The following is a 144,179-nucleotide window of genomic DNA, read 5'->3' as shown; positions in this document are numbered from 1 at the left end:
AATACTCAGTAAATCCAGAAATCTGTGAGGAGATACCAGTCTTGGTGACAATGGATATCGACTTCTAAAGTTTCCATTAAGGCCCGCATAACCTGCAACTTCCTCCAGTGTAGGTGTGAGCTCAAAGTCAGAGAAACGGAACACATTGCGAGTTGGGTCCCAAAAAGGTATTAATTCTTCAATTACATCCAACCTTGACTTGACGTTCAGTAATCCGATGAGGCCTCCCAGAACTTTTGCCACTGTTTCTCTACTGCCTTTTCCTAGATCATTCCACCACATGTGGAGCTGTAAGGGGATCTCTTTAAGGACTGTGAAGGGTTCAATTTCATTTGTGCTCATCCTGCACATTTATTAAGGTGATTTAATAACTCATTTGACCCAAAAGTTATACTATTTTTTCAAAATTTTACTTAAAAAAAAAACCCGATTTTGCGGACACGGCCTTTCAGCACTTCAGGGAAGAAGATTTTAAGGTTGTGCCTGCTAACCATACAAAAATTATCAAAGGGGGCTATTATTGAAAAAATAGCCTTTTGGCGCCTTTTTGAGGACATTCGGCTTACTTTAGACAAGAATGGCATCACCCTGCTTATTTGTGACAAAAAACAAAAATAAAATTTTGTTGTTTTTAGCCTATTTTTTAAAAAGGGAAGTTGGACCCAATGGGGGTTGCCTACGTATCCCACATCCGGTGAGAATCAAACTAGCGTAGTTCGGGCAGATTGGACGAAAATAAACCAGAAAATTTTTGTCAAAATTTTGGCAGAGTTTCAACATATTTTGGACACTGATTTTTCAAAACAAGTAATTATCTCTCCGAGCCCTCACATTGATTTTCTTTTCCCAACTTTTCTCCTATTATTCATAAGTCGATCAACATGCAAATCCGAACAAATAAATGCACAAGTAGCAAGTAGGATGCATTCAGATGGTCTTTTCATTTCGGGTACACCTGTCATAAACAGACCCAACCCCTGTGTTGAGTCTCCTAAGTCAAATGCACGTAATACAAACAAACGTTCCTACTAGGGATTCGGCATGAGGCTTTGTTATACTAGGTTTAAAACCTGGGTTTATTGTTCTAAACCTGGCTTTCGTCCACTCTTTTTTGTTTTTTTATCACCTTTTTTTCTTTGGTTATAAAAGCTTCACCGGCTTTGCAACTTGTCCGAACCTCGTTCTAAAATGGGATAAGACTCTAGACAAAAGAGAAGTCACACGAAGTGCACCCTTCTCCATGATTTAGAAGACTCATAGAGAGGAAGGGTTTCGTAGCAGTTTATATACAATTCACAAAATATCAAAGCAGTAAAAGCATTTAGAACATTAGGCTCAAACATGTAGGAAAATCAGATCAAAGGTAAAGCCAATCATAACAGCTATTCTAAGCTCGAATTATTGAAACTTGAACCAGAGATTCTAGGTTCGGTCCCCAGCGGAATCGCCAGAGCTATCACACCTCCTTTTTACACATCCGAAGGTAGCACAAGGGAGTTTTTCTAATTTAAGTGACATTATTCGAAATGAGATTATTTATTCATGCAGAGTCGCCACTTGAGATGGTTTATTTTCTGGTATCCCAAGTCACCGGTTTATTTTAAAAATCCCAAATCAAGGAAAATTCGACTTTCCTTTTGAAGTCTGCGAATCAGAAATTCTGTTAACCCGAGGGAAGGTGATAGGCACCCCCGGATTCCGTGGTTCTAGCACGGTCACTTAAACTATCATAATTGGCCTATTATCTGATTATAAAACACATTTTAACCTATGATGCCATTTTAAACTATTAACCGCTTTAAATTAATTTTAAAGAAGATTGAGCGTCATTTAAAATATGTCTTTGGATCGCGCCACATGAAATGCACCCGCAATCCGAAGCACATTTTATTCAACATTTTAAGATTTGGATTTGGGTCACATGAAATGCACACCCGCATTTAGGAAGGTAATATTATTAAAATAACGCGCCTAAAGCAACTACAAGTTGTTAATTTTGCGAGAGCCATGGAAATTTGCTAAATGGCGTGCCTCTAATTCTAAGGATCAACACAAGATTAATTAAATGAGGGTCATGCAATTGTCATTTTTGTTTGGCATGGAGCACTTTAATTCTAAATTAAAAAGGCATTCAAACTAGGCGTCGGAGGGCCATATGTTATATTCTAATGGATATGGCTCACCTCGTAATGTAACTAGTGAAAATTCAATTAATTAGAGGACAGAATTATTAACACTTTAAAGACTAAAATTTTGGATCAATTTAAAACTAAAAGACCAACAGTCATGGGAATGAGCGGGTGGAATTAAAGAACATTGGCCTCGGACGGCTGGCCCTACTACCAGAAAAAAAACCGACCTGCCCTAATACAGGCCCAACGCAAGCCCCAAGCCATAGATAATGGACAACGGCAGATGCGAGATTCCAGATCGAGTCTCTACACATGCAGAACATCAGAATTATTTGAATTAATTGCCCTGACCTCGTTAACTGGGCCATCGCTAGGCCAAGTTCTCATGATTCAAATGATTCATTCCCAAATCAAATAATACAAATCAACAACAACAATAACAACAACAACCCAGTATAATCCCACAGGTGGGGTCTGGGAAGAGTAATATGTACACATACCTTACCCCTACCCCGAGGGGTAGGGAGGCTGTTTCCAGGAGACCCTCGGCTCAATATAGCAACCAGAGAGGATACATTAGTACAATTAATAGACTCGTACTAAAATAACATAAAATACATAACATAACATAAATAACAAAATAACAACAATATAAGAAATATAGGAAATACAGAAAAGATGGAAGGTATACTAATATCCAATAGATAAATCCCTGCATCAGTAGATGATCAGTAGCATCCTAAGATTAACTCCTAACTGGCTAGTCTGACTCTAGTGCGATGAAGGAATATCCGCAACTTCCCCCTATCCTACAACTTTAATGGTCGAGCTCCACAATTCCCTGTCAAGGGCCATATCCTCAGTAATCCTACAACGCGCCATGTCCTGCATGATCACCTCTCCCCAATACTTCTTAGGTCTCCCTCTACCTCTTCTCGTGCCCACCAGAGCCAGTCGCTCACACCTTCTCACCAGTGCATCAGTGCTCCTCCTCTAAATGTGCCCGAACCATCTAAGTCTTGCTTCCCGCAGCTTGTCCTCTAGGAGGTCCACGCCTACCTTTTCTCGAATATCTGCATTCCTAATCTTATCCATCCTTGTATGCCCGCACATCCACCTCAACATCCTCATCTCTGCTATTTTCATCTTCTGGATATGTGAGTTCTTAACCGGCCAACACTCGGTCCCGTATAACATGGCAAGCCTAACCACTGCTCTATAAAACCTACCTTTTAGTAATGGTGGAACTTTCTTGTCATACAGTACTCCCATCTCTAACCTCCACTTCATCCACCCCACCCCACCCCGATACGGTGTGTGACATCCTCGTCAATCTCGCCGATCTTCTGGATAACTGACCCAAGGTACTTGAAACGACCCCTTTTAGGGATGACTTAAGAGTCAAGCCTTACTTCCACTCCCGCTTCCGTCGGCTCGGCCCCAAATTTGCACTCGAGGTATTCCGTCTTCGTCCTGCTCAACCTAAAACCTTTAGACTCAAAGGCATGTCTCCAAAACTCTAGCCTCTTGTTGACGCCGCGTCGTGTCTCGTCAATTAGGACTATGTCATCAGCAAATAGCATGAACCATGGCACCTCCCCTTGAATATGATGCGTTATGGAATCCATCACCAGGGAAAATAGGAAAGGGCCGAACGCAAGCCCTTGGTGCAACCCCGTAACAACCGAAAAATGCTCGGAGTCGCCTCTTACTGTCCTAACCTGAGTCTTAGCTCCATCATACATGTCTTTAATCACCTTAATGTAGGCTATCGGGACTGCTTTAACCTCGAAGCAGCTCCATAAGACCTTCTTATGAACCCTGTCGTACTATTTCTCTAGATCGATAAACACTATGTGGAGATCCTTTTTCTTATCCCTGTATTGTTCCACCATTCTCCTAATAAGGTGGATAGCTTCTGTGGTAGATCACCCTGGCATGAACCCGAACTGGTTGTCTAAAATAGACATCGTCCTTCTCACTCTCATCTCTACCACTCTCTCCTAGACTTTCATGGTATCACTCAGTAATTTGATACCCCTATAGTTGTTACAACTCTGGATATCGCCTTTGTTCTTATACAACGGAAACATTGTACTCCACCTCCACTCTTCAGGTATCCTATTAGTCTTGAATATAACATTAAACAACCCAGTAAGCCATTCCAACCCTACTCTACCCACACACCTCCAAAGTTCAACCGGAATTTCATCTGGCACGGTAGTTATGCCCCTCCTCATCTTACGCATTGCCTCCATGACCTCATTGACCTCAATGTCCCTACAATAACTTAATTCCTGGGGGTTGTCTGCATTAGTCAATTCACCTAGTATGCTATCTTGATCCCCTTCTTTATTTAGAAGTTTATGAAAATAGGTCTGCCATCTCTTCTTAATCTGGTCATCCCCCATCAAAACTTTTTCGTCCTCATCCTTTATGTACCTCACCTAGTCCAGATCTCGAGCCTTCCTCTCTCTCACCTTAACGAGTCGGAATAACTTTTTCTCCCCGCTTTTGTTCCCTAGTTCCTCATATAGACAAGAAAAAGCTGTCGTCTTAGCCTCTGTTACTGCCATCTTCGCCTCCTTCCTAGCTACATTATATCTCTCTCTGTTCACTCTCTTCTCCTCCTCGTCAATGCTCTCTACTAACCGTAGGTAAGCCGCCTTCTTCGCTTCCACTTTACCTTGGACCATTTAATTCCACCACCAATTTTATTTTGTGGCCCCCAGCACGGCCCGAAGATATCCCTAACACCTCTCTCGCCGCCTTCCATATACAGTCTGCCGTCGTCGACCACATAGTGTTTTCATCCCCACTCCTTCTCCAAGATCCCACTGCCGATAACCTTCCTTCCAACTCTTGAGATTTTTCCTTAGTCAAGGTGCCCCACCTAATCCTCGGGCGGCCTCGTGTTGACGTCTTCTTCCTCCTTATCATAATCCCAATATCTATCACCAAAAGCCTATGTTGCGTTGTAAGGGTCTCACCTGGGGTAACTTTGCAATCCTCGCACAACCTTCTGTCGCATCTCCTAAGGAGGATATAGTCAATCTGAGTCTTCGCCACTGAGCTTTGGTAAGTAACCAAATGCTCCTCCCGCTTCGGAACACTTGAGTTCGCAATCACTAGATCGAATGCCTTGGCAAAGTCCAACAGTGAAGTGCCCTTCCGTTCCGCTCCCCGAAACCAAAACCACCTGCAAACGACCCGATATGACCATTGAAATCTCCTCCTATGAATAACCTCTCGGTAGGCGGATTATTACGAATGATGTCATCCAACTCTTCCCAAAAGCGCCTTTTAATCTTCTCATCCAAGCCTAGTTGCGGCGCGTGCACGCTAATGACATTTAAAGTACACTCACCCACCACCAATTTAATAGTCATTAGTCTATCATTCACCCACCTGACCTCTACCACAGACTCTCTAAGGTGGCTATCTACCAGGATACCCACTCCATTCTTACCCCTCAGGACTCCAGAGTACCACAACTTATACCCATCCACATTTCTTACCCTCAATCTGACCCACCTAGTCTCCTGGACACACGCTATATTAATCTTCCTCTTCTGAAGGATCTTCGCCAACTCTATAGACTTACTCGTTAGCGAACCTATGTTCCATGACCCGATTCTCAACCTACAGCCTCCCTTGCCCCCTCTACCTCCCTTGCCTCCCGTCCCACACCCTGACCCCGGCCCCACACTCTGCCCCACCCGAGGACATGCCCTTAATCTATCATTCCAGGTTGCACCCACTACACCTAATACAAATCTAAAGAAGACTCGCTAGTGCAGAACGCACAACGAATCAAACTAGAAGTAAACAAGTGACTACAAGTACACTAGTTGAATGATTGAACTATTGTGAACTAAAGTAACATCAATTTAGCTAACACCAAAAGTGAAACAGTAGAACGGGAGGTACCAACTCCCGAGACAAAACCTGTGTTGATTTGTTGTACTCGATGTAGTTGTACGGTCACGTACCGCTTCCCACCGCCCTTTGCTGATTCTCGTCCAGGTTTCCCTCCTTTGCTAGTTCTCGTGCGCCCAACTTGTCTTTAACAACTTCGAGAAGTTCCCTGAAAACACAGAAAATACCACGACCCAAAACCAAAAGGGCTATCACCGCTACCACTGGTGTCGCCCTGACAGTAGTAGGGGAGATGTAGTGATAAAGCAAAGAACTACACCCAAAAGCCTAGAGTACCTTAAATGGTAATTAAAAATCAAAAATCTTAATCTAGAAATTTTGACCAAATCAATAAATCAAAAATTAGTATATAAGGGTAATTCTCTTTTATCATAAAGAGAAGGAGAAAGTCATGAAACTTTTCACACCCGTAACTTCTAGAAGTTGGCCTTGGATGCCAGATATCCTCGACATGGAAGAATGCAGATTTTAATTATCACTATTTTGAATTTTGCCAATCAGAAAAAATGATGAATTTCTTTATTATAGGTATAAACAGGAAAGTAATAGAGAAGGTAAGAAGGAAAATGTCCAAAACCAATTAAAATTAAAAATTGAGAAGAACCGCGTTGAAAATGACAGGGAAGGGAACCATAAGTAACGGGAACATGAAGTCAGATTAACAAACTTAAACTCTAATTTTAAACAATTAACACAATTTAACTAAGCTAAATTTCTAATTTTATCTTCCATGCATCCTTGAGTCAAATCTGCTACCACAACAATCCAGTAGCCAAAAGAATGTACTGTTGGGCTCAAGAAACGAGCCCAAATAACAATAGCACGCCATCTTCCCTTGCAAATGACTTCATAATTCAAGGCTCGATGAGCCCCAACACTGTAACGAACAAAATTGAGGATTCCAGACTCGACATCAGGTCTATACTAAAGCAAAACAAACCCTTGCACTCAAACACAAACTGTTAAATCTCATCACTACCCAATAAATAATACACCAGGAAAACTTTGAATACTACTGAGGATACATGTTTGACTTCAGACTGACAAATATTCACACTTGAACTAAACTTACAAACACAGCACGAGACTTTAAACTAACTAACTCTTTTTCAATACCAAAAAAGTAACAAAATCTAGAGAATTAATTAACACCCAAAACTCTTAAAGAGTACACATTCACTTGTATAGCATATTAAGGGCATGAGATAACTAAGATAATATGTGTAATTCAGGACTTATTACAGAACATTTAAGAAATAGAGGAAACGAACGTAATGGAATTCAAAACAGCTTGCATTCAGTCAGGCCTCAACTCGAAATACATGTTTTTAGTCACTTGTTGACAATGGTTTGGGGAAATACCTGGAAAATACACAAAAGGAAAAATGTGAGGGCAACAAGAAGCTACAGCAGCAGTGTAACAGGTCCAGCAACAGCAGAAACCAAAACAAAAAAACTCAATAGCAAGAAAAGTCCCAGATTCCACCAAATATCTTGTGAAATCAACTCAACCAACAATGAAACAGTGACCTTGACCTAGAACTCAACCCCAGACTTTAAGAGAAGAACAAGTTCAAGCCATTTCACACACCCACTGAACCAAAGATTGCCTTAGCAAGTTGGAATTCCAAGAATCAGAAATAAAACTCAATGGAACAGTGATTTTTCTTCAAATTTCAGTCGTTCTCTTTTTCTGAGTTTCTTAGATTTTTCTAATCTCCAAAAATCTGAATTGAACCCCAAGTAACTATGCCTTTATAGGCAAGTTACTAGGGCAGCCTTAAGAGTTTAGTTATTTCATTTTTAGTCCTTTTCAAATTTTCGCTACTTAGTCCTTCATTTTCTGACCTGCTGATCAAGTTAGTTTGTTTTTGCAGCTTCTAGGCACCTTCCTAAGTGGTTACTGAGAGATTCCCTATGCCCTTTACCAAAATACCCCCTTAGTGCCCTATTTTTACCTTGAAGGCCAGCCAGACTTCGAGTATGGGCTATGAATCCCCAAACAGGCTCAATGTTTCAATAGACATGGGCTCAGACTCAAACCAAATAGAATTCCTTTAGAATGAGGTCTTACACTGACCTTAGAGCCCAAATAACAAAGGTGAAACCCAAACAAATTCAGAAAACTTAAAAACCAAACAAAATGACTAATTATTGATCACAAACAGGCAGGGAACTAATTAAGCTATTAAATTAAGCTAAGTGACCAAATCAAAAGTTCTAACAGGACAATTAATAGAACTAGGCAAATCAGAAAACAAATTAAAAGAGAGGAAAAGAACAGAGGTGACACATAGACGATTTTGAAAACAAAAATGAACGGGACTTGCCAGCTAAACTTGAAATCAAAACTGAGGCACTGATTCGAAAAAAACAGTGGCAAACGTTTGTTCTTGGTGAAGAACAAACGAGTGACACTATTTTGTGCCAAAACCAACTTGAAACAACCGAAAAATTCCTAAAATGACTTGCATGCATGATTCCGACTTTAGGCTCTTAGGGATCAACTCTTCGATTTGATATTTGAGGATCTCCAGAGATGTTCGAAGGAATCTGAGTGAGGATTTGAAATGAGGGATAGAAGACGGTCCTAGGGTGTTAATTTGGGGCCAATTAGAGGTGGCGCTGCCACCGCAGAAAATAAGGGCGGCGCTAGGGTTTCTCCTTTGAACCTAGATTTGAGAAGTTCCAGGGTAATTCGAAAGAAAAGAGTGATAGATTTTGGATGAGGAAGGCTTGAGGGTTCTTTGGTGTTAATCTGGGGTTGATTGGTGGTGACACCTCCACCCTCAGACGGTGGGATTTCAGGGCGGCTGCTAGGGTTTTCGAGTGCTCTCTAAAGAGAGGGGGTAAGACGAGAGAGATGAGTTTGGGGGGTAACGTTTGGACAATTATATATTATATGATACCCAAGTTCCGGACCGTTGGTTAGGGAGATCCAACGGTCGCGAATAAATACAAAACGGGGTCGTTTTGGTGATGGGGGTGCTGGACCGGGTTGGACACGGGTCTGGGCTGGGTATTTGAGTGGTTTGGACGGGTTTAGGGGTTTGGGCCTGGTAATTTTAATTGAAATGGCCCAGAATCTGATTCTTTTCACTTCTTTTCCTTTCATTTTTTTTATTTTCAAATTCTTTTAATTAATTCCAAATAAAAATAAAAACCTAAATGAAAATCTTAAAACTAGATTATCCTACCAAATTAAATTAATTAACTCTAAATAATAATTACCACAACTAATTAAATACCAAATTAAAGAAAACTACCAAAATTCGAATCTAAAAATTAAAAATGCAAAAAATGAGTTATTATTTTGTGATTTTTCTATTTTTGTAAAACATCATTTTACTAATTAATCTCAAAAAATGTAAAATTAATTCCTAAATGCAATGCGTGATTTGTTTGCTATTTTTATGGTTTAAATAAAATTAAATATGCACACAAAAATGCAAACAAACACGAAAATTGAGCAATTAATTCCTAAAAACTGAATAATAAAAGAAAAAATCCTAATTTTGAGGATTCTGTAGGAGTAATTCATGCGAGGCAAAAATTATATGCTCACAAAGATGATATGTGAAACACCTCCGGGACCGACCATACTCGTACCGTGCCTGTTAGCCTCGGAATTGATCATCAAGAAATAGCCCAGAACAGGCACGGGATTGACTCAACAGGCACGAGATTGACTCATTAATTATGGAATTAACTCATCAGTTACGAAATTCCAGCATTTACACAGCTGTTACAAGTCTTCCAAAAGTAATGGATGGATTGAGTAAATGCTCATAATGGACCCAGAATTCAAGGAGACTAGTTGCTTAGATTTAGCCCTATAAATAGACATACTTTTACCACCATCTGGGGGATCTATTTTCTTCTTTACAATTCCATAGATTGTAATTTATAGCATACTGCTCTCAAGTTAGCCATAGTTCGGCCCTTCAAGCTCTATTCGGCTCATTATCCTATCAAGGATCATTCAATAAGAATTCTTTCTTCTCTGCTTTATTTTTATTATATTATCTGTCATTGAATTTATTTTCCACCTCTCTATCACGTTGGATTAACGAAATTTTATATCTTTCGGATTGAATCGGTTGCTTGTGTCCCGTCATATAAAATTATTGCTTTGACCTTGAAAACTATTTTTTGGGTTAAACAGTTTGGTTTCGTTACCGGGAACTCAAGCAAATTTGCTATTCATCCAAAGATAGTAACAATTTTTGTTAATATTCGCTTGTTTTTAGTCTAAACCTTCATCATGACCGAAATTTGCCAATCAACACAGTTAAGGACAACCAAGTTGGAGATGGATTTACCATGAAAAATAAAAGGGAAGAATAGTCATGATAATGATATGTAAGCAACAAGCAGAGAAAAATGGAGAATGTACATCGATATATTGGTACCGCAACTATCAGTACAAAAACTGATTATAATGGATCTGTACGAAACAGTTCCAGAATAGGAGGTTCAGATACACCGGGTAATTTTAATTTGAAAAATTTAGTTCTAACCTTACAGAAACAGATCAAGGAATAGAACGAGCGGATAGAACACCTCCGGGAATTCCTATCTATCATGCGAGAATGATATGCATAACCGTTGCAACACCGGAATTTAAACAGAAGAAGACACGGTAAGTCGAATCGACACTAATAAGTGTCCAAAAACAAGTTCGAAAACCAAACCGAGGTGATTCCGGATATGATTGAAGGAGTCAGAAGAATAACGCCGATATGAGCACGTGATTTTTGCCCTATATGAATTACTCCCATAAATTCAAAACAAAATAATTTCTTTCAGTGTTTGCAATTTTGTGGATTTTCGTAGCATTTTCTGTTAATTGTTTGCATTTTGTTTGTGCATTTTAATTAGTGAAAAATACAAAAATATGTTGTATTTGCATTTAGGGTTAATTTTATATTTTAGGATTAATTAGAAAAATAATTGTTGCATAAAATGGAAAAATCACAAAAAATTAGTTTAATTTGCACTTTTAATTTTAGCTTTGATTTTGAGTAGTTTTCTTTTTGTTAATTTGTTTTTAATTAATTGTGTTAATTATCATTTTAGGTTTAATTAGTCTTTTTTAGTTCTAGGAATTAATTTTGATTTTAATTAAATTTCAAAAAAAAAGACAAAAAGAAGAAAAAGAGTTTTGAATTAAGAAAAGGGAAAATATATTTTTGGGCCAAAATCAGGCCATTTCCCCAGGCCCAAGTCGTCCCCCCCAAATGCCCATCCAAACCATGCCCATACCCGGCCCACAACCCTTCTATCCCTAGTTAGTCTATAATCAGATTAGTTCAGACTGTTAGTTAGTAAATCATTTAGGCTAAAGTTTTAATTGTCTCATGTTATTTTGTGTTTACAACTTGTTAATTGGATAATTGCTAGTCTAGGCCGAGTAGATTTCTGATCCTGTGAGTTGAGCTTTGGGTCCCTTCCGACTCATTTGGATCTGAACAATTGGGTCAAAATTGACCCATGACCCGTTTTGGTTCAAGGTAATTTCAGGGGTTGCAGGGGTTACTTTGGGAACTTTAGCTTAGGGAATCTTTGGTAACTACCTAGGGAAGCTTCTAGGAAGCTGGGGGAAGCGGCTATTCTGTAATTCTGATATGTGAACTGAGGTTATTTGAGCAAAATCAAAAATTGAATAAGGGCTCCTAAGCTAAAATCAGAATCAAAACAAGGTTTCATTTGTAAATCTGATTCTAGAATAGGCTGCCCTAATGCCTTGCCTATAAAGGCATCAAGACGCCATTCAAGGCAGAAAAAAGGGGCTGAAAATAAAAAAAAATCAGAGACGGCTAAAAAATACAAAAAATACTGTTCCATTGAAAAATCCTTGGGAAATTCTTCTGGTACTTATTCTGTGACAGCTCTGGCGACTCTGCTGGGGATCGAACCCAGAATCTCTTGTTCAGGGTTCAAGAATTCGAACTTAGAATAACTGTTATAGTTGGCTTTATCTATTATCTGATTTTGTTACCTGATTTGGACCTAATGTGCTAATTGATTGCTTTTACTGCTTTGATATTCCGTGAAATGTATATAAATTATTGCGAAATGCCTCCTCTCTCTGAGTCTTCTAAATCATGAAGAAGTGTATACTTCGTGTGACTTCTTTTCTGTTAGAGTCATATTCCAAATTTAGAACGAGGTTCGGACAAGTTGCAAAGCCGGTGAAGCTTCTGTATTCCCGGTACGCAGCCCCCCCCCAGCTCGAGTTGTCCGCTCGGGTAAGCCAGGTCTAGAACAAATCAACCCAGGTTTTAAACCTAGTATAACAATACCTCATGCCGAATCCCTAGTAGGAACGTTTGTTTGCATCATGTACATTTTGACTTTGGAGACTCAACACAGGGGTTGGGTCTATCTAGAACAGGTGCACCCGAAATAAAAAGACCAACCTGATTCATTTTACTTGCTACTTGTGCATTTATTTGCTTCGGACCTGCATGCTGACCGGCTTATGAATATTGGGAAAAGTCGAAAAAAAGGAAATAGCAGTATAGAGGGTTAAGAGGATTGATCACCTGTTTTGAGAGAAACCAAATGTCCAAATAATGCTGAAATTCTGCCGAATTTTTGAGAAAAATGAAATAAAAAAAAAGAGTTTTGTTTTCAAAAATGGTTTGTTTTACTCGCCCGAACTACGCCAGTTTGATTCTCATATGGTGTGAGATACGTAAGCAACCCCCATCGGGTCCAACTTCCTTTTTGAAAAAAATAGCCCGAAAGAACAAATTTTACTTTAAATTGAAAATAATTAAGGTGATGTCATTCTTGTCAGAAATAGCCGAATGTCCCTAAAAGGGCACCGGAAGGCTATTTTTGCAAGAACAACCACTTTTAGTCACTTTTAAAGGTTTTGGCCGGTTAGCCGACACAGCCTTAAAATCTTCGTTTTCGAAGTGCTGAAAGGCAGTGTTGGCAAGGCCGGATGTTTTGTGAAAATTTTGAAAAATGGTCACTTCTCTTAAGTCAAAATGAGTCATAGTTTTCTTTTAATTAAATCACCTTAATAAATGTGCAGGATGAGCACAAATCAAAAGGAACCTTTCTCAGTCCATGAAGAGATCCCTTTGGAGCTACATATGTGGTGGCATGATTTGGGGAGCGACAACAGGAAAGTTGTGACAAAAGCATTGGGCGGTCTTATTGGACTCTAGAAGGTTAAGCCCAGAAAAGACGTGATTGAGGCCTTGATACCATTTTGGGACCCAACACATAATATGTTCCACTTTGTGGATTTCGAGTTAACCCCTACGTTGGAAGAGATAGCAGGCTATGCCGGTTTCGAAGGAAATCTCAAAAGTCAATACCCAGTAGCACCATGAACAGTGACCCCTCACAAATGTTTGGACTTGTTAAGCATCAGTCGGAACATCCGAGACGGAAATTTGGCTAAAGGATTTTGTACCTTCTACTTTCTATATCGACGTTACGGGAATCCCCGTGGCTTCGAAATGCCAGATATCGGTCTTACTCACGCTGGAAATCAAGACAAGTGGGAAGCTCAGAGAGGATTAGCTTTCATAGTGGCGTTGCGTTCCTGGGTATTTTGGTTGGCCCGAGAAAAGACGGGAACATAGAGCTGGGGCTAGCAGGGATAGCTGACTTTATGATGAAAAGGTAAATGGGACTATAGTACCGCTGATCTTGGCAGAAATTTACCGAGCTCTTACTCTTTGTCGAGAAGGAGAAAAGTTCTTTGAAGGGTGCAATATGCTATTACAAATATGGATGGAGGAACACCTTTGCCACCGGGCCGGATACTTGAATTGCGGTATGACTGGCCTCGAGTGCATTGAAAAACATGAAAGGCGAGTAGAGGGTTATGAGTTCCCAGATGGTACGGAAGCATGGCATGCTCATTTGAGATCTTTGACCACAAATAAGATCGAATGGACATTCGGGTGGCTCTCGGTCAATGAAGTAATCTATATGTCGGCTAAGGTGTGTGTTTGCTTTTGATGGAACTTCGGAGTATCCAGCCTTATGCTCCGCACAGAGTCCTACATCAGTTAGGCCGATACCAGACCATCCCACACAATGAAGATTTGAGTCGGCATGTCATTGAGTTAGAGCCAAAAGCTGCCTTCCTAGAAGAGAAAGTGCGCCGGATTTGGCATCAGTGCAGATTCTTAGGGCCTAGTAATCAAGTACAAGACCTATCCAGAGGCGAGGTGGAGCCTAGTTATATTGGTTGGTATGGTAAAAGATCTCGAGTTCAACATGAGCCTGACAGGCCCGCAAAGAAACCCCATGTACAACCATTCACCGACAGAGCTTAAGTGCAATGGGACTGGCTGACCAAAGAAAACGAGTACAGGGTTACCATAAGCAAATTGGAAAGCAAGTAAGAGAACTTCAATTCGAGAATAGCTTGCAAGTCGCGGCGGATGAAGGAGAAAAGATAAAACTAGCCAAAGAAAATGAGGCCCTTCGAGCCCAAATTCAGAAAATGAAAATAGCTATAGAAAATCCAGCCTGAAGTGACAGAGATGAAAAACTCATAGCTAACTTGAGGTAGAAAGTGAGTGACTATAGTTTCGATTTGAGCAAAGCAGAAAGTGAACTAGCCAAGGCTCGAAAACAATTGGCTAAAAACGCAAATGAACGAGCACTCCTGGTTAAGTTGAAAGAAAAGTACGATGATGAGGTCGCAGGATTAAAGAAAAAGGTCATCGCCATGGAAAACAAAATGATCAAACAGGAAAAAGACTTTAAGGTTGAAAGGGAACATTGTTATACAGCATTGGCGCAATTAGAAATAGATTTGCAACAACTTCAGGACTAGAATCATTTGGCTGAGCAAACTTTGGAAGCCAGGGCCCAGCAGATTTGGTGTTTGTCACAAGAAAAGGGCGTCATAAGAGAGAGAATTAGAAACATCACCAACTACATCGTTATGAAGTGTCAGATCTGTGAGGATATGACTCATACTACCTTCTTCGCAGCAGTGATGACATTTGTTAAACAAATAATGAATGACTTGGACCGACTTCAAAGGGAGCTTGCATATAGGCCCGCGGCGAGACCGAATGATGTCCCGCGGGCACCAGAAGCATTGATGTATTCATGATTTTTTCGTTTGAATCTGTATTTCCTTTTTCGTTAGAGTCTGTCAGCCGTGTTGAGTTTGTATTTTCTTTCTGCTAGAGTCTGTCAATTGTTTTCGAGTCTATATTTTCTTTTGTTGGAGTATGATAGTTTATTTTCGGAGTCTGTATTTCGTCTTTGCATCAAAATCTGTTAGTTTCTTTCGAAATTTGTTAAGTTTTGAGTTTTTATAATGGAAAGTATTCATTTTTTATGAAAACTGAAAATTCCAAAAATATTTTATTATTTACTTTCACACTTATCCCCCAAAACTGCGCTCAATCTTATTCATACGGGGTCATGATACGTAGGCAATCTCCAAAGGATTCGGGCATAACCAAAAAAAAGATGAAAAACAAGAGAAAAGAAAGGAAATAAGAGAAAGAAACAATGGCAAAACAAGAGGAAAATGAGAGGATAAAAACAAAGAAAAGCAAAGGACAGAATGAAAAAAAAGTTGCAAGTGGAAAAGCCGGGATGACGCAAGTAGCCGATCAAATGCATGATAGAAACAGTTAACTGCTTAGGTGCATTCATCCCCCAAATGTGTGGTTACCAATTTGTTAAACGCCTAACCGATAACAAGGTTGTTGTTGATGTATTGAGTTCAGGCAGGTGGGTAGTTGATTGGCATTCTGGCAACTCACTCATACAACACCCGATCAAAAGACAAGCTGAATATGGCCAACCAAGAACCGGAGACAAGTATTGTCGACCCATCAAAAGAAGTGGAAGAATTGGATGTTAATGCAATGAGGGAAGAGATGTATAAGTTAAAGCAACAAATGGCTGAAATGTACCAGGCCTGGGCAAAGGGTCATCCACCCCCGGTTTATCCTACCAACCCTGCTTATATCCCACTATTGGCTCAACCTCAAGAACCTCCCACTCTGAACTCATCTCCAACCTTTCCCCTCTACCAACAGTGCCACAGCGCGAATTCCCATACATCTCAAGCTCTACCACCCAGAGAAGTCCTGCACCCTCCTCCGCCAATCACACCTGTTTTTGTGGCACCTCCACCTGCTACATTACACCGATCCTCCAGTGAACCCCTGTTCCAAACTCACGATAACTAGTATTATCCCCCTGAACCCACCTTCAAAGTTCCAAAACCATATTCATACACCCCTCATCTCGATCTCTAGGCAGAGACCGAGAAGCCACCAAAAAATCCCGAGCATGAGGAGATGATCAGAAAGGTTAAAAGCTTAGAACAATCATTCAGAGATATGAGAGGATTGGGGGGTCAAGTAAGTGTGGCCTATAAAGATTTACGTCTGTTCCTAGATGTTCAGTTACCAGCCGGGTTCAAGATGCCTAAGTTTGACCTGTATGACGGGCATGGTGACCCAGTAGCACACTTATGAGGATTTTGTAGAAAGATGAGAGGAGCAGTCGGAATAGATGAATTGCTGATGGCATATTTCAGCCAAAGTTTGAGTGGATCGGTATTAGAATGGTAACCAGACAAGATCACTGCAGGTGGTACACATGGGACGATTTGGCCCAAGCCTTCGCCTGCCATTTTTAGTAAAATCTTGAAATTATTCTAGACCGACTGTCATTGATGAAGATCGAGAAGAAGCCCGGTGAGAGTTTTAGAGAATATGGGTTCCATTGGAGAGAGCAAGCAGTGAGGGTTGACCCTCCGATGAAGGAAAGTGAGATGGTTGATTATTTCTTGCAGGCTTTGGAGACCACTTATTTTGGTCACATGGTGTCAGCAGTGGGCAAGTCCTTTGATGAAGTTGTAAAAATGGGAGGCATGGTTGAGAAGGGGCTCAAGTCCAACAAGATCATGAGTTATTCAGCAATCAAAGTGACCACCCAAGCCATTCAAAACGGTACTAGGGGTGTACTCGGTAAAAAGAAGAAAGAGGATGTTGCGACGATTGAGTCAGGAGCTTGGGTCGGATCCAGGAACCTTCCACATTACTACAACCAGCCTCGACTCTATCCCCAAACTTGCCCCCACACTCCATATAGCCCACAACAACATCATTACCCACCGCCAGATCCCCATTTTTCCGTCCATCACGCACAGACCTATACCCAACCTCCCGCTCACGCACAATGGTGTGTGCCACCTCCACAAAATCCATTCCAAGCTCCACAAAATAACTATCCACCCCCAAAAGCCTACAAAAATCCTCCTGGAACAGGTTTTTGACCCAATCAAGCCTTTAAGAATGAGAGGTTGCAGAAGCAGAAGACTTTCACTCCATTGGGAGAATCATATGCTAGTCTATTCCACAGACTGAGACAGTTGGGTATGTTAAATCCAATGGAGGCTAAACTGCCAAATCCTCCTCCCAGAAATCTTGACCGCTCGGTGAGTTGTGAGTATTGTTCAGGGGCCCCGGGTCATGACACAGAGAAATGGTGGAAATTTAAAATAGCTATTCAAGAGCTCATTGACACCAATCGGATTAAGGTCCAAGCTCTGGAGGCTACCCAATATCAATCAGAATCCCTTGCCAGCCCATCATGAGACAAATATGATTGAGATAGTGCATAAGGGAGGGGATCCTAAGAAGCCTTCGCAAACTGTTATGATGATTTGGGCTAGTGAAGCCAAGCCATTTGAAAAGTCAACAAGTGAGAAGTCTGTGATCAAGTTGAACGAGGCAAATAGTGAACCATCTGCGGTGGTCAAGAAGGGGTCCTCAAGTGACGTAGCAGGGAAACATGAAAGAGCAAAAGTGGTAGTGCCTGGAGTGATAAACAAGACTGTGGTAATTGTGAAGGGTTCCCGCAAAGATCTTGTTATTATCAAACCGGTAACTCAGTTACCGATAGTCAGTAGCAAGGCAGTCCCATGGAATTATGAACGAGTGACAGTAACTTACAAGGGGAAAGAGGTTAAAGAAGAAGTGTGTGAGACCCATGGTTTGACTCGATCGGGGAGATGCTTTGCCCCCGAAGAGCTAGAAAAGCTAAGATTTCCAAAGATAACCCAGTATTGTGAAGAAAGTTGTGACCGACGAAGAAGCAGAGGAATTTTTGAGAAAGATGAAAGTGCAAGACTATTCTATTGTGGAGCAGTTGAGGAAGATACCGGCTCATATTTCATTATAGTCATTATTGATCCATTCCGACGAGCACCGTCGAGCTTTGATGAATATCTTGAACGAGGCCCATGTTCCTGACAAAATCTCGGTAAACCACTTGGAAAAGATAGCTAACAAGATATTTGAGGTAAATAGAATCACTTTTTTGATGATAAGTTGCCCGTAGAGGGTACTGATCACAATAGAGCCCTCTATCTGACGGTGAAGTGTGAAGATTCTGTGGTTACTCGGGTACTGGTTGACAATGGGTCTAGTGCGAACATTTGTCCTTTCTCCATGTTGAACAAGCTGGAAGTGGAGGAAGAAAGAATTCACAAGAACAGTATTTGCATTCGGGGATTCGACGGTGGAGGGAAATATTCAGTTGGGGACATAGTGCTTGAGCTCACCATACGGCCAGTTGAATTTACTATTGAATTCCAGGTGCTCGATGTGGCTGTTTCTTACAATCTGCTATTGGGACAACCTTGGATTCATGCTGCCAAAGCGGTCCCGTCTACTCTTCATCAAATGGTCAAATTTGAATGGGATCGATAGGAAATTGTTGTACACGGCGAAGATAATTTGTGTATTCCCAATGATGCCATTGTTCCGCTCATAGAGGTTGAAGACGACAAGGGGCCATAGGTTTATCAGGTTTTTGACACAGTACCGATAGAGAAAATTCCAGAAGGGAAGTGCGTTCCAACTCCCAGGGTAGCGGCGGCATCAGTCATGGTAGCCGGTGAAATGTTGAAAAATGGTTTTGTACTGGGCAAGGGTTTGGGTGCATCTATGCAAGGTATCGTACAACCGATTTCTCTTCCCAAAAACTTGGATACATTTGGTCTGGGGTTCAATCCTACAGTTGCGGATCTGAGAAGGGCCAAGAAAATGAAATAGAGAGCATGGGCTCTCCCAAAGCCAGTGCCGCGTCTTTCCAGATCATTTGTCAGGCATTGTACCAGAAAGCGCCCTATGACGACGGTTCCCAGTTCGGTGGTTGATGTGGATGGAGATTTGATGGAAAAGTTCGAGAGGATATTCGACGAAGTGAACATGGTGGAAGCTGGAGAGGGTTCTAGCAAGGCGGATGTGCAATTTGTCAGGCCCAGTGCAAAGATTAACAATTGGGAAGCTACTCCTCTCCCCACCAGGAAGGAGTTTTGGTAGTTTGCTTTGATTTTCTTTCAGTTTATCTGGATTATTCCAGGGTTGTAATTCAGATTCTATGTTTCGTCCGTTTGGATGTATAAACCTTGTTATCTTTAATTTCAATGAAATGCAATTTCCCTTTTTTCTTCCTTCCTGATAGTTTTATTTTTATTTTTCTTTTCTTCCTTGTACAGTTCTTTTTATGCTGGCTTCAATGATATGACATGCATGCGGAATCTCCGGCTCAGTCTTAAGAGCCAATCTAATTCTAAAATAGTAATTCAAGAAATAGAATGTGATGTTGAATCGGAATATGACGAGGATGAAGCCTTTGAAGAAATAAGTAAAGAATTAAGTCATTTTGAAGAAAAGCCCAAGCCTAATCTGAGTGATACAGAAGCAATCAATTTAGGGGACCAAGATAATGTCCGGGAAACTAAAATAAGTGTCCATCTTGAACGACAATCAGAGAGGAGATAATTAAAGCATTGTTTGAATTCAAAGATATTTTTGCATGGTCCTATGACGACATGTTGGGTCTGAGCACCAAATTAGTGGCTCACAAATTGCCCACTGACTCGGCATGCCCTCCTATCAAGCAGAAGCTGAGGAAATTTAAAACTGATATGAGTGTGAAAATTAATGAAGAGGTCACCAAACAGTTTGAGGCCAAGGTCATTCGAGTCACTCGGTATCCCACTTGGTTAGCCAATGTAGTGCCTGTGCCGAAGAAGGATGGCAAGACCAGGGTGTGTGTTGATTATCGAGACCTCAACAAGGCAAGTCCCAAGGATAACTTCCCATTGCCGAACATCCATATATTGATTGATGATTGTGCCAAACATGAGATTGGTTCTTTTGTGGATTGTTATGCGGGTTACCACCAGATCTTAATGGACGAGGAGGACGCAGAAAAGACAACATTCATCATGCCATGGGGAACGTACTGCTATCGGGTCATGCCATTTGGTTTGAAAAATGCTGGGGCAACATACATGAGGGCAATGACGACCATATTCCATGACATGATACATAGGGAGATCGAGGTTTACGTGGACGATGTGATTGTAAAGTCTAGAAAGCAGTTTGACCATGTCATAGATCTGAGAAAGTTCTTCCAAAGGCTTCGCAGGTACAATCTCAAGCTCAATCCTACAAAATGCGCATTCCGTGTTCCGTCCGAAAAGTTGTTGGGATTCATACTCATCTGACGAGGTATTGAATTAGACCTGTCAAAGATCAAAGCTATCTAGGAGTTGCCACCTCCAAATAACAAGACTGAGGTGATGAGTCTGTTGGGGAGATTGAATTACATCAGCCGGTTTATTGCTCAGCTCACGACAACTTGTGAGCCTATCTTCAAATTGCTAAAGAAAGATGTTGCGGTCAAGTGGACAGATTAATGTCAGGAAGCATTTGATAAGATAAAGGGGTACTTCTCAAACCTATCTATGTTGGTCCCACCAGAACCAGAGAGACCTTTGATTCTGTATTTGACGGTCTTGGACAATTCGTTTGGATGTGTGTTAGGTCAGCATGACATCACTGGCAGGAAGGAGCAGGCCATATATTATCTCAGTAAGAAGTTCACATCTTTCGAGGTTAAGTACACTCATCTCGAGAGGACGTGTTACGCCCTAACTTGGGTAGCCCAGAAGCTGAAACATTATTTGTCATTTTATACTACTTACCTCATCTCTCGTTTGGATCCATTAATGTATATCTTTCAGAAGCTTATGCCCACATGGAGGCTCGCAAAGTGGAAAATCTTGGTCACAGAATTTGACATCATCTATATGACCATGACTGCAATGAAATCCCAGGAATTGGCTGATCATTTGGCTGAGAACCCAGTAGATGAAGAATATGAGCCTTTGAAGACTTACTTCCCTAATGAAGAGGTAATGCACATTGATGAATTGGAACAGATTGAAAAGCCAGGATGGAAACTTTTCTTTGATGGGGCTGCTAACATGAAAGGCATTGGGATAGGAGCGATACTTATTTCTGAAACAGGGAATCACTACCCTGTTACGGCTCAGCTTCGGTTCTACTTTACTAACAACATGGCTGAGTATGAGGCATGCATTTTGGGTTTGAGGATGGCTATGGATATGGGTGTCCAGGAAGTCTTGGTCTTGGGTGACCCGGACCTTCTGGTGCATCAGATTCAGGGAGAATGGAAAACACGGGATTTAAAACTCATACCGTACCGGCAATGTTTGCATGATCTGTGTCAACGTTTCCAATCAATATAGTTCAAGCATATTCCAAGGATTCATAATGAGGTCGTTGATGCTTTGGCCACTCTAGCGTCAATGTTACATCATCCAGATAAGTCTTATGTAGACCCATTGCATATTCAGGACCGCGATCAGCATGCTTATTGTAACATGGTGGAAGAAGAACTCGATGGTGAACCATGGTTCCACGATATCAAGGAATATATCAAGATGGGTGTATACCCAGTACAAGCCACATGTGATCAGAAAAGAACAATTAGGCGGCTGACAAGCGGGTTTTTCTTCAGCGGAGGGTTTTTATACAAAAGGACTCCCGACCTTAGACTGCTGAGATGCATAGATGCTAGGCAGGCCACAGCTATTATGACTAAAGTGCATTCTGGAGTCTGTGGACCGCACATGAGTGGGTACGTGTTGGCAAAGAAGATTCTCCGAGCAGGTTTATTGGCTCGCTATGGAGCGAGATTGTATCAGTTTCGTGCGTAAATGTCCTCAATGCCAAGTGCATGGAGATTTGATTCATTCCCCACCATATGTATTACACCCAATGTCTGCACCATGTCCTTTTGTTGCGTGGGGCATGGATGTCATTGGGCCAATTGAGCCATCAACATCAAATGGGAACAGGTTTATTCTGGTGTCCATTGATTATTTCACCAAGTGGGTATAGGCTAAAACATCCAAGTCTGTAACCAAGAAGGCGGTGGTTGATTTTGTGCACTCAAATATCATTTGCCGGTTTGGGATACCGAAGGTAGTCATTACAGACAATGGGGCTAATCTCAATAGTCATCTGATGAAAGAGGTATGTCAGCAGTTCAGGATTACGCATCGCAATTCTACCCCATATCGCCCCAAGGCGAATGGGGCAGTTGAGGCAGCCAACAAGAACATAAAGAAGATACTTCAAAAAATGGTGGAGGGTTCTAGGCAGTGGCATGAAAAACTGTCGTTTGCATTGTTGGGTTATCGCACTACTGTCCGAACTTCAGTAGGTGTACGACACGGAGGCAGTAATACCCGCAGAAATTGAAATCCCATCCCTTCGGATTGTCGCTGAGGCAGAAATTAATGACGTTGAATGGGTCAAAACCTGCTTGGAGAAATTAAGTCTGATTGATGAAAAGAGATTAGCAGCAGTGTGTCACGACCAATTGTACCATCAGAGAATGGCGAGAGCATATAACAAGAAGGTATGTCCACGGAAGTTCGAAGTGGGTTAGTTAGTATTGAGACGTATCTTGCCTCATCAGGCTGAGGCAAAAGGAAAATTCGCCCCAAACTGGCAGGGGCCATTTGTTGTAACTAGAGTGTTGTCCAATGGCGCGTTATATTTGACAGATGTAGAATGGAAATATGTAGAAATGGCTATCAATTCCGATGCAGTCAAGAGATACTATGTATGATTTCTTTGTTTGATTGTACTTGTTTGTATTTGGCCTATTTTGATGATTGAAATGACAGATTGAAATGACGAATGCATTTTTTGTTCTGCTATCTAAACACTATATCCCTCGTCACCCCTTTTGAGCCTTATTTATTTTCTTTCATACCCCTCTTTCGGAATCAGTAGCGAATATCAGAAACACAAGCATGAAAGATAAGAAAATGAAGAAAAGAAAAGGAGAAAGAAAAGGAAAGAGAAAGAAAAGAATGAAAAAAGAGAAAAAAAAGAAGAAAAGAGAAAAGAAAAGGAAAAACAATAAAAGAAAAAAAAAAGAGAAAAGCAAAAGAGAAAAAGAAAAATCACAACAAGTAATTTCTATGACATGAACTACATTCGACCTGATTCCTTTTAAGGATATGTAGGCAGCCTCACGGTTCAGTCGCATCAAAAAAAAAATTCAAAAGTCCCCAACCAAAGAAACTGGGGCAGAAGTTGTGGTTGTTGTAAGAAATCCGATTCCGAAAGTTGTAATTTTGAACCCATGTGAATTGTTTCGAGCCTTTGATACCCTTTCTTTCTAACCCCATCCAAAAGTCCACGTTACGGTCCAAAGAAAAACCTTCTGATCAGCCTTCGAGAAATGTCAAGTCAAGCAGGTAAAGGTAATTCATGTCAGGGGCAACACTCTGGTTCAAGCAGAAAAAAATCAAAAAAATGAGAGAGTCTTATTGGTGAAAACCTTCAAGGGCACCGTAAGACGATGGGAGCTGAGAAAAATAAAAATGAGAGAGTCTTATTGGTGAAAACCCTCACAAGCACCGTAAGGCGATGGGAGTTGAGAGAAATTAAAATGAGAGAGTCTTATTGGTATAAATCCTCACGGGACCTTGAGGCGAAAGTGAGTTGAAAAGTCAACAAGTGAGAAAGGTCTGTTGGTAGAAAACTGTTTCAAGGCACTGCAGGATGAACAAGGTCAAGGTTTGGGTAAAGTAATCAGGTCATGGAAATTCTGAGGCAACAAAGTACGGCAACTGAAAGTTGATTGGTTGGACAGATTAGGCCGATTAATCCGAAATGCATGTCATGATCATTGGTACCAGCTGTTCCACTCAGATAAGTTTCTTTTTCTTTTTTCCTTTGTAGCAGTCATCTGGTTTTGGATTCTTCTTATCCTTAACCCGCAAAGGCATTGCATTTCATTTTCTTTTGGGTTTATTTGTCTAAGATGTTTCAATGTCAGTCTTGTTCAAAGCAAGTGAAAAAGAATTTCAAAGCTCACTACCAACTTCCAAAATGGTAAAGCACAGTGTGGTCAGAGCATACCAAAGACAGTATGATGTAAGGTGGGATATAAGAAATCACCGGATGTTTCATCGATGGAGTGGTATTGGTAATGTCATGGGGGATGCAAAGGTTCAGATAAAGGGGTTAGAGGCACAACAACAACATGGGTATAGAACACTCGGTTCGTCAAAGGTCATGGGGGTTTGAAAGTCAGTCAGAAAGTCAAAGCGGTTCAGGGCCAGTTCGGGGAAGCTAGTCAGAACAAAACAATGCAGCGGAAAGATCTTCAGCAGGAATGCCATCAACTAACCACCATTTTAAACTGACAAAATTTTCTTTGATTGAAACAGTGGCAGAAAATTCATTTATTCCGGAGGAACTCTCTATAAGGGAAAAGCAAGCACTAATCAGGTTTGACCGTAAACTTTCAGGACCCTCCTGGAAAATGTGGCTTAGTTAAAATTCAAAACAATCATGAGTAGCATAATTCAGCATAAATGTATCCCAAAGGAATATAAGTTGGTTTCAATGTTTGCATGTTTAAGATAGGATTCAACTAAGAGTTTTCAGGACCTTCCTGGATAATAAGATGCAGTTTAAAACCATCTTAGATAACAGGACTTGGCGGAAATAATACCTTTAGAAGATACAACTTAGATCTATAATTGTCAGTTGTCAGGACCTCCCTAGATAATAGGACTTAGCTTTCAAAATCCTTAGTAACAGTTGGCAGAATAATTCAGTTTAACACACACCCATGTGCCCAGCTACCAAATTGGGGCAGGAAATTTTCTTTGTTTTATCTGTTTTGCTGAAGTTAGGAGCCCGCCTGGAGAGAAGGGAATACATTTCAAGTTGAAGTCACGAGCCCGCCTGGAGAACAGGGAATACATTTCAAGTTGAAGTCAGGAGCCCACCTGGAGAGCAGGGAATATATTTCAAGTTGAAGTCAGGAGCCCGCATGGAGAGCAAGGAATACATTCAAGCGCAGCAGTCAGAAGCCCGCCCGGAGAACAAGGGAGTACAATTCAAGTTTTAGCTTTCAAATTCTTTGTTTTATCTTTTTTGAAGTCAGGAGCCCGCCTGGAGAGCAGGGAATACATTTTAAGTTTAGCAGTCAGGAGCCCCCCTGGAGAACAAGGGAGTACAATTCAAGTTTTAGTTTTCAAAATGCTTATTGATATTCGGTAATGTGATTCGTTTTACACTTACACATGGGCCCACATACCCAAACTTGAGCAGAAAATTTTCTTTGTTTTGTCTATTTTGCTGAAGTTAGGAGCCCGCATGGATTGCATGGGAATACATTCACGTTTTGAAGTCAGGAGCCCACCTGGAAAGCATGGGAATACATTCAAGTGCAGCAGTCAGGCATCCACCTGGAGAAAAGGAAAAAAAACATCTCAGATTATAATTCAAGGCGGAAACAAAGGGATTTCACCAGGAGAATACAAGTCAACGAGGCGACACGAACCATAAGAGCAAGTTGAAGATATAGATAGGATTTTGTAATGCATAGAACATAGTACAGGCTAGCTTCTTTTATTTTGACATGGTGTAATAAGGGGGTTCAGTAAGCAGTAGCAGCAACAACAACAACAGTGAAATCACAGCTTCATGGTAGTCTCAGCTACAAAACATTCCCGAACTACACTGACCTGATTCATTTATAGCCAAGGATATGTAGGCAACCTCAGAAGCAGGGTGCGGTCAAATCTCTCAAAAATGCTTCCCACGGAGTATTCAAACGGGCAAAAATCGCTCGTATCCGCTCACTTTATCTTTGCACGAAAACTCTTCGTGTTTCCGGGCAACGAGAGGCAGCTGTGAGCACGTGATTTTTGCCCTATATGAATTACTCCCATAAATTCAAAACAAAATAATTTCTTTCAGTGTTTGCAATTTTGTGGATTTTCGTGGCATTTTCTGTTAATTACTTGCATTTTGTTTGTGCATTTTAATTAGTGAAAAATACAAAAATATGTTTCATTTGCATTTAGGATTAATTTTATATTTTAGGATTAATTAAAAAATTAATTGTTGCATAAAATGGAAAAATCACAAAAAATTAGTTTAATTTGCACTTTTAATTTTAGCTTTGATTTTGAGTAGTTTTCTTTTTGTTAATTTGTTTTTAATTAATTGTGTTAATTATTATTTTAGGTTTAATTAGTTTTTTTTAGTTTTAGGAATTAATTTTGATTTTAATTAAATTTTAAAAAAAAGAAGAGAAAAAGAGTTTTGAATTAAGAATAGGGAAAATTTATTTTTGGGCCAAAATCAGGCCATTTCCCAGGCCCAAGTCGCCCCCCCCCCCCAAATGCCCATACCATGGACATACCGGCTCACAACCCTTCTGTCCCTAAGACTCAGGAAACGACGTAGTACAGGCGTGAAACTACGTCGTTTCGAGTTTGATAAACCTCAACAAATCATGGTCGTTCGTCTCGTTGCATCCAACAGCCCAGAGCATTTCATCCTTTTTCATTTAAACTTGTCCTAAACCTCTAGAGATAGTTCAGTTCGAACAGCGTCCTCCCCCCCCCCCCCGCTTATCTCTCTCACAGAAACCCTACCCGCCGCCCCTAATTCCACCGCCTTAACTTGGCGGCGCCACCGCCAAACCAGCCCAAATTCACACCGTAGAACCCTCACATCCCCATTTTCCCCAATCTCTATTCTGTTTCCTTTGAATCACCCTAGATTCTGTCGAATCTTAGATCAGAGATGAATCCTAGAATATCCAAGTCAAGTTTTTGGTGAAATTTCGTGTCTAATCTGATGTTATTCGTGTGTTCTTTGTAAAAGCACACGATTAACATCATATTTGGCCAGAAAATCAGAGGATTTGAAGACCCAGGCTACCTCCTTCGTTTTTCGAATTTTTTTTAGGTATGTTCTTTTCTTACTTCTGTTTAATCTTTTCTTAGTTTGTTTTTCTGTTTTCTGCTTCTTCTCCTCTTCCTGAATCATTTTCATTTGTTCTGGAGTTTATGTGTTCATGCATGAGTAATTGTGAGTCTTTTTCTTAATTAGTGTAGTTAGTCTATAATCATATTAGTTCAAATTGTTAGTTAGTAAATCATTTAGGCTAAAGCTTTAATTGTCTCATGTTATTTAGTGTTTACAACTTGTTAATTGGATAATTGTTAGTCTGGGCCGAGTAGATTTCTGATCCTGTGAGTTGGGCTTTGGGTCCATTCCGACTCATTTGGGTCTGAACAATTGGGTCAAAATTGACCCATGACCCATTTTGGTTCAGGGTAATTTCAGGGGTTGCAGGGGTTACTTTGGGAATTAGCTTAGGGAATCTTTGGTAACTACCTAGGGAAGCTTCTAGGAAGTTGGGGGAAGGGGATATTCTGTAATTCTGATATGTGAACTGAGGTTATTTGAGCAAAATCAAAAATTAAATAAGGGCTCCTAAGCTAAAATCATAATCAAAAAAGGTTTCATTTGTAAATCTGATTCTAGAATAGGCTGCCCTAATGCCTTGGCTATAAAGGCATCAAGACTTGCCATTCAAGGCAGAGAAAAAGGGGCTGAAAATCAAAAAACAAATCAGAGACGGCTAAAAAATACAAAAAATACTGTTCCATTGAAAAATCCTTGGAAAATTCTTGTAGTACTCATTCTGTGACAGTCGGACCTTCCCGGAACTGAGGAGTAAAATTTACATTCGATATAATACAAAGCTTCGAATAGAGGAAGACACGTTCATTCAATTGAAAGTTAAAAACAGGTCCGGAGATTAAGCGGATGTGATTCTTGGGTGATTCGAATCTAAATGCAAAAATCTAAAAAACAGGTCCGAGCAAAGAGATACGAGATTTTCTTCACGGGCTGGAAAAGATCCGGCTCTACCCGAACATGCAAGGAATTGCCTTGCTATATTGTAAAATTTTACAAGGTAAACCACCTATGAGATTGCTTACAAAGATACCACACCTAACAACTGAAAAAGAAGATATAGTTGCGGGATGGAATAGACACGAGGAAGGAAGGTTCATTAATAACCTTGGACAATTATACAAATATTTTCGGAAACAATCATTGAACCGAAGGCATCAGAAGCCACGAGGTCAAATGCTAAAGAACTAAAAATTATCATTTACTTCCCAAATAGGAAGGATTACGTTGGTCGAGACTCTACACCGAATTTATAGGTAAGTTTATTAAACTTTTACATGTTAACAAAAATTGCTTTGCTTGCCTCCATGCTAACATAACAGGTGTACCACCGGAGGTAAAGGTTTATATGCTCAATATTAACCAGTGGTATAATCTGGTCAAGCAAAAGAATAAACTAGATACAAATAATAAAAGATAAAGTTACAGAACTTTGAAAGATCGATTTAGTCCGAAAAGTCGAATCATTCGAACTTGCTATCTAACAACAATGCATCATTACTTTCAAAATTCTGAGGAGAAAGATGGTTGCCGGTACACCAAATTGTCTTGGATGTCTCGGTAAATGCAATTTTAATTCAAGAAGATAAAGGTACACATTCTCCTATCTATTATAAAATGCTCTTAGATACGGAAACTACATATCTACATTTTGCTAAGTTGGCATTAATTGTAGTTGCCCTAAATCTAAGGCTTTATTTTCAATGTAATTCAATTCCCGTAGTCACTATATTTTCATTATGCAATATTTTGCATAAACATGAACTGTCAGGAAGGCTAGCTAAACTAGTAGTCGAACTAAGTGAATGTGATATTATTTATTAGCCACGTACGACTATAAATCACAAATTTAGCAGATTTTATGATTAATCTTAGCTCGAACATATTACCCGAACATGTTATTTCTGGGATAATTCTTGGGATCTAGACCTTCTACATAATTAGGTCCACAAGTACTAAACTTTCCGAGTTAGGGGCAATGCTTAATGTATATCAGGGAAAGTAGTTAGATAATTCATAAAAGTTATTTTATTACTAACAACAAAGCCGAGTATGAAGCATATGCTACAGGGCTTAAATTAGCTTGGGGACTCAAAGCAAAAATATTAATTTAACAATTGATCAAATAAACTATGCAGCCCAAGAACTTAAGGGTCAATTAAAGCTCGAATCGCAACGCGACTCGGAGACTGGACCCGAAATAGTTGAAACAACAAGCGCCCGAGGGCGAGAAATAGAGGCCACTGTCGTCCGCCCATGTAGGAAGGAAAGAACTTAAGGTCAATTAAAACTCGAATCGCAATGCGACTCGGAGACTGAACCCAAAATAGTTGAAACAGCGAATGCCCAAGGGGAAGAAATGAGAACAATCAATATCTGCCAGCACGGTCACACAAGATCGAAGGCTAGGCAAGCTCGAGTCAAGGCCTGACTCAGATACTAAGCCTAAATAGTTGGGCAAAGCACGGGGCCCCCAATGCCTGCTCACGTCAAGGATCGTACTTAAAAGCCTCTAGGCCTGCCTGATCAGTTTCAGACCTACGAGGATCCTGCTAAATACCGAAACTAGCCCGCCTGGTCAAAAGCAATACAAAAAGAAATGCAAAAAAAATAAATCTTCAAGTTTCCTCTTATCTTACATACGCAAAAAAGGCGCACTCTCCATATACAAACATGCTCTACAAGTATCAAATATAAAGCGAAAAAATAGCGAAATCTACACTTCGCTCCAAAGGGCTATAACCTACCAGATTCGCTCTCCATGATGTCAGCAAGAAGTGATCGAGCGTCACGCTCGTCCGCCCTTGCTCGAGCCAATTCCTCCGAGTGAACGAATCCCCTTGCACCGATATTCTTGAGTACCTCTCTTTGGGATATGCAACGAACATATTCCTCGTTTCTCTTCTCCCGATCGAGGACCCACTTTAGCTCGGCTTGGGCATCAACATTGTCCTTCATACGAATCACCATCTCCTGATCAGCCTTGGTTCAACATAATGCCGCTTCAGCCCGGGCATCGATTATCTTAGCCCTGATCTTCGAGAGATCAGACTCGAGTTTCCCGATCATATCTGCTTGAACTGTGGCGTTGTCATGGGCTAAGCGGAGCTGGGCTTCGAAGGTAGGGACCTTGGCCAAAGTGCCTGCCTCCTCTAAAGCTTGATCTTGCATCTAAGCCCTTAGCTCACCACAAGCATTTCTGACGCGGTTGGTGTCTCCCTTGAGGTACACCAAGGCCTCCATCTTTTTCTACAACTAATATAACAAAAAGGGTTTAATCTTAAAGTCCAAAAAGAGCGAAGCGCGTGCTACAAAAGGTTACTTGCTCCATCAAATAGCTCTCATAATTCGAGCTCCGATACGCCTAATATCGCCAATGCAGTAACTCAACCTCCTTCTCCTGGCTAAGGAGCCTAAGGGACTCGCCCTCGTCCAGAATTTTCTGAAGCCTAGCTCCTTGACGGAGCAACTCAGACCTTAGCCTATCACAGGCTTGCAAGAGGAAAACTCAATAAAGATAGGAGAACACGGAATACAGGAAAACTACGCCTAAGCTCACCATGAAGTGAAGCCAGTGGACTTCCTCGAAGTCAGAGCACACTCCTGTCGATCCTACCTCTTCGGCCCTAGGAGGACCAACCTCAGGCAAAGCATATTCACTTGGACGAACCGCCATCCGAGAACCAAACACTCTGGGAACAGCAGGCTCGGACGACACCCTCTCCTCGAAGACACGGGCCCATTCAGCGCCACTAAAAGCTCCATCATACTACGGGTGCCACTCCCATTTATCGCTATCGTCCCTCAGCTCGGAGGCTGACGCCTCCTTCCCCTCTTCAGAAGAGCACTACCTCATTTCAAAGAACTGCCTGATACCTACAAACGACAAAGCCAGTACAAAAGAAAAGGGAAAATGTTACCTCAAATATATGAAGGCCGAGTCAAAGGCAGCATGCGCGCACACCTTCGTATTTCGCTCCCCATCTAATGCGGAATACAACTCGCCACCTACGCTCATCGCAGGTCGAATGGGTCACCAGCCTCCGAACCCAGCCGGGCAGATCAAGAACTTTGCCCGGCATCCATAAAGTTGCTGTAGATGGGGAAAAACACGATTACTCAACTGATTTTTGCTATAAGCAAAATCTGAAAAAGCACCAGACGCTTCACTTACGTGCATAATTCCATCCCTCGGGAAATGGCAAAAGCTCCACAGGGATAATGTCAGTCGTCCGGACCCGGATGAACCAACTGGCCCACTCTCTATCCCCATCTTCTTCGTTATCGACAACAAAGGGCATGGACGAATGACACCTCCGGGTTAGCAGGCCTTGGTGATGAAAGGGCCGATATAGCCTAACGAGGTGGCTAAGCATGAATTCAAGCCCAGCCCCCTCCGCAAAGGACCTCAACATCAGCACCACTCGCCAAAACGATGGATGTATCTGCGCCAAAGTAATACTCTATCAAGGGGGCCAAATGCGAAAGGATATTGGTATACGCTCAAGAATCCATCAGCAGAGTCCGTAATACTCTCATCCGGGGAAAATAAATACAGCGGTATCCCCTCGCTCCATCCACAATATCTCTTTACCATCTCCAGATGTTCCTCTCTGATCAAAGAAATGGCCTTCAGGGCGAATTCCCATGGATCCTGAGCGCCAAGAGCAGCACTCCCCACTCTTTGTCGGGCCGGCCCCAAAGTAATTGCCATGACTATGGTAAAATTTATAGACCAGAGTAAGGACGTGCACCAACGCTTTTTGTGCCTGAAGAAATGAAGAACCATATGCCAAAGCTGAAGGGCAACTATCTGAAATAGTAAGGTCTTTTAAAGAAGCCAAAACCGCCCCACATATACGTGAGAAGCATCAATGACTCGCCTACCCGGAGTGAACCCCGAGAAGCCAAAAGCTTCAATACAGATCGATGGGGTGATACCCGACCCCAGAAGCATCCACCGATAAGAGGACAAGCCTCAAGAAGTCAACTATATTGTCTCCAATCCCGGGACAGTGTTCGACCTCGAGGACCTCTACCAAAAAAGAAGTCGGGCTTCAGGAAGCTTTCAACGCCATCACTCGACTTAAGGTGGTACCTGGCCTCATGGTTTCCTTTTCTAAAAAAGAGAAATAGGCACGCGAAGCTCCGATCACAAAGGATCCACGAAGGCTCGAGGCAGTACCTGAATACAGGAAACTCCTCAACAGAAGTCTATCACATACACTTTAAAAATCTATCTACATCAAGTTCAAAAGGGACCCCCAGGTACCCAAAGCTGACCTACATTCAGGATATCATTCTCAAAAGCTCCGAGACTCAGCGTAATATCTCCATGCAACTCAGAGGGCCCGATAGCCCGAGTCTATCATTTAGGCTCGATCCGAGGTATGACGACGGGCTCGGAAAGGAGCCTTGTCAATCAACAGAGGATCAGGAAGAACGCTCGCATCCGACTTAGGTATCAGCGGTCGACAACAAAGGAAAACATCCAAAAGGCCTCGAAGGGCAAGAGAGCATACAAAAATAAGGCAAGAATCGAAAGCAGAAGTCAATAAAGTATATTCCTATTCATAAAAATCCATGTACAACAGCCCTCGAAGGGTCCTTAAATACAATTACAAAAGACTATAGAGGATCTCTACGCATAAAGGAAGTAGGAAACACGGAGACTATATGTACGCGGTGAAATCAGAGGACTTAATTTCTCGCTATCAGGTCATTTCGGAAGAATACCTCAAGACCCTGAGGACGGGAATCCATGACCGAATCCCCTCCTCGGGGCTCGTCGAGGCCAGACTCAAAGAAGATGGAAATCTAAGCCAGAACAGAAGAAGAAGCTCCCGATGCACGCGGCTAAGTCTGACAAAGCCGTCCTATCCAGGGCCTACGCCGAGGCATCACGTCTAGCCGTCACATCTCCATACTTAACAATTAATGCATGTTGTACTGTAGCTGAGTTCCCTCCTATATAAAGGGAACTCGCACTACCTTGTAAAGGGCGTATATTGCTCCATTTCTCCACAAGTGCAATAATATCTCTCTCTTCTTTCTAACTTGCTCATTCTCGCTGGCCCGAGGCCACTTTAATATTTATTACTTTCTTACTTGTTCTTCATTTTATCGCTTGGTATTGTCCATATAGAGCTTTGCTCGATCATAATCTAATTGTTCTCCCATTCCCGATTATCCCCGATAGCTCGAGCGCGACCCAGACATCGACCCCAAGGTCCCCCATCGGCCAGTCCTATACCCGGGTAGCAGGCCCCTCGGTTTGGTTACTACCTCGTTTTAGCTTGCATTTCCTCATTAAACTCCACATTCTTAGCATCATCTGCTCTAACAACTAGATAAAAATAGATCACGTATTTTTAGAATTTCATTTTAAAAATTTAATTATTGTTACCATTTTCACGGTAAACACTTAATCTCAATTCAAAATCTCTCCCAAAATAGGGGAGTCACCGAGTACATGAGCATCTTGATCTCATCCAAATTCACATCTCAAATCAAGGTTATGAAACGGTCAATTGCAATATTAATACCCAACAAGGAGTCAGGGTCGAATTCCACAGGGAGCTATGCGTGGGAGTTAGGAGTATATATTGTAGTGTATGAGTATGAACGATCTCAATTTATACTTCCACAAATTGGGGTTGTTTCTGTCTATTTTAAACTAAGATTGCAAGTTAAGAAATGAAACATGGAAATTATTTTTGTTGTTTTTAAAGTTTTCTAAAAAGCCTAGGGCTATGACCATCATCTAGGTGTTTGACTAATGGGATATAAAGTTTAATGCTTGTTTTGTTGGTCGGGCTGTATTATAGTTATCAACACTCAATTACCCACCTAATACCTCTCGGTCAGAGAGTGATTTTGCCCAATTTGGCTTTCTCAAATTCAAATGGGTATTGAACAAAACAATTGGTAAAAGCTCAAGTCGTGGTATTACAATCTCTAGGTTAAAACCTTTAATTGGGACTATCAATCTCTCAATTGACCCAATGTCTTGTTAGCCAAGTTTTCTAGACTAAGTCTCTCTTTCTCAAATAAAGACTAAGTCAAACAGGCATGAACCAATATTTGCAACCTTTAATTCCACAAATTAAAACATGAACACGGCTAAATAATAAACATCCAACCATAAACAAGCACCAAATCAAACACCCATAAGGTTTACACACTAGGGTTGGGTCACAACCCTGATAAAAATCTAACTACTCATGCTTGAAATTAAATAAATAGAAGAATAGATGCTAATTAAACTCATATTGCAAAATTAAAATGATAAAATTTATGTTAAAATAAGCCAAAAGATGAAAAACTACTAAAAGAAGTAAAGAGAAATGGTTACCATATCTGATGATGTCAAAAGTTAACCTAAAAATTTGAAACTCGTCTATTTATACAGGGCTGGAAATTTCTAATAAAAATGCCCTTCAAGAGGTTTTGCGACCGCATAATTCCATGTGCGGTCCACAGAATTCTTCAACTTTGTCAGGACTGAAAGTCTACGGCCGCATAATTCTGATCTACGGCCGCATGGCACTCTTTCTGCAGTCCGCAGATTTGTAACTGCGACCGCATCTTGCTCTTCTGTGGTCCGCACTTTTACATCTGCGGCCGCACAATTCTTGTGCGGTCCACACTCTTGATGGTCTGGGAATGTACGTTCTATGAACTTTTCTCCCCGCCTAGCTTTTGCGGTCGCATAATTTATGTGTGGGCCGCACTTTGCACACTTCTCTACTGACCTTTCCTTCATAACCTATGGCCGCAGATGATATTCTATGGTTCGCACTTCTGAGCTTTTGTGCCTTTTGTGTCCTTGAGTTCAGATTACTCCTTCTTGAGTTGGATTCTATCTCGGGAGTTCATCTTCTAATAGTCTTACAATTAAGCACATTTCATCAGTTGTCAGGAACACAATTGAATGTTTTTAGACTAAAACAAAAGCAAAAAAGGCACTAATAAGTAGTCAAAATCCCCGCTTATCACATCTACATAGGGTTGTAGTCTAATACAACGTCCAAAGAATAAATCTGAAACATAAAATGAAAGATAAAGAGGGATTCAAGGTTTGCGAATGCCAAGCAGCTTCCTAGATAATCTCCAAAGATCCGAACTCCACAACTGAGCAACCACCGTGACTGGAAGCACCTGGATCAGCACACGAGGTGCAGGATGTAGCGTGAGTACAACCAACTCAACAAGTAACAAATCTAACTTTTCGACTGAAGTAGCGACGGACCCAACAGGTACAGTTCAATATAGAAGTAACAGTATGGAAATGTAGACATTCTCTCTAGTTCAACAGTTAAACTCAATATAAGTACGCTAGATCGATTCTGAATGATATGAGGAATATATAACTTCTCTACATCTACATGCCAATGCACGTGTTGTATGTGATGCACCATGCTAAAAGCCATATGTACTCACACTCTAGAATACTCAATCACTCAGTATTGTATATGGCCAATCCAGCCCAGGGAAGATCCATCCCAAAAATACATACATCAACTAATAGTCAGTCACTCAGTACTGGGTAGGGCCAATCCAGCCCATGGGGAAGATCCATGCCCAAGTATAAATGATTTGGACAAGATCCATGTCTAGGGAAGATCCATCCCTCTATATAAATCAACTGCGCTTACTAGGAGTGTGTGCAGACTCCGGAGGGGCTCCTTCAGTCCAAGCGCTATCATAAGACAAATTCAGGCATAAATCAATAAAACTTGCTGATGTGCGCAGCCCGATCCCATAAATGTTACTCATAATCAGGCCCTCGGCCTCACTCGATCATCTCTTTAGTCTCTTTCTCTGGGGCTCACAATGTCGTAAAACTAGCCCAAAATGATGATGTGATGTATCAATAAATAGCAATAGAGACTGAGATATGATATGCAATGAATAAATATGACTGGGTACGAAATTTCAATGTAAACTATATGTCAATAGCAAGAAAAGACCATTATGGGTCTCAATAGTACCAACATGTAACCTAAACATGATTTCTAACATGATTGGCACCTCAGTTACTTAATCACATAATGAAAATCAACATGATAAATCAGCTATACAGTTCTATGGAATCGACTAGGTCATTGTTCTCATGGTGCACGCCCGCACGCTTGTCACTTGGCATGTGCGTCACCTAAACACAAATCATATAACACAAATTTTGGGGTTTCAAACCCTTAATTCCAAGTTTAGAAATGTTACTTACCTCAATCCGAGCAAATCTCTACTCCAACACAACTTTGCCTCGCAAAGCGTCCTTTGAATGCCTCGAATCTAGCCACAAATAGTGTGATACAATCAACACGAGCTAAAGGAATCAATTCCATAAGAAAATACTAAGCTTTAAATAAAAAGTCAAAAACTCAACTCAAAAGTCGGCCCTCGGGCCCACATCTCGGAATCGGGTAAAAGTCACAAAATCCGAACACTCATTCAACCACGAGTTCACTCATACCAAAATTACTCAAATCCGATGTCAAAACCCCGATCAAAACCTCAAAATTTGGCCTAAGAACTTTTTCTCCATTTTCCCCAATTTTCACCCCAAATCACTAATTTAATGATGAAATCGAAGGCATAATCATGAAAATTAATCAAAACTAGGTAAGAATCACTTACCCCAAACACTCACGTGAAAAGCTCTTCGAAAATTGCCTTCCACCGAGCTCCCAAATCAATGTTTGTGTTATGAACTCAAACTCTCGTTTTTTAAACTTATAAATCTACCAAGGTGTGCCTTCTTCGCGAATGCAGAAAGAGCCTCGCATTCACGAAGCACAAACTCGATTGCCCAGAAAAAACCTCTTTCGCAAATGAGAATGTTCCCTCACGAACGTGGTTCCTTATAGAGCTTAGCCTACATGAATGGGGTCCCCTGAATGCGAATGCAAAGCCTTAGGGCCTGGTGCCCAAGCCCGCTTCACCCTTCTACACGAACGCGAGCTCCCTCTCGCGATTGAGATGCACACCTACCCCTAACCTTCGCAAACGCGTTGCTCCCTTCACGAATGCGAAGAACAACTCCTCGCCTACCTACAGATACAATTCGCGAATGCGAGACCTCTCTCGCGAACGCATAAGAGGAAACCAGTAACAGAAAATCAGCACTCTTCAGCTATAATACCAAGTCCAAAATTTATCTGTTAACCATCTGAAACTCAGCCGAGGCCCTCGGTACCTCAACAAAACATACCATCAAGTCCCAAAACATACTATGAACTTATTCGAGCCCTCAAATCACATTAAGAAACATCAAAAACATGAATCACGCCATAAGTCAAGCCTAATGGAACTAAGGAATTTCAACTTCTACAAACGATGCCGAAACCTATTAAATCAAGTTCAATTGAACCCATGTTTTGCACACAAGTCACAATTGACAACACAGACCTACTCCAACTCCCGGAACCCCAATTCGAGCCTGGTAACCACAAAGTCCACTCTCGGTCAAACTTCAAAATTTCCAACTTTCACCATTTCAAGCATAATTCCACTAAGGACCTCCAAATCACAATCCGAACAAGCTCTTAAGTCCACGATCATCCAACGGAGCTAATAGAATCATCAAAACTCCAATCCGGAGTCATTTACACATAAGTCAATATCCGATCAACCTTTTCAACTTAAGCTTTCAACCTTGAGACTAAGTGCCTCAATACATTCCGAAATTTCTCCATACCCGAACCAACTACCCCGACAAGTCATATAACAACTGCAAAGCATAAATCAAGCAGTAATGGGGGAATGAGGCTACATCTCTCGAAACAATCGGCCGGGTCGTTACATCTTCCCCCTCTTAAATAAACATTCGTCCTCAAACGGGTCTAGAAACATACCTGGAGTCTCAAATAGGTGCGGATATTTGCTCTATATCTTCCGTTCGGTCTCCCAAGTAGCTTCCACAACTGGCTGACCTCTCCACTGCACCTTCACTGGAGCTATATCCTTTGACCTCAATTTTCAAACCTGCTGATCCAATATGGCCACTGGCTCTATATCATAAGTTAAATCACCATCCAATTGAACCGTGCTGAAATCCAAAACATGAGACTGACCACCTACATACTTCCAGATCATAGAAACATGAAATACTGGATGTACACTTGACAAACTAGGTGGCGAGGCAAGCTTGTAAGCCATCTCTCCAATCCTCTGAAGTACCTCAAACGGCCCAATATATCGAGAGCTTAACTTTCCCTTCTTCTTGAACCTCATAACACCCTTCATGGGTGAAACCTTAAGCAAAACCTTCTCCTCAACCATGTAATCAACATCACGAACCTTCTGATGGGTGTAACTCTTTTGCCTAGATTGCGCCGTGCAAAGCCGATCTTGAATCAATTTAACCTTGTCCAATGCATCCTGAATCGGGTTAGTACCCAATAATCTAACCTTACCAGCTCAAACCAACCCACCGAAGATCGACACCATCTACCATACAAAGCCACATACGGAGCCATCTGAATGTTTGACTGATAGCTATTATTGTAGACAAACTCTGTGAGTGGCAGAAACTGATCCCAAGAACCCCTGAAATCAATGACACAAGAGCATAGCATATCCTCTAATATTTAAATAGTGCGCTCGGACTGTCCCTCCATCTGAGGGTGAAATGTTGTACTCAACTCAACCCGTGTGCCCAACTCTCGATGCACGACTCTCCAAAACTGTGATGTCAATTGCGTTCCCCGATCTAAAATGATGGACACTAGCACCCCGTTAAGGCGAACAATCTCGCGGATGTAAATCTCAACCAACCACTCTGACCAATAAGAAGTCCTAACTGGAATGAAGTGCGCTGACTTGGTCAGCTGATCCACAATCACCCAAATAGCATCAAACTTCCTCGAAGTCCGTAAGATCCCAACTACAAAATCCATGGTGTTCCACTCCTATTTCCACTATGGAATCTCGAGCCTTTAAAGCAATCCGCCCGGTCTCTGATGCTTATACTTTACCTGCTGACAACTAAGGCATCGAGCTACAAATCCCACTAAATCCTTCTTCATCCTCCTCAACCAATAATGTTGCCTCAAGTCTTGGTACATCTTCGCAACACCCGGATGAACGGAATACCGCGATCTGTGGGCCTCCTCAAGAATCAGCTTACGTAACCTATCTACATTGGGCACACATATACGGCCCTACATCCTCAATACCCCACCCCAATAGTAATATCTCTGGCATCACCGTGCTGAACATTGTCCTTGAGGACAAGCAAATGAGGACCATTATACTAACTTTCTATGATGCCATCAAATAAGAAAGATCGAGAAACCACAAAGGCTAGAATCCAACTAGGCTCTGAAACATCTAATCTCACGAACTGATTGGCCAAGGCCTGAACATCAACTGCAAGTAGCCTCTCACCAACAAGAATGAATTAAAGCATACACATACTCACTGCCTTCCTACTCAAGGCATCGGCCACAACATTGGCCTCCCCGTGATGATACCAAATAGTAATATCATAGTCCTTTAACAGCTCCAACCATCTCCGCTTCCTCAAATTTAGATGTTTCTATTTGAACAAGTGTTGGAGACTCCGATGATTTGTAAATACCTCACAGGACCACCATAGAGATAGTACATCCAAATCTTCAATGCATAAACGATGGCAGCCAACTCCAAATCATGGACAGATAGTTCTTCTCATGAGGCTTCAAATATCGCGAAGCATAAGCAATCTGTCACGGCCCGAACTCAAGGAACACGACTGCTGCTCAAATGAGTGAACTCGGCCGAGCAAGCCTATTAGATTTACTTCTACCCAAACTCATCAATGAACAAATAGAAAATATATCTCATTAATTAAACATCGAGGGGATTTCATTAACAACCCCAATTTCCATTTCCATTAGCAGCTTCATTCATAATTTCCAAAAAAGTATGAGTTTATAGATTTATTAAAAAATATGTATTCCAAATACCAACATTTCTAATTCAGTTCCCAACATCAAATACTACATACAACCTATCTACGAAGCCTTTAGGTACAACTAAAAAGTAATATGAAAATGCCAGTAATAAGGCCCGGGATATACCTCAAAACGCAATACATGAGAAACAAAAAATACATGACCCCAAAATGAAGTGAGGTTCACCAAGTCAGCTGAATAGAGTGTAGCACTATCACTGATTAATATCGCCTGGTGTAGAACCACCTGCAACCATTAAAAATGTAGCGCCCCCGGCAAAAAGGACGCTAGTACCGTCTAATAGCACTAGTATGTAAAGCTAAAAGTCCTCTTTCAAAATAGAATGACCACATACGAAAAGGAAAATCATAGAAACAGCAACTCATAATCAATAATATCCAAATGCCCAATTGAAACATAAAAATTTTCAAAATACGAAAATAATATATATATTTTTGGTTGGGGGATCTTAAGTACCAATAATACCACTGTTCACAATACCACTGCTCACAATGCCACTATTCACAATGCCAACGTACTCTTGGCACGGAGTTTGATCAATCACAATTTCAATTTCTATGCAAATATACCACCGTAAATCTAGCACGAAGTTCGATCACGACCAAATCGACTAGGATGTCTTATTTAAAGATATCAACCACAATAATAATTTCAATTACAATTTCCAGCACAATCACCACCATGCGTGCAGCATGGCATCCGATCACGACCTGATCGGCTAGGCCATCTCACCACATTGTCGTGTGGATCGACATCAACCGTTTTTACCAGTAATCTCATCCCAATAGAGGGGAATAATTTCATCAACATCAATATCATCCCAAAAATATTCATGATTCACTCCTACACCGGCATGTGTAGTTTCGGAGTTAGGCTATTTTAACCGACCCTTCCTCGGCGACCATCGATAATCCCAAAAATATTTTTTTATATTTGATATGCACACAAAGGTATCATAAATACAATGTACCCACCTTAACATCTTTCACGTTGTATAAATCTTCTTAAGCATTTTCAATCACTCATAACCACAATAATTTCTTAGCTCTTTTGGCTATTCACAAGATTCTTTATTCATGGTACAGTGGTCGTATTTTATGTTCCACACTCTCACCTCTTTTATTTTCAAGGATCGCCATCAAATACCAACATAGAGAATATTTCATAAATCATATACCTCAAATTCATTAGTAATGGAAACTTTAAACACAAAAGGTTTCTTCCCAAGGAATGGGGCATACCGACCAGCAATAGAAACATACATCAAAATCATAAACAAGCAATACACAATTTATGCTTGCAATACTCTTTTCCAAAAATGACAATGTACAATTTTAACACCTGAGTATGTAAGAACTCGAATCACATTGGATATATTTATAAAAGCAAAGCATTAGTTAAAATAGCCACTTATGGGCATAATTTGAGTACAAAAGCTTTTAGGAAATTCTATTTTCGAAATCATTTTCAAACAGTTGAGTCAAGGCTCATTTCATAATCTTTATCCCATCCTCTCATTTCATTGGCACCACTAGCCACAATCATAACTTAAATTGTTGGCGCATTGGACACAATCTATATCCCCAATTCACTTATTTACTTTTCAAGCATCTTTATAGATTACCAACAACAACACATTTTCAATCAAGACTTTAGGTACACATATGAGCAATTTAGAGTCTTAAGCATATCGAGTTTTTTTCTCACCCAATTTGGCATACTAGCTTTCATTTGAAACACGACTCAAATACATAACATTTTAATACGTAATCCATACTTTGAATATATATTTTACGACATAAAACTCATTTGGAATAGCCAAGTTATAGGGATTAACTCAGAATATAGAATTTAGAAATCTTGAGCCAACCATACTTGAACTTACGGGAACATTATGGAATTCGATTCTAAGAGAGAAAGTTTAGTCAACATACCTTGTCCGAGCTTTTCTTAAGTTACTACAACGCCCAAACATGTCTAGCAATAACAATCTATAGGAAGATAGTGAAAATTGATTAATAATTAGAAGGATTCCCATGATGTAACTCTCTTTGAAATTTTGTCAAACACCTAACATGAGAAATAGACTACAAGGCTCTACAATGGAGATTCTTTCATCCCTCAACCAATTTCAACAAGAAGCTACTCAAAATAATCATTACTCCACATACTACAACTGTGTGTCACATGCATGGCCTATTTCCAACTCCACAATATATTTGAACTCATAACCTCTTGTATGAAAGCTTATAAGTAGGACTAACCCGGAAAGATAATGATCTAGTGATTGGTTTCCTTGATTCTTGAGGACTGGTGTATGATTGGATGATTGTGGTATTAGGTTTTCTCCTTCTCTCTCTAAAATGCTCTTACCTCTCTCTAAACTCACCAGAAAATCGTCTCAAATAAATCCCTAAAGGTTACTTATTAAAATGGGGTTGGGTTGTAAAAAATCCAAAATTTGCACAGTCGCACCGCATGGGGTGCTGCGGGGCATGGTTTGGTGTGAAAAATGTGTCTAGAAATGACATTTGGAAGTGTTTAGGAAATCTCCACAGGCACGCCGCACGGGGTGGCTCGTCAGTGTAAAATTCTGTTAGCTTTTGGTAATTTGGTCATTTCTTGTAGAAGTGTCCAAATGATGAACAGTTTGAAGTGTTAGAAGCTAGACTCGAAGATCTTTAATTTGATAGATTTTTCATCACATAAATCCTTAGATATATGTAGATATGATCGTCCAAAGTTTAGTCTTGTTCGTACTTATTTTGAAGTGTAGTCTATCATGTAATTTTCCAACTTGACTTAGACTTAGGTCTAACCAAGAAAAGAGAAACGGCAACACATTACATAGAGAAATAGTTTGGGTGGGGTTGGGCTTGGGGTCCACATGGGAAGTACAAAGTAAGGCAGCAAAAGTTGTTGTATGGGAATGTGTGTAGTGATGGATAATAATATAAGCAAAGGGCAATTTAGTCAAGGCATGCAAAACTTTATGCACGAGCTACAGTAAGATTCTATTTTGACCAATCATTATGTTCCCATTTAACTTAAATTACCATATTACCCTTTAAATCCCAAGCAGACATGTTGTCCAGCTGCCTGCTACACAAGATGAGAAGAAGAAGAAAATTCACAAGAAACAATGATCCAAAGAGGAAAATTCGCGAAACTGCAAAGATAAGATCAGGGAATTTGCAGACGGCGGAACTTTTGAACTATTGCTAGATTGGTACAAAGCACTGAATTTGTAAAAATCTTTGTATTAACCTTTTAATGAAGAGAACGCTGCGTCTGTAATTGTTCAATCATTGTTCAGTGTGGTCATCGTACATATTGTATGATGCAAGTCACAATCTCACTGTAGACAAAGTGTGATAAATCAAATTTTGTTGTTTACAAGCACTCCGAACATGCACACAGGATAGTGGCTGTTATAGCATTTACATTAACAAAACATTGTGAATTCTCCAGACAAAATAATTACATTCCAAATGATATTGAAATCAATAATTCTTTTCTTTTGTTTAACACTTAGACTCTAGACCCAACAGCCAACATTGCTCAAACCTTCAAAACCAAAACAGACCTAACCACTTGATTCGAATCCGCAACGTCTCACCAATATTTATTTCAGGCAATTGATCGTCTGAGCTGAAACTTCGTGTGTGAAGAGCAGCGTCATTTTAATTTATTTATTAGTTATATAGTTTTTGCTACTAATCAAATACTCTATATTTAGAAAACTTTTTCGACGAAGCGCTGCCATCTAACATCGCTTAAGCTAAGGTGGCTCTGCCCCTGCCCATAACACCATGACACAATAATTTATGTGATTTAAAAAATTAAGGAAAAAAGGACAAGTGAAAATAGAAATCTTTCTTTCTTTTTAATGCTGGTTCATGCCTTTGCTAAGAATTGCCTTTGAGTCTAATTCAATCCAAAAACTAGCTTAAAGGATAAGAATTGCCCAAGTCATATAACGAATTCAAGGAACTCATCTATTTTCAATGCGGGACTCCCCCCTCCCCCAAAAAAAAATTACCGACATGCATAGACCTGCCAACTGGAGCATAACTAATTTATCTTGGGGCTCAATATCGGGAATTTGGCTATATTACCATGATAAGAATAAACTTTGAGCCCAACTCAACCCCAAAAACTAACTCAAATAGTATGAATTGCCCAAGTCATACAAAGAGTCCAAGGAATCCACTCATTCGAACAAAAATATTAAAAATTACATTCATTAGTTTCTTTAGTCTTTTTATATCTATAAAACATCCTCTAAGATATATACATGCAAAAAATTAATTTGTCCTCTTCATTTTAAATGATATTATTTTTTAGTAGAACGTCTCAAAAAGGTGATATATTTTTATATTTAGAAGCTCTTTGAACTCTAGGCACTTCATTATATTCATAAAAATACAACAACAAAAACAACAACAAATCAAGTGCAATCCCACATAGTGGGGTTTAGGGAGGGTAATGTGTACGCAGACCGTACCCCTACCTTATGAAGGAAGAGATGCTATTTCCGATAGACCATCGGCTCAAGAACAATGAAAAAGACACAATAAACAAACAACAACAATGGCAAGAAAATAAGTTAACAGAAACAAATAACATAGCCTACAATAGCAAAGGAATAGAAATACGAAGCTACAAGAGAAGTGTGAGAACTACTGGCAATAATGTCGCATTGTCTAACAAGAAGGAACTTGAAATAAGAGAATACAAGGCTGCTACTACTAGTAGTAGTGTGATTAGAAGAGACTCTCGACTACCTGTTAACCCACAGTCCTAATTCTCGACTTCCACACCTCCATATCGAGGGGCATGTCCTCGATAAGCTAAAGTAGTGTCATGTCCTGCCTAATCACCTTACCCCAGTATTTCCTAGGCCCTACCTCTACCTCTCCTCTCCCCCGCTATGGTCAACCTCTCGCATCTCCTGATCGGGGCATCGGCGTCCCATTTCTTCACATGTCCGAACAATCTCAACCTCGATTCCCGCGACTTGTCTTTCATAGGGGACACACCCACCTTGTCCCTTATAATTTCAGTCATAATCCAGTCTTTCCTGGTATTCCTACACATCCATCTCAACATCTTCATCTCCTACTTTCATCTTCTGGACATGAGATTTCTTGACTGGCCAGCACTCGGCTCTATACAACATAGTCGACCTTACTACCACTTTGTAAAACTTGACCTTAAGTCTTGGTAGAACACTCTTATCACACAAAACACCAAACGCAAGCCTCCATTTCATCCACCCCACTCCAACACGATGCGTAATATCCTCGTCAATCTCTCTGTTACCCTGAATAATAGACCCAAGAAATTGGCAAAAAGCACCCCAACTTACATCAAATCAGTATGATCAGATCATGAAGTTACTCAACAAAGACACTCCAAAGGATGTGATGGCAAACATGGCAGGTACAGCTTATTCCTTTATGGCTAAGATGTCAAAAGGCAGTTGGATAGTTGATACAGGAGCAACAAACCATATGGTAGCAGATTTAGGGATGTTAACAAATGTTAAGAACATTAGTCATACTAGAGACAAAAGAGTTCATTTACCTAATGGAGAATGTACAATTGTGCCACATGTTGGGAATTGTAAAATCACAGAAACAGGGGAAATGCAAGATGTATTGTATGTCCCAGAGTTTGCATACAAATTTCTTTCAGTATCAAAGATAACAAGAGACTTACATTATTTTGTCTCTTTCTATCCTGATTATTGCTTGTTCCAGGACCTCTCAAATGGGAAAGTGAGGGAGATTGGTAAAGAGAAAGATGGACTCTATTTGTTAGTACCAAGAGCTTCCTTAAATACTGATAACAATGTACCAACATTCAAAGGGTTGAATGTTCAGACAACTAAGGAGGATATATCTCTGTGGCATAAAAGATTAGGACATGCATCTGGAGGATCATTGAATGGGCTTCTGGGATATAAATTGGAGGATTGCAAGTGTGTAATAGATAATTATAATATTTATCCAATGGCTAGACATGTGAGGTAGTCTTTTCCATTGAGCAGTGTCAATGGAAGAGATTGAGGGAGATTGGTAAAATCTTTTAACTGTTGCATTTAGATGTATGGGAACCTTGTACTTTTCCAACTTTTGATGGTAATAAGTTCTTTCTCACAGTTGTAGATGATTACTCTCGTATAATCTGGATCTTTCTCCTGCAATTGGAGAATGATGTTATGATTGTTTTTAAATCATTCCTTAAGCTGATACAGACACAGTTTAATGGAATAGTATAAACAATTAAAAGTAATAATGGTGGAGAGTTTGTAAACTCAGCTATGCTGGACTAATGCACATCTATAGGGATAGTTCACTAGAGAACATGTGTCTACACACCACAGCAAAATGGTGTGGCTGAGAGAAAGCATAGACACTTGCTTGAAGTTGCAAGAGCTTTCAAATTTCAAGGTCATATCCCTGTGAAGTTTTTGGGCCATTGTGTTCTGGTTGCAACCTATGTTATTAACAGGCTACCATCACAAACACTCAGTGGTAAGTCACCATATGAATTGTTCTTTGGTAGGAAACCTTTCATTTCTCATTTGAAAACACTAGGATGTCTTTGCTTTGCAAGTACACTACCCAGAACAGACAAGTTTGCTAGTAGATCTGTCAGAGCTGTGTTTATGGGATATTCTGGTATCACTAAAGGGTACATATTGTATGATTTGGATAAGGACAAGTTCTTTATCAACAGGGATGTGGTGTTCAAGGAGTCTATATTTCCTTTTCAAGATACAGCTGATGGTTCTAGGGACCAAATCAGGCCTTGTATTCCCAGTACTGCTAATGATGCTTATGGTTTTGAAGGTGGAAATATAGATGGCCCTGTTGCTACAGCCACAGAACAGCTAGATGTCTCTAATGGTATTGTAGAATACATTATACAATATGCAGCGGATTTATAGGATTCAGACAGTTTTACACAAGATTTGCAAAGCTTAGACAACATCTTGCAGGCAACAGATCAATACAATGCCACTGAAGTCTAAGACTCAGAGGCCATCACCTCAGAGGTTCTTGATCCTCATGCGGCACAGACGCATCCTAACACTCTAAGAAGATTACAGAGGGAACCTAAAGAACCGGTTTGGTTGACAGATTATGCAACCACAAGGAAAACAGGAAACACTGCCTTTTACCCTACCAACAATTATATTACATATGCTAATCTTTTTACTTCTTATCAAGCATAAATGGGTATATCTCCTCAGTTGTTGAGGCTTGGACTTTTCAGGAAGCTTCTAAGGATCCAAGATGGGTAGAAGCTATGTAAAATGAAATTCAAGCTCTACAGGCCAACAACACTTGGGAACTGGTTCCACTGCCTCAAGGGAAAACAGCTATAAGTTGTTAATGGGTCTACAAAGTCAAGCTTAAGGATAATGGTGATGTGGAGATATTCAAGACAAGGTTGGTAGCCAAAGGCTACAATCAAAGAGATGGTCTTGACTACAATGAGACCTTCTCACCTGTAGTGAAAATCACCACTGTGAGAACAGTCCTTTCATTGATGGCTATGCATAATTGGCCAGTCCAACAATTAGATGTCTACAATGCCTTCTTGCAAGGAGACTTACTTGATAAGGTCTATATGCATCTACCATAAGGTTTTACAAGTCAGGGGGAGTCTGGATTGGTTCGTCGACTTGTAAAATCTCTATATGGTCTAATACAAGCAAGCAGATAATGGAACTTAAAGCTGACAGAGGCATTGGTGGAGGCTGAGTTCAAGCAAAGCAATTTAGACCATTCATTATTCATCAAGAAGAAATGAGCAGATATAATGGTGATACTAATATATGTTGATGACATGTTGGTTACAGGAAACATTTGGAGTTGATTGAAGCCACCAAAGTCTTCTTGCAACAGGCTTTTAAGATCAAAGACTTGGGTGAACTGAAGTTTTTTCTTGGCATGGAGTTCAGTAGATCCAACAAGGGTATCCTGATAAATCAGAGAAAGTATGCATTGGAAATAATTTCAGACATGGGACTAAGTGGAGCAAAACCAGCCTGGACACCATTAGAGACAAATATCAAGCTGATAGTTCCAGAACTGGACAAGCTGATGTGCACAATAGAAGATCAAATATTGGCAGATGTAGGCCAATATCAGAAGCTTATTGGGAAATTATTGTACCTAACTATGTCCAGGCCAGATATTGCATTCTCAATACAAACCCTCAGCCAATTTATGCAGCAGCCATAAGAGTAGTATTAAAAGGGAACTAGGACTGGGAATCTTGCTGAGCAGTCAAAATTCAAGTGAAATCAATGTTTTTTGTGATGCTGATTGGACCTCATGTCCTAACATTAGAAAGTTAGTGTCAGGATACCAAATCAAGCTTGGAGAATCACTAGTTTCATCGAAGTCAAAGAAGCAAAACACAGTTTCAAAAAGCTCAGCTGAAGCTGAATACAGAAGCATGGCAAGTGCAGTTTCAAAGGTTGTTTGGCTAGCAGCATTACTAAAGGAGCTGGGAACATAGCTGAAACTCCCAGTAAATGTACATAGTGATAGTAGAGCTGCAATGCAAATAGTAACAAATCCAGTGTTTCACGAATGAACAAAGCATATAGAGATCGACTGTCATTTCATTAGACAGAAGATACAAGAGGAACTAGTGAAAACTCAATACGTTCCTTCAAGGGAGCAGTTGGCAGATGTTCTAACGAAGGGATTAGGAAGACCACAACATGAGTGTCTAATTGGCAAGCTGGGAGTGCTCAATGTCTTTGCACCTACCATCTTGAGGGGGAGTGATGAAAAAGGGATTGCATGAGCTGTCAATATCTGTTAATAGAAATAGAATAGGAGTAGAATATTTGTTATTACATTTTGTTAAATGGGATATGTATTTGTACGCGTGAGAGTTAGTTTGTTAGTTAGAAGGGAGATGTGTACATAGGCGATTAGTTAGGCAATGTAACAGTACTTCTTCTTAGTTAATTTCAGAAATACAGAGCTAAGCTCATTTTTCCTCTCTTTTCTCAATTCTGTCCAACTAAAGTTCTTCAGTTGATTCACATAAATCTTCAATATAGAGGCCTACAGTAAATTTGTTAATTTTTTATTGGGTTATGTTCTTTTTATGTTCTTTTTCTTTCCTTAAACTTTTGTGACACCTTTTGCTCCATGTTATAGTATGGTTTTAGGAGAGGCTGCCCCTAATTCCTATAGCGTGCAACGAAAATTTTCAGCAAGTATGTGTGGCTTCTGCTTTTCTGTGATTATGCATTAAAACAATTTGTCAATTCCTTTTAACTCACAGCTCTAACTACATATTCTTCTTTTAATTTAAGGGAATTTAGTAACCACATTGCCCATGATGTCACAAATTTAATATTTCTCTTCTTCAATTATGTCTCATTGATGTCAGAGTAAAATTATGTTACCTTTATAAAAGGGCAAAAATACATAAACAAATATTTGAAGTTGGCTCCAACTGTCAGTTGAACACTCCAACTTACCTAATGATCATTTAGATCTCAACTTGACGCAAGTGCATCTCGTGAACCTCTCCGCTGACATGGCAAAATATTTATTTTCCACGCAACGTGAAGGCCCTTATAATTATACTTATTTTTTTTTTTCACATGAACCCCACTATCTCTTAACCCAATTTTATTCTCTCCCTCTCTCTTCCAAAAAATATAATACAATCCACACTATCCAGTTAGTTGTATTTTATATATCAGGATAGAAAGCTCGAAAACCCGTACCTAACTTAAATAGGAGAAATTTATAGAACATTAGGCTTTAGATAACAGTTGAAGAGGGAGAGGTTTGGATGAATTAGAAAGGAAGAGGAGGGAATGGAAAGAATTGAAGCAAGGGCTTTTTAATAAGTATATATTTTTTTTACACATCATTTTTCTATTTGTTTGGAATTCGGCGTAAGAAGAAGTAGAAAGTGGGGCATAAAGTGGGGCATAGGGGAGAGGTCTCTTTTAACATATTTCTTTTTTATTGGTAATTATTCAAATTTTATTTACCAAGGGAAAAATGTGTTAAAAAAATCAAAATCTTTAAAGCTGAACAACCCCAATTTTAGCACAACTATCTCCTTAACCTCCCCCATCCCTTTTTACAACATGTTTCCAAGCAGACCTAGGGGTAATAGTTCATTTTTCTCAAAACTTCAGCTATCCTACTGTTCCATTGTCCTCTTCCATGTATGTCTTGTACTATCAATTTGCAGAGGCATGCAACACTTTTTTGTTTGCCCAAGAAAGTCCTTTGGTTCCTCTCTTACCACAGATAGTATATACAACCAGCCATCACCATCCTAAATATGCCAGCTTTGGCATTTTTTCCTTTAGCATAATTGATTGCCCAGTTAACTTCTTGACTCCATCCCATAGGTAATCTGTTGATGCCTTGGCAGTTGAGTAGTTTGCTCCATAATTCTATAGAGAACTTGAAGTTGAAGAACAGATGTTATATGGATTCATCTTTAGTGTTGCATAGAGGACACTCTAAGTTTGTTACTACACCCCACTTAAGCAGCCTGTCCTTCGTATATATTCTCCCAAGAGCTACCAGTTGCAAGATAAAAGTCCATTTGTTGCATCCAGGATTATTACATACTAGTCTTCTCCAGCTAATCTTGTGGAAGTCACCTCATAACATGTGATAGAACTTCTTAACTGAGAACTAAGTAATATCCATTAGATCTTCATATGTATAGCCAGCAGTTTCGACAGTCTCCTATGCCTTAAACATCTTGATCACCATCCAAGAAGCATTTCAATGTTTAACCTCTCACAAGTGATTGATCTTCACATAGTAGTTATGGATTCACTTGATCCATAATCTGTCTTTTTTCTTGTATAAATCCCAAAAGTGTTTGCATATAGAAGCCTTATTCCATATATAGATATCAATCACATTAAAACCTCCAGTTAATTTGGGATAACATATTTTGTCCCATGAAACTAATGCCTTCATGGTTATCTCGTTTCCTCCGGTGCAGAGAAATCTTTTACACACAGCTTCAACTTGTTGTATGATCTTTTTTGGCATGATAAATATCTGGCACCAAAACGTTTGCATAGAGAAAAAGAATACTTTTTATCAGTTATAGCCTTCCCGAGTAGGACAAAAATTTTGAAGTCCACGAAGTGATCAGTTAAATTTTATTTTTTCCTCAAAATTACACGTATCATTTTTCTGTTTGTTACTTTACCATGTCATTCGCAAGTGCAACTCACGCTTGAGATCTATCATATCCAAGTGTGCACACGGTACACTTACGGAAACGAAAGGTGTCTAAATGATCACTAGATAAGTTGGAGTGTTCAACTAGGGTTGTGCATAATTTGGTAAATACCGAATTACCGTACCAAAACACAAAATTTGTGTATTCGGTATTTTGGTATTAGGTATAAAATTTTAAAAATTTTGGCATTAAATATGGTATTTTGTATTTTAAAATAAAATATTGAAATATCGATATCGTACCGAAATATATATTATAATAATACAATACACATACTATTATAATAATATAAAATTCTAAAATTTTACTTTCCTTTTGTTCTCCAAGTTCATCAATTAACCCTAAGCAGGTAACGAGATATTTCCAATGATCAAATTTATTCTTCTATGTGTAGTTTTCTCTCTATAGGTTAATACTTGTTGGTTTTGAACAAAACTTTTGTCAACAAATGTTCTTATTATTTACTTTTGAGTACTTTTTAAGAATATAAATTTATGTCTTCATGCATTACTTAGTCTTCAAACCGAATAAATTGAAGTTAAAGGAGAAAAAACGAATCATACCGAATTTAATTAGGTACGGTATTGGTATAGCATTTTAAAAAATCGAATACCGAACCGAAATGTCTAAACATCGTATTGTACCGAATGACGAACACCACTATGTTCAACTGACAGATGATGCTAATATTTCATTGTTCTCCTCCCACTTCATTTATCGGCAACATCATTGGGCTCTAGACTCCTCAAAAGTGGAATTGTTCAAAATCGAACCATAACCGCTAATCGAGTCGAAAAATTGACTTATTGAATTATTGATTACGGGTTATCTGGTTGATGAATGCATTAAAATTTTATAATTAATGATTTAACAGTTTGGGACGGATTACTCAATTTTCTCGGATAAACTATTAACCCATTAAAAAATTTTGTATTTATACTTTTACCCCTACGTATATAAAGTACTATTTAAAATCCTAAATTCCTAATTTTCCAATTCAATACTAGCAGCCCGCAGTGGTAGCGTAGGCATTTTCTCTTTACCTCATCAAGCAAAAAATCAATAGCAGCTCAACATCGACAGCACCCTTAAAGAGTGACTATGGTCGAAAACCTGAAGTCAAACAAATTCTTGTAAACTCTTCAAGCAAAGATTTATGATAGTGTGTACTTCTTTTATTGTCTATTTGATTTAACCGATAAATCGATCGATAATTACTAATCCGACATCAATCCTTCTAATGTCATATTGGTTGGCTAGCGGATACTATATTTATAAACTGATAAACGATAAGCCAAACCATCTTGTTCTCTTCGCAAGAACTTCCGGATCTAGAAGCATTCGGAACGGGTCCTAAGCAAAAGGCATCTGCTTACCTTTGCAGATCTCCGCCGGAGAAATTAAATTCTCCGTGAAGATGCTGAGTACCAACGGACATAAGCAAGCTACAAGCTTTAGCACCGCTTTCCTACGGACCTTATGTTAAAAAAATAGCAGCGAAGAAAACAAGAATAAGTTGTTGCGCTAACACGCTAGCGCATTACGACCTTTCAGCCTCCTGCGGGTCCCTTCATTCCTTTAAAAATCCTTTACATGCAAAATTTCTCTCCTTTTTTGTGGTATATTACAACAGATAGTTTAGTTTTTGTCGCATCTTGAGATCATATCATTCTGCAATTTCAGTGACGACGAATATTTATTGTGAACTTTAACATCAGATAGTTTTATGTTTGTGTTATGATATCACGATAAAGATTAGAAAGATGTCGAAATCCAGGGGCTTCGGATTTAAATTAAAGATATAGTTGACAGAGTCATATTATAAACCAATTTACCCATTATTTTCTACAACAAAATTACGATGTTAAAGGATTTTTGGCTTATGAGAAAATTTGAAATGACTTTAATCTAGGTGAAACTTTATTTAGTTTTTAGCCAATATTGTAGGTCTATCTTTGAAGGTAGGTCTATTTTGATCCCTTAAATATAACCCCACATATTCAATTCTTTAAGTATGCTTAAGTGGAGCACCTTTAGTCTCAATGCCAGAATCTTCTCAAGATCAATTACGGGATTGGTTTCGACACACACCGTCTCATAAATTTAAGATTTTAACATTGAAACTTTTACTTTTAAAAGTTTCGGTTGATTTTTACAAAATGTAAAGTTAAACTTTGAAAAAATAGAGCTGCCAAGATCATTTCTAGGCATATTATTGAAGCAAATAAATAACCAAATTGTATTATCACTTTTAGCCTGCGCCAGAAACTATTTACATTTGGTAGCCGAAAAAGTAAATAAAATTTCTATAATTTTTGTGTATTAACAAACAAAATGCACATGTGTACAAAATAGTATACAAATTTTATATTATTTTTTGGCTATTATTTTTACCGAGACTATACGATATCATTTTCTCATGAAAAACTAGCACAAAAGGAAATATTTCCAAGGTCAAAATTTTAGAAGATATTATCTAAAAACGAGGAACTAAAGTGATAATTCACATTATCCAATAAAAAGAGAGGAAACGTTTTTCTTCAGAGCAGAAGATTTGCTTCATGAATCAGAGTTGGTTAACACCGTTAGTTTTTGAATACTTTAGCATACTAAATACTATAATTGTCTTGTATAGCATCTTCATCTTGAATCATTTCATTGTGATTGTTTTGCAGAGCATCTTCCAAAGAGGGAGGAGTGTTTGCACGTAGATAACTAGCAATGTTCATTTCTTCAGAATCTGCCATGGTAGTGTAGTCTTTGTAAGTTTCTAGAGTTTAACAGAGGAGTATGATGTAGATTTGTGTAACAGAGGAGAATGATGTAGAATGAGAGGGAAAATGATTAGTTGTAAGATATGAAAGTGAGGGAAGTTAATATTCTTGAAAATCTTGATTTTCTATAGAAAATCAATACATTGAACAAGGCTGTTTCAACGTGGCACAAGAGCTGTAATTTTAGCAGAAAACGGTGGCGATCTTGACGCAGCTACTGACAATGTCCAAATAATGCAGCAGCGAATATGACTCGTGATAAGGAATTAGGGGTTGGGTTAAAAGATGGTTGGATTTTATCGGGTTGGATATGGTTAATTATAAATAATCAGGGTTAAAAGAAATGTAGGGCCAAGTAAAGAAGAACCAGTAATATAAAGACACGTAGCAAAGGTGGAGTCAAAAAATTAATTTTTATTATTTAAAAATCAGAAAATGGAACAGTTAGTCGACAATGACATAAATAGGCCAAAAGTATAACGTTAATGGCATAAATAGGCCAAAAATATAACGTTAGTGTTATGACCCAGATTTTCCACCCTCGGGAATTGTGATGGCGTCTACTCGTGAAAGCTAGGCAAGTCGAGTATTATAAAACATTACCCTTTTTATTAAGCATGTTTAATAATTCAAAGTAATAAGTGATTAAACAGCGGAATAACTTAAATAACCAGAAATGGGGAAGACGAAAACTTAATCATTAGCCAAAATTTTCTGTATAATCTGAAATACAATACTACCCAGAATTTGGTGTCACAAGTCACAGACTATCTAAGAATACTACAAATAAGGTCTGAATGGAAATACACAAATCTGTTTCTGAATAAGTAAAAACATAAAGAGAAATGATAGGAGGAGACGCCAAAGCCCGCGGACGTCTGCAAGACTACCTCGGGTCGCCTGAGTGGACTGAAGACAGCATCCTCACTGCGGTCCAAACGCTCCGGTATCAGTATCTGCACACAGTGCAGAGTGTAGTATCAGCACAACCGACCCCATGTGCTGGTAAGTGCCTAGCCTAACCTCGGCGATTTAGTGACGAGGCTAGGACCAGACTACCAAATAAACCTGTGCAGTTAAATCATATACAGCGGAAAATAAAAGCAGATAATTACAGTCAAAGTTGGGCAGGGGAAACATGCTGCAGGGAGTAACAGATAACAACAGAATACCAATAGAGAAATGCAAGGAACGCCATAAATCAATTACCAGCAAAAGTTAAGGAAATAAGAAACAAGTACACATGTAACATCGTTGCAGGCGTGCAACCCGCTCCCATTTCATATAGTATCGTTGCAGGCGTGCAACTCGCTCCCATTTTATATAGTACCGTTGCAGGTGTGCAACCCGCTCCCATTTCATATAGTACCGTTGTAGGCGTGCAATTCGCTCTCATTTCATATATCAACATCAATCATAAAAGAATCCCGACAAGGAAACAATAATATAACAACAATATCCCGACAAAGGAACAATAATATATCAGCAACATCCCGGCAAGGGAACAACAATATAACAACAACATCCCGGCAAGGGAACAATAATATCACAATAACATCCCGGCAAGAGAACAATAATGATAATCCTCATATGAAGCACGAATAAATCACAACGGAGTCACAACAATTATAATACAAGACTCACGGGCATGCTTGACACCGATGTATAGATACTAGTCACCATGCTATACGCCGTACTCCACAATTAACATATAGCAAATAAGACACGACTCCTAATCCCTCAAGCTAATGTTAGACCAAACACTTACCTCAAACTTCCTCGGCGAAGTAGTGATGAGGCTAGGACATAACAATAACATAAACCTATTAAGTTAAATACCATACGAGAAAATAACAACAAATGAAAACTAAGTAGATTATAACGGGAAGGGGAAAAACATGCCGAGGGGAATATAAGATCCTTAAAATAATAACAGTAAAGAACGCAGTAAATAACATGCTTTGCACCAACGTAAGCAATAACATCGCAAAACAAGTGCACAACATCACTCTTCGTGCTTTTACTCTCACTCTCACCCTAAGAAACAATAGCAATGGCGCGACATCACCTTCGTGCATTAACTCTCTCATAGTATGGCATAGCATCACCCTTCGTGCATTATCACTCGCAGAATATGGCACGACATCACCCTTCGTGCATTATCACACACTCACAAAAATAGTGCATGGCATCACCCTTCGTGCTTTTACACTCTCCCTCTCCAAAACAATGAACGTTACAATAGGGAGATAGAAATATCAAGAACCAGTCTTGCTTCAATCACTTAATTCCACAATACCAGCCTCAACTCTGAGTCAATACTCAATCAGTACCGAATTTCGTAAAACATGATAAGGGTTACTCAACACATGGAATAACAATTCTAATCATGAAATATATGATCAAAGAGTACAATAGTTACAAGAATAAGACTAACTCACATGTTATGACTCGACAACAATGCATATATACTCGTCACCTTACCTATTGTAATAACCCAAAGGGTCATCACCTATTTCTAATTGAAATCTGTGTCTCCGAGACCCTGAAAACCTCATTTAGAGTTGCCTCAATTTGCGTGCGCAGTCCGGGCTCGTAGCTAGAAAGCTTAAATGTGAAATCTTGTGAAAATTTTTAAGTTTTGATGTTCAAATGAATAAGTTTGATTCCGGTCAATATTTCAGATAAACGGACCCGTACCCGTGATTTGACGGTCCCGAAGGGTCCGTAGGAAATTATGGGACGTGGGTGTATGCCCGGAATCGAATTCTGAGGTCTCATGCTCGAGTTATGAATTTTTAAGTGAAATTATTTTCTAAAAATGTTTAAAGAAAATTGAAATAAAATCAGATGTGGAAGTAATGGTATCGGGATCGTATTTTGGTTCCGGCGCCCGGTACAGGTCTTATATATGACTTGAGTCATTCCTGTGAAATTTGGTTAAAAACGTACGTCGTTTGACGCGATCCGGACCCTAATTGGGAAATTGATGCTTAAAGGGAAATCTGAGAAATTTCATTGATCTTGATGCTTAATTCGATGTTCATGATGTTATATTGATGATTTGATCACACGAATATGTTCGTAGGGTGTTTTTGAGGTAGTGTTCATACTTGGTTTAGAATTTCGAGGGCTCGGGTGAGTTTCGAGTAGGTTTCGGGATGCCATAGGCTTGAAAAGATCGGATGTCGTAGGTTCAGGAAATATTGCTGGCCTCTGGACCCTTTGGCGCGACCCGCGAGGAAACGCGTGCGGCCGTGGTCGCCTTTGCGCGGTTCACGGTGGGTGCTGTGCGGCCGCGGTCGGCTTGGTGTGGTCCGCACGGGGCAATGATCCGTAGGTCTTCAGGAAGCCTGTGCGGATGCGGTTCTTCTTGTGCGGTCCGCGGTGGGGACTTCAGAGGGGTATAAATACACGCGAATTTCAGTTATTTTTACACTTTTCAAAACTCAAAACATAAGAGGCGATTTTCCAAACAATTTTTCTTCTCCAAAACGATTGGTAAGTGATTTCTAACTCATTTCCTTCACTTCTTAACATCTTTTAACATGATTTCAACTTCAAATCAAAGATTTTCATGGGGAAATTGGGTGTTTTGGGTAGAACCTAGGTTTTTCTAAAAATTGGGGATTTGGACCTCAATTTGAGGTCCGATTTCAAAACAAATCATATATTTGGATTTGTGGGGGAATGGGTAATCGGGTTTTGGTCCGAACCTTGGGTTTCGACCACGTGGGCCCAGGGGTGATTTATAACTTTTAGGTAAATCTTTGGAAAACTCAATTTCATGCATTGGGGTTGACTCATTTAGCATTAATTAATGTAATTAAGCAATTTGTGACTAGATTCGAGCAGATTGGTGGTGGAGTTAAGAGGTAAATCTATAATTGAGACTTGAGAGTGATGTTCAAGGCATCGAGGTAAGTGTTTGGTTTAACCCTAGCTTGAGGGATTAGGAGTTGAGTCGTATTTGCTACTTGCTTCTTGTGGAGTACAACGTATAGGCATGGTGATGAGTATCTATACGTTGGTGTCAAGCATGACCGTGAGTCTTAACTTGAAAGTTGTTGTGTTTTTGAATGACACCTTGTATACTTTAATTAATGATCCTCTGTGATTAAGTATTTCCATTAATTGAACTGAGTATTAGCAAAGTGAGATTGGTTATAGCTGATTCTCCCTTGCCAGGATGATTATTTCGATATCTTGTTCCCTTGCCGGGATTTTTTGTGATTGTGCGATGAACTGAAATGGGAGTGAGTGGTACGCCTACCATAAGACATTATGAAATGGGAGCGGGTGGTACGCCTACCACAAGACATTATGAAATGGGAGCGGGTGGTACGCCTACCACAAGATATTATGAAATGGGAGCGGGTGGTACGCCTACCACAAGATATTATGAAATGGAAGCGGATGGTACGCCTACCATAAGATTAATGAAATTGGAGCGGGTGGTACGCCTACTAGAAGATATAATGAAATGGGAGCGAGTGGTATGCCTACCACAAGATTGATGAAATGGGAGCGGGTGGTATGCCTACCATAAGATATAATAAAATGGGAGCGAGTGGTATGCCTACCACAAGATTGATAAAATGGGAGAGGGTGGTACGCCTACCACAAGATATAATGAAATGGGAGCGGGTGGTACGCCTACCACAAGGTTGATGAAATGGGAGCGGGTAGTACGCCTACCACAAGATATAATGAAATGGGAGCGGGTGGTATGCCTACCACGAGATAGAATGAAATGGGAGCGGGTGGTACGCCTACCAGGAGATATAAGAAATGGGATCGGGTTGCACGCCTGCAACAAGAGGAAACTGAAAGTGAAAGTTTCCTTTATTTCCTTCATTTGTGATAGAAGTTATAGTGCTAGCTTCCCTATTATTCCCTGTCATTCTCTTTTAACTGCTATCCCCGAAGCATGTTTCTCTTTCCCCAGCTCTAATTGCTTATTACTTGTTTACTTTTATGCCATTTTTTATATAACTGTACAGGTTTATCTAGAGTCTGGTCCTAGCCTCGATACTACCTCACCAGGATTAGGCCATACACTTACCAGCACATGGGGTCGGTTATGCTGATACTATGCTCTGTACTCTTTTGCACAGATCCAGGTTTGGGACAGCAGCAGTAGCGCGGGAGCCAGCCTTCAATCCAGTGAGATACTGAGGTAGCCTTGCAGGCATTCGCAGGCCCGACATCTCCTCTATCTTTTATTTCAGTCTGTTATCTCATATATTCGAGACAAATAGTTTATATCTTCTCTCAAACGGTTGTATTTAGCACTCTTAGAAGTTCGTGAGTAATATGACACCAGTTCTTGGGTAGAGGCATATGTTGATTCTCGCATTATTGTTAAGTTTCTTTAAACTTAAGTCTTCCGCTTATTTATTTAATTCCGTTGCTTTCATGCTATCGCTGATAATTGTTAAAAGAAGTAATCGTTAATGAAGTAAGCAGTTAAGGATTGGCTTGCCTAGCTCTTATTAGTAGGCGCCATCACGACTCCCGAGGGTGGGAAATCCAGGTGGTGACAAGTTGGTATCAGAGCACTAGATTACATAGGTCTCACAACTCACGGACGAGCTTAGTAGAGTCTGAGGGATCTGTATTTATCCCCAGAGGCTACCGAGTTAGGAAAACTTCACAATTCTTCTTTCTTGTCGTGCGGTTCTGTTTCTCCAATACTGATTGAATTTCTACTTCGTTCTTTCGTAGATGGCGAGAAAATGTGCTTCCTCATCTACCGCTCAGCAGCCCGAGCCCCTGGCAGCAGCTTCCACTAGGGGCAGAGGGCGAGGCCGAGGTCGTACTAGAGGCCGAGGTAGGGGTCGAGCTCAGCTCCGAGCAGCAACACCAGTGGCGGAGCGTCAGGTTGATTTTGAGGAGGAAGTTCCAGCCCCAACTGTTCCGGTGGGGCCAGCTCAGGTCCCTGAGGGGTTCATTGCCACTCCAATTCTTCTGGATGCTCTGGTCCGATTGGTAGGCCTCATGGAGAGTGTCACCCAAGCGGGTTTGCTTCTAGTAGCACCAGCCACTTCTGAGGCTGTAGGAGGGGTTCAGACCCCTGCTATACGCACTCCGGAGCAGGTAGCTCCCTAGGTTCAGGCTCTAGTGGTTCAACCAGCAGTGGTAGTTCAGTCGGGTGCCGTATCTCAGACCGGCGATGGAGCGGCCATATCTGCTGATGCTTTGTGGAGACTGGATAGATTCACCAAGCTCTTCACTACCACCTTCAGCGGAGCTTCTTCTGAGGATCCCCAAGATTTCCTATATAGCTGCCACGAAGTTCTCAGGAACATGGGCATTGTTGAGACCAATGGGGTTGATTTGCTACATTCCGCTTGTTTGGATCCGCCAAGACTTGGTGGAGGGATTATTGCTTAGTGAGACCAGCCGGATCGCCACCTTTGACATGGGAGCAGTTTTCAGTGTTGTTTCTGGAGAAGTTTCTCCCAGTTACTTAGAGAGAGGCCTATCGGAGGCAGTTTGAGCGCCTTCAGCAGGGTTCCATGACGGTCACCCAGTATAAGACCAGGTTCATCGATCTAGCTCGCCATGCTCTTGTCATACTTCCCACCGAGAGAGAGAGGGTGGGGAGGTTTATTGATGGTCTAATGCAGCTGATTCATCTTCAGATGGCCAAGGAGGCCGGGAGTGAGATTATATTTCAGGAGGCGGTCAATGTGGCCCGCAGAGTTGAGATGGTTCTGTTGTAGGGAGGTGGTCATGGGTCCGATAAGCGGCCCCGTCATTCGGGTAGATTCAGTGGTACCTCGTATGGAGGTAGAGATTCATATGGTAGAGGCCATCCTCCTAGGCCCTTTCAGTCAACTCTTCAGGTCTCCCATGGTACTTCAGGTGGTCATGGTTCTCAGACGCACTATTCTGATTAGCAGCCTTACAGTACACCATTAACACCTATCAGTGCACCGCCGCTTTAGAGTTTCCAGGGTCGTCAGCCTCAGTAGCCGAGGGCTTGTTTCACTTGTGGAGACCCGAGGCACATTGCTAGGTATTTCTCTCAAGCTTCGAGCAGTTTTCCTTATCAGGGTTCTCCTGCTATGGTACATGCACCAAATATCCCACAGCCTGCCCAACCAGCTAGAGGCGGTGGCAGAGGTGTTATAGGTGGAGGTAGAGGTCCTAGAGACAGAGCTCAAGCTGCTAGAGGTGGAGGCCAACCAGCAGCAGGCTGTCCTAGAGAGGCAGTTCAGGGTGGTGGGGCCCAACCCCGATGTTATGCACTTCCATCCTGGACCGAGGCAGAGTCTTCAGATGTAGTCATTACAGGTACTATACTGGTTTGTGATAGAGATGCTTCAGTGCTATTTGACCCAAGGTCCACGTATTCGTATGTGTCATCTTATTTTGCACCGTACCTGGTCATGCCTAGTGATTCATTGAATATTCATGTCTATGTGTCGACACTGGTGGGTGATTCTATTGTGGACGACCGAGTTCATCGTTCTTGTATTGTAGTGTTTGGGGGTCTTGAGACCCGTGTTGATTTGTTGCTTTTAGACATGGTCGACTTCGATGTTATATTGGGGATGGATTGGTTATCCCCGTACCATGCTATCTTGGATTGCCATGCCAAGACCGTGACCTTAGCTTTACCGGATTTGCCCCGTTTAGAGTGGAGAGGGACTTCTAGTCATTCTACCCGCAGTGTTATCTCGTATGTGAAGGCTCAGTGTATGGTCGAGAAGGGGTGTTTGGCCTATTTGGCGTATGTTCGTAATTCTAGCGCGGAGGTCCCTTCTATTGATTCTGTGCCCGTTGTTCAGGAGTTTCCTGAGGTTTTCCCTTCAGACCTGCCGGGTATGTCGCCCGACAGGGATATCGACTTCTGTATTGATTTGGCTCTAGGCACTAAGCCCATTTATATCCCGCCATATCACATGGCCCCGCCGGATTTGAAAGAGTTAAAGTAACGGTTGTAGGATTTGCTTGAGAAGGGTTTCATTAGACCCATCGTTTTGCCTTGGGGTGCACCGGTTTTGTTTGTAAAAAAAAAGGATGGTTCGATGAGAATGTGCATTGATTACCGGCAATTGAACAAGGTTACAATTAAGAATAAGTATCCACTACCGAGGATTGATGATTTGTTTGATCAGCTTCAGGGTGCCAAGGTATTTTCAAAGATTGACTTGAGATTTGGATACCATCAGTTGAAGATTAGGGCATCCGATGTCCCTAAGACAGCATTCCGCACTCGGTACGTGCATTATGAGTTCTTGGTTATGTTATTCGGGTTGACCAATGCCCCAGCAGCTTTTATGGACTTGATGAACCGAGTGTTCAGGCCTTATTTGGACTCGTTCATGATAGTATTCATTGATGATATTTTGATATAATCCCATAGCCGGGAGGAGCACAAGCAGCATCTTAGAGTGGTTCTTCAAACCTTGAGGGATAGTTAGTTATATGCTAAGTTCTCGAAGTGTGAGTTCTGGTTGAGCTCAGTTGCATTTCTGGGTCATGTCATATCAGCAGAGGGTATTCAGGTTGATCCGAAGAAGATTGAGGCAGTCAAGAACTGGCCTAGACCAGCATCAGCCACAGAGATTCGGAGTTTCTTAGGATTAGCAGGCTACTATCGTCAGTTCGTGGAGGGGTTCTCATCTTTTGCAGCCCCGATGACCAGGTTGACCCAGAAGGGTGCCCAATTCAGATGGTCGGACGAGTGTGAGGCGAGCTTTCAGAGGCTCAAGACAGCTCTGACTACGACACCGATGTTAGTTTTGCCCACAGGTTCAGGGCCTTACACAGTCTATTGTGATGCATCTCTCATCGGACTTGGTGCAGTGTTGATGCAGGATGGCAAGGTCATTGCCTACGCTTTACGGCAGTTGAAGGTTCATGAGAAGAACTATCCAGTGCATGATTTGGAGTTGGCAGCCATTGTTCACGTATTGAAGATTTGGAGGCACTATCTGTATGGCGTGGCATGTGAGGTGTTCACGGATCATAAGAGTCTTCAGTATTTGTTCAAGAAAAGGGAATTGAATTTGAGGTAGAGGAGGTGGTTGGAGTTGTTGAAAGATTATGACATCACTATCCTATATCACCCAAGGAAAGGCCAATGTGGTGGCCGATGCCTTGAGTAGGAAGTCAGCCAGTATGGGCAGTCTTGCTTATATTCCAGTCGGTGAGAGACCGCTTACTCTGGACGTTCAGGCTTTGGCCAATCAGTTTGTGAGGTTGGATATTTCTGAGCCTAGTTGAGTATTAGCTTGCACGGTCGCTCGTTCTTCGTTATTGGAGCGTATTCGTGATCGGCAGTTTGATGATCCCCATTTGTGTGTCCTTAGAGACACGGTGCAGCGTGGAGGTGCCAAGCAGGTTACCTTAAGTAATAATGGAGTTTGAGATTGCAGGGGCGAGTCTGTGTGCCTAATGTGGATGGGCTTCGAGAGTTTATCTTAGCGGAGGCCCATAGTTCCCAATATTCTATTCATCCAGGCGCCTCGAAGATGTATCAAGATTTGCGGCCGCATTATTTGTGGCGTAGAATGAAGAAAGATATCATTGCCTATGTGGCTCGGTGTTTGAATTGTCAGCAGGTTAAGTATGAGCATCAGAGGCCTGATGGTTTACTTCAGAGGATTGAGCTTCCCGAATGGAAGTAGAAGCGTATCACTATTGATTTCATTATTGGGTTCCCGCAGACTCAAAGAAAGTTCGACACAGTTTGGGTTATTGTTGATAGGCTGACCAAGTCAGTGCAATTCATTCCTGTGGCAGTCTCCTATTCATCCGAGAGGTTAGCTGAGATCTATATTCGGTTGATTGTTCGCCTTTATGGTGTGCCGGTATCTATCATTTCTGACCGAGGTACGTAGTTTACCTTGCGTTTCTGGAGAGCAGTTCAGCAAGAGTTAGGTACCCAGGTTGAGTTGAGTACGACATTTCATCCTCAGACGGACGGGCAGTCCGAGCGGACTATTCAGATATTGGAGGATATTCTTCGATCTTGTGTCATTGACTTTGGAGGTTCGTGGGATCAGTTTTTGCCTTTAGCAGAGTTCGCCTACAACAACAGCTACCAGTCAAGTATCCAGATAGCTCCTTATGAGGCTTTGTATGGTAGGCGCTGTCGATCTCCAGTTGGATGGTTCGAGTCGGGTGAGGCTCGGTTGTTGGGTACGGACCTGGTTCAAGAGGCCTTGGCTAAGGTCAAGATTATTCAAGATAGGCTTCGTACAGCTCAGTCCAGGCAAAAGAGCTATGCATATCGTAAGGTTCGAGATGTGGCTTTTATGGTTGGTGAGTGGGTGTTGCTCCGAGTGTCGCCTATGAAGGGCGTGATGAGATTTGGGAAGAAGGGCAAGCTTAGCCCTAGGTTCATTGGCACATTTGAGATTCTTGATCGAGTGGGAGAGGTGGCTTATATACTTGCATTGCCGCCGAGTTTATCAGTCGTGCGTCCAGTGTTTCATGTGTCCATGCTTCGGAAGTATCACGTCCACCCATCCCACGTGTTAGATTTTAGCACTGTCCAGTTGGACAAGGATTTATCTTATGAGGAGGAGTCGGTAGCTATTCTAGACCGGCAGGTTCGTCAGTTGAGGTCGAAGAGTTTTCCTTCTATTCGAGCTCAGTGGAGAGGTCAGCCCCCTGAGACATCGACCTGGGAGTCCGAGCCCGATATGCGGGACCGTTATCCTCATCTTTTCCCCGACTCAGGTACTTCCTTCTTCTGTTCATTCGAGGACGAACGGTTGTTTTAGAGGTGGAGAATGTGACGACTGTAAGCACGTGATTTTTGCTTCACGAACAATCACTCCAAAAGAGAAAAAAAGCAAGCAAAAATAGTGATAAATGGCCGCGCTGTACAAATTTTCGACTTTACATAACATGTGCTGTTGGTCATTTGCGGTTCTGTCCATGTTTTTTTTTATTATTATTATTTAATGTTATCGAACAAAATACAAAATATGTGTGTCATGGTAATTAAACCTCAATTCCGTCATTAAAAGAAAATTCACAAAAAATATGTATGCGTTTATAGGTTGTAATTTAACCATTTAAAATTTTTTATGTGTGTGTGAATAATTGTATTAAGTATTGATTAATGGGTATGTCAAATTCATTTTTAGTTTAGTTGCATTTTTAAAAATTAGAAAACAAAATAAAAGAATGCAAATTATTTAAGAAATCGGACTGGGCCTATTTATTTCAGAATTTTTGAGGCCCAGAATCAGCCCAGGTCAGCCAGCCCAAGACCCATCCGCCAGTCATCAAAACGATGTAGTTCAATACCAAGACTACGTCATTTCAAGGACAGCTCATCTCAGCCGTTCCAACCAATCCAATCCAACGGCCCAGGATCCCTGTCAGTAACCCGTTTCCAAACCCGACCCAGGAACCAGTCCGAACCGACCCCCCAACCGAGGCCAAACGGTGTCGTTCCGTTTTAAGTAAAAGATCCTGGCCATCAATCTCGATGCATCCAACGGCCAGGATCTAATTACTCTTTACATAAACTTAACCCTTTACCCAGCCCCCCTATACGAGCACCCCCCTCCCGTCATCCCCAAGCTCGAACCTAGACCTCCCATTAGAAACCCTAGCCGCCCCATCTCCCTCGCCATTAAAGCCGGCGGCATGGACGCCGGCGACCACCTCCTGAACACCCTAGGACCACCTCACTGTCCTGAACATGGATCTGCTATCCTTTTGCTTCGAATCAGTCCTTAGCTTCTCGAATCTTCATTTGAAGATTCCAGTCGAACTATGACCTACACCAAACCACACCATACTCGTACCAGACACTCCCCAGACCTCCCTCGTGACCAAACCAGGCTTGGTTTGGTCCGAATCTAACCAGGGAAGCATAAATCTCAAATCCGCCTTTAGAAACCCTAGAAAGCTTGATGACCGGTCAGTGTCCATTTGAACCAGATGATTAGGGTCTAATGGACCTTAATCGAAGTGTTCTCAGTGGAGAACACTTCGATTAAAGCCCGTTCAACCCCAATAAAGATCGATTCAAATCCGAGTTAGGATTTGTTGATTTCTTTTTCCAAGACTCCCAGGTATTTTTACTTTATCAGTTCATGTTTTGTTATAGTTAAAGGTCTGTTTGTATGGTTAATTGTCCGTAGTTGATTTGCTGTGAATTCTGACTGCCCCGTCCATTTTGCCCAAGGTTTCTGTGTTTGGTCAAGCCCTTCTTCATTTTTGTGTGTGTTTGTAAGCTGTACAATGTGTTGAATTTGATCGATTAATTAGTCCCCAGTACAACTTGGTTTATATCAGTACAATTTGAATCACATGCTGATACTTTTGGATTTCTGATCATTGGTTTCGATTGTATGTATTACAATTAGTATAGTCGAGTCGATATACGTCGTCAATTAGTTCAGTTTGGAATCTGATCTTTGTCATTAGTTTGCCTGCTGAGATTTTGTTGAATTCAATTAGGAACTGAGTGTGTTGCCTGAGATTTGTTCGAATTGAATCAAAAACATTTGAGGGTGTGTTATAGTTGCAGTCCAGGCTGTGATTTTTTTATGGATAACATGTTCTCTTGGTTTAGACTGTGGGCAGCATGTGTATGGTTAGCTTTTAAGGAATTAAAATAATTAGACAGCATGTGCTGTCAGATTATATTCCTGCTGCCTATACTTTGGCTAAATAAATAAGAGATTAGGACACTTTAACAACAAAATAGAGAGGGGTTGTCAGGGATCTCATGGGAGGTCTGGTTATTTAAAATAGCTGAGTGGAAAAACAGCAGGGAGGGGGGAATTCTGAGTTGTCCAGCAGACTGTAAAGTGCTGAGGGTAGGCTATAAAAAGGGGGACCTTCCGTTAGAAGAGGGGGGATTACTTTTTTGTGGGAGCCTGGAGAGAAGGTTTTCTTTAAAAACTGAAAGAAAGAAACATAAATTCTCAGAATATTGTAACCAAACACTGTCTAAAAATTACATAAGAGTTCACATTGGTCAAGCTGTCTTGGCCAAGTTCTGTCGGTTGCCCTTTGGAGCTACTTGTGATTGTTAAACTGTTGGTGTGGTTACTTTGAATACTCTACTGTTTCTGCTGGTTCATTACTCTGTTTCTGGGACTGTTGGTTTGGTGCTCGACCAACTATTGGGTTTTCCTCGTGGTGGAAATGCTATTGTTTGCCTGTGGACTATTACTGCATTGTTGCTCCGTTGTTGTTGTGTGTCTGTTATTGCTGTTGTTTGCTGCATACTACTCAGCTGATTACTCTCCTTCTTCCTTTGCTTTTCTTACCAGGTACATGACTAATACACTACCAATGTAAATTGAAAGTCGAGCATGAATACAAAAGAGAAGGGTCGAAGATGTTATTTCATATGTAGACTGTTATATGGATTGTCATTGTAATGCATAATAGTTTACCTTTCTGTTTAGATACTGGCTTTAGTCTTCATGCTTATTAAGAATGACGATTATAGGGTAACATGATATTTTAGTATATGTATAGGATGATAAATGAAAGGTTTGACAGTATACTAGATTATAGTTCAGAAACTAGTTATGTCTAGGATTAACATGACTATGAATGCTTGAAGGCTGCCAATCATTAGTTAATTTTCTTCCTCTTTGATCAACTGCCTGGTTATAACTGATAAACATCATTTTAGAACAAATAACCAGTTCAGGGCCTCAACCTCATGAAGGTCGAGCCCAGGTCGAAACCGACCAAGCAGGCCCGCATCAGATAAACAGCGGCCCAGGTCTGGCCCATCCCGCATGAGCTGGATTTGGGCCCATAATGTTCGAACAGCTGTCCGTGTGCGTAGCCACATTTTCTTATTTCTGTAAAAGCATTTTGAATCCTGCTATAAATAACTTGCAAGCATGCAATTAACTAGGACTACCTCTGTTTTCATTTAGTAAAGACAAGCGCAATAAGAAACGTAGTTGCTATAGGATATCCTTTTAAAATAAGGACGAGATGAGCCTCGCCAAGTAAAAACGCACAAGCTGCGGGGCCCTCGTTAAATGTATATATCGAAGCATCCAGTTTTCCAAGGCAGGTCGTTTAGAAAAATCTCACGACCGTCCCGGAATAATAATGCGATAGTCTCTTTTAAGCGCGCATCTAATAATCTTATCTCCTTAAGCTCGGGTGCACATTTATCTGACCCAAATCCAAGTCTCAACGAAATCGAAATGCGTCTCTAATCGCGGTACATTGATTGTGACGTGGTCTGAGATGCATTTCCATGACGTTGTAAATCCTTTTAATAATGAATGAGACGAGCCCCGACAAACAAAAATGTAGAAGCTGCGGGGCCCTCTAAACGGATATATTAAAAATATTTAGAATTTGGGACATGTCGTTTCGCAAATTTTACGGCCTTCCCCAAAATAACAATACGTTAGTTGCTTTAGGCGCATCTTAATAAGTTATTTTCCTTAATTAGGGTGCACATTTATGTGACTCAAATCCAGATCTCAACCGAGTCGAAATATGTCAATAATCACGGGTGCATTGATGTAACGTGGTTCGAGATATATTTTCACGATGTTGCAATTCTCGTAAAAATAATAATAAAAAGCGATCAAGAGTTTAAAAAATTGCACATAGGTTTAACATGTATAAAATCATTTAATCAAGCCAAATATAATGGTTGAGCGACCGTGTTAGAACCACGGAACTCGGGAATGCCTAACACCTTCTCCCGGGTTAACAGAATTCCTTATCCGGATTTTTGGTACGCAGACTGTAATATGGAGTCATTCTTTTCCTCGATTCGGGAATAAAATTGGTGACTTGGGACACCCTAAATCTCCCAAGTGGCGACTCTGAAATAAACAAACCAATCCCGTTTCGATTGTCCTTTAATTGGAAAAACTCCCCTGCACCCTCTCGGGTGCGGAAAAAGGAGGTGTGACAGCTCTGGCGACTCCGCTGGGGATTATTACCAGAACCACTGGTTCAGGGTTCAAGAATTCGAGCTTAGAATAATTGTTATATTTGGCTTTATTATCTGATCTTTATTACATGTTTTTGCATAACGTGTTAAATGTTGTCTTTTACCACTTTGATATTATCTGAACTGTATATAAACTGTGCCGAAACCTTTCTCTTCTTACCTCCGGGGAGAAGCTCGCTGGTCGAGACTCCCTATTCTGTTAGTGTCAATACCTGAAATAAGAAAGAGTCGGACAAGTTACAAAGCCGGACGATCTCGCGGGTCCCCGGTACGTAGCCCCCTCCTCGACTCGAGTTGTCCGCTCGGGTACACAGTCTAGAACAAATACCCAGGTTATAAACCTAGTATAACGAAACTTCATGCCGGATCCCTAGTAGGAACGCTTATTTGCATCATGTTGCATTCGACTTAGGAGACTCAACACAGGGGTTGGGTCTGTCTAGGACAGACAACCTGAAATGAAAAGACCATCATGCTGCATCCTATTTGTTTTGCGCATTTATTTGCTTTAGTTCCGCATGCTGACCAGTTTCTAAAAAAGGGGAAAAATAGCAGCGTAGGGAGATAATTACTTATTTTGGGAAAAAATAAAACCAATGTCCAAGTAGTGTCGAAACCTCGCCGGAATTTTTCTAAAAGAAAGGGATTTGTCTTCTAGTTCGATTTATTAAAAAAAAATATATATATATATATATATATATATATATATATATATATATATATATATATATATATAATTTTCTTTTTAATCACTTTCAAAAGGGTATTTATTTAAATTTTTTTTTAAAAAAATGGAAAATTCATAATTCAAAAAAAATGTTGTTTCTTTCGTAGTACCTCTTTTTTGGACTAATAGTCCAAATATTTCCTTTCAAAAAAAAAAAGAAAAAAAAATATTTTTTTTCTTTAGTCTTTATCTCTTTTCAAAAAGAAAATAATGAAAAATATTCTTGCTTTCTGGGTTCAATTGATTTCCTCTATTCGCGATTTGTTGAACTACGCCGGTTTGATTCTCACCGGATGTGAGATACGTAGGCAACCCCCATCGGGTTCAACCCCACCTTTTACTAAAAAAAATGAACAAATAGTAATAATAATAATAATAATAATGTGTCAAAATTTTAATTCTGTCACGAATAAATCAGGTGATGTTGTTTTGTTATAAATAGCCGAATGTTCCCGAAAGGGACGCCGGAAGGCTGACTTTGCATAAATAACCACCTTCGGGTCATTTTTTTAGGATCTTCATCCAATTGACCCACACAGCCTCAAAATCTTCGTCCTCGAAGTGCTGAAAGGCCGTGTTCGAAACTTGATCCTCCTTGTAAAATATTTTGAGTCAAGTTATTTTTGTTAAAGAACACCTTAATAAATGTGCAGGATGAGCACAATGCAAAATGAACATTTTTCAATAATGACCAAAATCCCTGTCAAGTTACGGCTATGGTGGAATGATCTAGGTGCTGAAGGACAAAATGAGGTCAAGAAATATCTGAAAGGTCTCGTGGGTTTGCTGGAAATCCAGCCTCGGGGAGATATCATAAGAGCTTTGGTTACCTACTGGGACCCGGCGCACAATGTTTTCCATTTTTCTGATTTTGAACTCACCCCGACTTTGGAAGAAATGGCTGGGTACATCGGAATTGCTGAACTTCCGTTAAAGCAAAAATACTTGGTCGCCCCAAGAGCTGTCACAGTGCATCGGTTCCTAGATTCACTGAAGATACCCAGAACGGTCCACAACCCAGATTTGGCTGCCGGTTTTTGCACTCCATGCTTCATATATGATAGGTACGGTCATGAAGAGGGATTCAATAATCCAATCAACAAACTGTGCAGCAAAGGTATACGTCGGAAATGGGACAAACACAGACGGGTAGCCTTCATGATGATGTTCCTAGGCCTTCTGGTATTTCCAAGGAAAGACAGAAACATTGATTTGAAGATATCCGGGGTCGTCAGCACCCTACTCACGCAAAGTGACAGTACTCTCGTGCCTATGGTGGTATCTGATATCTTCCAAGCTCTCACAGCTTGTAAAGCTGGGGGAAATTTCTTCGAAGGTTGTAACTTGCTCCTACAAATGTGGATGACCGAGCACCTTCGCCTTCGTTCCGAGATTTTGAGCCATGGTTCCCCGGAAAAGACTTGCATAGAAGAATTTTACACGAGAACCAAAGAGATCAGTTTGCCCAAAGGAGTCCTGGCATGGACCTCGTTCTTTCAAGCTCTTACTGCTAGCCAAATACAATGGACGCTGGGATGGTTGCCTGTTGATGAGGTCATATATATGCCGGCAGCTAAAACTCATTTCTTACTGATGGGGCTTAAGAGCATTCAACCTTACGCACCCTGCCGAGTTTTGAGACAGCTCGGAAGATGCCAGACAGTACCTCATGAGGAAGATCTTAGCACTCAAGCAGTTGAGATAAGTCCTGACGGACAGTTTCCAGAAGCGAAAATTCGCCAAATCTGGAGTGAGTGTCAATATTTGAAATCAGATACTTGCGTACGGGATCGAGCCAAAGGTGAGACGGCACCAGGTTACCTTGCATGGTATAGAAGGGAACTTGAGCATGAAAGGCCGGCTAAGAGACCCCACATCCTGAATTTTGCCGAATCGTCGCGAAAGCAGTGGGATTGGTTAGCGAAAGAAAGAGGCTATTGCGCCGAAATCAGCAGGTTGAAGCAACAAGTGGAAAGCTTGAAATATGAGCACAACGTGCAAGTTGCTATCGATCTGGGAGAGCGGAACAGGTTAATTCAGGAAAACGAAATGCTCAGAGCACAGATCAAACAGATAAGGATGGATGCGGATAAACAGCCAAGGCGTCGATCAGATGAGCAGTTGATAAAAAGGCTGAAAGGCAAAGTCAGGGAATGGCAAGAGGATTTAGAGAAATCTAAAAACATCATAACAGAGCTCAGGGCACAGTGGGATACAAGAGCAGATAAGCATCGCCGATACTTGAATCAATTGGAAGGCGACCACGAGAAAACTGTTGTTAAAATGAAGAGAGAGATGGCTACACTTGAGATTAGAGCAGCTAATCAGGCCAAGGATTTCCAAATTGAGAGCAGATACAGGTACGACTTGTTGGCCCAGATGAAGTTAGAAGTACGGCAACTAAAGCATCAGCATGTACAGGATGCTCAGGTATTCAAGATATGTAGCGATCAGATAAAACGCTTACTCATGGAGAAGAAGCAAACCAGAGATAGGATCACGGCCATTGCCCATGCCATCACCAGACGATGTCTACGATGTGAGAACATGACCAGCGTTACCGTCCTCTCGGCAGTGATGAGTTATGTTAAGCAGACCATGCATGAGCTAGAGCAACTTGAGAGGGATCTCATACCTAGGACCGCGGCGAGGCCGAACGATGCCCCGCGGACACCAATTTTCAAAATCATAATGTGCTCATAAGTCAAGTCTGTATCTTAGCACCTTCTGCCTGTTTTTTTCATCAGGGTGATTTTTGGTCTATTTTTTGAGTCTAGGCTTATTTTCAAAGTTTGCTCTTTCTTTTGCAAAATGTAGTTTGTAATAGACCATTTCAACAATAAAAGGTTGTTTGCTTTTACCCTCATTTGTGTTTTGAACTACGAAACGATCTGATTCACGTGGCATCGTGATACGTAGGCAATCCTCATCGGATCCGGTCGCATTTTTACCACAAAATAAAAACATAAAAGAAAAAAAAAACAAAGAGAAGAAAAAATGATAAGAAAAGGGAAGCCTAAAAAGAAAGCTGGGATGACGCATGTTGTTCGAAGCAAAGCATGTAGAAACGGTTACATACCTAGGAGCATTGCATCCTCTATGTGTTATGATCAAATCTGTTAAACTCTAACGCTAACAAAGTTTGTTGTTGTCTGAACCAGACAAGTTAGTTGTTAAAGAACTCTGGCAACACACTCCTATCAAACCAGATCCAAAGGACCGATAGCAACAAGCATGACTACTTCAGAGAATAGTAATGAGGAAGAGAGGCCGATGAGCCAGTTGTTAAAAGAAGCGATGGAAAAAATTGAAAGGATGGGACTAGAGATGAATGCAATGCAGCTAGCCATAGCCAAAACACAAAAGAGCCCTGAAACACTAGGGCACATGCCGGAATACCCTCACTCCGGCCCTTCCACAAGCCTCCCAAACCCCCGTTATCATCAAGAAAAAAGCCCTCATGATTCCCAAGCTCCACCACCCCATCAACCTCTCCCAACGCCCAATACTCCCACTTTTGTGGGACCCACATCCGCCCCCTTGCACAGAACGACCAGTGAGCCATTGTTTCAGGCTCACGATACGTAATACTATCCCCCTGAGCCTACGTTTCATGCCCCCGAACCACAGGCTTACAATCCACACTTGGAGGTGCCGGCAGAGATTGAAAAGCCGGTTAAGGCCCCTGAACAGGATGAAGTATTGAGAAAGTTCAAAAGCCTGGAGCAGTCCTTCAGGAACCTGCACGGTTTGGGCAACCAGGTCAGCGTAGCATACAAAGATCTATGCCCTTTCCCAGACGTCCAACTCCCGGCTTGGTTCAAGATGCCTAAGTTTGATTTATATGAAGGGCAAGGTGATCCCATGGCATATTTGCGGGGATTCTGTAGCAAAATGAGAGGGGCAGGCGGCAAGGATGAGCTGCTAATAGCTTATTTCGGCCAAAGTCTGAGCGGATATGCACTAGAATGGTATACCAGGCAGGATTCCAGTAGGTGGTATACTTTGGATGATCTGGCACAAGCTTTCGCAGGTCATTTCCAGTACAATCTCGAGATAGTCCCTGACCGTCTCACATTATTAAGAACTGGGAAGAAATCCGGGGAAAGTTTTCGCGAGTTCGGGTTCCGCTGGAGAGAGCAAGCGGCCAGAGTCGATCCTCCCATGAGAGAGGGAGAGATGGTGGACTATTTTTTGCAAACATTGGATCCAACCTACTTTGGTCACTTGGTGACAACGGTTGGAAAATCCATCAACGAGGTGGTCAAGATAGGGGTCATGATAGAAGAGGGTCTGAGGTCTGACAAAATCTTAACTACTCGGCACTCAAGGCCACGACCCAGGCTATTCAGAGCGGCACGGGAGGTGCGCTGAGAAGAAAGAAAGAAGAGGTTGCCACGATCGAGGCAAGCAGTTGGTCCAGGGCTAGCAAGTCACACTACAACCAACCCAGACCTCACAAGCCAAACTACCCATACGACCTACCACAACATTTCTATCCGCCTTGGGAACCACATTGCTCCGTACACCAAGCCCAGGCATACACTCAGCCTCCGATTCGCCCGTAATGGCGCACGCCGGCTCCCCAGAACATATATGCACTACCACAAAACACCTATCCTCCACCGAGGGCGTATAGAAACCCTTCGGGGGCAGGCTTTCGGGAAAATCCAGATGCTAGGAATGACAGGTTGCGGAAACAAAGAACTTTCACAGAGTTGGGAAAAACCTACACCGCTTTGTTCCACAAACTGAGGCAATTGGGTTTGGTTAGTCCTGTCCAGACTCGAGAACCAAATCCCCCACCCCAGAATTTGGATCGATCAATAAGTTGTGAATACTACTCAGGGATGCTCGGGCATGATACCGAAAAGTGTTGGAAATTGAGGCATGCCATACAGGATCTTATTGACACCAATAAGATCGAGGTCCAGACACCGGAAGCTCCTAACATCAACCAGAACCCACTGCCAGCGCACCACGAGACTCACATGATTGAGTTGGTATATGAGGGAGGAGAGTTGAGAAAACCCTCACAAACAGTGATGATGATCCAGGCTGCCCCGAAAGAAGTCTCAACCAGTGGGGGAATGAGGGTACAGTTGCGGGGAGAAGGCATCAAGCCAGTAGTGATATTGGGAAAGAGCCCGTCCGCCACCACAAGCAAACCCGAGCCAAATAAGTTGGTGATATCAGGGATTCCGCCCGCACCTGCAGTTGTGTTGAAAGGGGTACATAGGGAACCGGTCACCATAAAGCCTATAGTCCAGCTGCCGATGATTGATAGCAAGGCTTTACCTTGGAAATATGAAAAAGCGGTGGTGATGTACAAAGGAAAACAGGTGGAAGAAGTTAGTTGTGAAGCGCAAGGGCTGACTCGATCAGGTCGATGTTTTGCTCCGGTGGAGCTGAGAAGAACCAACCCCGCTACAACCAAGAAACCTGTGTCCGAAGAAGAGGCTGAGGAGTTCTTGAGGAAGATGAAAGTACAGGACTACTCCGTGGTCGAACAGCTGAGGAAAACACCGGCCCAGATCTCGCTGCTGTCATTACTAATCCATTCTGAGGAGCATCGTCGGGCCCTGATGAAATATTAAACGAAGCTCATGTACCCAACGAGATTTCTGTAAACCACCTGGAAACCATTGCCAACAAGATTTTTGAGGTGAACAGGGTAACATTCTCAGATGATGATCTACCAGTGGAAGGTACGGAGCACAATAAAGCTCTCTACCTAACTGTCAAATGTGAAAACTCGGTAGTTACTCGGGTATTGGTGGATAACAACTCGAGTGCCAATATTTGTCCCTTATCCACTTTGAACCAGTTAAAGATCGACCACGGAAGAATCCATAAGAACAACATCTGTGTCCGAGGGTTCGACGGAAACGGAACAGCCACTAGGGGATGTTGTACTCGAATTGACCATCGGTCCAGTCCTGTTTACCATGGAGTTCCAGGTGTTAGATGCCACAGTATCTTATAACCTTCTGTTGGGACGACCGTGGATTCATGCAGCCAAAGCAGTGCCCTCCACCCTACACCAGATGGTGAAGTTCGAGTGGGAAAGACAAGAGGTCGTGCTACACGGCGAGGACACGGCGTGCACCATGGGTGGCGCCATTGTACCTTTCATAGAGACCGCTGATGACAAAGGTCCTTGGGTCTACCAGATTTTCGATATAGGGTCGGCCAACAAGATTTCTGAAGGAGGAATCATCCCGTACCCTAGGGTAGCTGCCGCGACAGTCATGATGGTCTCGGAAATGCTGGGTAATGGATTTGTGCCAGGAAAGGGCCTGGGAGTCGAGCTTCAGGGGATTGTCCAACATGTCACCCTGCCTAAAAATCTGGAAACTTTCGGATTGGGGTTCAAACCAACCGCAGAAGATAGGAAGCAAGCGCGAAAAATGAAGAAGAGAGTTTGATTTCTGCCTAAACCGGTGCCACGTCTCTCAAGGTCTTTTGTCAAAGCCAGTGCCAAGAGGTCGCCAGTCCCGAAGATCCTAGGACCATTGATTGGTATGGATGGGGACCTGAATCAGGGTTTCGAGAGGCTATTCGCTGATGTCAGCATGGTAGAAGCTGGAGAAGGTTCCAGCAGAGCAGAGATACAGTTTGTGGGGCCTGAGGCCAAAACCAACAATTGGACTGTTACTCCTCTTCTTGTCTGAGGGGAGTCTTGGTAGTAGGCTTTGATTTATGTTTTGTTTGTTTTGTTTTGATCGGATTATTCCAGGGTGTAATTCAAATTTTACTTTTGTTTTGTAAAAGTGTGAACCCTTTTATCCCGCAAGTTTAATAAAGTTCTCTTCTTTTGTCCCATTTTAATTTTGTTTTGTTCTTTTCTTTCTGAACAGTTCTCTTTTTACTGGTTCTAATGACATGGCATGCACATCGGATCTTCGACCTAGTCTAATAAATCAATCTGAATCTGACTCAATGATGCAAGAGGTCGTTTGCGACAATGAATTTGAATATGACAAAGATAAAGCCTTCGAAGAGATAAACCGAGAACTGTGCCAATTTGAAGAAAAACCCAAACCTAACCTAAATGACACTGAGGCTGTGAATCTAGGAGACGCTAATAATGTCCGAGAAACCAAAATCAGCATCCATATTGAGCCGAATGTCAGGAAAGAATTGATCAAAACCCTTGTGGAATTCAAAGATGTTTTTGCATGGTCATATGATGATATGCCGGGATTAAGCACCAATTTAGTGGTTCACAAATTCCCCACTGACCCGGCATACCCTCCGGTCAAGACAAAAACTAAGGAAATTTAAAACAAAAATGAGTGTAAAGATCAAAGAAGAGGTGATTAAGCAGTTGCAGGCGAAGGTCATTCGGGTCACTCGATATCCTGAGTGGTTGGCCAATGTGGTACCAGTCCCAAAGAAGGACGGGAAAATCAGGGTGTGCGTCGACTACCGCAATCTCAACAAAGCAAGTCCCAAGGACAATTTTCCGTTGCCCAACATTCATATCCTGATCGATAATTGTGCTGGGCGCGAGATCGGATCCTTTGTGGATTGCTATGCGGGTTATCATCAGATCCTAATGGACAAGGAAGATGCGGAAAAGACAGCATTTATCACGCCATGGGGAACTTACTACTATCGGGTAATGCCGTTCGGACTAAAGAATGTCGGGGCAACGTACATGAGAGCAATGACTGCTGTGTTTCATGACATGATACACAAAGAAATTGAGGTGTACGTAGATGATGTGGTCATAAAATCTTGGCGTCAGGAAGACCATGTAGCAGACCTAAGGAGATTCTTCCAAAGACTCGGAAGATATGATATTAAGCTTAACCCGGCCAAATGCGCATTCGGGGTTCCGTCAGGAAAGCTGTTAGGATTCATCGTCAGTCGACGGGGGATTGAGTTAGACCCATCCAAGATCGAATCCATCCGATATTTGCCACCGCCAAAGAACAAGACAGAGGTAATGAGTTTGCTGGGTAGACTCAACTACATCAGCAGGTTCATCGCTCAACTCACAGCAACATGTGAGCCCATATTTCAGCTGCTGAGAAAGGATGCTGCGGTAAGTTGGACGGAGGAGTGTCAAGAGGCCTTCGACCAAATCAAAGGGTATCTGTCTAATCCACCCGTATTGGTCCCGCCTAAGCCAGGGAAGCCCTTAATTCTTTATCTGACGGTCCTGGAAAATTCATTTGGTTGTGTACTAGGGCAACATGATGACACAGGAAGGAAGGAGCAGGCCATCTACTATCTTAGCAAGAAATTCACAGTACATGAGGTCAAGTACACTCAACTCGAGAAAACATGTTGCGCCCTAACTTGGGTAGCTCAGAAGTTGAAGCATTACCTGTCTTCAGCAGAAAGCCATATCCCGTTTGGACCTATTGAAGTATATCTTTCAGAAACCCATGCCCACGGGAAGGTTGGCAAAATGGCAAATTCTGCTCACCGAGTTTGATATCGTCTATGTGACGAGGACATCCATGAAAGCCCAAGCACTGGCCGACCATCTGGCAGAGAATCCCGTTGACAAAAAATACGAGCCCTTAAGAACGTATTTTCCCGACGAAGAGGTAATGCATACAAATGAGCTAGAGTTACCCGAAGAACCAGGTTGGAAGCTTTTCTTCGATGGAGCTGCAAATGCGAAAGGGGTTGGGATAGGAGCAGTACTCATTTCTGAAACAGGACGCCATTATCCTGTTACGGCTCAACTACGCTTCTATTGCACCAACAATATGACCAAGTATGAAGCTTGCATTTTGGGTCTAAGATTGGCTGCAGACATGGATGTCCAAGACGTTTTGGTCTTGGGAGACTCGGACCTCTTGGTACATCAGATTCAGGGTGAATGGGAAACGCGGGATCTAAAGCTCATACCATATCGACAATGCTTGCATGATCTGAGCAAGCGATTTCGATCAATGAAGTTCAAACATATCCCGAGAGTTCATAATGAGGTTGCGGATGCATTGGCCACCTTAGCATCAATGTTGTACCACCCTGACAAAATGTATGTTGATCCTCTGTACATCCAGGTCCGTGATCAGCATGCTTATTGCAACGCCGTAGAAGAGGAAGCAGATGGCAAGCCCTGGTTTTATGATATCAAAGAATACCTCAGAATGGGGATATATCCGGAACAGGCCACTGGAGACCAAAGAAGAGCCCTTCGGCGTTTGTCGAATGGTTTCTTCCTCAGCGCAGGAGTTTTGTACAAAAGAACTCCAGATTTGGGATTGTTGAGATGCATAGATGCCGGTCAGGCCACGACGGTTATGGCAGAGGTACATGCTGGAGTTTGCGGGCCACATATGAGCGGATATGTATTGGCAAGGAAGATCCTCAGAACAGGGTGTTATTGGCTCACCATGGAACACGACTGTATCACTTTCGTGAGGAAATGCCATCAGTGCCAGATACATGGAGATTTGATTCATTCTCCACCAACAGAGTTACATGCGATGTCAGCACCCTGGCCGTTTGTGGCATGGGGCATGGATGTCATTGGACCTATCGAGCCGGCAGCATCCAACGGTCATAGGTTCATTCTAGTGACCATTGATTACTTCACCAAATGGGTGGAGGCTAAAACCTTCAAGTCGGTAACCAAAAAGGCAGTGGTGGATTTTGTGCACTCCCATATCATCTGCAGATTTGGGATCCCAAAAGTAATCATCACGGACAACGGCGCGAATCTTAATAGCAGCCTGATGAGAGAGGTATGCCAACAATTCAAGATCACACACCGCAATTCCACCCCATATCGTCCCAAGGCGAATGGAGCGGTCGAAGCAGCCAATAAGAACATCAAAAAGATACTGCGAAAGATGGTGGAAGGATCCAGACAATGGCACGAGAGATTACCCTTTGCTTTGTTAGGTTACCGCACTACCGTCCGGACTTCCATAGGGACAACTCCTTATCTGTTGGTGTACGGAACTGAGGCCGTAATACCAGCGAAGGTCGAAATTTTGTCCCTCCGGATTGTCGCTAAAGCCGAGATTGATGACAATGAATGGGTCAAAGCTCGATTGGAACAATTGAGCTTGATAGACGAGAAAAGATTGGCAGCAGTGTGCCATGGTCAGCTGTATCAGAAGAGAATGGCGAGAACATATAATAAGAAGGTACGCCCCAGGAAGTTTGAAGTAGGGCAGCAGGTGTTAAAGAGAATCCTCCCGCATCAGGTTGAGGCAAAAGGCAAGTTCGCCCCAAATTGGCAAGGGCCTTATATTGTGACCAGAGTGTTGTCCAACGGTGCTTTGTGTTTGACAGATGTCGAGGGGAGATGTGTCGACATGGCTATCAATTCTGATGCAGTCAAGAGATATTTTGCGTAATTTCTTTAATTATGGTAATTTTTGGTTCGTTTGTTTGTATCTGGTATTTATTGGATAATGAGATGACGGAGGCAATTCTTTCTTCCATCCAAACACTTTTGACCCTTGTTTCCCCTTTTGAGCCTTAAGTTATTCTTTCATACCCCTCTTTTGGAATCACTAATGGAAAAGACATGAAAGAAAAAAGAAAAAAAAAAAGAGAAAAGAAAAGAAAAAGAAAAAATCTTTAAAGGAAAATGAAAAAAGAAGGAGAAAAAAAAGAAAAAGAAGATAAAAATCATAAGAAATACAAAACCGTGGGAACTACGTTTGACCTGATTCCTCAAAGAGGATACGTAGGCGCCTCGCGGCTCGGTCATAGTGTGCATCATAGTGTATATAGGATGCATAATGTACATAAATACGCATAATAAGGCACAGTGTACATAAGGCACATAGCTCAACGTAGAGTAAAAAATAGAATCCCCCTAGCAAGAAAACTGAGGCAGAGGCTATGTTTTAAAATGCCAACAAAGGTTTGATTCCAAAAGTTGTAGCAGATCACCCATCGAAATTATTTCATTTTTGATAAGCCTTTCTTCTATCCCCACACCAAAACAAACATCGACGTCCAAAAGACCTCCCGATCAATATCCAAGAGATGCCAAGTCAGGAAAATAAAGCCGAGAATAATACACCGATCCCCAGCAAAGAAGAGGATCATAAGACTGGGAATGAATTGATGGTCAAAGGAATCTCCAGAAGAGAGGGTCGTATCGACAACACCCCGATTCCTCGATGAAGAAATAAAATGAGAGAGTCTTATCGGTGAAAACCTTCACAGGCACCGAAAGGCGACGTAAGATGAGAGATATAAAATGAGAGAGTCTTATTGGTGAAAACCTTCACAGGCACCATAAGGCGCCGGGAGCTGAGAGAAAAGAGAGAGTCTCATTAGTGAAAACCCCTCGAAGAGAACTATGAGGCAACAAGACAGATCAACAAAAGCGTCCACATTCGCAAACGAATGGACACTCATTTATCCCCAGCAAGTAAGACCATCAGGCAAGACGATTGATACAAATAGACTGGGTCGGAAATCTATAGTGCACGTCATGATCATAAAGACTAGTCATGTCATCCAGATAAGTTTTAGTTCAGAAAGATTTTCTCCTTATCTATCTTTTTCATTTCTCTTTCTAAAAATTTTGTATTGAAAAGGATTTTTCAAAATCTTACTACCAGAGACCGAAGGGGTAACCCCAACAGTCCTAAAAGGCTAGCCCCAAGCAAGGCAATGTTGTGCCCTGCAGTTTTGGAGGAAGTAAACTCCTAAAGGGAGTGGTTTCGGTAGTAAAAGCAAACTCCCACAGCATGTACTGTAAAGGGAAAGAAGAAAAGGGGATAAATTGAAAACCAACCCCCAGCAGGCCGGAAACCACCAGCAAGCAACTTTGTCTACCAACCAGTTATGGGGGGGCACAGAGCAAGAAAAGGGAAAGAGAGGAAAAATCATCCACCGGAAAGGTACCTCCTCCCACCATGATTAAAACTAACTAAATCCTTTTTGTCTGCTGCAGGAAAAGAAAAGATTGATGATAGCAGCAAGATGCAACGCCAGGGAAATCACCAGAAACCGGGGCAGAAAATTTTCTGCCAATCGTCAAATTTTCTCGGAAGAACGAGGAAACAATTTCAATACATTTAAGTTCTAGGTCGCCCACCAGTAAAATGCGGGAATACTTTTAAGTTCTAGGTCGCCCACCAGTAAAATGCGGGAATACATTTAAGCTCTAGGTCGCCCACCAGTAAAATGCGGGAATACTTTTCAGTTCTAGGTCGCCCACCAGTAAAATGCGGGAATACTTTTCAGCTCTAGGTCGCCCACCAGTAAAATGCGGGAATACTTTTCAGCTCTAGGTCGCCCACCAGTAAAATGCGGGAATACTTTTCAGCTCTAGGTCGCCCACCAGTAAAATGCGGGAATACTTTTCAGCTCTAGGTCGCCCACCAGTAAAATGCGGGAATACTTTTCAGTTCTAGGTCGCCCACCAGTAAAATGCGGGAATACTTTTCAGTTCTAGGTCGCCCACCAGTAAAATGCGGGAATACTTTTCAGTTCTAGGTCGCCCACCAGTAAAATGCGGGAATACTTTTCAGCTCTAGGTCGCCCACCAGTAAAATGCGGGAATACTTTCAGTTCTAGGTCGCCCACCAGTAAAATGCGGGAATACTTTTCAGCTCTAGGTCGCCCACCAGTAAAATGCGGGAATACTTTCAGTTCTAGGTCGCCCACCAGTATAATGCGGGAATACATTTTAAGTTCTAGGTCGCCCACCAGTAAAATGCGGGAATACTTTTAAGTTCTAGGTCGCCCACCAGTAAAATGCGGGAATACTTTTAAGTTCTAGGTCGCCCACCAGTAAAATGTGGGAATACATTTAAGTTCTAGGTCGCCCACCAGTAAAATGCGGGAATACATTTAAGTTCTAGGTCGCCCACCAGTAAAATGCGGGAATACTTTTAAGTTCTAGGTCGCCCACCAGTAAAATGAGGGAATACATTTAAATTCTAGGTCGCCCTCCAGTAAAATGCGGGAATACATTTAAGTTCTAGGTCGCCCACCAGTAAAATGCGGGAATACATTTAAGCTCTAGGTCGTCCACCAGTAAAATGCGGGAATACTTTTAAGTTCTAGGTCGCCCACCAGTAAAATGCGGGAATACTTTTAAGCTCTAGGTCGCCCACCAGTAAAATGCGGGAATACATTTAAGCTCTAGGTCGCCCACCAGTAAAATGCGGGAATACGTTTAAGCTCTAGGTCGCCCACCAGTAAAATGCGGGAATACTTTTCAGCTCTAGGTCACCCACCAGTAAAATGCGGGAATACATTTAAGCTCTAGGTCGCCCACCAGTAAAATGCGGGAATACTTTTAAGCTCTATGTCGCCCACCAGTAAAATGCGGGAATACTTTTAAGTTCTAGGTCGCCCACCAGTAAAATGCGGGAATACTTTTAAGTTCTAGGTCGCCCACCAGTAAAATGCGGGAATACATTTAAGTTCTAGATTTTGGAATCAGTAACCCCACCTGAAGGCGGAAGGTTACAACAGGGATCCTCAAGAAGGAAACAATAAAATCCCCAGCACCAAGAAGCAGAAGGCTGCAAAGGCAAGCGCGCGATTCAAAAGGAAGAAGGAACGCGTCTCGAAAGAAGCAGCTTGGGAACGTTATAGCATGCCCAGCGTAACAATTTTGATGAAGAAAGCCATAACCACTGAAGAAACTATTGAAAGGCTTAAAGAAGAGGGCCATGTTCCCAGCAGATCAAGCGGAGTGATGAAAACTGACATTCAGAAAAGGCGAAGGACCAGTATCATCCCCCGAGTTCACAAAATAAAGGCATCGGAGGAAAGCGCTAGCCGACAAGAAAGCAAGGCAACAAGAACAAGTTGAAGATAGATGAGATCTCATGATCCCTAGTCTAGCGTAGCTTCTTGTTTTCCCTTTCAGAATAATGTAACAAGGAGATCGGTGAGCGGTAGCATCCTACAGCAGCATGCAACAGCACACAACAGCAGCGAGCACTACAGTCACACGGTAGTCCCAGCTACCAAAATTTCCCGAATTACATTGACCTGATTCCTGTTCAGCCCAGGATATGTAGGAAACCTCTGAAGCAAAGGTTCGGTCAAGTCTTTTTCAAAAAATGCTTCACACGGAGTACTCGGACGGGCAAAAATCGCTCGCTTTATCTTTGCACGAAAACCCTTCGTGTCTTCGTGCAAAGAGGGGCAGCTGTAAGCACGTGATTTTTGCTTCACGAACAATCACTCCAAAAGAGAAAAAAAGCAAGCAAAAATAGTGATAAATGGCCGCGTTGTACAAATTTTCGACTTTACATAACATGTGTTGTTGGTAATTTGCAGTTCTGGCCATGTTTTTTTTATTATTATTATTTAATGTTATCGAACAAAATACAAAATATGTGTGTCATGGTAATTAAACCACAATTCGGTCATTAAAAGAAAATTCACAAAAAATATGTATGCGTTTATAGGTTGTAATTTAACCATTTAAAAGTTTTTATGTGTGTGTGAATAATTGTATTAAGTATTGATTAATGGGTATGTCAAATTCATTTTTAGTTTAGTTGCATTTTTAAAAATTAGAAAACAAAATAAAAGAATGCAAATTATTTAAGAAATCGGACTGGGCCTATTTATTTTAGAATTTTTGAGGCCCAGAAGCAGCCCAGGTCAGCCAGCCCAAGACCCATCCGCCGGTCATCAAAACGACGTAGTTCAATACCAAGACTACGTCGTTTCAAGGACGGCTCATCTCAGCCATTCCAACCAATCCAATCCAACGGCCTAGGATCCCTGTCAGTAACCCGTTTCCAAACCCGACCCAGGAACCAGTCCGAACCGACCCCCCCAACCGAGGCCAAACGGTGTCATTCCGTTTTAAGTAAAAGATCTTGTCCATCAATCTCGATGCATCCAACGTCCAGGATCTAATTACTCTTTACGTATATAAACTTAACCCTTTACCCAGCCCCCCTATACGAGCACCTCCCTCCCGTCGTCCCCAAACTCGAACCCAAACCTCCCATTAGAAACCCTAGCCGCCCCATCTCCCTCGCCATTAAAGCCGGCGGCATGGACGCCAGTGACAACCTCCTGAACACCCTAGGACCACCTCACTGTCCTGAACATGGATCTGTTATCCTCTTGCTTCGAATCAGTCCTCAGCTTCTCGAATCTTCACTTGAGGATTCTAGTCGAACTATGACTTACACCAAACCACACCATACTCGTACCAGACACTCCCCAGACCTCCCTCGTGACCAAATCAGGCTTAGTTTGGTCCGAATCTAACCAGGGAAGCATAAATCTCAAATCCGCCTTTAGAAACCCTAGAAAGCTTGATGACCGGTCAGTGTCCATTTGAACCAGATGATTAGGGTCTAATGGACCTTAATCGAAGTGTTCTCAGTGGAGAACACTTCGATTAAAGCCCGTTCAACCCCAATAAAGATCGATTCAAATCCGAGTTAGGATTTGTTGATTTCTTTTTCCAAGACTCCCAGGTATTTTTACTTTATCAGTTCATGTTTTGTTATAGTTAAAGGTCTGTTTGTATGGTTAATTGTCCATAGTTGATTTGTTGTGAATTCTGACTGCCCCGTCCATTTTGCCCAAGGTTTCTATGTTTGGTCAAGCCCTTCTTCATTTTTGTGTGTGTTTGTAAGCTGTGCAATCAGTTGAATTTGATCGATTAATTAGTCCCCAGTACAACTTGGTTTATATCAGTACAATTTGAATCACATGCTGATACTTTTGGATTTCTGATCATTGTTCGATTGTATGTATTACAATTAGTATAGTCGAGTCGATATACGTCGTCAATTAGTTCAGTTTGGAATCTGATCTTTGTCATTGGTTTGCCTGCTGAGATTTTGTTGAATTCAATTAGGAACTGAGTGTGTTGCCTGAGATTTGTTCGAATTGAATCAAAAACATTTGAGGGTGTGTTATAGTTGCAGTCCAGGCAGTGTTTTTTTTATGGATAATATGTTCTCTTGGCTTTAGACTGTGGGCAACATGTGTATGGTTAGCTTTTAAGGAATTAAAATAATTAGACAGCATGTGCTGTCAGATTATATTCCTGCTGCCCATACTTTGGCTAAATAAATATGAGATTAGGACACTTTAACAACAAAATAGAGAGGGGTTGTCAGGGATCTCATGGGAGGTCTGGTTATTTCAAATAGCTGAGTGGAAAAACAGCAGGGAGGGGGGAATTCTGAGTTTTCCAGCAGACTGTAAAGTGCTGAGGTTAGGATATAAAAAGGGGGACCTTCCGTTAGAAGAGGGGGGATTCTTTTTGTGTGGGAGCCTGGAGAGAAGGTTTTCTTTAAAAACTGAAAGAAAGAAACATAAATTCTTATAATATTGTAACCAAACACTGTCTGAAAATTACATAAGAGTTCACATTGGTCAAGCTGTCTTGGCCAAGTTCTGTCGGTTGCCCTTTGGAGCTACTTGTGATTGTTATATTGTTGGTGTGGTTACTTTGAATACTCTACTATTTCTGCTGGTTCATTACTCTGTTTCTGGGACTGTTGGTTTGGTGCTCGACCAACTATTGGGTTTTCCTCGTGGTGGAAATGTTGTTGTTTGCCTGTGGACTATTACTGCATTGTTGCTCTGTTGTTGTTGTGTGTCTGTTATTGCTGTTGTTTGCTGCATACTACTCAGCTGATTACTCTCCTTCTTCCTTTGCTTTCCTTACCAGGTACATGACTAATACACTAACAATGTAAATTGAAAGTCGAGCATGAATACAAAAGAGAAGGGTCGAAGATGTTATTTCATATGTAGAGTGTTATATGGATTGTCATTGTAATGCATAATAGTTTACCTTTCTGTTTAGATACTGGCTTTAGTCTTCATGCTTATTAAGAATGACGATTATAGGGTAACTTGATATTTTAGTATGTGTATAGGATGATAAATGAAAGGTTTGACAGTATACTAGATTATAGTTCAGAAACTAGTTATGTCTAGGATTAACATGACTATGAATGCTTGAAGGCTGCCAATCATTAGTTAATTTTCTTCCTCTTTGATCAACTGCCTGGTTATAACTGATAAACATCATTTTAGAACAAAGAACCAGTTCAGGGCCTCAACCTCATGAAGGTCGAGCCCAGGTCGAAACCGACCAAGCAGGCCCGCATCGGATAAACAGCGGCCCAGGTCTGGCCCATCCCGCATGAGCTGGATTTGGGACATAATGTTCGAACAGTTGTCCGTGTGCGTAGCCACATTTTCTTATTTCTGTAAAAGCATTTTGAATCCTGCTATAAACAACCTGCAAGCATGCAATTAACTAGTACTACCTCTGTTTTCATTTAGTAAAGACAAGCGCGATAAGAAACGTAGTTGCTATATGATATCCTTTTAAAATAAGGACGAGATGAGCCTCGCCAAGTAAAAACGCAGAAGCTGTGGGGCCCTCGTTAAATGTATATATCGAAGCATCCAGTTTTCCAAGGCAGGTCGTTTAGCAAAAACTCACGACCCTCCCGGAATAATAACGCGATAGTCTCTTATTAAGCGCACATCTAATAATCTTATCTCCTTAAGCTCGGGTGCACATTTATGTGACCCAAATCCAAGTCTCAACGAAATCGAAATGCGTCTCTAATCGTGGGTACATTGATTGTGACGTGGTCTGAGATGCATTTCCATGACGTTGTAAATCCTTTTAATAATGAATGAAACGAGCCCCGACAAACAAAAATGTAGAAGCTGCGGGGCCCTCTAAACGGATATATTAAAAATATTTAGAATTTGGGACATGTCGTTTAGCAAATTTTACGGCCTTCCCCAAAATAACAATACGTTAGTTGCTTTAGGCGCGTCTTAATTAGTTATTTTCCTTAATTAGGGTGCACATTTATGTGACTCAAATCCAGATCTCAACCGAGTCGAGATATGTCAATAACCACGGGTGCATTGATGTAACGTGGTTCGAGATATATTTTCACGACATTGCAATTCTCGTAAAAAATAATAATAAAAAGCGGTCAAGAGTTTAAAAAATTGCACATAGGTTTAACATGTATAAAATCATTTAATCAATCCAAATATAACGGTTGAGCGACCGTGTTAGAACCACGGAACTCGGGAATGCCTAACACCTTCTCCCGGGTTAACAGAATTCCTTATCCGGATTTTTGGTACGCAGACTGTAATACAGAGTCATTCTTTTCCTCGATTCGGGATTAAAATTGGTGACTTGGGACACCCTAAATCTCCCAAGTGGCGACTCTGAAATAAACAAACCAATCCCGTTTCGATTGTCCTTTAATTGGAAAAACTCCCCTGCACCCTCTCGGGTGCGGAAAAAGGAGGTGTGACAATGACCCAAAGGGTCATCACCTGTTTCTAATTGAAATCTGTGTCTCCGAGACCCTGAAAACCTCATTTAGAGTCGCCTCGATTTGCGTGCGCAGTCTGGGCTCGTTGCCAGAAAACTTAAATGTGAAATCTTGTGAAAATTTCTACGTTTTGATGTTCAAATGAAACTCCGGTCAATATTTTGGGTAAACGGCTCGGAACCGTGATTTGACGATCTCGGAGGGTCCGTAGGAAAATATGGGACGTTGGCGTATGCCCGGAATCGAATTTCGAGGTCCCGTGCTCGAGTTATGAATTTTTAAGTGAAATTATTTTCTGAAAATATTTAAAGAAAATTGAAATGAAATCAGATGTGGAAGTAATGGTATCGGGCCCGTATTTTGGTTCCGGCACCCGGTACAGGTCTTATATATGACTTGAGTCATTCCTGTGAAATTTGGTTAAAAACGGACGTCGTTTGACGCGATCCGGACCCTAATTGGGAAATTGATGTTTAAAACGAAATCTGAGAAATTTCATTGATCTTGAAAGATGTTCATGATGTTATATTGATGATTTGATCACACGAATATGTTCGTAGGGTGTTTTTGAGGTAGTGTGCATACTTGGTTTAGAATTTCGAGGGCTCGGTTGAGTTTCGAGTAGGTTTCGGGATGCCATATGCTTGAAAAGATCAGATGTTGTAGGTTCAGGAAATATTGCAGGCCTCTGAACCCTTTGGCGTGGCCCACGAGGAAACGCGTGCGGCCGTGGTCGCCTTTGCGCGGTCCGCGGTGGGTGTCGTGCGGCCGCGGTCGGCTTGGTGCGGTCCGCACGGAGCAATGATCCGCAGGTCTTCAGGAAGCCTATGCGGCCGCGGTCCTTCTTGTGCAGTCCACAGTGGGGACTTCAGAAGGGTATAAATACACGCGAATTTCAGTTATTTTTACACTTTTCAAAACCCAAAACATAAGAGGCGATTTTCCAAACAACCTTTCTTCTCCAAAACGATTGGTAAGTGGTTTCTAACTCATTTCCTTCACTTCTTAACATCTTTTAACATGATTTCAACTTCAAATCAAAGATTTTTATGGGGAAATTGGGTGTTTTGGGTAGAAACTAGGTTTTTCTACAAATTGGGGATTTGGACCTCAATTTGAGGTCCGATTTCAAAACAAACCATATATTTAAATTTGTGGGGGAATGGGTAATCGGGTTTTGGTCCGAACCTCGGGTTTCGACGACGTGGACCCGAGGGTGATTTTTGACTTTTGGGAAAAACTTTGGAAAACTCATTTTCATGCATTGGGGTTAACTCATTTTGCATTTATTAATGTAATTAAGCAACTTGTGACTAGATTCGAGCGGATTGGTGGTGGAGTCAAGAGGTAAAGCTATAATTGAGACTTGAGTTGTGTTCAAGGCATCGAGGTAAGTGTTTGGTTTAACCCTAGCTTGAGGGATTAGGAGTTGAGTCATATTTGCTACTTGCTTCTTGTGGAGTACGATGTATAGGCATAGTGATGAGTATCTATACGTTGGTGTCAAGCATGACCGTAAGTCTTAACTTGAAAGTTGTTGTGTTTTTGAATGACACCTTGTATACTTTAATTAATGATCCTCTGTGATTAAGTATTTCCGTTAATTGAACTGAGTATTAGCAAAGTGAGATTGCTTATAGCTTATTCTCCCTTGCTGGGATGACTATTTCGATATCTTGTTCCCTTGCCGAGAAGTTATTATATTACTTATGTTCCCTTGCCGGGATTGCTTGTGATTGTGTGATGAACTGAAATGGGAGCGGGTGATACGCCTACCACAAGACATTATGAAATGGGAGCGGGTGGTACGCCTACCCCAAGACATTATGAAATGGGAGCGGGTGGTACGCCTACCACAAGATATTATGAAATGGGAGTGGATGATACGCCTACCACAAGATATTATGAAATGGGAGCGGGTGGTACGCCTACCACAAGATTGATGAAATGGGAGCGGGTGGTACGCCTACCACAAGATATAATGAAATGGGAGCGGGTGGTACACCTACCACAAGATTGATGAAATGGGAGCGGGTGGTACGCCTACCAAAAGATATAATGAAATGGAAGCGGGTGGTACGCCTACCACAAGGTTGATGAAATGGGAGCGGGTGGTACGCCTACCACGAGATAGAATGAAATGGGAGCGGGTGGTACGCCTACCACGAGATATGAGAAATGGGATCGGGTTGCACACCTGCACCAAGAGAAAACTGAAAGTGAAAGTTGCCTTTATTTCCTTCATTTGTGATAGAAGTTATAGTGCTAGCTTCCCTATTATTCCCTGCTTTCTCTTTTAACTACTATCCCCGAAGCATATTTCCCCTTCCCCAGCTCTAACTGCTTATTACTTGTTTACTTTTCCAACATATTTTATATAACTGTACAGGTTTATCTGGAGTCTGGTCCTAGCCTCGTCACTACCTTGCCGGGGTTAGGCCAGACACTTAACAGCACATGGGGTCGATTATGCTGATACTACGCTCTGTGCTCTTTTGCAAAGATCCAGGTTTGGGACAGCAGCAGTAGCGCGGGAGCCAACCTTCAGTCCAGTGAGACACTGAGGTAGCCTTGCAGGCGTTCGCAGGCCCGACGTCTCTTCTATCTTTTATTTCAGTCTGTTATCTCTTATATTCGAGACAAATAGTTTATATCTTCTTTCAAACGGTTGTATTTAGCACTCTTAGAAGTTCGTGAGTAATGTGACACCAGTTCTTGGGTAGAGGCATATGTTGATTCTCGCATTGTTATTCAGTTTCTTTAAACTTAAGTCTTCCGCTTATTTATTTAATTCTGTTGCTTTCATGCTATCGCTGATAATTGTTAAAAGTAGTAATCGTGAATGAAGTAAGCAGTTAAGGATTGACTTGCCTAGCTCTCATTAGTAGGCACCATCACGACTCGCGAGGGTGGCAAATCCGGGTCGTGACACCTATACATTGTACTCATCATCAAAACACATAGCGAATAGGCCAATAATACCTAATACCTCAAGTCAAGGTTAGACCCAACACTTACCTCGCCTTTGCAGTCCACTCAAAGCTCAATCACAGCCTTTCCTTTTACACAAGCCTCCGGACAAATAAAATCTAGAAAATTACCAATTAAACGATTCAATTTAAGCCTTAGGAACTACCCACGATAGCAAGGAATTCAATTTAGGATATTTTTGAAAAGGTCACCAAAAGTCAACACCCGGGCCCGCTTTGTCCATACCCGAAATTCGGGCCAAAACCCAATTACCCATTCACCCCCGATCCCGAATATACAATTGGTTTTGGAGGACCTCAATTTGTGGTCTAAATTCCCAGATTTTAAAATTCCTATCCCACAATGAAAAACCTAGATTCTAGGATGAAATCTTGTAAAAAGAAATAAAAGAGTGAAAGAAATAAGTTAAGAATAACTTACTTATGATTTGGGGAAGAATAAGTATTTGGAAAATCGCTTCTTATGTTTTAGGATTTGAAAAATTGAAGAATGAATGAAAAGTCCCGCTTATATAGCACCCTCTGATCCTCACTACGCGGTTCACGAAATCCCAAGCGCGGCCACAAAACCTCCACCGCGGTCCATGAAGTTTCTACCGCGGCCGCGGTCCGTGAATTTCCTACCGCGGTCGTACTTCCAAGATCCGTGACCTGCAACTCTGCAACTATCCAACACTAGATTTTTCAAAGTCTAGAAATCCCGTAGCCTATCGAAAACTCACCCGAGCCCTCGGGGCTCCAAACCAATCACGCACACAAGTCTTAACACATCATATGAACTTTTTCGGGCGATCAAATCGCCAAAATAAAATCTAGAACTACGAATTTAACACCAAATTACATGGAATCTTCAAGAGAGTTTTAAAACTTCTAACTTTTCAACCAAAGGTCCGAACCACGTCAAATCAGTCCCGATTCTCACCAAATTTCACAGATAAGGTATTAATATCAAAATAAACCTGTATCGGGCTCTGAAACCAAAATACGGGTCCGATACCAACAAGATCAAATTCTTTGAATTATTACATTTTTAGCCTCTTCAATTTTCTTCAAAAATTCATTTCTTGGGCTAGGGACCTCGGAATTTGATTCGGGGCATACGCCTAGGTCTCATATTTTTCTACGGATCCTTCGAGACTGTCAAAAATATGGGTCGGGGTCCGTTTACCCTACAATATTGACCGAAGTCAACAAAAATTACCTTTTAAGCCAAAAATTATTATTTCCTCAAATTTTCACATAAAAGCTTTCCGTATATATGTTCGAACTGCGCACGCAAATGAGAAGAGATAAAATGAGGTTTTTAAGGCCTCAAAATATGAAATCGAGTTCTAAATTAGAAGATGACCTTTTGGGTCATCACATGTGATTATTACATGGCAAAAGTAATTGAAGCAACATATCTTGCTTATAATGATTTTGGTCATGGCCATATGATATAACTTTTTCCTTAAAAGAGATATTCACCATATGAATGTTAATGAATATGTGATAGTACAAAATTAATTAAAATATATAGAAGAGACAATTATACTGCTTTGGAAAAATAAAATTGATTATCAATAAGGTTTGGTGCTGTAGTAAGTCTCATAGCAACTTATTGAGTTTCTAAAGTATTCGCGAAAGCGATTGATTATATTGAGACTATAAATAAAGAAAAGTTTTGATATTTTCTATTAGTACAAATTGTAGCGCAGTGATATGTATGTGAAAAGTTACCCGCTTTGGTTTCTAGTTTGTACTTCACAAACAAAAGAATGTCACAATAAAGTAGAAGTTTATTGACATAAAAACTCATATCATAATAAACTTGGAGTTTATTCATAATTGCACACATTGCACACGTCATGGTGTAAACCTAAAGTTTATCAATATTGATAATATACCAGTCGGCATAATTGGTTTAACCATATTAATTTAAGTATGATGTGTAACAAAAGAAAAGAGAATTCACATGGGTAAATATTAAAGAACTAGAAAGTTCTGTACGGATTCTCTTATGTTGCTTCTTATTAAGTAATAGACCAATTAAAATTGCGATTGTATCCCATGAATGCTGGAAATATCAAAGGTGAATAAGGGCCTATTCACCTGCCAAGTAAACCTTATAAAGATGTATCTATGGGATGGTTACATGTGCGTTTATTATTAACTCGCAACTTGAATGTTAGGTTTCTTACTCAATAATTTTATTTAGAGCATATTCCAGATTATTTATTCAAGACAGTTCATCTTGATAAGTTGGTTTACATCACAGTTAGTTTAGCAAAATAATTTATTGAGTACCTCCACTTAATAGCTAAACTATTGCTTATGAGAACAAAGTTATCTATATCAGTTTGATATAATATACCAAAGTATATTACATTATCCCCTCACAAGTGGTTCAGGGTCATGAACAGAATAATTTCATCTTATTATTATTATTGATGTGTGGTGTATATTTTGATTAATACCATAACATACAAAGGTGGATTTCCAAAGTTGAGGAAGCAAGTTAGTTTTCTAACATGAGGGGAGACAGGATAAAAGTTGAGAAAATGTTATGTGAAATGAATTATCATTTATACATCTAGATCCTCAAATAAGATAATATGAACTCGAAGTTCATAAAAGGGTAATCATCTGCAATATATTGCAAAATATGTCAGATGCATTTGCTGACCCAAAGAAAGTAACTATATTCTTACTGCAAATGCTCATATTAGAATAAGTCCTAGAAGGACAAAATCTATGGCACGCTTAACGCATATAGACAAATCAGTTTCAAATAAAATTCTTGATAAAGAAGATGAGCAAACGATCAAAATGATCAGAATAAGAAGGAAAGTGATTAGAAGATCACATGACATAACATCTCCTAAAATCTCAGGAGAGATTCAAGTACCTAAATAGATGAATGAAGAGATCTCTATGTTATGTCTATATGAAAAATAAGGAGGTTGGAACCGATATAAAATGTTTGTCGACGACATCTATCATAGCTCTAAATATATATGAGGATCTTAAGTCTTGAGAAACAATTCAAATAGAATTGGTTTCATATGAAAGTCATGTAGTTTTTGACCTGCAATTCAAACACTTTAAAGTACAAAGTTAATGGTGTGTGCAATCACCTTCTTGTATCTTATATGTCTAGCATGACATAAATACTTGATATGCATCTAAAGTCCATTTATATGGGTTATTTGACTATACTTATATGACAATCAATGAATGATTTAACATGTTGATAGCATTACAATTCTTGGAGAATTGTTTGGTCCTGAGTTATCACATCCTAAGTGAAATTTGTGCACACGTGTATCTTGATATAACTATAAGCACGATAATACGATAGTAAGAGTCTTTACCCCTATATGAAGATATTGAAATGACGATTCCAACAAGATCATATGAAGACAATACATGTCTATCAGGAATGATGATTTCAAGGTGAAACAAATTCATTCAAGTTAATATGGCTGATTTGTTTATCAAATCTATACCAACAATTTTTTGAAGATGATGCACAAGATTGGAATGCAAAGACTCAAATATCTGAATTGATATTCTCATCAGGAGGAGTTAATACGCTTGTACCCTTTTTTCCTTACAAGATTTTGTCCCACTGAATTTTTCTTGCAAGGTTTTTAATGAGGCAACCAAAAGTCATATTGTTAGATATATGTACGCTTTTTCTTTCACTAGATTGTTTTTCGTTGGGTTTTATTTTAGTTAAGTTTTTAACGAGGCACATTATCCATTGAATAGACATTCAGGAGGAGGGGGAGGAGGGAGGGTGTTATAAGTAGAATTGTATTTAATGTGAATTTCAATATTTTAGAGAGATTCTAAGACTTGTTACTTTGTGACTCGGTCACTTTTCTCCTATAAATAGAGGAGTTCTATTCCATTGTAATTTATCCCAAATCAATAAGAATTATCTCTCTACTTTTCTTTGCAATACTCTTCTTCTTTTATTGTTTTATAACAAGTAGAAATTTATCATCTGAAAATATATTATCATGTAGTTTTGTCAATGTAGAATAAAATGGCCATTAAGGCTTGTGATTGAAAGGATAAAATTTCTCTACTTTTAATCAAAGATTCCGAGTTTGAGTTTTGCGGATGAAAAAATCTTGGTAAAGTATGCTTCCCTTAATGGCGTATACATGACGCGAATGTGGAGTAAAGGGTAAAATGATTTTGTGGGTCTTTGCAAATTTGTTCTTAATTTTATGGGGTATTGTCACGTATAGCCTGCGCCAGAAATTTATTACATCTGGTAACCGAAAAAAGTGTATAAAATTTTGTATATAACATACAAGATGATGTGTGTGTGTGTGTGTGTATATATATATATATATACAACTTTTATATATTTTTTCGGCTATTATTTTTACAGCGGCTATATAATGTTATTTTTCCTAATTTTATGCCGCTATCTCTTCTTTTATACATGGAAGATTTACTTTTACACATATGTGATCTATCTTTTATTACACAAAAGAGATCTAAAAAGAATATTTTCTTAATTTTAACATTGTAAATGGCCATGAAGGCGGGTCAAATGGTTTTGTCACCTATTACAAATTTATTTTTAGTTTTATAATCTCATCTCTTTTTTTATACATGAGAAATTGTTTTTACACATGATAGATCTATCTTTTGCATATAAAAGATCTAAATAAGACACTTTCTTAATTTTAACATTGTAAAAAGCCATAAAAACCTATTTCCTCCCTGAAGGCCCATTTAATCGAATAAATATCAGGCAAAATCAAATAAATTAAAAGGAAACAACTCAACTTGTAAAATCGTACAATCTCACAGCTATATAACATCGTGAAAGACAACGTTGGTGTTCCTTTGTAGGGAGTCCGGAACCAATTGTGGTTCTTTTGGACTCAAAGTACACAAATAGGTGGTAAAAGAAAGTTACATTTTTATGTATAGCGTCACAATACCTTGCGCTATACATTAACAGTAACGGCATCGTTAATGTATAGCGCCAGGTATTGTGGCGCTATACTGTAAAAGCTGACACAACACAAGTATAGCGCCACAATACTTGGCACTATACATACATTTTTTAAATTCCTTCCGTCTTCTTCTTCGTTTCATCCTCGATTTTTTTAACCTCTCCTCTCTTCTTGGTTCCCCACCCCATACCCGCTTCTGCCCTCCTTTTAAAAAAAAAATTGGGTCCCCCCGACACATAAAACTTGAAGAACGTAGGTCCTACATTCGAGTAGAGCTTCGTGTTATTGTTGATTCACACTTTCGGAGTCAAAATTCAATCTTTTTGCTTTCCGAAAATTCTAAATCGATGTATTTCGATTTATTTTAAGTTGAAACATTTATAATAATGCATATTATTTGATTTGTATGTGTTCTATTTCGGTTTGTGCTTTTTTTCTTCGAAACTAGCATGTTAAATTTATCCGGATTTAATATTAGTGTTTTCTAAAAAAATATAAATTTGTAAAATAAATTTGTCTGTTAATATCCTGATTTATATATATGTGTTTTCATGTCGTTTTGTGTTTTATTTGCAATTAAATTTATTTGTTGTTTATGTTTAGTTTAGATTATTTTTGAGCATAGTAAAATCTAGACCTTTTTAGCGCAGTAAAACGTAGACCCTTTTAGCGTAGTAAAATTTAGAGCCTTGTAGCGTAGTAATGTGTAGTATTTTAGCTTAGAATTCCTTTTGTTTAAGAATCTTATACTGGTTGTTGAAAATGCAAACTTTGTACAATTAAGTTAAAAATTGTATCAACACACATAAATAGTAATTTGTACAATTAAGTTATTAAAAATATAAATTTAAACTATAAAAAGACATATAATTATTAATGATCGTTTGGTGCCATTGGGCCTCATATATATATATATATATATATATATATATATATATATATATATATATATATATATATATATATATATATATATATATATATATATATATATATATATATATATATATATATATATATATATATATATATATATATATATATATATATATATATATATATATATATATATATATATATATATATATATATATATATATATATATATATATATATATATATATATATATATATATATATATATATAATTTGTACAATTAAGTTATTAAAAAATATGAATTTAAATTATAATAAAAACACATAATTATTAATGATAGTTTGGTGTCACTGGTCCTCAAAATATCGAGCCCTGAACCCATATATATAATTTGTACAATTAAGTTATTAAAAAAATATGAATTTATATATATATATATATATATATATATATATATATATATATATATAAAGTTAATAAAAAATATGATTTTAAATTATAATAAAAACACATAATTATTAATGATAGTTTGGTGTCACTGGTCCTCAAAATATCGAGCCCGGAACCCATATATATATATAATTTGTACAATTAAGTATAATTTTTACAATTAAGTTATTAAAAAATATGAATTTAAATTATAAAAAACACATAATTATTAATGATAGTTATTAAAAATTGTGAATTTACAGTTGACGACATGGATGCACCTATACATCCCGGCCCTCGGACGTCGGAGCTACTATATCGAGTCCTGAACCCATCCATATATATATATATATAATTTGTACAATTAAGTTATTAAAAAATATGAATTTAAATTATAATAAAAATACATAATTATTAATGATAGTTTGGTGTCACTGGTCCTCAAAATATCGAGCCCTGAACCTATATATATATATATATATATATATATATATATATATATATATATATATATATATATATATATATATATATATATATATATATATATATATACACACACACACACACACACACACACACACACACACACACATTTACAGTTGACGACATGGACACAACTATACATCCCGGCCCTCGGACGTTGGATCTATTAGCCCTACAGCCCCAGCATAGATCCGAGTATATATGGGACGGACAATTGCTTACGCAGACTTTCCGGGCTAGGAGAGTGGATCTATTGTGGGAGTTTTTGAGTCCTCCCCGCGTTCTAGATCCTCGCGTGGTCCATTACCTCGAGGAGATGGGATTATATAGGATTATTAGGATTGGCCGGATACAGCTCGACTATGCTTTGATCACGGACTTGATTGAGTGTTGGCGACCGGAGACGCACACTTTCCATTTGCCCATTAGTGAGGCCACCATCACACTCCAGGACGCTGAGATTTTATATGGCATATCTGCTGATGGCTTGCTAGTTTTACTGCCTGCGACCATGAGATATTATTCGCGGCAGGCATATTTGGATATGCTGCACATGCTCACGAGTTTCATGCTGGAGGACGAGGAGGTAGCGTCTGGGTCCAGTCGCATACAGTTGGTCCCCATTAGAGACCACCTGGTGCAGATCCACCATACTATCACCGACGAGTCAGCGGAGGTGGATGTACAACGATATACGTGGATGCTGTTGTTCCTTCTATTTGGGGGTGTCTTATTCCCAAACACTTCGGGGAACCTAGTGAGCCTCCTTTTTCTGCATCATATTGCCCGGTTCGAGGATACAGCCATTTACAGCTGGGGTGGTGCTGTCATCTCATATCTGTACAAGCAGATGTGTCGGGCTTGCATCGGCACACAGAGAGACGTTGGTGGCTTTCTGCCGCTTCTACAGGTGACAACATATTCAAATAATATGTCCATTAGTTACAATTCTACCTAGTTATAGTTAATCTTATACTTTACGTCAACTTTGTATGTTAGGTTTGGGCCTGGGAGCGATTTCTGCAGTTTCAGCCACCTCTACCACAGCTACCGGCTAATGTAGAAATTCCGCAACTCCCTCTAGCCTGTAGGTGGGTTATGCGTCGTACTCTTGCACGAGAGTATGATGCCCATCATAATCTCCCCCTCTGCAGGGATGTGTTGGATCTGCTGGAGGACGCACAGGTGAATATTTAACTAAACTTACCTGTTATAGATTAACTTAGTGTTGCATATACTAACTTTTTGTGTTCTTATTTGACAGTTCATCTGGATGCCGTATAGCGATGAGGTGATAGGTACCCCACCAGCGTATTGCACGTTCGGCCGACATATTTGGTGGGCTTCTGTCCCGCTCATATGCCTCGATATTGTCGAGCATCATGCCTCCGAGCGGGTATTTCGTCAGTTTGGCTTGCCGCAGCCTATACCGACTCCGCCTGCATGGCATGCTTTACATTATGAGAGGGGTGATCAATCCAGAGCAGACGACACATTTATGGCATGGATTAACGAGCAGTTGGGTACTTGGGACAGGCGAGGGGACTTGACCCCACCTCCGAAGCACTTTCCTATTCAACGTTTTATGGCATGGTACCGCACTGTCTTTCGACTTTTTATCGGGAACCCAGTTCATCAGGCACACGGTCGGTATGTCCCATATGCCGGGAGACACGAGGCCCTGGTATGTTTTCTGTTATTATTAATTATATACTTGTAATTAAGTGCCAAATATGTAGTTTATATTTTTTACTTTGTGCAGGCGATTGGATTGCATACCGTCTATCATATGGGGCAGCAGATACAGAGTTATGTCCACGATCCTGTGCCCATGCAGGAGTATAGTCGTCGATTCATGGATGTGGCTGCCCAGACACTGCAGTGAGACCGATCGGATCAGTGTTTGGCACACGAAGCTGATTATATGGACCCAGCGTAGTACCATCGAGGTCGTGGTATCCCACAAGCTGGTGGTGCCCGACAAGCTGGTGGTGCCGGATGACGTGGTCGTGGGCGGAGAGGAGGTGGTCCCCAGCAAGGGGGCGTTGAGGCTCCTGCTGATGATGTTGCTGCTGATATGGCAGGTGGCATGCATGAGACGGACATGCCGTCTTACAGCCTTGGAATTTATCACACTCCAGTGCCATCGCAGGTGACCCCATCGGGTCAATTATTGATCACGGGCTCGGATATTCAAGGAATGGATTAGGGTAGATACTTCCCAGGCCCGTCTACCACTGTTGAGGATCGACCGACCCAAGTTTTTATACTGGGCGCCGACTGAGTTATGGCTCCACATCATATGCGCAGGTATGAGTTTATTAGTATTGAATTTGAATTTGTTTTAATTGTAACTTATTTATTTTCTTTAACTTTATTAATTTCCTTTTCAAGGCTTCATGCGATGCAGCGACAGATGACTACATTCAGGATCTAGACACGATGATGGTAAGACAACATAAATTGCTGTGAATTGTTATGTAGTTTTCTATACTAAGTTTCATATTATTATGTAGCCTTCTACTGGAGCTGACAGCACCACCGATACATGTCATCTTGTGCCGCATCCAGCTATAAGGAGACGACTTGATGATGATGATCCTGAAGCGTACCCGGGCGGGAGGGAATGCGCCTCAGGCCAGCGGCTGCGTTGAGACACACCGGATGCGAGACATATTGACATGGTGTAAATAATATTTTTGTATACATTAACAACAATATTCAATCGAATATGCCCATTACTTTTTTAGTTCTCCATTCGTTTGATAGTTTCATAAAATAAAATTTAGAACAACACAAGCTCTTAAACTTAACTTCCACTTCAATTAAAATAAAATTTAATACAACACAAGCACTTAAACTTAACTTCTACTTCAATTAAAATAAATTTTAGTACAACAAACAAGGAAAACATTACTACAGCACAAACACAAACATAGCAGGCCAATATAATCAAAATACATGAAATATGAAAAATACACTACACACATACATGGCAATGTTTAGCCCCGGTTGCCATTTATTCTCCGCTCCAACCACTTAAATCGTTCTTCCAGTTGTTCTTTTTCTTCTTCTACCTCTTTCAGTTTCGCCTTCACCTCCGATTTTTTTTACGTTCCTTTTGTGCTTCACAATTCCATTGTGTTTTCCATTTTTCTTCTCCCACCTCCTTCAGTTTCGTCCCCAAGTCTGCAATAATTCTATTGCTTTCTTTTTCATGTTCCTGTTGTCTTAAATACATATTATAAAGAAACTGCAGTTGTTCTCTGTAACATTCCTGATAACATGGTTCATTAACCCATTCCTCAAAATCACAAATAGGTTCGCCGGAAACCTTGTAAAACTGGTTCATACAGTGCCAGTAGCGGCGTCCAACGTCACCACCGTCCCAATAATTTTGCATCAAGCATGCTTTTTCACAGTTGCACTTTGGTGGACGAAGAGGCTGAGCCATTTGTGAAATATTTTTTTTAGTAAAAAAACACTTACTTTTAATGAAATATTTGCTTTTAGTAAATTTTGAGCACACAAAATAATTATAATGAGCCCGTTATTTATAGGCGAGACAACACACACATAACGTACTATCTAATGGCGCTATATTTTGCGTGTTAAATATCATGATGTTGACAAGACAACTTTATGTCAGCTGGTCAGCTTTTTCAGTTCGACAAGACAACACACACATAATGTGCTATCTAATGGCGCTATACTTTGCGTGTTAAATATCATGATGTTGACAAGACAACTTTATGTCAGCTGGTCAGCTTTTTCAGTTCGACAAGACAACACACACATAATAAATATACAGATAATTTTATTAAATTATTATTTAAATAGGTAAAATGGGAAAGTACAAATCATAGTTAACAAGCATAATTTTATTTCATAAATCTTGCAACATAGACATAACAACTAATTATTACAACATCAACTCATGGGTAGTTAGGTACACTAGAAGAACACCCACCACGAGCTTGATTAGTTTTGCCACCCAAACCAGCTGAAGGACATTTACGACGGTCATGTCCTGTTTGCGAGCATATACCACATTTGCGCGCATAAACGGTGTCACTAACATCCATTTGGTTCCGTATACGCGTTCTCTTCTGCACCTGTCTTTTACGCAAATAGGACTTGTTACACACCATTTTAAATGGTTCCGGAGGCCAATAATGCTCAGCACCCACTGGCTGCAACTGACCACTATATGTGTTTAGGTACTTGGAAACACTATATTGTTGATCAACATAGTTGGTCTCCGCATAACCAACACGTTGAAAACACTTGATGGCATGTGAGCAAGGCATGTGGTAGATGGACCATTTCCCACAGGAGCATAACCTTACAGATTCATTTACAGTATGTACATTATTACCCCGATTATTATGGATAGCGGTGCGAATTTCAAAAATACCTCTTTCGTTATCATACTGCAAAAATGAATGTCAATATGCTCGCCGTCTGTATTTCTCAAATCTCTTCATAGGCACTGGCATAAATTCAACCCCCAGCCCCAGCCCCACCCCCGCCCCTCCATCAATTTCGTTGCAGCTGCAGACCATTCAACAAAACTCTCTGCTATCTGCTTGAACGACATCCGCACCATGGTTGTGACGGGCAATCCTCTTGCCGACTTCAATAACCCGTTGAAGGACTCTAACACGTTTATAGTAAGAGTTCCCCATCGTCTTCCACCATCCGCATGCAACGTCCACTTTTTAGGGTCATGTCGCATTAACCAACGATAGGCTGCCTCGTCTTCTTGCCTGATAGAATCCATATGCCTCCGAAATTTATGCTTTTGGTGGTCTGTTGCTGCCATCCACATCAAATCATGTAGATCCTTGTTGGGATGTGCCTTCTAGAAATTGGCCTTAAATTGCCTCACACAGTAACGGTGGTATGCATAAGGTTCTTTCCATGCAGGAAAGTTCTCCACAGAACTTAATATACCACCGTGCCGATCAGATATTAGACAAATACCTGAACGCTGTTTGACAACGTGCTCTTTCAGGTGGTTCAAAAACAGCATCCACGTCTATGTGCTTTCATTGGCACAAACAACAAAAGCTAGAGGAAATATCTATCCATTAGCATCCACTGCCACGGCTATCAATAGCTTGATATCGTACTTTCCATAGACATGGGTTTCGTCTATGGATATTACGGGCCGACAATGCGAAAAACCATCAATTGCTGGCTTAAATGCCCAGAACACGTAATTGAATATGTATTTTGGTGTTCTCGGACTCTGCTCAAGCTTCCATTCAACAACTGTCCCGGGGTTAAAGTGTTGCAATGCGGCCATGTACTTTGGCAGAGATGCAAATGACTTATCCCAATTACCGTAGACAATTTCAACACTCTTTGCGCCCAAAAAATGCCTTTATTTTCGTAATGGTAAGGCCTGGTGGACTGATGTAATGCACTCTTTGAGTACCTTATGGACGCTTCGATATGCGAAATAAGTACAAGAGAAATCAAGTTAATATCCAAGTTGAAGTGATTCCCGTTGAATGTGTCCATTTTGCATGTGTGGGTGGGAATGTATTTACCCACTTTCCACATACTTGTCTTCTTCTTGGTCACACGCAACATCCCTTTTGCAAGCACCGTTGGTCTAGACTCATCCCACATTGCTGTCCGGATTTCATCAAAATCCCTTGTGAGAGCTTCCACATCCGGCATGGTTGGCAAGTTATCAATGTAAGGAATCTCTCTTGAATGAAACGGCACTTCGGACTCGTACAGTCTTCATCTAAGGGGGTCTCTCTTCAAATCAGGTCCTTCCTCCTCATCCTGCTCATCACCATCCTCACGAAAAAAAGGGTGTCTCGTCTCCGGATTTATCGGCATTGTTATCGTAATCACTGTTCTGTTCCTTACTCTGTGCATCTGCCAGATCCCGATGTAATACATCGTTTTCGGTCAATTGAGTGAGTACGGGTGGTTCAACTTGCTTGTTTTCACTGCACAACCAACAAAAATATAAGCTACTGAATTAATAAATGCTTTCCATATGGCTATATCACTTCACTTACAAGTCATAATGTGATGAAATTCCATGATGGACGTTTTCAATTAGGTGATGACTACCGGATGGGCCACTTGTAAAATTCATATCCGGCCGGTACCCCCTATTAAATATATGAGCGTTAATACAAATTCAATACGCCAAAAATATACATAATTAACACAAATGAAAATTGAAGTTTACCACTCGTTTTGTGAATTATGGAAAGTAGGATATAAATTATTTTCTCGTTGCTCATTCACCGGCGGTGATAAGTTTAAATCAAGGAAAACTCTTTCATCCGGAACCTGTCCGGCAAAAACTGCTCCAAAATAACCACCCGATGACTGGGGGTTATCTCTACTACGCACAACCTCGTTTTTTGGAACGTCTTCGACCTTCACGTATATCTCCAACATTGTGATTACAAGAAATTTCCGGCATTCGTCCGGAGTCCTCAAAAAATCACTCAAAGTTTCATCATCGTCGATGTTAAACTCCAAGTAAAAAGCAACCCCTTGCAGAGTGACGGAATACGGATATCTTCCGGTTACTTTAAGTATCACTGAACGTTTCCTCACACTCAATTTTTGCATAATAATGATATCAATTTATCGTACTCTATTGTAAGTGGCAATTTAACATGACACTAAGCAGGTAAACTGTAGCCCACAGAGTTATTCTCCATCACAACCTCACCCCCCAATATAATGAAACTCTTATTCTACGCTCTTCAGACATAATGAAAAAATGCTGGAGAATTTAAGAACAATAAACGTTTCAACAAGAGTTAAAATAACCTTTTGAATGAATTTCTATACAATCTTAACCTCTTTATATAGGAAATGGCTAGCCAGAATTTTTTTATTTATTTATATATAGTGCCCAAAAAGTGGGCACTATATGCTTTTGAATTATTGAAGTCAAGAATTATTGGTGGGGCCAGGAAAAAGGTGTATAGCACCCAAATACTGGACGCTATACATAAAGTTTTATGTATAGTGTCGTCAGACTGGTCAGTCGGGGCAGAGTTGGATGCTTTTCCCTTCTTATCCCCCTTCGGGTTGTGCGGCCCCTGAATATTAAACCATGAGAACGGGGACACCGACTGGACTCCAACATCAAAGGGGTATTTTTTCACCTTTGCATCTTCAAAGTACATTGTGAGGGTGTTCGAGTAGGGGCAGTTTCTGTCCATATCAATGCCAATGGATGTGATCACACTGTACATAACATTCCCCACATTGATGGGGAAACCTGCCATGATGGATGCAATGAGAACCGCTCGGGCGATTGGTATGGTCTGGTCATGGGACGAAGGGTCCAACCTGTTGTATACAAAAGTTAACCATCCTCTCGCCTCAAAATTAAGGTCTTTTCGCAGTATTTTCTTCCCTACTTGAATCTATTCTGGAATAGTACCCGACTGAGCTAAGAACTGTTCCACCCAAGGACGAGCTTCCTTTTTCAATGCTAACTTCTCTCTATACAAAGTGTCATCCTCCTCATTGAAACCCAAATATTCGTTCAACGCCTCTGCCGAAAACACTATCGTCTTATCCCGCACTTTGGTTGCAATTGACCCTTCTTTGGTGTGGGCCACATTGCTGTACAATTCCTTCACCATATGTTCATTTGCATCGATCAACTCATCTTTAAAGAAATCCCACCCCACTCTAGTAAGAAATTGTTCATGGACTCGGGGAAGATAGGGTAACAAATCCCGAGTGACTACTTTTCTTTCTGGAATCAGCTTCTTCTTGGGCCACACTTCCCGGAATTTATGAAAGGCCACCTCGCTGACAAATATGTCATGCCATAGAGCTGGGTTTCTACTTCTTTCAATTCCCCCAACTCTAGGTAACCCACTGTCCGGGACCTCATCATCACTATTGTTTTTGTCTTCTGCACCCTCCCCAAATTCTGAAGCTGTGGGGGAGGTGGGGTATTTGGCACTGCCTGCTTCTGAGCCCTCAGACGACTCAGGTTGTATAATAATTGGAGCTTTAGCTGGGCCTGCGGGGGCTTTCCACGAAACCGGTGGAGAAATCGTGCGAGAGGGAGGTACTCACTCCCCGACTGCTCTTCATTATATACCACTTGCTTTCTTGTTTTTAGCTTTGATTGGGGAGTGAGTTTCTTCAATTTAGCTTTACCTCCCTGGGAGAGGTCACCTCCTCGTCCGGGTTGTTTAGCTCCACGACCTCGTTGTTTAACCATTTTCTGCACACAAATAATTCTAACATTGTTAGTTCAGGTAGTTGCAGAGTTTAAGTACAGAATAGAAACACAATTAGAGAACAGCTGATAGCAGTGTGGACCGCACAAACAAGGCTTGCGGACCGCACTAACCAAGTTTGGAAATCAACACCTCTCTGATGAGGAACCATGTGGACCGCATGAACAGGGGGTGCGGCCGCATGGGAGCCAATGCGGTCCGCACAAACTGGTCATGCGGCCACATTGGCCATACTATTGAAGACTGGTTCCCTCTGAACCTCACCCATGTGGACCGCGCAAACATGGGATGCGGCCGCGTGGGGCATGGCGCAGACCGCACAAAGTGGGATGTGGCCGCACTGGGATAATCAACCTTTGGGCTCAAGGTTTACGCGGACCGCTGAATGAAGCAGACGCGTAGGGTATGGCGCGGACCGCACAAACAGGGTGTGCGGCCACACTGGGCTTTAATTACAGGGGCAATTAGGGTTTTACCAAAAAATGCTCAAGTCTTTCACGTTTTATCATCCTAATTTGTCCCTACTTATTTATAACATGCCCATCATTTCAAAGAACAACAAGAACAATATAAAACTATCCTAATCATGAAAAGATGAAAATCAAAAAGAAAAATGAAGAAGTTATGATTGGGGGAACATGTATAAAGTTTAAATTAATACTAAGTAAAGACTAATGTGAGAGATATGTTACTAGGAAAGCGAAGAAATGCTCTTGATATTAACACTAAGAAGGATCTTTAAAGGTGAACAGTAACTTTTAGGGCTCAGGGGTTAATTTTGGCGAAAAGTTCTGATAAAGACCCTAATGGTCTATTTATAGGAAACACGGGGGCCCCATTATTTACCGTCCAGTGCGGTCGCGTGAACACGACCGCGGGCCACACTGGGACTTTACCTTTTACCTGAAGCTGCAGCGAAGGCACGCGGACTGCATGAGACGGGTTGTGGCAGCATGAATACCACGCGGGCTGCACAAAGTGGGACGCGGACACATGAACACAGTTTAGAGACTTGGCAATATTTTCTTTGGCTGGAACGGACCGAACAAAGTGGGATTGCGGCCGCGTCGGTCACTGTTTAGAGACTGTGCACTTTTTTGCACAGTTGTTTTGCACTGGTTCAATCGCAATTCCTGCAACATCTCACAAACCATTACCTCAAAAATCCTAATCTACCACAAAAATCAAAAAGAAAGAAAAAGACATGGGTTGCCTCCCAAGAAGCTCCTGATTTAACGTCGCGGCACGACGCATGTTACCATCAAAGTCACTTCAAATGAATGAGTGCCACCACGGTGCTGTCATCAAACTTTCCCAAGTAATGCTTGACACGATGCCCATTGACCCGGAAAACTTCACCATTTTTGTTTTTGAGATCAATAGCACCAAATGGGGTTACACCGACAACTTTAAATGGACCACTCCACTTAGACTTAAGCTTTCCCGGGAATAACCTCAACCGGGAGTTGAAAAGAAGAACCATGTCACCAACTTTGAATTCCTTCCCTCGGGCATACTTATCGTGAAGGTACTTCATCTTGTCCTTGAACAAGGACGAGCTGGAGTAGGCATGAAATCTAAACTCGTCTAGCTCATGGAGTTGCTCAACCCGGAGATTCGCAGCGACATCCCATTTTAAGTTCAACTTTCTCAAGGCCCACATAGCCTTATGCTCCAATTCCACCGGAAGATGACAAGTTTTCCCAAACACCAACCGGTATGGAGACATACCAATCGGGGTCTTGTAAGATGTCCGATAGGCCCAAAGAGCATTGTCACACCTCTTTTTTACACAACATCCTGGAGGAGGGCATATGTAAAGAGAGTTTTTCCAATCAAAGGACAACCGAAACAGGATTCTTTATTAATTTCAGAGTCGCCACTTGGGAATTTATGGCGTCCCAAGTCATCGGTTTTAATCCCGAATCGAGGAAGATATGACTCTGTTTAACATTCTGCGAACCAAAAATCCGAGTAAGGAATTCTATTAATCCGGGAGAAGGTGTTAGGCATTCCCGAATTCCGTGGTTCTAGCACGGTCGCTTAACAATCTATACTTGGCCTAATTATCTTGATTTACTAAATATATTTTTTGAACTTTATTGCATAATTTTAAATTTATTACCGCTTTTAGTTAGACTGTTTATAATTATAGAACTGTCTTGAAAACGAATCACGCGTATGTATATTCGTTTTTTATATATAAAGAATCATGTCACGCGTACGTATACACAATGAGGTTAATAACATATTTTTATTTTATATATTTTTAAAAAAAATGAATTTTGGTCGAAGTTGTGCGTGCTTAAAACAAAACTACGAACATTTGTCACTCTTGTATGCTTAAATATTGAGCTGCACACCTCGGACTACAGGAGATTTGATAACCTCCGAAAACCCCCTTTTTATTAAGAAGATTTGCTCGAAGTTGCGTGAACGCATACTCCGAATTGTCTTTAGAAATGTAATCATGTCACGTGAATGTGTCCACAATTACACAATAATATTCTTAATAGCAACATAAATTTTTCTACAAATATTTATTATATCCGTTTATATTAAATATGAAAGCCATGGGAAATTTCTGAATGGAGTGCCTCGAGATTTCCAGAGAATCAAGATTTATTAGGTGTTGACCACAGGTTATATGGTTAAAATGTGTGAATTATACGCCTCAAAACTATTCAAATTAGAAGATTTGATGAGATAAAGAAAAAAAATAATGTGCAACTAAAATTACAATTTTATCGTGAATACAATATTCGTAATTCGTTTATGCGCTTTAGTGCTTGACAATTATATGCACAAGTTATTTATTATCTTCCTAGGCTTAGGACTAAGTGTATGTGTTAAAAAAAACTTGCCAAGTGAATTACTTGTAAAACTAGGAAGAAATTAGTTGATAAGCATACCAATTGTTTCAAAGAATTTCCATTATTCTACTCGGAGCAAACTCCACTTTGTATATTTTTTACTTAAAATACCGCAATCAGTATTCATAAATCCAATCTTCTTCTACACAACTTGTTTTTAGTCCAAAGTTCTAATTATTCTGTTAATTTGCTTACGATGATTGAGTTTGGGACAGATAAAATCAAACCATTTTTTATCTCGGCTTATGCAAGCTATTTACAAATACTAAATCTATACTTTGTAATAACATTGACATTATTTTTATATACTATTTTTTATAAGAAAATGAGCTAATCGCATTCCTAAAATAAATGGGCTATTTACTATTAAGAAAGGAAACTAATTTACAAATTGAAATAAATTGACACTATATATACCGCAAATACACATCTGAACCTTTCGGAATATTCCAATATCTTAATCGTAATGAATTATATCAATTCACCTCTCACTTATGGTTATCCCCATGGTTGTTATCATACCATATTACATATAAACAAGAATACTTATATCAACTAGAATTAAACAAAATCAGGCTTGGCGAAATTTACTAGTGTGGTTCCTTGATATTTCTGTGTTACCAAGCGCTTAGTTAACAAGGTCTAAATACGAAATTTAATTAATAGTCAACTTTCTACCAAGTCCCCCGTCTCGACAATTCGAAGATAACTATAACTAATGAGATTTAGAAATAAATAGAATTATTGCAAGGCTCATACTAATTTCAAAAGAGGCTGATTGACTAATAGCTCCCATGTCAAGCATAAGATATATTAGCTAACTAAAAAAACTGAAACTTAACTAATGAATTTAAATGGATAGAAGACATATTTGAAATTCCAGATTTCATTTCTCTGCAATATTGAAGCTTTGCAATAACATGAGTCTAAATATATACCTGGAAATGAGGGTAAAAGAGGTAATATTCAGCAGTAGCAGCAACAAAATCCAACAGTAGAAAAATAGGAAGATCAGCGAAATTAACAACAGCACACATACAGCAATACAACAGATTGAACATCCCACAAAAATCCGTGAAAACCAGACAAAACAATAACAGGAATCTCAGGAAATTCCAGATTCAAACCAAACAATATCACCAAACAAACCCGGACAGATGCGAGGAAACAGTATTTTTGATTTTTTAAACTCAGGAAATGTAACCTAAAACTCTTAATCTCGAAAATCAGCCTTAACACTCTAACTTCTAATGTAAAGTTCTGTTTTTTTTTGTTACTTTTCTATTCTTAAAATCAGTCTGCTTTCTTTCTCTTTTTCTCTCTCTGTTTTTCTTTTTCTTTTTTTCTTAAAATCCAGTCCCTTCTTTTCTCTCTAATCTCCCCTCCTAGAATTTGTTCCTAACATCCCCTTTTATACAAATTGTTCCCCCCTCCTCCAGCCTACTGCCCGGACCCCTTTTCCACTTTTAAAATCAGAAATTTCTTACTTCTCTGATTTTTTCACTTTTAGTTCCACTAAGAAAGCTTTTTCCCTTATTTTCACCCCCCTCCCATTCCCTTTTGTTCCCCATTAGTGTATTAATTAATACCCCACTTAACAAAACACTAACATTAAACTATTATACTAACTGTTTCATTCCCAAATTACCCCTAAAAGTTATGAAATTACTGCCCTACCCACTCCCTTTCAACCTGCATTGAACCTCTCCAACCTATTCAAATCCAACCACTAACTAAATTCAATTAACTACAACAGCTATAACCAATTCAATTTGAACTCAAATGACCATTCAAACCAGGATGGATTTAAATCAGATCAAATGGCATCAACATAAGAACAATGATCCAGGGTAGCCAATGACCAATAACTTCAGTTCAAGGAACTGAATATACCAACAGGCTCAATTCTAAGTTCAAATATAACAATGAACTCATTTTAATACAACTTCAGAATATGAACGATGCAAGAGGGGAAACAGACAGGAATGAACCATAACTTAGACTATTATCAGGCTAATCTTAACATTCAAAAGTCCCAGACCAATCGACAACACTTATTTGATCGATTACACAAATTATAGCATATAACAATTATAGCAAACATAAACAAGTGAAAGAATTGGACAAAATAAAAAGTCCACTGAAGTTGAGCAGAATTAACTGATAGAAGATGGAAAACTAATAAAACTACACTAAACAGATACATAGGTAAACAAAAATCATAAATATAGAATAAAAGAAAAAGGAAAATACCTCAGAACCTCAGAAATATTCCGACCCAGGCTCGAACTTGAATTTGGACACTTTGAGGTCGAACAGACTTTAATCAGAGTATTCTCAATTGAGAATACCTCGATTAAGGTCTATTAGACCCCAATCTTTTATTTAATTTTGGACAAATTCCATGATTTAGAATTTTAGGATACTTGAGGGTCTGATTTTGGGGCTCGATCGTTTCTGGTCAGATTCGAACCAAACCAAGTTTGGTTTGGTTACGAGTGAGGTCAGGAGAGTGACTGGTGTGACTTTGGGGTACATTAGGGTAGTTTTAGGTTTTACTTGAATCTTCAAATGAAGATTCGAGCAGTTCCAGGAAGATTCGACCTAAACTACTACCAGATTCATGACGAGGATGGTCAAGAGAAGCTATGGTGTTTATTTGGAAGCCATCGGAAAAGGTTGGGTTTTCAGGCCAAGCTTTATCGAAGATTCGAGATGTTGGGGCCTGATTCGAGGGATATAGGTTACAGATTTGGAACGGGGAGGTCGAGGGGAAGCTATGGTGTAAAGATGGGGTCGTTTGGACCACCGGAACCGCCGTTAGGCGATTTCCGGTGGGCGGTGCACGGTGGTTGACGGTGGGGATATATTTGGTCTATGAAGATTAGAAACGAAGGTGAGAAAGGGGGGTATGGCTTTGGGGGTAGGGTAAGGAACTAGGCTTATATAGTGGGGTGGGGATTTGATATAGGCTGTTGGATCTGGTAAGATCAATGGTCTGGATTGATCGAGTAAGTAGAACGACGTCGCTTTGTTTATCCTTAAGACCGGATCAGTTTTGGATGGGAACGGGTCGGGTGTGGAAGAATTGATCTGGGGCGTTGATCAAACGAACCAGATTGAGAGTGATGAAACGACGTCGTTTAATTTAGCTGCAGGTGGACTGGATTTGGGACGGGTATGGGCTGGTTTTGGACGAGTTTAAAGGTGTATTTTGTTTGGGCTTCGAAACTTTTGGCCCAAATCCGGGTCTTCTAAGTTTTCCTTTCTTTTTATTTTCTAAATTTTCTAAAATCAACAACCAAATTAACTTATTAGAATACTAATTATCCTTTAATAACATTTATCACATACAACTAAATGTCAATTAACAATAAAACAAACATAATTTATTAGTGCTAAAAATGCAAAAGTTCCTATTTTTCTGTGATTTTCCGTTTTGTAAAATAAACCTGTTAATTCCTAAATTGTAAAACTAAATACTAAATGCACATGTAACACATATTACATTAAATATATTTATTTTTTTTGTATTTTTTAATGCATTAATAAAACTACACATGCACACATATCTATGCAAACAAACAGGAAAACCGCACAATATTTCTTCAAAATAACACATAATTAAAGAAAAGACCTAATTTTGGGAGTTATTTTGGAGTAATTCGTATGAGGCAAAAATCACGTGCTCACAGCTGCCCCTCTTTGTCCGGAAACACGAAGAGTTTTCGTGCAAAGATAAAGTGAGCGGATATGAGCGATTTTTGCCCGTTGGAACACTCCGTGGGAAGCATTTTTTGAAAGATTTGACCGAACCTCTGCTTCAAAGGTTTCCTACATATCCTTGGCTATAAAGGAATCAGGTCAATGTAGTTCGGAAAGTTTTGGTAGCTGGGACTACCATGGGACTGTAATGTTACTGTTGTTGCATGCTGCTTTTACCGCTTACTGACCTCCTTATTACACCATGCCTAAAGAAAAACAAAAAACTAGACTAGATCATGGTATATGAATTACAAAATCTTATCAGATCATGCTCTTGTGTCTTTTGTTGCTTTGATGTCTTGGTGACTCCTTTGATATCTTTTGCTTCCCATTTGCCTTGTATTCTCCTTTGACTACCGATCTCGAACTGCTTATTTCCTTTTCGCATTGTTTTCCGTCGAGTCTTGTACTTCCTTTCTCTGCTTGGGATTCTTGTTGTTTCCTGCTGGGGATTCCGGTTGGATTCCCCTGCCTTATTGACTCTAAGTGTATTCCTCTATTATATGGGCAGGCTCCTGACTTCAACCAGCAATGTCAAAAATAAATCGTCATTCTGTTCTTCAGGGGGGCTCCTGACCTCGAAATTTGAATTGTATTCCCTTGTTCTCCAGGTGGGCTCCTGATTGCAGATACTTCAACTGTCCTTCGTTGTTCTCCAGGTGGACGCCTGATTGTTGATACTTCAGCTGTTCTTCCTTGTTCTCCAGGTGGACGCCTGATTGCTGATACTTCAACTGTTCATCCTCATTCTCCAGGTGGACGCCTGATTGCTGATACTTTAACTGTTCCTCCTCGTTCTCCAGGTGGACGCCTGATTGCTGATATTTCAACTGTTCTTCCTTGTTCTCCAAGTGGACGCCTGATTGTTGATACTTTAGCTGTTCTTCCTTGTTCTCCAAGTGGATGCCTGATTGCTGATATTTCAACTGTTCTTCCTTGTTCTCCAGGTGGACGCCTGATTGCTGATACTTCAATTGTTCTTCCTTGTTTTCCAGGTGGACGCCCGATTGTTGATGTCGCACCTCCTTTTTCCATACCCGCAAGGGTACAAGGGAGTTTTTTCTAATTAAAGGACAATCGAAACGGGATTTATTTATTTATTTCAGAGTCGCCACTTGGGAGATTTAGGGTGTCCCAAGTCACCAATTTAATCCCGAATCGAGGAAAAGAATGACTCTGTATTATAGTCTGCGAACCAGAAATTTGGATAAGGAATTTTGTTAACCCGGGAGAAGGTGTTAGGCATTCCCGAGTTCCGTGGTTCTAGCACGGTCGCTCAACTGTCATATTCGGCTTGTTTATCTGATTTTTTATACAATTATGAGCTTATGTGCAGATTTTAACTCTTTACCGCTTTCATTATTATTATTATTGTTATTATTTTACAGAGAATTGCAACATTGTGAAAATGTATTTCAAACCACGTCACAATCAATGCACCCGTGGTTAGAGACACATTCGATTCCATTGAGATTTGGATTTGGGTCACATAAATGTGCACCCGAGTTTAAAGAGATAACGTTATTAAATACGCGCCTAAAATGACTAGCGTATCATTATTTTAGGAAGGCCGTGGAATTTTGCTAAATGGTTCATCCCGAAGTCTAAGCAATTTTAAAGCAAATATTTACTGAAGGCCCCGCGATTTTTATATTTTTCGGCGAGGCTCATCTTATTTTTATTTTTAAGGATAAACCTATAGTGACTACATTTTTTCTATTAAGTTTGTCTCTAAAACAAAAGAAAATACCTCAATTAATTACATGCTGAAAAGATGTAACTTATTAGTTATTAGTTTACGGTTAATGCGAATGAAAAATTGTGATCGAGTTTGTTCAAAGAAAAACTGCTTTCATTCTATATTCTTTTATTCAATAATACTAGAACATGAGATTGACACACCATAATATCAAAACAGATTAACTATTTTTCGATTAATTTAAACTAACATTATTATATGAAGAAGTTATACATATGTAACCTTATTACTCATTAATCAATCAACTACATTTTTATACAAAGAGAGGAAAATTAATATTCAAACACAAATCTAAACAGGAGGAATTCAACAGAAACAAAGCCTGATTAATATTTCATTTTTTTCGCTTCAAGCCAAGAGTGTACAAATGTGTACCTGGAAATGGCAGTACAAGAAGAAAAGAAGTAGGAGAGTAGTATGTAACACAACAACATACAGCAGCAGAAAGCCCAACACAGTAGCTTCAACACCTCAGTCCAGAAATCCCAGCAACACGGAGAAAACTAGTAAAAATGGAGAAGACAAATAGTGCGGAAATCTCTCTTTATTTTTTCTTTCTAGATTTGAACTCTCTATGGTGTTCTTCCACTCTCAATATTTCAGAAAATTTGTTTCTATCTTTTTTACTCTCTCCAAAATGAATTATGTCCCTGTATATTCTCTGTATCCAGAGTGTATATCGAGTGTATACTGCTCTCTCCGCCCCCTCTTTTCTTCTTCTCTCTATCTAGTTTTTCCTCTCTTTTTTCCCCTCTCTTCTTCCTAAATTTTCTCTTCTATTTATAGCAAAATTTTCGAAATTTTCAGATTTGTTTTTCTATTATTTTATTATTATTTTAATTAAAAGAAATCCCACTTACAAATTGCTTTTATTTTTTTAGAAAAAGAAATCCCACCTTTATTTAATTTTATTTTTAAAAATCCAACTTTAATTACTTTATCTTATTTAAAATCCCACTTTTAATTTTTTTAAAAGAGAATCTCACTTTATTTAACTTTTTTTTTAAAAAACAAACCACTATCTTTTCTTTTTCTTTCAAAAATGCTACTTTCAATTACTTTAAATTTTTTAAATTTTCAGATACCTTTATATTTATTTTTTAATTCCAACCTTCTTTTACTTTTAAATTTTTTAAAAATTTCCACAAAACTTTTTATTTTTTTAAATTTTCTACATTCTTTTACTTTTTTTAAAAAAAGAAGAAGAGAATTTCACCTATTTTTACTTTTATATTTTTTTTTATTCAATACTTCCCTTTTTCTTATTTTTTTTAAATCATTCCCGAAATTATTATATATTTTTTTAAAAAAATAAAAATAAAAATAAAATAAAATAAAATATTTTCGGATTTTTTATATATAAAAAAAAACAAAAAATAAAACTATTAATAGTGATAATTCACCTTTTATTTTTTTATTTTTTTGGTTTTGTTTTGTGTTGGACAAAAATGAAGAAGGGGTGTTGGGTTAATGGAGCGGACCGGGTCGACCCGGTTTGAAGTGGACCGGGTCATGGGAAAAGTTGGGCAATTATTTGGGCCTGTTGTTTGAAATTGAAGAAGTGGCCCAATCCGATTTTTCTTTGTATTTTTGTTCTCTTTTCTTCTTTTATTTTTCTAAAACTAAATTATAAAAGTACTTAAATTATTATTAAGAACTAAATTAAGTTATAAAAGCGCAAATTAACTTCCAATAACAATTAACGCACAATTAAGTAATAATTAAGCATAAAATTGTTCATTTGGACATTAAATGTTAAAAATGCAAAAGATGCCTATTTTTGTAATTTTTAATTTTTCTAAACAAATTTAATTATTAACAATTGTAAAATTAAATCCTACATGCAAAATGCGACATATTTTGTATGTTTTATTAATTTAACAAATAAACATGCATAGACAAACATACAAATAGTTACACAAAATATCACAAAATATCACAAAAATTACACACCAAGAAAAATTATTTTATTTTTGAATTTTTTGGGAGTAATTCTCATATAGGGCAAAAATCACGTGCTTACAGTTGATATTTCAACTGTTCTTCCTTGTTCTCCAGGTGGACGCCTGATTGTTGATACTTCAACTGTTCTTCCTTGTTCTCCAGGTGGACGCCTGATTGCTGATACTTCAACTGTTCTTCCTTGTTCTCCAGGTGGACGCCTGATTGCTGATACTTCAACTGTTCTTCCTTGTTCTCCAGGTGGACGCCTGATTGTTGATACTTCAACTTTTCTTCCTTGTTCTCCAGGTGGACGCCTGATTGCTGATACTTCAACTTTTCTTCCTTGTTCTCCAGGTGGACGCCTGATTGCTGATACTTCCCCTGTTATTCCTTGTTCTCCAGGTGGATGCCTGATTGCAACAAAATAGACAAAAGCAAAGGAAACTTTCTGCCCCAGTTTGGTAGTTGGGAACAGCTATTAAATCATATTACCAACTATTACTAAAATTTGAAAGTTGCGTCCCATTATCCAGGAGGTCCTGACAACTCTTTAACTAAACGACAATTTTAAATACAAGCTATATCTTTTAAAAGCATGACTTCTACTAAATCTTGTTATCCAACCCAATTTTAAACTATGTCCCATTATCCAGGAGGGTCCTGAAAACTTTTCGCAAACTTTTACGCCAACCTACATTCCCTTTGGTGCTTATTTGTCCTATATTTATTTACTTATGATTGTTTTAAGGTTTAACCTATGTCCCATTTTCTAGGAGGGTCCTGAAAATTTATACAGCCAAACCTGCATGGTACTTGCTCCCCTCACCGGGCGCTTCCTGAAACAAATGTTGTCTTTGCCCCTGTTTCAGATCAAAGAAAATCTTGTCAGTTTAAGGCATGGTGGTTAGTTGTGGCATTTTTGTTGGGGGTGGTTTTCTCTTTGCCCTGCTTTACTGCCTTGAAGCGGTCGAAAAGACTGTTTTGCCCTCATAATTGATCCTTAACCGCAGGATCCCCAACTGTTGTGTTCACTTCTGACCCTTCCAATCGTAACCATATATCTCTCATGACATTACTGAACCATTCCACTAATTTAACTTTTGCTTTCACCCATATCTTATTTTCATCATATTACCTCCCGCATATCATGGCCATACATTGCATTGTGCAATTTTGAATCTTGGTAGTATACCTTGACATTCCTTCTTATTTGTTGGAACAAAACTTACCTCAAAAGAGCTTTGGATGAGTAAGATTATCAGTGATGAAACACGACGACTTTGAAAATTAAGAATAAAAAGAAAGTCCAAATTTGGATGACTGTTTGGAGATAAGAATAAGGAACTTATTTGATTGGAGTCACTAGCACCAATGATCATGGTATGCATTTTGGATTAATCACCCCAGTCTATTTAACCAATCTCCTTTTCAGTTGTTTTGCTTTGTTCTCCAAAATTTCCACAACCCAATTTTACTTTTCGCCAACTTATGGACCTTGTTCGACTTGCAGTGTTCTAAAGGGTTTTCACCAACAAACCTCTCTCATTTGTTTATTCCTTAATTCCTTATCGCCTTATGGTGCCTGCGAAGGTTTTCACCGATAAGACTCTCTCATTTTACTTTCTCTCAGCTTTCGTCGTCTCATGGTGCCCGTGAGGGTTTTCACCTATAAGACTCACTCATTTTCATCGTTTTTTCCTGTTTGGACCAGAGTGTTATTCTGATAAGAATCTCCTCCATTTGCTCGACTCGGCATTTCTCTAAGATTGATCGAAAGGTCTTTTGGATGTGGTTGGAAAGAAAGGGTATCAAAGGTTTAAAACAATTTGATATGGGTTTAAAATTACAACTCTTGGAATCACATTTCTTATTACAAATACAACCTCTGCCCCCAGTTTATTGCTTGGGGATTTTTTGATATTTTACTTTACCATGTTGTACTATGCACATTATGTACATTATGCACAGTATGCCCCTTATGACCGAGCCGTGAGGCGCCTACGTATCCTCTTTGAGGAATCAGGTCAAACGTAGTTCACACTTAATTTCCTTGTTTATATATTTTTCCTTTTTCTCTTTTTTTTTTGTTATTATTGATTCCAAAAGAGGGATATGAAAGAAACAAATGTGGCTCAAAAGGGGGAACAAAGGGTGCAGTGTTTAGATAGCAGAATAAATTGCCTTCGCCATTCCAATCTTCGAAATAATGCCAAATACAAACATTCAATAATAGAGAAAAATCATGCGTAATATCTCTTTACTGCATCAGAATTGATAGCCATGTCTATGCATTTTCCTTCAATATCTGTTAAACATAATGCACCATTGGACAATACTCTGGTCACAATGAACAGTCCTTGTCAATTCGGGGCAAACTTGCCCTTTGCTTCAACCTGATGTGGAAGAATATGTTTCAGCACTTGCTGACCCACTTCAAACTTTCGGGGACGCACCTTTTTATTGTATGATCTTGCTATTCTTCTTTGATATAATTGGCCATGACATACTGCTGCCAATCATTTTTCATCAATCAAGTTCAAATGCTCCAAACGGGTTTTGACCCATTCATCATCATCAATCTTAGCTTCGGCGACGATCCGAAGGGAAGGGATTTCGACTTCTGCAGGAATTACCGCTTCGGTGCCATATACCAACAAGTAAGGAGTTGCTCCTACCGAAGTGCGAACGGTAGTGCGATATCCCAACAACGCAAATGGTAATTTTTCATGCCATTGTCTTGAACCTTCTACCATTTTTCGAAGTATCTTCTTTATGTTTTTGTTGGCTGCCTCGACTGCTCCATTCGCCTTGGGCCGATATGGGGTAGAATTGCGATGTATAATCTTAAACTGTTGACATATTTCTATCATTAAGTTACTGTTAAGATTAGCACCGTTATCTATGATGATCACCTTTGGGATTTCGAATCGACAGATGATATTTGAGTGAACAAAATCGACCACAGCTTTCTTGGTCACCGATTTGAATGTTTTGGCCTCAACCCATTTGGTGAAATAATCAATGGCTACTAGAATGAACCTGTGCCCGTTGGATGTTGCCGGCTCAATTGGTCCAATAATATCCATGCCCCAAGCGACAAAGGTCCATGGTGCCGACATTGTGTGCAATTCGGAAGGTGGAGAATGAATCAAATCTCCGTGTATCTGGCATTGATGACATTTGCGCAGAAAACTGATACAATCTCGCTTCATGGTAAGCCAATAGTAACCAGCTCGGAGAATTTTATTTGCCAACACATATCCGCTCATGTGGGGTCCGCAAACTCTCGAATGTACTTCAGACATGACAATCGTAGCTTGTCTAGCATCTATGCATCTTAATAATCCAAGGTCTGGTGTTCTTTTATACAAAACTCCTCCACTTAAGAAGAATCCATTTGCCAATCGTCTAATGGTTCTCTTTTGATCCCCTGTGGCTTGTGCTGGATATATCCCCATTCTGATATACTCCTTGATGTCGTGGAACCATGGTTCACCATCAAATTCTTCTTCAATCATGTTGCAGTAAGCGTGCTGATCGTGGACTTGAATATGCAGTGGATCCATATAAGCTTTGTCCGGATGGTGCAACATTGATGCCAGGGTAGCCAATGCATCGGCGACCTCATTATGGATCCTTGGAATATGCCTGAACTCCACTGATCGAAACCGTTGACAAAGATCATGTAAACATTGTCGGTATGGTATAGGCTTCAAGTCTCGCGTTTCCCATTCTCCTTGAATTTGATGTACCAGAAGATCCGAGTCTCCCAAGACCAAGATTTCCTGGATATCCATGTCTGCAGGTAGCCTTAACCCCAAAATACAAGCTTCATACTCAGCCATATTATTGGTGCAATAAAACCGAAGTTGAGCCGTAACAGGATAGTGATGCCCGGTTTCAGAAATAATCACAGCTCCTATCCCGACTCCTTTCATGTTAGCAACCCCATCAAAGAAAAGTTTCCAGCCAGGTTTTTCAATTTGCTCCATCTCACTGATATGCATCACTTCTTCATCGGGAAAATAAGTTCTCAATGGCTCGTAATCTTCGTCGACCAAGTTTTCGGCTAAATGATCGGCCAATGCTTGGGCTTTCATTGCAGTCCGAGTCACATAGATGATGTCAAATTCTGTGAGCAATATCTGCCACTTTGCAAGTCTCCCTGTCGGCATAGGCTTTTGAAAAATATATTTCAACGGATCCAAACGCGAAATGAGGTAAGTAGTGTAGGATGACAAATAGTGTTTCAATTTCTAAGCTACCCAAGTTAGGGCGCAACATGTCCTTTCCAGATGAGTGTACTTAACCTCATAAGCTGTGAACTTCTTGCTAAGATAATAGATGGCCTGTTCCTTTTTGCCGGTGATGTCATGTTGCCCCAGTACATAACCAAATGAATTTTCCAAGACTGTTAAGTAAAGAATCAAAGGTCTTCCTGGTTCTGGCGGGACCAGCACGGGTGGGTTTGACAAGTATTCTTTTATCTTATCAAATGCTTTTTGACACTCATTAGTCCATTTGACCGCAGCATCCTTCTTCAGCAATTTAAAAATAGGCTCACAAGTTGTCGTGAGCTGAGTAATAAACCTGCTGATATAGTTCAACCTCCCTAACAGACTCATTACTTCAGTCTTGTTCCTCGGAGGTGGCAATTCTTGGATGGCCTTGATCTTTGATGGGTCCAACTCGATGCCTTGCCTACTGACTATAAATCCCAACAGCTTTCCAGATGGAACACCAAATGCGCATTTGGTAGGGTTAAGCTTGAGATTGTACCTGCGAAGTCTCAAGAAGAATTTCCTCAAATCCCTAACATGGTCGGCCTGATGCTTTGATTTTATGATCACATCATCCACATATACCTCAATCTCCTTATGTATCATATCATGAAACACTGCAGTCATTGCTCTCATGTAAGTTGCTCCGGCGTTCTTCAAACCAATTGGCATTACTCGGTAGCAATAAGTTCCCCATTGTGTGATGAATGTCGTCTTTTCTGCATCTTCTTCGTCCATTAGAATCTGGTGATACCCGGCATAGCAATCCACAAAAGATCCTATCTCATACTTGGCACAATTGTCGATCAAGATATGGATATTGGGTAATGGGAAGTTATCCTTTGGACTTGCTTTGTTGAGATTGCGATAATCGACGCATACTCTGATCTTGCAGTCTTTCTTTGGCACTGGAACGACATTAGCCAACCAAATAGGGAATTGAGTGACCCGAATGACCTTTGCATCCAACTGTTTGGTGATTTCTTCTTTAATTTTCACACTCATATCAGTTTTGAATTTTCTCAGCTTTTGCTTGACGGGAGGAACCATTGGATCTGTGGGCAATTTGTGAACCACTAAATCAGTGCTCAGACCCGGTGTGTCGTCATACGACCATGCAAAAACATCTTTGAATTCGATGAGTGCTTTAATTAACTCTTCCCGGATCATTGGTTTGAGGTGGACACTTATTTTAGTTTCTCGGATATTATTTGTGTCTCGTAAATTGACGGCTTCTGTATCACTCAGGTTGGGTTTGGGTTTTTCTTCAAAATGAATTAACTCTTTACTAATCTCTTCGAAGGCCTCATCCTCATCATATTCTGATTCGTAATCACAATATACTTCTTGAATTATTATTTCGGAATCAGATTGATTTTTAAGACTGGGCTGAGGATTCCTTATGCATGCCATATCACTAGAGCCAGCGTAAAAAGGAATGTACAGAAAAGAGAAGAAAAACTATCAGGAATGATAATGAAAGGGAAACTGTATTTCATTGGATGATGAAAGATAACAAGGTTTGCACACTTCAAACAAATTGCAAGATAAAAATTTGGATTATAACCCTGAAATAACCCAAACAAACTGAAGGAAAATCAAAATAAACTACCAAGACTCCTTTCGAATGGGGAGAGTAGTGGCTTTCCAATTATTAAGCTTTGTCTCTGGCCCAACGAGTTGAACTTCTGCGTTGCTAGAACCTTCACCTCTTTCCACCATGTTCACATCGTCAAACAGCTTTTCAAATCTTTCAATTAATTCCTCCTCAAGATTAATCATAGATTTAGGAATTGTTGTTATTGGGTGATTTCTAGTATCGGACTTGACAAAAGATTTGACAGATGTGGGACTGGCTTTGAAAGGACCCATGCCTTATGTTTTAGCTTTCTGGACTTTCTCACATCTGTGACAATGGGTATGAATCCCAAACCAAATGTCCCCAAGTTTTCGGGAAGAGATACTGGTTGTATGATGCCTTGCAAAGATGAGCCCAAACCTTTACCGAGTACAAAACCATTCTTCAACATCTCATAGGCTACCATGACTGATGCAGCGGTTATCTTTGGATTTGGAATGTATTTCCCCTCCGAAATTTTCTCTACCAACATCGTGTCAGAAACCTGGTAAACCCATGGTCCCTGGTCATTTTTTATTACCACGACCGGTACAATGGCACCGATGTGAGCATCTAAGCTGTCTTCCCCATGCACAACTATTTCTTGTCTATCCCATTCAAACTTGACCAGCTGGTGTAGTATTCATGGGACTGCTTTAGCAACATGGATCCATGGTCGACCTAACAGTAAATTATAGGAAACAGCCATATCCAACACCTAAAACTCCATTGTGAATTCAACTGGCCCTATTGTCAGCTCCATCACTATGTCGCCAACTGAATCTCTACTTCCACCGTCAAATCCCCGTACGCAAATACTGTTCTTATGGATCCTCTCCTCTTTTATTTTCAACTTGCTCAGAGTGGAGAGAGGGCAGATGTTTGCGCTTGACCCGTTGTCAACCAATACCCGGGTTACTACGGAGTTTTCACATTTTAATGTGAGGTAAAGAGCTCTGTTGTGCTCAGTACCTTCTACAGGCAATACATCATCAGAAAATGTGACTCAATTTGCCTCAAAGATTTTGTTGGCTATTTTTTCCAACTGATTCACGGAGATCTTATCGGGAACGTGTGCCTCATTCAAGATCTTCATTAAAGCTTGACGGTGCTCGTCCGAATGGATCAATAATGACAACAGTGAAATTTGAGCGGGTGTCTTTTTTAATTGTTCCACGATAAAATAGTCATGCAGCTTCATCTTTCTCAAGAATTCTTCCTCTACTTCTTCAGTCACGGCTTTCTTCATTGGTGTTGGATTATTTTTAGCTTTTCTTAATTCCTCGGGAGTAAAACATCTTCCCGAGCGAGTCAAACCCTGTACTTCACAGATTTCTTCCTTGACTTCTTTTTCTTTGTACATTACTGTTACTCGTTCGTAGTTCCATGGAATAGCCCTATTGTTGATCACTGGTAACTGGGTTACTGGCTTGATAATAACCCGATCTACACGGGCTCCTTCCACGACTATGATGGGTTTGTTGGCCACCCCTGGTACAATCACCTTTACCCCTTCCTACTTCGGGGCAACTTTGCTCGAAGATCCCTTGTCAACTGCCACAGATGGCTCAACACTGTTTTTGTTCTACTTGAGTACCAACTTCTCATCTGCTAATTGTTCATCTGTCTTGGCTTCATTAGACCGAATCATCATGACGGTTTGTGACAGCTTCTTGGTTTCCCCATCAGCCTGCACTATTTCTATCATATTGGCCTCTTGATGGGCTGGCATCGGATTTCTGTTGATATTGGGAGCTTCGGGAGCTTGAACTTCAATTTTATTAGTATCAATCAGCTCATGTATTGCATTTTTTAAGTGCCAGCACTTTTTTGTATCATGACCTGGGGTACCAGAACAATACTCACAGCTAACAGTGTAGTCCAGATTCTTTGGAGGAGGATTTGGCAGCTTGGATTGTATCGGCCTTAGCATATCTAGCTGTTTTAGCCTGTGGAACAGACTAGTGTAGGACTCTCCCAACGGATTAAAGGTTTTCTTCTTCTGCAACCTTTCACCCTTGAGTGCTTGATTAGGCTTGAAACCTGGTCCGGGAATATTTTGATAGGTTCGTGGATATGGGTAGGTACTTGGTAAGACAGGAGCACGCCAATGAGCGTGGGCAGGTGGTTGATTGTATGCTTGCGCATGGTGGACGGAAAAATGCGGTTCCGACGGGTGATAGTAGAGTTGGGATGAATTGTGGTGATAAGTTGGTTGGTGGGATCGAGGTTGATTGTAGTAATGAGGTGAACCTCTGGATCCAGACCAAGTTCCTGAATCAACCATTGCCGCTTTCTCTCTTTTCTTCTTTCCAATCCCTCCTACGCTGCCTTGAATAGCCTAAGTAGTCGCTTTGATAGCCGAATAGCTCATGATTTTATTCGACTTGAGGCCTTCTTCCACCATACCTCCCATCTTCACTACTTCGTTGAATGATTTTCCTATCGCTGAAACCAAATGGCCATAGTAAGTAGGTTCCAAGGCTTGTAGGAAGTAATCTACCATTTCACTTTCCTTCATTGGGGGATCTACCCTTGCTGCCTATTCCCTCTACCAGAACCCATATTCTCTAAAGCTTTCACTATGCTTTTTCTCAAACTTAGTCAAGGATAGTCGATCTGGAACGATCTCCAGATTGTATTGGAAGTGACAAGCAAATGCCTGTGCCAGGTCATCCCATGTGTACCATCTCCCATGGTCTTGGCGGGTATACCATTCCAAGGCTGATTCGCTCAAACTCTGACTGAAGTAAGCCATTAATAATTCGTCTCTTCCTCCAGCTCCCCTCATCTTGCTGCAAAAACCCCTCAAGTGGGCCACTGGATCACCTGACCGTTGTATAGGTCAAACTTGGGCATCTTGAAACCAGCTGGTAATTGCACATTTGGGAACAAACATAGGTCCTTGTAGGCCACACTGACCTGCCCTCCTAACCCCCGCTTGTCTCGGAACGATTGTTCTAAGCTTTTAACTTTTCTGAACATCTCTTCATGTTCGGTATTTTTGACTGGCTTGTCAATTTTTGTTGGGAGGTCAAAACGGGGAGTAAATGAATGGATTTCTAAAGCTTTGAAAGTGGGCTCCGAGGGGTAGTATTGGTTGTCCTGGGCCTGAAACATAGGCTCACTAGGAGATGTGTGGGGTGTAGCTGGGGGAGGTGCTACGAAGACAGGAGTTACTAGTGGAGGAGGGTATGGAATTGGTTTAGGGGGTGGAGATTGTGGTGCATGAGAAGTGGTGCCTCGGTAGTGCTGGTAAATGGGGAAACTTGGGGATCGATCGGTGGTAGAATGATCCTGAGTTTGAGCTGGTGGTGGGGTGGGAGAAGGGTTAGCAGGGTAAGCTGGGGGTGATTGTCCTGTAGACCAAGCCTGATACATCTCGGCCATCTGTTGCTTAAGTTTAAGCATCTCTTCTTTCATTTTACTGACATCCCGCTCCTCTATCTTAATACATGTGTCGACATCCGGGATAGACATGATTTCGGGTATTGGTCCTTTTGATCTGGTTTGATAATGATAATGTGTCAGTATACTCTAGGTAAACCAATTGTTTGAATTCTGGAAATGATCAAACTTGTTAGTTTTGAGAGTTTAACACATATATAATTGCACGTTGAGATGCAATGTTCCTAGGCAATTAACCATTTTCTATCATGTATTTGCTCGGTTGCTTGTGTCATCCCAGCTTTTCTTGACCTTTATTTTTATTATCACTCACTCTTATCTTTATTTCCCTCCCTTTACATTTCATTCCTTCTTTTGGTTGTGGTCGAATCTTATAGAGATTGCCTACGTATCATGTCCTTGCATGAATCAGACCGTGCGTAGTTCTGGCGGAAGGCAATTATTAACACTCTTATTTATTCTTGAAACAATACAAACACGGAAAGGACATTACATTCGGAAAACATTTTAAGAAAATGGTTTAAAAGACTTGACACAGACTCAAACTAAAACATGACTTATTATATAAAAAGCTCATAATAACTATGAATATGCTCCACTCCCCACTTTTGTTTTCAATCATTGGAACATCTGCTCATGGTGGGGCTTGACCCGGCTGACATCCCAGTGTACGATACATTCTTTCTAACTCCACTGCCAGATGACGGGCAAAAGTAGGTGCATGCTCTAGAAACCTTTCATAATCCATCCCTTGGCAGTTCACATAACTTTGAGAAGTGTAAACAGCCAAATCATGGATTTGTGCTCTGAAATCTTGGAGATTTTGGTCTTGGTTTTGCAATTTCTGTTGGCGAGTGGTGGCTATATCTCTTATGCGGTCTTCGCGATCTAAAGCTGACTCTAATTGAGCTTGAAGTCTGGCCTGATCGAGTCTTGCATGTGCTCTTTCTCTATCAATATCTGCGTACTGATGTTCTCTATTGTACCTTCTCGTTTCTTCCAATTGTGCACGGAGTTGAGCTTCTAAATGTATCCAACGGTCCTTCTCTTTCTTGAATTGTGCCATGTCTTCTTCGGATCTTATTACTTGGCGTTCCTTATTAGATTTGGCCTCATCGTTTAATTGTATGATTTTTTCCTTAGCTTTGCCTAACGCCTTTTCAGTCTTTGTCAAGATGGAGTCATAATCTTGCATTTTTTCCATCAGATTGGCAATGATTTTTTGATCTTTCCAACTTCTCACTGGTGCTTCAGAGGCTTTCTTCATCTATTGAAATTGAGCGCGGAGATTTTTATTTTCGCTAATCAGACTCTTCTTTTCACCTTCTACTTCTTGTGCTTGTAAGTCTTTCTCCAAATTGAGGTTCCTCAGACTTTCTTCTAAGGCATGAATAGTTGCTTTGTATCCCTTTTCCTTTTCTCCCCAAGCCAATCGTTCTTGGATTTTATCATCAAAGGTTTGAACATGTGGTCTTTTTATGGGCCTTCTAAGATCAGGTTCTGGTGCATCATCCACGCGAGATCTTTTCTCAAACCACCTAGCATATCTTGGATTTATCTCGCCTTTCGCAAGATCTGGAACTTGAGTGTCATCTTTCAAGTATCGACACCCATTCCACATCTGCTGAATCAAAGCCTCGGGGAGAGTGGCTTCGGGGTGTAGCTCGATCACTTGCATACTCAAATCCTCATCATCAGGCACCACTTGGTATCTCCCTAGTTGTCTTAGAACTCTCTGTGGCATATATGGCTGGACGCTTCTCAAACCCAACAGCAGCAAATAACTATTCAAGGTTGACATGTGTATCACCTCTCTTACCGGGAGCCATCCCAAAGTCCACTCAACTTGACTTGCCATTAAAGATCTTAAATGTGATATCCAGGCTTCCACCCCTTCTGGAGATTTATAATCTTTTATTCTTTCTTCATAACTCTCGATGAAATTGTCATTGCTTGGACCATACTGCATGAACTTGGGGTTATGTCGGAGATGTTCGATCAACCACATTTGCAACAAAATTTTGCATCCTTCGAAGACTTTTTCCCCTGATTTGCATAAAGTCAACGCCCGATAAATGTCTGAGAGAATGATCGGGGCAAGGGTGTGACGTTCTTTGGTAGTGAGGACTTGTACGACTCTTGCTACGCGAATATCAATTGTTCGCTCTTTGTTTGGGAAGACCATGATTCCCAGAAAAGCCACCATGAAAGCGAAGCGACGGTGAATCTGCCAAGTGTCCTTGTTTGTTTGTTAGTAAGGCCCTTTTCATGAATTTCAAATCCATCCGGCTTTCCGAACCTTGAATACAGGAAGTTGAAAGAACAACACCCTTTGACAACGTTGCTTTTTCTGATTTGATTACTGATGTTTAGAAGACCAAAGAATCGATGCACTGAGGGAGCCTTTGGGAATATAAGATTTTGGTTTCTCAAATCTCCGTCAAAACCGGCATATCCAGCTATCTCTTCTAATGTGGGAGTAAGCTCGAAATCAGAGAAGCGAAAGACATTGTAAACAGGGTCCCAAAAAGTCACTAACGTCGTAATCAAATCATCGCGTGGTATAACTTTCATAATATCTGTGAGAGTTCCCAAATACTTAATGACCCATTTCTGACTGTGTCCTCCTAACTCACGCCACCATATCTGAAGCTGAAATAGAAACTCATCTACATTTGCGAATGGTGGGTTTTGGATGGTGCTCATTTTGTATCTGCGATTAATTTTAACAAAATCAAGACTCATTTTGAAAACTGACATTCATAAAAAAAAACTTTTAGTGATTTTTTTTATTTTAACAAATAAAAAAAAATAACACTTACCTTTTTTCAAAATTTTAAACTATTTTGGGAATTTTCTAAAACAGCCCATTTTCTTTCTCGATTCCCACAATGATTTTCTATATGATTTTCTATCATTTCCCGATAAGCTGGTCAACATGCAAATCCGAGGCAAATGAATGCACAAGTAGCAAGTGAGATGCATCAGGATGGTCTTTTCATTTCGGGTGCACCTGTCCTAGACAGACCCAACCCATGTGTTGAGTCTCCAAGGCCAAATGCACATGATGCAAACACACGTTCCTACTAGGGGTCCGGTATGAGGCTGAGTTATTCTAAGTGAAAAACCTGAGGCATATTGTTCTAGACCTGGCTTACCCAAACGGACAGCTTGAGCCGAAATGGGGGCAACGTACCGGGAGCACGAAAGTCTACCCGGCCTAGTTACTTGTCCCAACTTCGTTCTATTGGGTATGACTTCTAACAGAAAGGTGGGCCACGCGCACGTGTGCACCATAAATTCAGAAGACTCAGAAAAAAGAAGGGTTTCATAGCAGTTTTATATACACAATTCAGATAATATTAAAGCGGTAAAAAGCAACATTTAGCACATTAAGCATAAACATGTATAAATCAAATAATAAATAAGGCCAATTATAACAGTTATTATAAGCTTGAATTCTTAAACCCTGAGGTTCAAGATTCTGGCTCTATTCCCCAGCATAGTCGCCAGAGCTGTCACACCTCTTTTTTACACAATATCCCGGAGGAGGCATATGTAAAGAGAGTTTTTCCAATCAAAGGACAACCGAAACGGGATTCTTTATTAATTTCAGAGTCACCACTTGGGAATTTTATGGCGTCCCAAGTCACCGATTTTAATCCCGAATCGAGGAAGATATGACTCCGTTTAACATTCTGCGAACCAAAAATCCAAGTAAGGAATTCTATTAATCCGGGAGAAGGTGTTAGGCATTCCCGAATTCCGTGGTTCTAGCACGGTTGCTTAACAATCTATACTTGGCCTAATTATCTTGATTTACTAAATATATTTTTTGAACTTTATTGCATAATTTTAAATTTATTACCGCTTTTAGTTAGACTGTTTATAATTATAGAACTGTCTTGAAACGAATCACGCGTATGTATATTCGTTTTTTATATATAAAGAATCATGTCACGCGTACGTATACACAATGAGGTTAATAACATATTTTTATTTTATATATTTTTTAAAAAAATGAATTTTGGCCGAAGTTGTGCGTGCTTAAAACAAAACTACGAACATTCGTCACTCTTGTATGATTAAATATTGAGCTGCGCACCTCGGACTACAGGAGATTTGATAACCTCCGAAAACCCCCTTTTTATTAAGAAGATTTGCTCAAAGTTGCGCGAACGCATACTCCGAATTGTCTTTAGAAATGTAATCATGTCACGCGAACGTGTCCACAATTACACAATAATATTCTTAATGGCAACATAAATTTTTCTACAAATATTTATTATGTCCGTCTATATTAAATATGAAAGCCATGGAAAATTTTTGAATGGAGTGCCTCGAGATTTCCAATGAATCAAGATTTATTAGGTGTTGACCACAGGTTATATGGTTTAAAAGTGTGAATTATACGCCTCAAAACTATTCAAATTAGAAGATTTAATGAGATAAAGAAAAAAAATAATGTGCAACTAAAATTACAATTTTATCGTGAATACAATATCCGTAATTCGTTTATGCGCTTTAGTGCTTGACAATTATATGCACAAGTTATTTATTATCTTCCTAGGCTTAGGACTAAGTGTATGTGTTAAAAAAAAACTTGCCAAGTGAATTACTTGTAAAACTAGGAAGAAATTAGTTGATAAGCATACCAATTGTTTCAAAGAATTTCCATTATTCTACTCGGAGCAAACTCCACTTTGTATATTTTTTACTTAAAATACCGCAATCAGTATTCATAAATCCAATCTTCTTCTACACAACTTGTTTTTAGTCCAAAGTTCTAATTATTCTGTTAATTTGCTTACGATGATTGGGTTTGCGACAGATAAAATCAAACCAATTTTTATCTCGGCTTATGCAAGCTATTTACAAATACTAAATCTATACTTTGTAATAACATTGACATTATTTTTATATACTATTTTTATAAGAAAATGAGCTAATCGCATTCCTAAAATAAATGGGCCATTTACTGTTAAGAAAGGAAACTAATTTACAAATTGAAATAAATTGACACTACATATACCGCAAATACACATCTGAACCTTTCGGAATATTCCAATATCTTAATCGTAATGAATTATATCAATTCACCTCTCACTTATGGTTATCCCCATGGCTGTTATCATACCATATTACATATAAACAAGAATACTTATATCAACTAGAATTAAACAAAATCAGACTTGGCGAAATTTACTAGTGTGGTTCCTTGATATTTCTGTGTTACCAAGCGCTTAGTTAACAAGGTCTAAATACGAAATTTAATTAATAGTCAACTTTCTACCAAGTCCCCCGTCTCGACAATTCGAAGATAACTATAACTAATGAGATTTAGAAATAAATAGAATTATTGCAAGGCTCATACTAATTTCAAAAGAGGCTGATTGACTAATAGCTCCCATGTCAAGCATAAGATATATTAGCTAACTAAAAAAACTGAAACTTAACTAATGAATTTAAATGGATAGAAGACATATTTGAAATTCCAGATTTCATTTCTCTGCAATATTGAAGCTTTGCAATAACATGAGTCTAAATATATACCTGGAAATGAGGGTAAAAGAGGTAATATTCAGCAGTAGCAGCAACAAAACCCAACAGCAGAAAAATAGGAAGATCAGTGAAATTAACAATATCACACACACAGCAATACAGCAGATTGAACAACCCACAAAAATCCGTGAAAACTAGACAAAATAATAACAGGAATCTCTGGAAATTCCAGATTCAAACCAAACAATATCACCAAACAAACCCGGACAAATGCGAGGAAACAGTATTTCTGATTTTTTAAACTCAGGAAATGTAACCTGAAACTCTTAATCTCGAAAATCAGCCTTAACACTCTAACTTCTAATGTAAAGTTCTATTTTTTTTGTTACTTTTCTGTTCTTAAAATCAGTCTGCTTTCTTTCTCTTTTTCTCTCTCTGTTTTTCTTTTTCCTTTTTTCTTAAAATCCAATCCCTTCTTTTCTCTCTAATCTCCCCTCCTAGAATCCATTCCTAACATCCCCTTTTATACAAATTGTTCCCCCCTCCTCCAGCCTACTGCCCGAACCCCTTTTCCCCTTTTAAAATCAGAAATTTCCCACTTCTCTGATTTTTTCACTTTTAGTTCCACTAAGAAAGCTTTTTCCCTTATTTTTAGCCCTCCCCCCCCCCCCCATTCCCTTTTATTCCCCATTAGTGTATTAATTAATATCCTACTTAACAAAACGCTAACATTAAACTGTTATACTAATTGTGTCATTCCCAAATTACCCCTGAAAGTTATGAAATTACTGCCCTACCCACTCCCTTTCAACCTGTATTGAACCTCTCCAACCTATTCAAATCCAACCACTAACTGAATTCAATTAACTACAACAGCTATAACCAATTCAATTTGAAATCAAATGACCATTCAAACCAGGATGGATTTAAATCAGATGAAATGGCATCAACATAAGAACAATGATCCAGGGTAGCCAATGACCAATAACTTCAGTTTAAGGAACTGAATATACCAACAGGCTCAATTCTAAGTTCAAATATAACAATGAACTCATTTTAGTACAACTTCAGAACATGAACGAGGCAAGAGGGGAAACAGACAGGAATGAACCATAACTTAGACTATTATCAGGCTAATCTTAACATTCAAACGTCCCAGACCAATTGACAACACTTATTTGATCGATTACACAAATTATAGTATATAACAATTATAGCAAACATAAACAAGTGAAAGAATTGGACAAAATAAAAAGTCCACTGAAGATGAGCACAATTAACTGATAGAAGATGGAAAACTAATAAAACTACACTAAACAGATACATAGATAAACAAAAATCATAAATATAGAATAAAAGAAAAAGGAAAATACCTCAGAACCTCAGAAATATTCTGACCCAGGCTCGAACTTGAATTTGGACACTTTGAGGTCGAACAGACTTTAATCGGAGTATTCTCAATTGAGAATACCTCGATTAAGGTCTATTAGACCCCAATCTTTTATTTAATTTTGGACAGATTCCATGATTAGGAATTTTAGGATTCTTGAGGGTCTGATTTTGGGGCTCGATCGTTTCTGGTCAGATTCGAACCAAACCAAGTTTGGTTTGGTTACGAGTGAGGTCAGGAGAGTGACTGGTGTGACTTTGGGGTACATTAGGGTAGTTTTAGGTTTTGCTTGAATCTTCAAATGAAAATTCGAGCAGTTCCAGGAAGATTCGACCTAAACTATTACCGGATTCATGATGAGGATGGTCAAGAGAAGCTATGGTGTTGATTTGGAAGCCATCGGAAAAGGTTGGGTTTTCAGGCCAAGATTTGATCGAAGATTCGAGACATTGGGGCCTGATTTGAGGGATATAGGTTACAAATTTGGAACGGGGAGGTCGAGGGGAAGCTATGGTGTAAAGATGGGGTCGTTTGGACCACCAGAACCGTCGTGAGGCTATTTTCGGTGGGCGGTGCACGGTGGTTGACGGTGGGGATATGTTTGGTCTCTGAAGATTAGAGACAAAGGTGAGAAAAGGGGGGTATGGCTTTGGGGGTGGGGTAAGGATTTAGGCTTATATAGTGGGGTGGGGATTTGATATAGGCCGTTGGATCTGGTGAGATCAATGGTCTGGATTGATCGAGTAAGTAGAACGACGTCGCTTTGTTTATCCTTAAGACCGGATCAGTTTTGGATGGGAACGGGTCGGGTGTGGAAGAATTGATCTGGGGCGTTGATCAAGTGAAATCAACGAACCAGATTGAGAATGATGAGACGACGTCGTTTAATTTAGCTGCAGGTGGACTGGATTTGGGACGGGTATGGGCTGGTTTTGGATGGGTTTAAAGGTGTATTTTGTTTGGGCTTTGAAACTTTTGGCCCAAATTCGGGTCTTCTAATTTTTCCTTTCTTTTTATTTTCTAAATTTTCTAAAATAAAGAACCAAATTAACTTATTAGAATACTAATTATCCTTTAATAACATTTATTACATACAACTAAATGTCAATTAACAATAAAACCAACATAATTTATTATTGCTAAAAATGCAAAAGTTCCTATTTTTCTGTGATTTTCCGTTTTGTAAAACAAACCTGTTAATTCCTAAATTGTAAAACTAAATACTAAATGCACATGTAACACATATTACATTATTTTTATTTTTATTTTTGTATTTTTTAATGCATTAATAAAACTACACATGCACACATACCTATGCAAACAAACAGGAAAACCGCACAATATTTCCTCAAAATAACACATAATTAAAAAAAAGACCTAATTTCGGGATTTATTTTGGAGTAATTCGTATGAGGCAAAAATCACGTGCTCGCAAGCATCATCTAGTTTCTTCGACCAATCGGTCTTATTGGCATTGACAGTTTTGGACAAAATACTCTTGATCTCTCGGTTGGAAACCTCAACTTGGCCACTCGCTTGATGATGATAAGGAGGGGTCACCTTATGATTTACACCATACTTGGCAAGCAATGAATCAAAAGCCCGGTTGCAAAAATGAGAACCACCATCACTACTGATAGCACGTGGAGTGCCAAACCTTGTGAAGATACTCTTTTTCAAGAACGCCACCACACTTCGAGGTTCGTTGTTGGGAAAATCGACGACTTCGACCCATTTCGACACATAATCAACCGCTACCATGATATAGGTGTTCCCACAAGAACTCATGAACGGCCCCATAAAGTCGATACCCCACACATCAATAATATCCACCTCTAGAATTGTGTTGAGAGGTATCTCATCCTTTTTAGAAATCCCACCAGTTCGTTGGCATTCATCACATCTCTTGACAAAATCACCGGCATCTTTAAACAAGGAGGGCCAATAAAAACCGCAACTAAGTACCTTAGAAGCCGTCCTCACCCCACCATAATGGCCACCATAGGGAGAGGAATGACAAGCCTCCAAAATACGCAATTATTCTTCTTCTAGGACACATCGGCGAATCACACCATTGGTGCAAATCTTGAACAAATATGGCTCATCCTAATAATAATCCAAACTATCCCGCTTGAGATTCTTCCTTTGGTTAGAAGAGAGCTCATACGAGATTATACCGACCACAAGATAATTTGCCACATCGGCAAACCACGGCATATCATGCATAGATACCGGAAGGAGTTGTTCATCCGGGAAACGCATCATTGATTTCAAGGCCGTCAGAAGGCCTCCCCTCTTCTTCCAAGCGGGACAAGTGGTCCGCCACTTGATTTTCACTTCCTTTTCGGTCCATAATTTCTAGATCAAACTCTTGAAGAAGTAGCACCCATCTTATCAACCTTGCTTTTGAATCTTTCTTGGTCATCAAATACCTAAGGGCGGCATGATCGGTATGGATAATCACTTTGGCCCCCATAAGGTATGGTCGGAACTTTTCCATGGCAAACACAATAGCTAGAAACTCTTTCTCGATGACTGTATAGTTTCTTTGAGCTTCATTCATCGTCTTGCTTGAGTAGTACACCGGATGGAACATCTTGTTGATTCTTTGGCCCAAGACCGCCCCTACCGCAACATCACTAGTGTCGCATATGAGATCAAATGGCAAGCTCCAATTGGGTGCGGTAATGATAGGGGTTGTTGTCAACTTGTGTTTTAGAAGCTCGAAAGCCTCCATGCACTTCTCATCAAAAACAAATTTGGCCTCCTTCTCTAATAACTTGCACAACGGATTAACTATCTTAGAGAAATCTTTGATGAACCTTTGGTAGAAACTCGCGTGCCCCAAAAAGCTCCTCACCCCTTTGACAGAAGTAGGGGGAGGTAACCTTGAAATGACTTCAATCTTGGCTTTGTCAACTTCAATACCTCTCTTCGAAATCTTATGACCCAATACAATACCCTCTTCTACCATAAAATGGCATTTTTCCCAATTGAGGACTAGGTTTGTATCTTCACATCGGGCCAACACTCGGTCCAAATTTGTCAAACATTCCTCAAAGGAGTTTCCCACCACGCTAAAATCATCCATAAAGACCTCCAATATATCTTCCACCATGTCGGTGAAAATTGCCATCATATATCGTTGAAAGATCGTTGGGGCATTACACAATCCAAACGGCATCCTCGAAAATGCGAATGTGCCGTAGGGACAAGTAAAGGTCATCTTTTCTTGATCTTCCGGGGCGATGAGAATCTGATTTTATCCCGAATACCCATCTAAAAAGCAATAGAACGACCGACCCGCAAGACGATCAAGCATTTGGTCGAGGAACGGCAACGGGAAATGATCCTTTCGAGTCACCTTGTTAAGCTTTCTATAATCCATACAAACTCTCCATCCTGTCACCGTCCGAGTAGGAATCAACTTATTGTTAGCATTGGTTACCACAGTCATCCCGCCCTTCTTCGGTATGCATTGCACCGGAGAAGTCCATGAGCTGTCAGAAATAGGATACACCACACCGGCGTCAAGCCACTTGATAACTTCCTTTTTGACCACTTCTTGCATAGCTTTGTTGAGTCTCCTTTGGTGTTCAAGTAAGGGCCTCGCATCCTCCTCCAATATGATCTTATGTATGCAAAAGGCGGGGCTTATACCCCATATATCCGCTAATGTCCATCCGATTGCCCTCTTGCGCTTTTGTAGAACCGCCAAAGTGGCGTCAACCTGCACGTTAGTCAAGCAGGACGAAAGAATAACAGGAAAAGTAAAATTAGGGCCCAAGTATTCATACCTGAGGTGAGGAGGAAGTGGTTTCAACTCCAACACCGGCGGCTCCTCAATAGATGGCTTGGTTGGGGGAGTTTTGCGATTCTCAAGATCCAAGGATAACTTCCTAGGCTCATAAGAATACGAGCACATATTATGCAAAGCATTTACATATTCAACTCTCCCAGCATCATCATCAACATCCATGTTCAAGAGCACGGCTTCAAGTGGGTCTTCAACATTCACCATTGCACTTGTGTCATCTACTATCACCGCCGTGACAATGTCAACAAACGAGCACATATCGGTGCTATTCGGTTGCCTCATAGATTTGCATACATGGAACACCACTTTTTTATCACCAACACGGAAGGTCAACTCTCCCGCCTCGACATCTACCAAAGCCTTCCCAGTAGCTAGGAAATGACTGCCAAGGATAATTGGCACCTCAAATCCACCTCACAATCCAAGATAACAAAATCGGCCGGCAATATGACCTTATCAACACGAACAAGGACATCATCAATAATCCCCAAAGGCCGCTTCATTGATCGGTCTGCCATTTGAAGCCTCATAGAAGTTGGATGAGGTTGTCCGATTCCCAAGGTCTTGAAGACCGAATATGGCATTAAATTGATACTTGCCCCCAAGTCACAAAGGGCTTTTGCAAATTCGGCACTTCCAATGGTACATGGGATAGTGAATGCACCGGGGTCCTAAATTTTCAGAGCCATAGAATGTACAATTGCGCTCACTTGATGGGTCATCTTGATTGTATCACACTCCATTGATCTCTTTTTTGTAACCAAATCTTTCATGAACTTTGCGTACTCCGGTATTTGCTCGAGTGCTTTCACCAAAGGCACGTTGATAGTCAAACTCTTCATTATCTCAATGAATTTCTTAAATTGGTTGTCACCCTTTTGCTTGGCCAACAGTTGAGGATAGGGTGGAGGAGGTCGAGGTAAGGGTGCTCGAGCTTTGGGCACCACCAGCTCAGGCATATCAATCACGTGTTCCCTAGATGGGTTCACGGCCTCTTGTGTTTCTTCCTCAACCTCATGAACATCAATCCGCACATCATTTCTCACACTTGGTTCAACTACATCTTCAACCACCAAAGGCATTTCATTATCTCATAAATCATCTTCATCCACCATAACTTGGTTTCCTCTTGAGGCATGCACATCACCACCTCTTCCACTTCGCGTTGTCACTGCCATCACATGATTATTGTGCCCACCCTTGGGGTTTACTACCGTATCACTTGGTAGAGCACTCTTTGGGCGAGTATTTAAAGACTAAGAGATTTGGCCTAATTGCAATTCCAAGTTTCGGATAGATGTGTTATGCGAAGCTAATTGGGCCTCGGAATCTTAGTTCTTTTTCATCATTTGCTCGAACATGCTTTCAATTCTCCCCATCTCGTTTCCGGACAAACTCGGACCTTGAGAAGGGAAGGGGGACCTTGAGAAGGAAAGGGGGGTGGATTGTTCGGTTGTTGGTACATGGGGGGCCTTTGAAAACCTTGCCCCTGGTTGCCTTGGTATCCCGCCATTGTTCCACCCTCCTTGATTATTGTTGTTGCCCCAATTATTGTTACTACCATGCCAATTTCCTTGGTTGCCTTGATTACCCTAATTGTTGTTTTGGTTGTTGTTGTTCCAATTACCTCCGCCTTGTTGTTGATTGCCCCAATTACCTTGAAGACGCCATTATTGATTTGAAGAGATACCTCTATTCCCTTGATAGTTGTTGACATATTGGATCTCTTCGCTTTGATCATCATAGCACTCATTTGAATAACCACCACCATCATTGTTGTTGTCATATTGTTCACAATTACCTTGAGGTTGTTGTCCTCTTTGCCTACTTTTCAACATAGAAACATCTTCCATTGCGTTGACTTGGCGCGGGTTTTGGACTTGTTGCAATTGCGCCTTTGCCAATTGATTCATAGTTGTTGTAAGCTCGGCTATAGCTTGGCCATGATCGTGCAATTCCTTGTGCAAATGGATGACCGTGGGGTCACCTTGGGGCACGTTTGCTCGGCTTTGCCATGCCGAAGAGGTGTCGGCCATTTCATCAAGTACATCACATGCCTCTTGGTAAGAAAGTTTCATAAAGTTCCCTCCGGCCAATTGGTTCACGATGCATTGATTTGTGGTGTTGATGCCCCGATAAAAGGTTTGTTGAATCATAGCCTCGGTCATATCGTTATTAGGACACTCTTTCACCATTGTTCTATATCTTTCCCATATCTCATGCAAAGGTTCAGTTGGCTCTTGCTTGAAAGCTAGAATTTCATCCCGAAGAGCTACCATATGACTTGGAGAGAAGAACTTGGCAATAAATCTGTCCACCAATTCATCCCATGTTGTAATAGAATGATTGGGGAGCCTTTCTAACCAATTCAATGCTTTACCCCGAAGAGAAAACGGAAAAAACCTCAATCTCAACGTCCTCGGACACGTTTGTCTGCTTGCTACCCCAACATGTATCCACGAACCCCTTCAAGTGCTTGTAGGCATTTTGACCGGAGGCACCCGTGAAATAACCTCTTTGCTCGAGCAAGGTCAGCATAACATTTGTGATTTGAAAGTTCCCCGCCCGGATTCGGGGAGGAACAATAGCACTGGCGTATCCTTGATTTGGTAGAACTCTGGGAGCCACTCTCGGTGGTGTCGGAGGAGGGTCTGGAATATTGTTGTTCTCCTTTGCATTTATATTGACATGTCAGCCTCTCCATGGAACTTGTGGTAAGACCTCATCTTGTTCTAGATCCTCTACCTCCTCCCCCGCTATCACATTGCCGAGAGGGTCATTTGCATTAAGAGCCATTGTACCTGATTGATCGATACAAACAAAATTAGTAAACAAGAAGGAAAGAGAAGCAAAACACAATACTAGCTACACAAATAGTCAACACCATAAGCTCCCCGACAATGGCACCAAAAAGTTGATCGCGACAAACTCAACCTTACACAATGGTAGGAAGAGCGGGCGCTAGTACTTTTACCCGTAGTGGTATCGGGGTCAATTTCCACAGGGAGCTTGGAATGGAGTTGCGTATTTGTTCAGACTAGAAATGCGTGTTTGCTCCTAATTGTACTTCTACCGTTTTTGGGGTTTTTGTTTAATAACTACTATTATCAACTACAAGCTTAAACTAATTTATGCTAAAGGGATATGTTCTAAGTTGTGATTAATATAGAGAAAGGCACTAGGGTCGTGGCATCACCTAGGTGGTTAACTAACGGTTAGAGACTACTAATAATAGATTGATGTATTTGGGATCAATGTTATAACCGTACACATTTGTACTCACTCTCACACCTCTCGGTAGAGAGCGATTTTTTCCAATTGACTCTCTCGAGACCAATTGGGTAGGCCAATTAGACCAAGCAACTAAGGTTCAAGTAGGGTGATTACTCTCTCGAGGTTTAACCCGTTAATTGGGACTACCATTTCTCATGGGTCCACCCCAATTCCTTGTTGGGTCAATTTTGGGGTCATAGACTCTCTTTCTCAAGAAAGGTCAAGACCCACTAAGCTAGAATCAATGTTTGCAACCATCAATCCTTAATTAAACCATAAAATTAACCCAAATAACAAACACCCAATATCAATCTATCAGTAAGAAGCAACACCCATTAATTACCCACACTAGGGTTGAGCCACAACCCTAGCTAATGGGTTTAGCTAGACATAATTAAAGCAGAAAATGAAGAAATAGAAGATGAAACAACCATATTAATTAATTGCTAATGTTAAACTACAATAATCTATGATGAAACTAAGCTAAAAGTGCCCAAGATAGGCCAAAACATAAGTCTCATGAGTGCAACAGCTATCAGATGTAAAAAACTTAACCTAAAAATGGTAAAATGTTCTATTTATAGTGGGCTAAAAAAACTGGACAAAAATGCCTTTGCGGGGTTAGTGCGGAACGCATAAAGATGGCACGCGGCCGCACTGGGTTGCTTGGACTCTGAATCTTGCTCTCTGAAGATGGTAATGCGGACCACACAAAGTTGGGATGCGGCCGCTTGAAAACTGGCGCGGACAGCACAAAGTTGGTGTGCGGCCGCATGAAAGATCTTGGCAGCTTCTCTGAACTTCACTGATGCGGGCCGCGTGACCATAGAATGCGGCCGCATGGAGGGGGACACGGGCTGCATGAAATGGGACGCGACCGCGTGGTTTGCTTCTGGAATATGACACTCTCTGACTTCTTGGACGCGACCACATAGCAAGATTGTGTGGTCGCATGAGTGAAATGCGGACTGCATGAAATGGGACGCAGTTGCATGAACTTGACTTGTAGTTTCACAGTCTCTGAACTCCTATGGTGCGGCCGCATGACATGATGGTGCGGTCCGCACCAAGTTCTGAATGTCCTTACTTTAATGATCTTTGACACTTGAGCAGGTTTCACTCCGATTTGAGCCGATCTTTGATGATTTGTCACTTTATAGCTCAAACCTGCAATCAAGCGCAATCTGTAAGCATTTTGGGACTATTTTGTAGCAAATTACACTCAAAGCGCAGGCAAGTATGGGTATAAAACATATTAAAATCCTACTTATCACTTACTACCCATATTTCATGGAAACCTTTGTCCAACCTTTACAGAGTATCCAATGACAAATATTTAGGCTCTAACCCCCGTCAACCAAGACAATAGGAATGAACTTGTCTTCAAATTGCACTGTGACATACAATGCTCGATTGTGATTCAAACCCTCAAGTGGTAGCTCATCTTCGTGGAAGATAATCTTATGACTTTCTTGTACTTGCCCAACCATGTTGGCCATCTCTCCGCCAGTGATGTTATTGGGTACATAAGCCTCGCTCAACACATTCATCAAAGCGTTCTTGTGTGCCTCTGAATTCTGCAACAGTGACAGGATAGATATCCGAGCAGGGACTTTGTTCAGATGGTCAATAACAGAATACTCATTTGCCTGTACTTTCCTCCACAGGTCGTCTGACCCGGTCTCAATGATAGGATGCCTAGTAGTCGCCTCCTTACTTGAACCTCCCAAGTGTTCAGGTGTATAGACTCTTCCAGTTCTAGTTATTCCTTGTGCGGCGTCAGATTCCTCTACCTTATCCTTCCCTTTTCGTCGAGCCTAGGAAATATAATCCCAGGGTATTGCTTTTAAGTTGAATGGGGTGTGGTTGATACTGTCACGGTGAAAGGTGTGACCACTTCTACTTCAAATGGAGCGGGGTTGGCTGCAGGCGGAGCCATCTCTACCTCGAATGGAACTGATGCAGTTATCTTAACCTCGATTGGTGACTGAGTCTGTACCACAATAGGAGTAAGTGTGACTGCATCCGTCCCCTCAGGGTCTCATTCTTCATCCGTCTCTATCATATGTACACCATTACCTCTGTGATCCGGGAGGGGATTGTTGCAGACATTAGGTGCGCCTTCCTTTGCCTATATGATCTTGTTGTCAATTAGCGTCTGGATCTTATCCTTCAATGTTCGGCACTCAGCAGTGGTATGCCCCTTCATACCGGAATGGTACACACAAGTTTCATTCAGATTGACCTATTGGGATAGGTTTTCTAATGCCACAACGGGAATAGGTTTGACGTAACCCGCGGCTTTCAACCTTTCATATAACTAGTTGATGGGCTCAGTAATGGCGGTGTATTGTCTGGGTAGCTTGCGGTCAAAGTTGGTCTCGGTCTTGGAAAGTTTTGGCGAGTTGTAGGTGATTGGAAATGGGATGGTTGGGAGTTGTAGGTGTGATGGATAGCAGTTGGTTGGGAATATCTGGGAGATGAAGGCTGATACGTGGGTGGTGGTGCTTGGTATGTGGGTGGATGTGTTTGATATGTGGGCAGAGGTATTTGATATGTGGGTGGAGGCGTTTGATATGTGGGTTGAGGGGTTTGATAGACAAGTGGAGGTTTTGGACCCTGGGCCACCATTACTGCCCCAACATCTCTCTTCTTCGATATGCCACCTGATTGTAGTGCCTTATTCGTGGCTTGCAGTGCCTCGAAGTTCGTTACCATCCCGCTCTTGATTTATTCTTCGATTCTTTCTCCAAGTTTGATGATGTTAGATAATTTGTGATTTTTGATAACCATCAACCTCTCATAATATTGTAGATCCTGTGCTCTAACGAAGAATTTGTTCATCTATTCTTCGTCCAAAGATGGCCTGACCTTGGCCGCTTCTGACCTCAAATGAGTAGAGTGAGGTATAGTTTTCACATATATAGAGTTGCTTTGATGGGTGACAGGGACTTGGGTGTAATGATGGTCATTGGTGGAGTTTTGGGGATCGGGAATGGGTTGTGGTGTGTTTTGGGGAGTGTGGTAAGTGGTGTTTGGTGAGTACCGAATTGGTTGATGGTGATGTTGTGGCGGAGTCGGTATTGGCAATGGATTAAGATTTTGGGGTGGAGTTGCGTATTGATTTGGTGTGGGAGGATTTTGTGGATGTTGGTTTTGTGTGTTCTGGGGAAGTGTTGGGTTCTTTGTGTTTTGTTGGTGGATGTCGGGGACATTTAGGGTGAGTGACAAGTTTGCCAAGTTTTGAACCTACTCAAGTTCTCCTTGCAATTCCAGTATCTTTTGTTCCAGTCTCAGGACTAGATCATTTGGGGTTGGAGTACTACGACCATATGAGGTTCCTGCGTTCTCAACATTCTCCTTTCAGATACCACTTAAATCGTCTATTTTTGCTTTTCCTTTGCCTTTTGTTTTTCTTGGAGAAGGAGGATGTGGAGGGCCTCTAGATTTGGTGTGATACGCTGATGAGGCCAGTATGAGTGAACCAACCTAAGGGGATGGAATAATAAAAAATAAGCAAAAATAAAAGGTAACAAGTCAGTGCGGATCCTGAAGTGTTTGTAGTATTTAAACACATATTGTGAAAATATAAATTCGTGTTTTACTTTGGGAACCTCGTTGTGCCCGAGGTAGGCCTAGCGACAAATAAATTTGGAGAACCTTAAACGCCAATAAATGCTTCATTTCATAATATAAAAATAGATGAATCCCAAAACGACATTAAGACAATAAAAAATAAGTCACTACTGGCACTTGGTCTTATTACATTTTTAGGAAAAAGCAAATAAATCTAGCTTATTTAGTCCCCGAAGGACCTTCCCCAGATTCGATCTTCCGGACTCCATCATATAGATCCCCTAGATCGCGCAGCCCCAGCAGCAAGTAGGCTCTGGACAGATGTCCTCCTTCAGCTCCTTCAGTGTTCTGGCAATTCTCAATCCTCTTTATGACTTTACCTTCCAGCTCCACTATTCCTCGCTCTAGATATTCCAGTTTCCTGTTGGAAGTGACTGCCATTTCTTTCCATTCCTCGGTCAACCTCACATTCCTCTCATGTATTTCCTGGTGCTCATTCTCAAAGTCGTGGACCCTCTTGTGCAACCTGTTGTATTTGACTTGAGCTTCAACTTCTTCATCTATGATTCTGTTCCCTTGACCGGCCTATGGTGTCACCATTCCTTTCAGATTGTCCTCTAACCATGCCGGGTAGAGAGGCTCGCACCCTGCATGATACCTATCTGGCTCAACGGTGTTCTTCTCCACAATGATTTTGTAGTGCCACATGTCCTGAGCTTGACACTTGTAAGGGACGTCGTCGTCTTGGAAGTCTGCCTTGAAATGACTCATCTCATCTTGACAACCCTTGGTATAACCTGTTTCCTGCCTTCTTGCCTTAT

Source organism: Nicotiana tabacum, chromosome 5 (genome assembly GCF_000715075.1).
Source record: "Nicotiana tabacum cultivar K326 chromosome 5, ASM71507v2, whole genome shotgun sequence".
NCBI classification, from domain to species: domain Eukaryota; kingdom Viridiplantae; phylum Streptophyta; class Magnoliopsida; order Solanales; family Solanaceae; genus Nicotiana; species Nicotiana tabacum.
This window is presented reverse-complemented; position numbering follows the sequence as displayed.